The sequence below is a fragment of the Meleagris gallopavo genome, chromosome 3 (genome assembly GCF_905368555.1).
Source record: "Meleagris gallopavo chromosome 3, MGAL_WU_HG_1.1, whole genome shotgun sequence".
NCBI lineage: Eukaryota > Metazoa > Chordata > Aves > Galliformes > Phasianidae > Meleagris > Meleagris gallopavo.
The window spans coordinates 84,348,886-84,492,483 of NC_139406.1; the positions used below are offsets into that span (position 1 = coordinate 84,348,886).

Below are 143,598 nucleotides of genomic sequence, written 5' to 3' on the forward strand. Positions count from 1 at the left end.
ATCCAGGGTATGTTAGTCAAAAAGAATGCAAGGCTGGTGGAAAAAAATGCATAGGATACCTTCAGGAAATTTTTCATTGTGTGGCAGAAACAAGAGAACCAAATGGTCTTTTATCTGTAAAAGCACAGAATCTGAGAAACAAATTTTAGTCAGGAGAGCCTAGTGTTTTTTTTCCACTTCCTTTGGCCTCAGGAAATGGAGAATCATTTTAAAGATGAATTGTGAGAGAATGTTTGAACTTCTTTTCCCATTTCAATTCAAATGGGTGCCCACACTAACATATTGCAAATAGGAGCAGCACTTTTGAGTAGAACTCAGTCAAAGAAATTAAGAGTTAGCTCAAAGAGGAAGGATAATCCAGAAATTAGAATAGTAGCACGGAATTTACAAAACCTGAATACAAGTCTTCCTTACAACCTTAAATTGCATTCTTTGTTTGCCTTACCTTTTCTTTTCACGTATATTTTAAAGTATTTCCATATTATAGTGAAAATGGATATTGGACAGAAACGGATTAAATGAAAAAACAAGTTATTTTGTTGCAGATGAAAATTAAGTAGATCCATCCAAGTTTCCTTTCCTGTAATAAATATTTTGTTATATATTGTTTCTATATTTATACCTTGTGTTGTACATTCAAAACATTTTGGGGGCTATCTGCTGGGAAAAGGTTGAGGAGGCCCTCTTCCATGAGGACAGCTTCTTGGAGAAAAAGAATGCAAGGATATTAAGTGAGAGGGAAAAAAATAATTGAAAAAAACAAGACAAGGTGTATTGTCACACTACATTCAAATTTGCTAGATTTCTGGGTGAAGTCTCTGACCAAACATCTGGTGATTATCCAAAGGACTATATTTAACATTGTGCCATCAAAACTTACTGAATCATCTGTGCCACTTTTATGTTTCACAAATGTACATCAATACAAGAAATGGCATGCCCAACTACATACACCTGTAGCCTTCCCAGCCAGAGATCTGTCTTGTCTTTCAATCTAACCTACCTTTTTTCCATACTCAGAATGATATTACCTAGATGGAAGCTGCAATAGCCCCTTCCGGACACACTTAAATTCCTTTGTGCTTTTAGTCATATGTTCCAGTACGAACGAGATGTTTGAAGTATCAGTCATAAAAGAGCTACCCCTCCTGAAAAAGTGTCATTATCTGACACTGCACCAGCCAAATTACCCTTAACTTTCAATCATTTCAAGCCTTTAATTTCTGAGTGTAATTGTAAAAATGAAAGCTTTGCTCCCCTCTGAAGCATTGTTAATCACACAGCTGAAAATCAGACAAACAAATGTCAACAACCCTAGCACAACCTTCCTCATAGTTACCTCCTTCACTCAGCAACTGAACAGATATCCTCCTTCCTAAATGTTGAAAGAAGAGGATATAGGACAAGGATTTTTTTTTTTTAAATGTAATTTTTTTGTTGTTGTTTCATTTTCTTGCTCTTGTTTTATTTTTACTATTTATTACTCTTTGCACTGACAAATCAGGAAGCCATAATGTAAATATGTTTTTAATATCAAACTTAAATATCTCAGAAAAAGCTTAGTAAATCCATTTTTCTGTCAATAACTTCTGCTTTGGCCTTTATTCAAGGCACTACCCTCTGATATACAATACATTGCTTTCACACATTCATTTTCAATCCCAGCTCGTGCAATGGTAATGAGTCCTTCAAGAAGATAGACAGGCAGATGCCTAAGTTTGAGATCATGTTCTGATTTTTTGATATCAATATCCCATAATCCTGTCTCATTCCTTGTGTTTGCTCCCTATGGCCATATCACAGCTAAACAGAGGTCCTCACCATACAGTCTCATCTGTCAAATGGATTCCTGCGCCTCTCTGGAGCCTGGAACCTCAGTTTTGCTCCTTGTTGATGCAAAGGTTTGTTTATGGTCATGCTAAAGCCAGATTAGGGCTCATGTGAATGAACTCCACAAGGTATTCTATTTGATAGTAAAACCTCAGACTTGCACAGAGCCAAGCAAGCTCACTGATATTCTGAAACAGCAAGGACTCACCAGTAAATTCATTTTCCTTGATAATATTGTGTCGGATTTGTGGATTGTACTGATGCCACCAACAATTTCAACACTAGGTATTAACATTTCTTTTGCTTTCCTTTAATCTTCGAAGACACAACTTTCCACCAGATAAAAATCAGCCAAGTATGTTGATAAGCACATAATCAGCTACACCTTTAGATTAGGTTAGATTTGATATAACATTATTAATTATTCTGCTTTCCAATGAGTAATTCATGTGATTGCCTACCCAAGCCATAGCAGAACAATCCCACATATTGTGTAATCTGTAATTGTGCTAAGCTGAAAGATTCTATACCTTATTAAGGTCAAGAAAGAAAATTTGATGAACTATGTAGGAATTTTTCCAATGGTTGCAATCAACTGTATGCCAATATCTGGACACTACCAGTTTGAAAGATAGGTCACCCAAGAACCAAGCTAGAAACTATATGTCCTACGTACATTTTAATGTCAGTAGCCTTCATCTACTCTGGACAATAAAATAGTTGATTCTGAAATCAGAGTAGGGCAGTGCAAAATATCTAAAGATGAGCACTAGGATCCAGATTCCCAGATAATATAAGGGGTGCCATTGAAGCAAAGAGACAAGGAAGTGTAGTCAAAGGAACTACAAAGTTTTGTGTCAACCAAGGGTGCAGTCAGCGCGCTCTTAAATGTACACCAAGAACACCAAACATTTCTTCATAAATTAAAAGGTTAGAAAGGCCCATTAGAAGACTTAGCTTAGCTTTTGTGTAACTTTTGTATAACACCTTCAGAACACATATTAACTCCTGGGTTGAGTTTTGGAGTTTGGTTTTGACTGAAGCTCATCTTGCAGATATGCACACTATCATGATTTGAAAATACCAAGAAATTGAAGAGCCTGTCCTTTGTTTTATTTTATTAAAAAAAAAAAAATCAATACTGTCTTAATGACCAAACTTAAATTCAGCTTCCAGCCCTCATTTCTGATTACGTCTTTGTCTGTTAGGTTGAAAAAAACTTCAACAAATCTTATTTTCTTTCCTGGAAGTATTTCTATTTCACAGTCAAGTCAGTTCTTCATCTTTCTTGCTAAAATAGGCAGGTTATTATCCTTAGGTTTTTCTCTGTTGCTACTGTTTAGAAAGACAAGTGTTTGCTAACTAGATTGGAATTACAACTAAGAGTTGCAATTTGTCCCCTAAAAAGGAGCAAATTAAACAAGTTAATCAGTAAAAATGTCATTTTTTTTAGGGTGAGAAGGGACAACAAAATGAGAAAAAAAAATCTGATAAAAATGTCAACCCCAACATAGAGTTGGGAGATTCCTTGTGGTCTGTTATTCAGCCATTAGATGTCCCCATGTGCCACTGGGACATGACACTGCCCTCAGCAAACAAAGTGAAAAAAACAACAGTTCAAGGTAAGTGGAAGCTTATGGGTCTGTTGTTGTCACTGTGGGCGTGTTTATATTACACACATTGCTGGAGAGCAATGATGATTTTCTGAATGATGACAATAGCTGAGGGAAGTTATTATTATTTCCATTCTGGAGGGAAGACTGCAAAGCTGAAGCTGTTATGGAAAACCTCACTCATGATCTTTTTAAACAGTCACACGTTAAACCCTAGTTAATAATATCAGTGGTCTCTGTACAAAGAAACAGTCTTGGAGCAGACAACAGAGGCCAAGTTATTGATGGATATCTATCAGCGCTAATGATTTGGTTCTCTCACACTGAAGGCCAAATTGCATTTACCCACCAGAGCCGCACATGACTTTAGAACTCAAACAAAACAAGATCCCATCTTCAGCTGCTGTAAATTAGAACTAGTCAGCTACCATACTGGTCACAACCAGAAGTGAGATGGCTTTAGGTGCAGAGGTTGACACCCCTACCACTGGGACAACTCAATGAAATGTCCCCAGACCACTGCAGTTTACAGCAAAACATAGAAAAGTAAATCCTGGTGTTCCAGCAAGGGTAGTTCAAGATCAGCTTCGTGAGCATTTCAAGAGGATAACAACCACCAGGAGAGAAACAGGGAGGGCAGCTAGAAGCAGTAGCTGCCTTGATCATCTCAGTTCCATCTGACTGTATTCATGACTGACCTTCATCTTTCTGTGACAACCATAAATAACTTAATTGATATTTTATTTAGATGAACAGCAGGTGCTTGAGAGCAATTATTTTACCTTTATTTATCTACCAATTTAGTTAGCTAAATGCCCAACTTGCAACTATAGATCATTTTCCAGATGATGTATCTTTTTGCCTATTAGAAACAAAACATTTTAGTGCTCTAATAACCATTTGTTCTTCTGTCCAATAAATCATTTTATTTATTAAAACAAGGACTAGTAGATGGATTTTTATAGCTCTACTAATTATCATCCTGTCCTGTGCTTCAATAGATTATTCACACACACGCACATGCACACACACTTAAAAAAAAAAAAAAAAGGAATGCAGTGATAGCTGAAGTATTATTTTCAGATTTACTCACTCAACACACAGAAGCGTGGAGACACTCCTCTTTTCATTAACCTAGGAGCCAGCTTGGAGATGGCACAGGGGATTTCACAACACTTCCTTTCTGCATAGATGAAAGGCTGCAGATTATTCAGTAGTGAAGGTGAGCCAGGGGGACAGGAACATCCAGGATGGCAAGGCTATCCACACCCATTAGCAAATTTTAGCCAGAGGACTGAGTCACAAACAAATATCTACCAACTACTTCTGTAAAAGTATTTCTTTTAGACACTTGAAGGACAGCACTGCAAAGACAGCAGAGGAGAATTTGTTAGCAGCCCTCAAGAAGAGCCACCATTGACAGGCTAGCACTTCACTAGAGATGGTGGTGGAGTTGGCCCAAAAAACTTCAACTGGAGTTGAGCCAATACCCTGTGCACCTAAGTTTCTTGAGGCATATGAGGACATTGCCTTTTTCTATGTCTCTGATGCTGTACAAGACATTAGTTGCACTATATCCTTTTCTTGGAAAAAAATATTCATGGCAATAACGAGTATGCAGTCAGAAATGCCCAAACTCCACCACATACACGCCTCTTACTCCCTCAAAACAACCAGCAGGATTACAGGCAGAAATATATGCCCTTCCTTTTCCCTATCCATCTTTCTCTCCTCTCCAGAAGGCAGGTACTCCATCTGGCAGCTCCAGAGCAGGCAGTTTCTCAGACATACTTGGCTCATCCCACAAGTGGTTAACCAAGACATCAATAAACTACTCAGCAGAGGACTCCAGAGATTTACCTCCACTGAATTCTCCCCTGTGGCTGGATTCCAGCCACGTGAAGTCGGTTTCTGGCTGTGGGTCTGCTAGGAGGTAGCCAGAGCCCAGGATCCCACTCACTGGCTCCCTGCAGGCTGCGTGTGGAGGTTTTGGCTGGCAGATCCCCAGAATGCATTGCCTCCCCCTCGTTTGCTTTGGCCACTCTCAGGTGGCTGGCCTGAATCTTTCCTTGTCGCTGTTGCAATAATGGTTTGAGGAGTGCGAGGTCAAAGCAGGCCAGGGGACCTGGAGGGCTCTGGAGGAAAATAAGGGATTTGTTCAGCCAGCAGGCAGCAGGTTTGACACTTTTCCAAGATCAGAGCCATGCTAGAAAATGTCTGAGGGTTTGATTCTAGGGGTACTGCTGACAAGTCAAAATCTCCTTGTGTGGATGCACTTTTTATGGGTCAAAGCAAGTCCATATGAAAGAAGTTTCAGCCAGTGGAGTTTATGCCAGGTCTCCAAGTGGATAAACAAAGCACTTCTGTAGGGGAATACATGTATGTTCACCTCAGCTGCAATCAGTGTGGAAGCATAGCCTAAGACCCCACAGCCCTACCTGGCATTTGGCACCTTCAGATGCACCTTGTGCAGGCCTGGTAATGGGTAGCCAGCAGCCAACTCTGAAGGAGTGTGGGAGAGGCTGTGCAGTAGTGAGGTCCATGCCACACTGTGTCACTGGGGAAGGCCTGGCTTCTCTCGGTCACCCCCCTATGTAAATCCAGTCATTTTGCTTTTCCCTGTAGAGGCCTATGAAAAGGGTGCTGGTTGACATACCAGGATAGAGCACACTGAACTAAATGGGTAGGTATAAAAGGCTGTACTGATCCTTGACTGAAGGGAATGAGCATTAGAGCACATCAGCCTTGGTAAAAACCACATTCATTTCAGGAGTTCACATTTCCAGCAGAGTAGGGAAAATTGATTGGGATGAAATTTAATTAATGCAACGATTTAAAAGCTTGACTTACATAGCTGAAGAGAAGGTTGTGAGCTGACTACTGCATGCAGGTATGTTGAAGGGAAGATTTAGCATGGATGATGAAGAATGAGGAGAAGAAAACAGAGTTTTCAGCCTACCTCCTAAAAAGTCATAAAAGGTTCCAGTAGCTGAATGGAAATATGATAAAATTGACCTTGAAAGAAGTAGTTTCCTGTGGGTAAGGATGATTAAACTCTGGAAGAGTTTGCCAAGTGAGAGGAGGATTCACCTTGCTTAGAGCCTTTACAACAAGATTAGATCAAGTCGATGACTTAATCCCATTTCTGGGGAAAAATTCTACAGACTAAGTAAACCAGAGAGGAGAGAGGCACGAAGTTTGCTAATCTTTGCTTCCTTTTTTACCTGGATTCCATCCATCTAAGAATAACTGGTGGCAACTACTGTGCAGCAAGATCAAAATTTCTTGCTCCTTTCTGCTTCACATGATGCTTCAAAAATGAGGTGAGGAGAGTTGCTGGACGATTTATGGATTCCTCCTTTTGCTAACCTTGCATTTGGAATCTTGTAAGTCAGATAGTTCTTCACTGGAAAAATATTTCTTTCACCAGGACATGAGATTACACTTGAGTGCATGTACTCTGATTTCCAAGTGCTGCATCTTCTCTCCTAATCCTGATATGAGTGATTGCTCTACACAGTAAGCTACACTGGTCCATGAAGTCCAACAGCAAGAACGAGGTCAGGTTACCTTGCTGCCAGTGTCTGGGATGATGCATGAGGTGAGCAAGTGAGAGACTCTCCCATGTAATACATGAGACTTGACAAGTCTGAATGTAGCCAAGTAGGTTTTAGACCTTTCAGAGATTCTCTTCAAGAAGCTGATTTCCATCAAAGATGACACAGCTAATCTCCTCTCCCCCATGCCCTTCAGGGAAGGGAAGAGGAGCTGAAGAAGAGCCTGGCCTGAAGAGTAGTTTATATTATGGCCAACAGTGTGCATTGCTGCATTTGGCCTCTTTGCCCTATGTCTGGGCTACACACTCTTCTTTGCCATCAGCTCCTCCTCCAAACAAGATAGAAAATGAAGGAGAAAGGAGGCAAATTAGAGATTCTCTAGTTAGCAATCCTTTCAAGAGTTATTCTCTTTCAGTCAGTGTAAAATATTCTGATCTTCTAAAACTTGTAAGATATAAGACCAATAGACATTTACACTTATGGAACTGTCACAGCATTCACACAAGCACTAATCTCACAGTGAATAGTTCACAGATTTCAAGGTCAGATGTTTAGGGTCATCCAGGCAGTATAACAAAGACTGCTGAATTTTAGCCAGAATTTCACTCACATCAATCCCAGTATATTTATTTCAGCAGATTTGTTGGGCAACACCTTCTTTCAGCTCAGTAAGATCTTTGACATACGTACAGTCAGTTGCTTTCTGTTTCCTTTGAGAAGGATGGCTAAGGTTTGAGGAAAATAGAAGACAACAACAAGAAAACCATCTCCCCCAGTGCACCTTCCTCCCTACCCCTGAAAGTTAGCATGGAATTCTGAGTAATTTGCATCAGAGGCGCTTCCATTTCATGCAAACTGCCACAAAGTGGAAAATACCAGGTGACAGCTCCGTAGTGGAGATGCTGCAGCCCTCAGTGGGCTTGTATAAAAAGCCATAATACACATAAAAGTCTAATGTGCCTTCAAAATTACCTCATCTTTTATTTAGAGGTTATTTCACCCTTGTCTTCCTTTATTGCTCCTTATACGAGTGAAGTGGGGAAACTGGACAAAATTGAGGCAATTTAGGTTACTAAGTGGAACTAGAGTTTACAGTCAAAGTGAGGTCTGGGGGAAGAATTCCCCACAGCCATCCCCACAGCCAACCTAAAGCTCTGCAATCAGCTTTATTAAGGTGTTTCTTCCCAGCTCCAGCCCCCACCCTCTGCCCAGTGTTAAGGCTGCCTACTAAAAGAGAAAAATACAAACAGAAAGCTATGGAGGGCAGCTGGGTGAGGGATAAAAATAGCAGCGGAGCTCTCTTTGTACCATGAGAGGGAAAATCCTGGCAGCATTTCTATTTCATGGGGTCAGCATCTCCAAGAGGAGCAACACATATGCACATTCTCATGCACACACATACATGTGAAAGAGGCCGTGGGCTGACTTCTGGGCATGTCAGTGCCACGAGATAGAATTTAGCACAAGCTACACAAAGACAACACCCAGGAAAACAGTGGAAAACCCCTTCTGGAGTACAGGGCAATGGAGAACACAGGAGATATGTTGGTTCTGCTGCTCCCAGCTCTGACGTGCTTGGCAGCCTGAATTCATGCAGCTTTTCCTTATCTTTTTGTTGTCTCCTCTCCACCTCCACCTATTCTGAGGCTATTTGGATCAGGCTGTCTCTGCACAGCACCTGGAAGACTGATTGGGATCTGTAGGCTCTACCATAGCATAAATAGTGAGACTCCAGTTGGCTCCAAGGTTCGCGTAGCTCTCTGACTACCGAGAAGTTAAAAATTCCTATGTGGGAAGAAAAAAAAAAAAAAAAAAGAGCTATTAATTTTAAAATTAGCAGTAGCAGCAGATCCTCAGCTAATATTTTCCCATATAAAACAGATCTTGAGCCAAAGAGCAAAATGGAATCACTGAGGAAAAATAAGTGCCGTTATTATTTTTTCTTCCTCTCTGAAAAATACTTTATATTCTCAGATAACCCTCTTATGCTTGCTGGTATCAATTATCCCTACACTTGTGGGAATTAAGGCAGCATTTGCACAGAGATTGATTGTCTCCTAACGGTCTGCTGTAGCCTTCTCAGTAAGGCTGCTAATACTGGGTATCTTCCAAGACCAGATCCCAGATCCAGGTCTGTAATTCAACCTCTGCTCCAGTATTTCTATTGTATTCTGTTCCTCTGAAGACCTTTTCAAATGACTTTTATAACATCATCTGCCAGTGGTATCACTGATGCTCCCCCCTCATCCGGCCAGATTTGGAGAACTCCCTGCAAACTGCTGAGCAAGCAGCCTTTGCTGGCTCCTGGCTCTCAAAGGGTTGAAACAAAAGCTCCAGATGCAAGTACCCAAGCTCTGACTTTTAGAAGAACTTTCAGGAGTTGTGCAGTAAAATCAGGCTCCAAAAGTTCAGTTCAGATATAATTTAAATGCAAATCTGTGGTTTTTGAGCTTACACTAAACATAAATGACACCAAATCAAATGGTTTCTTAAGTTGACTGAGAATTGATTTACTCCCTTCGGGTAAATATTCTGTGGTCTCGTTTACAGGATGACACAAACTCAGAACTTAACTCAGCAGCTGATCAATAATATAATTTTGATCCCTAACTAAATGAAGCCTGATAAATATCAGACACTTTTAAATTGGATTTAATGAGTGCTTATGTATGTACCTGTGGGCTCTGATTCATGAGTTTTGGTTACTCTATGCTGAAGTAATCTCGTCTTTCTGCTAGAAGCTACAGCCCTGTGCTCATGGCAGAGGCAGCAGATGGTCCTCAGACATGCAGAACTTGGGGTGCCCCCATCCTATTGTAAAGCAATGTCCCAAACTTTATCCCATTTTTAAAGGGAATGATGCTGGTGATGTGGGGGAGATGGGAAAAAGGGACTTGAAAGAGTCAGCTGGGGAGGAGCTCAGCTTTGAATTCCCAGATGAGGGTAAGAAGTAGTTCAGGAACAGCTGATGAGGACGATGAGTGGCAGAGAAAGACGTCAGCATGGGGAGAGATGGAAGAGATTGCATCTGTTTCCTTCAGAGACTATGCCAACAAGGACTGACATAGTGGAAGCGTACAAAAGAATTAATGGTCCAGAGAAATTACAGCTGCCTACCATATCTCCCAACACATAAGATCAAGAGCTTTTTGTCAACCAGAGACAACTGCAAGTAAGCAGGTGGATATTTTAAGAGTAAAAATACCTGCATATTGCATTCTCATCCCAAAAACTGAAGATCAGCCCCAGGCTTCCAGTCAGCTTCATGTAAGAGGCTACCTTGCTCTGGGAGAAGGAAGGTGCAGTTCCCTGAGCACAAGCTGTGCCATGCCTCGCACCCTCTGGGCTGGAGCAGGTCCCAGCCTGCTTAGTGCACCAGCATATACGGCCAGCCAGACAGAGGAATGAGATGGAATCCAAAAGGTGCAAGATCCTTATCAGGACCCAGCGTTGTACTCAGCAGGAAATGAAAAAGTGAAGGCAGGAACCAGCCATGGTGGAGGGAAGAAAAAAGTGAAGGCAAGAGTCAGCAATGTGCTGGTGGACATTAGAAAGAGACAAATTCTAGGGATATGTTCTTTCTGATTCTTTCCTACTCCTCTTCAGAAGTTACTCATACTGGGACTTGTGTAGGTGAATGTGGTGATTTCACTCTATCGGCAGCTGGGCTTCACCAAACCATACTCTTACTTCCCTGCTCAAAGGAAGAGGGAGAGAAAACATGATGGAAAGGAGCTCAAGGGTTGAGATAAGAGGCTGGAGCACTTTTATTGGAAGTAGAGAGGGAACTGGAGTTGTTCAGTCTGGAGAAGAGGAGCCTCTGAAAGGAGGTTGTAGTGAGGTGGGGGTCGGCTTTTTCTCCCAGGTAACAGTTATAGTATGAGAGGTAATGGCCTTAAGTTGAGTGGAGGAGAGATATGTTGAATATTAAGAAAAGCTTATTCTCTGAAAGAGTGGCAAGGCACTGGAACAGACTGCCCAGGAAGCTGGTGGAGTCACCATCCCTGGAGTTGTTTAAGAAACATGTATATGTGGTACAGAAGGACATGGTGGCAGGTGGATGGTTGCATTAGATGATCTTAGTGATCTTTTCCAATTTTAATGGTTCTATGATTCTATGATAAGGACAGGGAGATCACTCACCAATTGCCATCGTAGGCAAAACAGATTCAACATTAGTGTAATTTATGGTCTGTTACTAACAACAGTAAGAAACTAAAAGCAAACCAAAAACCCCTGCTAACCCTCTCCTACTTTCTCCCACCTGAACAGTGTGGGTGAACAGGAATGAGGGGTGCAGTCAGTCCACAAAGCTTCATCCCTACCTCTCCTTTGTGGTCACTCTCTGGCCCTGCTTCATGGGTCCTTCCCACGGGAAGCCATCCTTCTCAAACTGTTCCCACATAAACTTCCCATAGACTGCAGCTCTCCCAGCACTACTCCAGCACGGCTCCATATCACGGGGCCAATCCTTCAGGCACTGCTATATATGGGTCCTTGCAAGTGGCAGGTGGTAGCTCCCCCCAGCCCCACTGTTGTCCCAGATCTGGGGCTCTCCGTGGGCTGTGCCTTCTTCAGTCCTCATCCACTGCTACTACGCTGAACTACTGCAGGAAAATTACAACCCATGGGCAAAGGAAGATACGCTCCTAAGTGTACGGTGTTGCCAACATAACCACACTGGCCCTTAGGATCTCTGCCTTGAAAGCTGTGGCGCTGGAAGTCTACTGACTTCATGCCCCAACATAGAGCGTGCATTTATCTATCATCCTTCATTTTAAATAAATGTCAATATTTTTTCCTCTGGGCTGTTCTTTCTTGTTTTGTCAAAAGCAACAATTATATCATTATATCATATTTTGCATTATGATGCAAAATTAGAGGCAAGTAAGTAAATACATCAGAAAGGTGGCATCATCTGAGGGCATGTGACAGCTGCTCACATATGCTCAAACATATTTCTTCCTGAAGTCTGACCTTAGGTGTAAATTGGAGAAGCCTGATGGGACATAGAAAGGAGTACTATCCTGTTGACCCAGTTTTCATAGAGAGCAGTGTATATAATTATTTGGCCAGTTGCTGTTGATAAACCAATCCCATGTGAGGTTAAAAATTATCCAGGCAATTACTGGTGACACAGCAGTATGCTAGAAACCTGCACGGCAAACCTCTCAGCCACAGCTATGCTGGAAGGAGGTGTGGTGAGGTGTGATCTGGGACGGAGATAGTTCTGCTAGCAGATGTCCTCAGCACAGGGGCAGCTCCCCAGGCTTCTCCCTTGGTGGTTTATTTTGGTCAGGAATGGTAAAATAAGCGATATCACAAATACCTTCTTTTGTGATAAGGTCCCATGCAAGTGCTGTGTGTACAATGCTTCAGCCTGCAGCGATATCAGTATTTCTCAGCAATAAATAAAGCACTCCTGGAACTACTGTGTTGCTGCAGGGAAACCACTCCTCAAGGGAAAGATCAACCATAAGTGGGATTTTTGTTTATAGAAACTGCATTAACGGCAAGAACTGTTGCCAGAAAAGCTGTGGCATGGAGAATGCCGATCAGTTCAGGCCCCAACAGATGAAGCTGCACCTGCAGAAAGTCCCCAGCAGAGACTGGGAGGAATGTGCTGAAGTAGCATCCTCCGTGATGGTGCTGATGACGCACCTCCTGCTCACCACCAGCTCCCATCATCTGTGCCATGGACTGCAATACTGAGCTTTGGCTGCTTGAGTTCACACAGCTTGCTTTCCCCAATGACAAGTATGGTGCAGGGCGAGTTAGGCAGCCAGGCTATGTATATATATTTATAAGCACTTGCACATATATATCATTTTACTTTTATGTAGAGCACAGGACTGATTTAGACCACCCAACTGGGATGCAAGAGCCAAGGATTTATATATTTTCATTTTTTTAACAACTAAAACATTTTTCTTTCTCTATCTTTTTATTATTATTATTATTATTATTATATGATGTGTTACAGAGCCTCAGAGAATATCTGGAAATAAACAGTGATATAGCTGTTACTAATTCTTCTAAAATGAAGCGACCTACTTGGGAAAGCATTTTCCCTGTAACTTCAGGCAAGAAGAAACTATGAAGAGCACAAGTGGATATAATTATATACGCATAACTCTCTATTCTTCTTAGTTTCATTTATGTCATTCGGGAAGGCATTCAAGTTCAGCCAAGACATTCCAATTTCTTATGGAAAGGAAAAAAAAAAAGAAAGAAGGTGAGATTCTTAAGATAGATTATAGTTATACTACACAGTCTAATCCATTGGTATTAATGATAATAGTATAATGTACCATATAAAAAAATTTAGTTCCCGAATCTTCTATTACAGCTTACATCCTGATTTCATGCAAAATTGGAGTAAGCTATAATAGCAGTGGAATTCCTAAAGATTGGCTGTAAATTAAGAGATCTTCATCTAGTTTAATGTGCAAACTGCCAATGTTGTTCTAATATAAATACAACTGAACTGTAAACCAGCTCATTACACCTCAGTTCTGTGCTAAGTAACGGGCATGTTACATTAAAAAGACCAGAATAGGCAGGTTTTCCTTTAACAAGTTTTCCTGAAGACTAGCCAGCTAATGAGCAGGGTTCAATCATGACACTGAACCATTTTCCAAGAATTATTCCAGTTTGCACTAGCCTATAGAAAGCACACACCAGACATAAGCCTCATATAAATTCCCACTGCTCACCAGACCTGTGTGGTCCGTTTTCCCATGTTTATAACATGGTTGGTCATACCTACTCATGACAGCCAACCCATGCTGCCCATCCCATCCCAGAGCCACCCATTGGCACTTGGCATGGACAGCCAAGTATGAAGTGCTGTGAGTGGGAAAAGCAGCCTCAGCTCCACCTCTGCCCCTGCTTTTGTCCTGCAGATTGTGCTTTTCACAGCTCGGCTATTAAGGCAGATGGCTGCCTGCAAAGCCCAAGGCAATGGACAGATGGGCTCTCCTCCCCATTCCAAGTCACTCTCACAACTACAAGCAAGCACCTGCTGACCTTGCCTCTTTTCCTGGTTGTAATTAATCCAAGAATTAGCTTTCTTTTCTGCTTCAGTTTGGGTAAACCCAAGACTTACGCAAACCTCAGTTTTCCTCATCAACCTCTAGAGATCCAGCACCACTTTGGAGCTTGTTGTACAGCTGAGCTATTGCTAAATTCACTGGTGTTTCATCTCCTTCTGAACTTAAATTGACCATGCACTGCATTTGTCCAAGGCTTGTTCAGGGAAGGAAACATTTATGACTTCACCCCTATATACACCAATTATCATGTTGCCTGTGTTCACATTGGCGTTCATGGTGCTGTAAAAGCCTAGAAAAGCCTCCAGGATCTATGTGACCTGAGAAGGAAAGATAGTAGGGAATTTAAAGAAAAAAAAAAAAAAAAAAGAGAGAGAGAGATGGGAATAGCCTAATTTCATAACAAATCAGACTGGTATTGGTACAAATGCACACATGGGAGAAATTCTGCCCATCACCTGGTGATCAGATCCATCTTATGCTGTTTTCCTGGACGTAGACATGAGAAACTATGAAGAAAGCACAAAACTGAGGAAAAAAAAATGAGTGCTACAAAGCACTGAGAAATTTCTCACACACAAACATACACAGTGATAAGTAGGGAGTATCTATGCTGAAGGACAACATGCAGAACCTCAGCAAGGACTAGATGACTTCTTGAAGCCCCCTTTGACATAAACTTTTACGTTATTCAAATTCCAAAAGTAGGATGAGTAAAAAAAAGGACTATCTTTCATGGTGAGAGCTGAGGAAATCAGTTTGGCCCCTTTGAAAATCTTTCTCCAACCCATGCAATATAATTTCAGATATGGATACTGTCAGAGCCACAGCCAAAGGAAGCAGACAGGTACTTGGTATGACACTGGAGCCTTTGCATTTCGACCACAAAAAGTTGAAACAATTTGAAAAATGCACCAGAGCCACTGAACACAAGTCTGTGAACCAATGCTCTTTATTATCTTCATCAATGACATCAACAATGAGATCAAGTGCACCCTCAGCAAGTTTGGGAATGACAACCAAGCTGTGTGGTGTGGTCGACACAATCAGAAGGGATGGGATGCCATCCAGAGAGACCTAGACAGGCTTGAGCAGTGGGCCCAGGTGAATCTCATGAAGTTCAACAAATCCAAATGCAAGATCTTGCACCTGGGTTGAGGTAACCTCCACTACCAATACAAGCTGGGAGATGAAAGTATTGAGTGCATCCCTGCAGATAAAAACCTGGGGGTACTGGTGGAAGGGAAGCTGGACATGAGCCAGCCATGTGCCCTCTCAGCTCAGAAAGCCAACTGTATCCTGGGCTGCATCAAAGAAGTGTGGCCAGCAGGGCAAGGGAGGTGGTTCTGCCCCTCTACTCTGCACTGGTGAGGCTTCACCTGGAGTACTGCATCCAGATGTGGAGTCCTCAGTACAAGAGAGACATAGATCTATTGAAGAGTGTCTAGAGAAGGGCCACAAAGATGATCCACAGAATGGAACATCTCCCTGTGAGCACCCTGTGAGAGAGAGCTAGGGCTGTTCAGCCTGGAGAAGCAAAGGCTCTGGGGAGACCTGATAATGTCCTTTCAGTATCTAAAGGGGACTATGAGAAAGAAGGGGACAGACTCTTCAGCAATGTCTGTTGTGATAGGACAAGGGGAAATGGCTTCAAACGAGAACAGGGGAGATTTGGATTGGACAGAAAGAAAAAGTTTCTTTAATGAAAAAGGTAAAGAAGCACTGAAAGAGTTTGCCCAGAGAGGTGGTAGATGACCTGTCCCTGGAGACATTCACTGGATGGGGCTCTGAGCAGCCTGCTCTACCTGTAGATGTCCTGTTCATTGCTGAGGAGTTGGACTAGACGGCCTTTAAGGGTCCCTTCCAACTCAAACCATTCTATGATTCTGTGATAGGTCCACATTAAAGACTTGCAAGCTTCATCAAACCCTTCAAAAAGCCTAGTTTGACACAGCAATTTGTGATAGAATTCTAAGTCAATAGATTTACTTTAAATATTTTGTGCTGAAGTTGATCTGTTTGCTTTCCTCTCTTACAGGAATGTTGTATCATGCTCTCTCATTTTCTTAAAGGCTGTTCTTTGCCCTCTTGCTCCCCTACAGCCTTTCACTTCAAGATGTCAAAGCACTGAGAGAAGAAAGGACTGTTGCATCCAACAGAAACTGGAGCAGAGGAGATGGGCTGTACTGTGGAATGTAATCGCCAAGCAATACATTTTGACGTCACAAAGATGATGATTTCTTTGTAATGACAGGGAAGAACTGCTGGACTGAACAGAGAAACCATGCTGGCTTTTAGCTCACAAAGCTCTTGACTCACTGTGGAGCTTAAATTCCTCACCTGCTCACTAAAGTCAATCCTGCATCAGTCCAGCTGTAGTATCACACAAATGGCCCATTACCAAGTGAAAGCCCTTCTCAGCTACCTATTTGTTCTCCAGATCAGGAGAATGTGGGTGGAAATGGAATGCAGCCTTGCCTACAGGGCTTTCTGTAAAAAAGTTTTTACAGTAACAGTGGAAAAGACAGTGGAAATCCAGCACAGATTGGATGCATAAGAACCCTTCTTTACTACCTTTATTCATGCAGGATCAGCTGGTTGTTCCCAAAGAGCATCACTGGTGTTGCAGAACAGATGAGCATTCTCAGGTATCTGTCTGAGCTCTGAGCTCCCTGTACTTCCACTTTTTTCCCAGTAGACGTTTTCTAAATCAAACTGGGACACAAAAGTCAGTCCTCAAAAATAATACTGAGTTGTTCCCATGCTCCAAACTCCCCCCTTTCCAGTCCCCTTTGGACACTTCTGCAGCAAGCAACCTTCTATTCTGCAACTTATTTTTGTCTTCCCCAGGAAGCAGCATTTGGACCAGCCCAATCTTTTAGCTCACTCGTGTATCAGCCTCTATTTACACACCAGTTCCAAAACACTCATTTGGCAGTCAGGCTGGAAAATGGCAGCTTGCTACGTTAACCCGCATTTCTCTCTTCATTCACTAATCTTAATAAGTGTTTAGGAATGTATTAACGTGAGGCTAGGCCACAAAGTTTGCATCCGGGCTTTTGTCATGTTTGGAAGAGATGAGCTAGCATCAGCATCTGATGCACATCATCCCTTCCATACTTAGCATCCAATAACAGGTACAGCAATGACTCCCCTTTCAGAATTCCTTTCTGCCGCCCATATAGACAGAGTTGTCATGATTTTTCCATGCTTTCCTTTCTCTAAGCCACCAAACAGCCATTTGATCCAGATAACGAAGCTGTTCAGAAGCTACCAGCATTTCTCTCTTAACCAAAATCTTTGCCTACAGGCGGTGGTGTAACACACAGGGAGCAGTGAGCGTGGATGAACTAAATAACATTAAATCTGTCCGCAGCTGCTTTAGGAATGAATATATGAGCTAGCTATCACAGTTTCACTTGTATGTGCGATAGACAAGGTGTAAGTTTGCAGCAAGATAGCTTACTGCAGGCCTTGAAATAGCTGCAAGGTCAAAGAAAGGTGGCAGAGGGGACAAATGACCTCCTCTGCTCTTCATCAGGTGGCCCATCTCACCAGCAAGGAGAGAAATCATTCACAAGAGTTGTCAGCACACAGCCCTCTTCCCCCAGATCTCTCCCTTGTATTTGCAGCAGAACTAATCCACTTGGCGGTAAGGTCAGCACCACTGCGTTTGTGTGAGGCAATGACATATCTGAGCCATCTGAGAGCTCTTCAGCTTTTGGTACAGCTCCTCCTTCACCAATTGTCGATCTGAGGAGAGGCTGCAAAACCTGCTGCAAAACAAGGCAATTGAACTTCATTTAAGCTCCAAGCTGCCGCAGTACTGCAGGTACTGAGGGCTTATGGTTTAGAGCTGCTCAGTATCTGTCTCAAGCATAATATTGCAGGTATGTAATAAACCTACACCCTTTAGTCTCTGTTGTTTTAATTGAGTGACCTACAAACGAGTTCTCCAATTTTCCAAGTACAGAAAAGCTAAGGGCAGTCAGGAATCCCCATCATGCAAAATAATCCTGGAGATTTTCCATTCATGGAGAACCCCACCTACCCAGTGTTTACCAAACAACAGTTTCAGGGACTCTGAAGGAGGTGTACAACATCATTCACTGCTAGCAGTGCAGGAGAAAATGATCAAGCATGTAAATTGAAGAACGATCTTGCACCTGCCAATTAGAAATATCATGACTCGATTCCCTTGCATGCACACACACACACTTTGGCTTCGTAGATATAACATCATCACAGACCATCCTTTGTGAGAGAGGAGAATAAGAAGGGAAGATGAGAAAAGTATGAACCAAAGGCAGAGATACTTTCTGGCTAACCATAAGAGCACTAAAAACATATTAGCTATAGGCATCAGCACATTATTTGTGGGGACTGATGTACCATAAACTTCTAATCACATGTGTAGATACAATTTGATATTTTTAAGCCTTTGGTAATATCAAGTCCTGTAATTTTTAAGGTAGGCTACTAAAGAAATAACAAAAAAAAATCACACAGTCCTTAATAGGAAGCAGAGATAGATGGTCCTGGACATGGCATATCCTTATTTTTCAATTCTTATCTACCCAAAGTGGGATCCACCTCATCCCCCTTTCTTCCCATGACACTCACAGGAGGGTACATCCTCCCTAGAAGAACCAGACCAGAGCCACACTGGTACATGAGGACTACCCTCAATCCATTGGGTGATACGGCTTGGATCTGCAGATAAATCTCAGTGGGAATGAATAGGAAGCAGAGAAGCTCCCAGTCAACACAGACAATGATAGGGCAGAGAACATCTGGGGTTTCATCATTTCCCTCGCTCCTTTCCTGTATGCAATGTGAGACAATTCTCTTTGCTCCTCTACATACCCCTCCCCACTCTGTTGCACACATCACAGTCTTTTTAGAGCAAAGACAGGCAGTGCCTGTCAGCACAGCACACTTGGCCCTGCACCTTGGGGTCTAAGTTGCCTTTGCAATACAAATGATAACAATGCTTGCAGCTCACTCAGGACATCTTTTTCCCTTTCTAAGGCTGGGTGTAAATAATATTCTTATCTTCTAAGAAATACCTCTGCCATCTCTGACTAGGTGATAAGTAGAGAGACACTCTTAACTGCTGATCAACAGGGAGGAGAGTGATTAGCATCCTCTGGGGAACACCTTGTTGATGACAGCTGCTTTGCATTGTTGAGGGTGTAAGAAGCACCTAAATTCCTCCTCCACAGAGCTCTCAACTGCTGATGAAGTCAGTACTGCATTTAATCCCTCAGCACACTGCTTGTCAGGCCAATTTCTGATCAAAGCCTTGCTTGCCACTGCAGCCATAATTGCAACCCTCTGCAACTCTCCACAGTTTGAGCAAGGGACTTAGTGTGAACGTCAACAGAAAAAAAGGACTGAATTTAGGCAACAACAAACCTTCTGAAGTACAAAAATTAAACAACAACAACAAAAACAAAACAAAACAAAAAAAAAACAACTCAACAACCCTACATAGGGACCAATTAGTAGGAAACACTAAAATAGGTCCAACCATTTCAGGAGTTGAGGGCTGTGATCTTAATTCCCTGCTAACTGGGTCTGATATGCTGGGTCTCTGCAGCTGCCCCCCAGTGCTCAGCCACTTCTGGCAAGTACAAACATAATCGAGACAAGGAGGAACAGGTACAGCAGAGCAACATGGATCCTGTAAAGTCAAAGCCAGAACTAACAGACAGGCTTACTGAAGCTCAGACTTACCCCCAAGGGGTGGATCAGTACAGATATGCGGGAACAAGCCACTGCTTTGATTTGCATTGCTGAGTACCGACAGACCCAGGTACTCTCCATCCTCACCACAGTCAATAGAAGCAAATGACATTCATGTGACTGCACCCATACCAGGACCATGTTCAATTTTGGGCCCCTCACTATAAGAAAGGTATTATCCTGGAGGATGCCCAGAGAAGGGCAACAAAGCTGTGAATGGTTTGGAGCACAAGGTGTTTTTGTTTGTTTGTTTGTTTGTTTGTTTGTTTGTTTGTTAATGGTGAGTGGCTGAGAGAACTGGGATTGTTCAGTCTGGAGAAGAGGAGGCTCGGGGGATATCTTATCGTTTTCTACAACCCTCTGAAAGGAGGTTGTGGTGAGGTGGATGTTGGCCTCTTCTCCCAGGTAACAGTAATAGGATGAGAGGTGATGGCATTAAGTTGTGTCAGGGAAGGTTCAGGTTGGATATTAGGAAAAATGTCTTCTCTAAAAGAGTGGTGAGGCATTGGAACAAGCTGCCCAGGAAGGCGGTGGAGTCACCATTCCTGGAGGTGTTCAAGAAACATATGTACATGGTACTTAGGAACATGGTTTAGTGGGAAATATTGGCAGTAATTGGATAGTTGGACTAGATGATCCTAGTGGTCTTTTCCAACCTTAATGATTCTGTGATTCTATTCTATGATTCTATGATCCTCTGTTGACAATGGTGCTTCAGCCAGAGCTGGGATGGTTCCTTCTGCAGAGCTTCAGTGCTCCCTGTCATATTGGTGAGGTGTCTCCAGCCTGGGCAACAAAACATAGATACAAGCACATACTTACTAAGGCTTTTCCTGCTCTGCAGGATCAAACTGCCTTACACATCTCAGAAAATAGCTAGGATAGGAGGTCCCTTCCTCCCAAACAGGCTGGCCCTCCTGGCAAAGGTGGGCCCCACCGTTTTGTGAGTCTGGTTGCACAATATGAAAGAAACATGTCAAACAGATCAGAAACACTTCCATATCTAGTAGTGTCCTACATCCGGAAGAAAATGCAACCTCACACTTTTGATTACAGGTTGACTCTTAAATAAGGCAATCCTCGTCCATAGCAATGATTTCCTTTCTCCCCGCTTATACATTTTACCTCCCTGTATTATTGCTCACAGGAAACATCAATTTTCAAGCACGGTATTTCCCTTTCTAATAAAATGCAGCAGGAGGTTCCACAGGTTAATTATAAATTGATTTTAAAAGCATTTACCAAGAAGTGTTTTAAATCCATTTCCCTTAATTTCATTTGATGCAGCATATGTCTCGCGGTGCAAAGGGGAGATGTGGTGTTATTGCCACTATCTGCCAGATGAACATGTTCATCACCAACAGTGCAGAGAGTGATAAGTCCCTTATCTGATACAGAGAGACAAAACATTCCCTCTTTCTTATCAACAAATCAAATTATCAGCCAAGTGAAGTAGTTTTTGGTAGCATTTCTGACTGTGTTTTGCTTTTAAATCCATACCAGCAGCAAATGTTCATAGATGCATTTCCCTCTTACGCTCATTTCAAAATGCAGCAGCAGCCACAGATAAGAATGCTTTATCTCTCCAAGACGTCCAACCTATGTGCTGCTAGGCTGTCTGAATTTGCTGGTAAACTAAGCTATAGTGAAAGTAACAAGTGATGCTAAGACAGACATATAAAGAGCTTGGAGGACTAGAGAGCTGAGCCAACATTTGCTGAGAAGCTGAGCGATGCCTGCTGACGTGACTGCTGCTAATGGCTTAGGCTACACTTTTCAGTGCCATCCCTTAATTCGGGATGGTTACCTTGAGACGATTGGGACCCAGTAACCTTGGAAAGCTCTTATCAAGGTAAGGTGACAATACTGCCACAACTGGCACATGTGCCAGGCAGATTCAAAATTAACTTCACAACACAGTAAAGCTAGAAAGGAGCTAGGGTAATTGGCCACCTGACAACATCAGGGGAATGTAACAGCTAAATACACAATCACATTTTTAGGTGTGAGAGTTAGAAACTATCTGATGCCTTTGTATGAGTCAGTTTGTTGGGATGCTCCCAGCAGAGTGCTCTGAAGTGAGCAGCTGCTCTGAAGTGCTTTCTGCGGGTGAGTACCCATGGGAAAGGCCTCAGCATCAGCCTGCCTTGAGCAGAGAATGAGAGCACTTAGCTGTTAACTTGTATTGGAATGTTGGAGTCAGAGCACCACTTCAGCTGTGTTCAGAAAGTTAATTTCAATGGGACAGCACTGGAAAGAGTTTGTGCTTGAACGCACTTACTGGGCAGCTGCGCACAGTTCCAGCTCACCAACAGAGTTTTTTAATGCAAGTCATCTCTTCCATAAAGCAGGCCAAAGACGACAAGGCATGATCGCAGAAACTCATGGAGCACAGGCATATCACTCAAGTAAAAAACTTATTGGTATATATCTGCAAACTCCCTGCATCGAGTTCATCTTTCACCCACTCATGAGAGATGGGCAACCAGGAGCTCTGCAAGTAATGGAATGTTTGAAGACAACACCATCATCATTTCACCTGATGAGCAAGAGGAGCAAACTTGTGAGCGCTCTGGTGCTTGCTCAGCACGGAGCCAGCCAAGGGAGATCAGCCTCCACCAGAGCTGTGGACTTTGCATTGATCAGTTATTCAGATTATGCACATCCTTTCACCTCCTCAGAGACAAACACAACCAGCTTGGAGCTAAAACAAGGCCAGAAGCATCTCCAGTGTCTATATCTCTGCTTCTTACTGGTTCCCCCTCAACAAGGCTACTTTCTTTCCCAAATTTATTATTATTTTTTTTTAATCTCCCCTGTAGCTGAACTTGTTAATTCTGTGGCAATCAGATGCCTCATCTCTAAAGCAGCTATTTTGCAACCAGCGACATGATTCCTGGAAGGGTTATATACTCTCATCTGTTTGTAGAAGGGACAGCCTAGTTGGATATTAATTCCCAAAGAGACAAGAGATAATTATAATAATGGCCCAGCTGACAATAGTTTCAATAGTTTCCAGCCTCACTGTCAGCTGACACATTCCTTCCCCCAGATAATATCTGATACAGGCAGATATTTCTGAAGCTGTGCCTCTGCAGGACGTGCCATGAGAACTGCAGTGAGGTCAGCTCTTCTGCTTTCCTATGAAACCTGCAAGGAAGTTGCTGGAGGAGAGGCTTATTTTTCTTGGACATTAATAAGAAAGCCGCTTAATAGCTTTCAAACCTTTCTTGCCTTCCTGCTACACTCTGCCGCTCCCTCTCACTGCAGGCCTGCAGGTGTCCCAGAACCCATGCATAGGAACTGAGAAACATTTGCTCCTGCTCTTCCCATACGGCATTTGGTTCTGATCAAAGTCTTCATTCAAGATTTCCATTATGGAAACAGTCTTGGCCAGTTCGGTGGAAGGGCTGGAGCTACCCCCACTGGATCACATCCAGCTCTCAAGATCAAGGGTTGGAAAATTGCAGAAAGTCTTGGCAGTGTGGGCACCCGAAAGGATCATTAAGCAGTTGCAAATAGCCTTAATGCTTTAACGAGGACTTAATCAAGCAGAGCTGGGATGTCTTGACAATCTGATAATTGTGACAGAAAATGTAGAGAATGTGGAGGCCATGGCGGGTCTTTCAGAGCTGATTGTTCTGAAATAGCTTTTCTTTCTCTTTTTGAAGAGAAATTTAAATGAACCAGGCTTTCAGAAATAAATGTTTATCTTTCACAAGAGCCTTGAAGATCTTCTCATTTATCAAGCTCTTAAATCTGCACAGATTTCCTGTAATTCACCCTTAATCCACAACTGGACAGAACTCTCTCCAATCAAGGGATGCCAAAACTGCTGTTGTTGGCTCGGTCCCTTCCAGCCATTCCTGACCAAAATCTTCATCCCTACGAAGGGCCAATTCAAACTCTTCTCACATTTTGGAAGGTTGCTTCACTGGAACGTAGATTAGTTTACAAGTTAAAATATTCAAACACCAAAAATAGTGTTACATAGCTGGTATTGAAATATTAAATCGTCATATACACATTTGAATAGTTTCATTTTATGTAGTTAACTAATCAAGGGTTGCCTTGTTTGAAAATAGGCTAATATTTGATACTCAGCTAACTGTGGTGGTTTGAAAGGACTGCAAAGGGAAACTGTCTGTAAAAAAAGTTAAATTAACAGCTGTAGTTGTTCTACCCTGAAGCAAAAAAGGTATGCTCAGTGAAAAGACCAAAGGTGGTAAAAATTCTTCTCTGTTCCAAATCAGAAGATGTTTCCCATGTTTCGCTCCTGATGCCAGTTGACACCCAGTGTTCTTGGCCAAAGCCAAGGGGCAGCTCAGGCTCTGCTCTAACTCTCCTGGCAATGAGATGTACTTCCAGGGATTTCAGTGGGTTTCTGTGAGGGATGTGGTACCCACTGCAGTGCTGAGGGAGTGGTGTAATACGAGCATAACACTTTTATAGAATCATCATAGAAATGTTTGAGTTGGAAGAACCCTTAAAGGCCATGTAGTCCAACTCCCCTGCACTGAACAGGGACACCTACAGCTACATCAGGGTGCTCAGTCCCATCCAGCCTGGCTTTGAATGTCTCCAGTGATGGGGCACCCACCACCTCAATGGGCAACCTGTTCTGGTGCTTCACTGCCCTTACTTTAAAAGATTTTTTCTTTATAGCCAATCTTTCATTCCACAGCACTTTTCCCATTTAGTTTTCTGCTCTTTTCCTCTGTGCACATCCCTTTTTCTGCTGGGAAATCAGTGGGCTGCACTTTTTCATACTGAGGAACTCAGGCTGGCAGACCACAAGAAGCCAGCATGGGGGACGAAGATATTTGCTGCAATGCCCCTTGGCCACACAGCTGTAACAACAGAATAAATAAATGCCATCCAGTACCACTTTTGCTTACCCCATAACTCCACCGTATGGAAGTGGGCATTCACAAGGTGAGGACGAGCATGGCCTTTTCTGCAGCTGCCACAAGAGGTGTGCGTAGGTCCTCATGTTTCATGGTGACAGTGGCCCCCAGACACCTGCATTTCTCACTTGTGGGGGGAAGTCCACCAAGAAGGTGTTTGTCTGGCTCGTGTATGAGTCGTTTTGGCCCTGAGAGATGTTAGGAAGATGTTATTGAGACAGCACTGTCAGCTTCTGCCTACACACATCTCACGTCCTGTTGTTACAGAAAGTACAGCTGCTGAAAGAGAAGAAAAAGTTACACATCTCTTTTCTGGCTCTTCTATTAATAAGGTAAATCCATTTATTTTCTGCACTGGGGTCCAGTGGATACAGGATCCCTATGCAATGCTATTGGATGCACACATGTGCCCCAGCTGATCTCAGTGACTCTGAGCACAAAGACCACATTCTAGGGAGTAAACCTCCCACCCAAGTCGTTAGCACTTTCCAGCACTAATACCTCATTAGCGCTTTCCCATTCTCACCCGTGGAAGACCAGCAACCCACAAAGCTGGGGAAGAGGTGAAGTGACAATTTCTGAAGATAGCCACAATTTTCAGGCAGCTTTTTGCCCACTGGAAAGGAGATTACAGACGTCTCCTGGAAATATGACACGCAGCAGGTGACACGGCCATGCGTGACATCACGAGTTGTCTCAGGGTTTTCCAGCCACAGAGAGGTGAGAGAGGTTTTTCCACCATCTTCACTTCACTCTCAACTTTTGCTTTCATTTCTGTTGCTCGCGGGCTCCTGATGTGCCATCACTCATCAGTTCCACCCTCCCACCTCCTATTTGTCATGAGAATCCCCGATGTCAAAACAATCATGTTGACTCTGCTGTCTCCTTAACGTTATAGTTGCATATTTATTCTTCCCGTATAACAGCTATTTTGTCAAAATGGCCCTTTTACTGGAGATTTATACTTACTGTTTTCACACCTATCCCTGTGTTCTTTCTGAGCTTGGATGTAAGAAATCAGAGCAAAATATCTTTGTTCTGCCACCTCAACATTGGCTCTCCAAGAAGACCTCCAAGACCTAAAGAAATCTATAAAACATTTTAAAGACCTATGAAGGCCACATTGTTTCAATAGCACATTTCTTCCAGTCCTCTTCTCTCATTTTTCCACTCAGATGAACACGGGGTATTTTAGGAGTCCATCTGCTTATGTTCCGTAGTCCTCGCTTCAAGCCGTAATGCTCTGTGATACTGCAGTTAGTTTCTCTGCATACAATTATATTGCAGCACAGGATTATGATTTTCAACCCTATGTGTAATGGAGTAATTTTGAAGTATTTCTGCTGTTTCCATGTAAAAGTCAATTTCAATGACTTTTACAGCTCTGAGAGCATTACTGTGTCATTCTGATGCTGTTCTTAAATGGGTAAAACAATCATAGAATGGTTTGAGTTGGGAGTGACCTTTAAAGGCCATCTAGTCCAACTCCCTTGCAATGAGCTGGGACATCTACAGCTTGATCAGAGCCCCGTCCAGCCTGACCTCGAGTGTCTCCAGGGATGGGGCATCCACCACCTCTCTGGGCAATCTGTTTCAGTGCCTCACTGCCCTTATTTAAAAAACTTCTTCCTAATATCCAGCCTAAATCTCCTCTGTCCTAGTTTGAAGCCATTTCACCATGTTCTATCACAACAGACCCTCCTTCTTTCTGGTGGCGTACCTACAAACCCTACACTGGGTGGAACTGGATCAATCCAGATCCTGCCCCTTTCTGCAGCCCTTCAGCCACTCTATTTCCAGTCATACCAGCAAAGTCCACTACAGAGTGTTGTAGCATTTTAAAACAGCACGATGTACTTTAAGCCACCTTGGAGCAAGGTGTTTAAAATATCAGTGGGTGAAGCACCCACCTTGGGACTGCTCAGCGCTCCCCAGTTGTTGATCTCTTCTTGTTGTTTTCATGAATCTGTCCCTCTTTGCTACCCAACAGCAACAGAAATCGCTGCAAACTTCACTCGGAGCGGAATTTGGCTGCAAACACTCTGCTGCTCAGCGGAAATGGGCGATTTCCACTTAAAAATAAAAAAAAAGGGGGGAGGGGAGGCGGGAAGGGAAGGGGAAGACTAAAAAAAAAAATTTTTTTAATTATTTTTTTCGCCGGGAGGGGTTCATGCAGGTGCCGGGCCAGGGCTGCGCTCTGCATCCCGCGGGCACGACCTGGCGCCGGGAGAGGGCGCGATGGCCCCACGGTAGCGGCGGCCGTGGGAAAGCGGGGCCGCCCCCAGAGCTGGGGAGCCGCACCGGGGGATGGATGGGGCGGGGGATGTGGCGGTCCTCCCGCCCGGCGATCCGCGTTCCGCCCCGGGCTTCTGCGGTTAGAAATAATACAAATACTTTTAAGTCCCCTTGGTGTGTGGGGGGTGAAAAAATAAATGCGAAATAAATAAGAAATATATGAGAAATAGGAATAATATTTATATATATATTAACAGGGTACCCTGCTAATATATACATTATAGCGGTCCCGCGGGGCCGGGCAGACGCGAATGCGGAGCGCTCCGTCGGGTCTCGGCTCCGCGCACCTCTGGGGGTTGGTAGAGGGGAAGGGGTGACCCCGGGGTGGGGAAGGAGCCGCTGGGTGGGGGGCTGCGTAGCGAGCGGGAGGAGGTGCAGAGCCCCCGGGAGTCACCTTGCAGCCGCCGCCCCCCCACCCGCAGCCTCCTCCTCCCGTTTAATCCTCCGGGATAACGAAACAGCGACACGGGCGGGGGGTGTGCGCGAGCCACGGACGCTCCTTTGTGCCGGTAGCCGGCAACCGCCCCGCCCGCAGCCGCATTACGGGGGGACACGGAGGGTGAACCTCCCACCTCCCCTGCTGCCGTCGGGGGGCAGCGGGCGGAGGGGGAGCGGCGAGCGAGGAAGGAGGGAGGAAGGAAGCAGCGAGGAGCGCCCTTTTCGTCCCCTCTCATTTTTTTTTTTTTTTTACTATGTTTACTTCCGACCTCTCCTTGTAGTAAGAGAAAAAAAACCAACCGCTGCTCCGCATCGCCTCTCCCCGGCTCCTCTCCCTCCCTCCCGCCCGCCCAGCTCCGGCTCGCAGTGCCCGGGGGGGCACGGAGCCCCGCGGCCGCCCCCTCGCGGCGCGCCCTCCCCGCGCACGGAGCCCGCGCGGAGCCGGGGGCGAGCGGGAGGGAGAGGAAGCGGCGACGCGCACGGCGGGAGCGCGCACTCGCGGGGCCCCGCCGTGCCGCTCGTGCTCCCGCCCCCGCCGCATCTCCCGCCCGCCCCTCGCCGGCGCTTTAAAGGAGGAAAGCAACTTAACTTCTATTGTACCGGACGGAGCGCGCCGCGTCGCCTTGGACCGTACAATCTGCCGCACGCCGGGAAGGCGAGCCCTCTCTCCGCTGTATTTTTTTTTCTCATCGTGGTGGGAGGAAGAGATCTACGTTCTCCCTGCGTTTTGGCTCCTTTTTTTTTTTTTTCCCCGTCTTCTCCGGCGGTTCTTTTTTATATTTTTATCTCCAATTTCTTGATTTTGTTGTTCCCCGCACCGCCCGCAATTATTGCCTCGCTCCGTCTCGCAGCCGGCGCGTTGGAGGAGCCGGTGAGTCGCGGGGCTCCGCTTTACCCATCACTCGATCCGCCGCGGTCGGGCTGACAGCGCGGGGCCGCGGGACCGCCGGTGCCTCCCGGGGGACGCGGCGCTGCTCCGGGGCACGGCGCGCCCCATCCTTCTCCGTGCGCTCGGCTTGGATATAATTTTATTTTTGGGGGGGATGGGGGAGGGCAAGAAGCATTTGCTTCTCCAGCGTACGCACGGCAGTTTATGCTTATTGCACATATATACATATATACGTGTGTGTGTGTGTGTGGATATATATGTATATATGATACATTTGGCAAAGTTTGCCCAGCTCCGTGCACGGCCAGGTGGGTGGCTGGAGAGCAGCCCGGCTCTGCGCCGGGAGCTCCCGTCCCTTCCCGCCCGGTTCCCGGTGCCGGAGCTGCGCACCGGGTGAGCGCGGCGGCTGCGGGAGCCGTGCCCGAGCCGAGCCCCTTCGGAGAGCCGCGGGGAGAGTGCTCCGGGCGTCCTCGGGAGCTGACCCCTCTGTGGACGGGGTCGCGGCTCCCGGTCGCCCCGCTGAGTTGGGGAGGGGGGCGCACGAGGGGTCATGCATTTTATTATTATCATTATTTTATATGTATATATATATATTTAAAAAAAAATCAATCCTACGGCGCGGGGTGCCGGGAGGGAGCGCTGCGCACTGGGGGCTATCCCCCCCGCTGTAGGGGCCGGGGAGAGCGGAGCCTCGCGGCCCCGAGCGCGGCTCACCCGGCCCCCCTGTGTCCCCCTCCCGCCCTCAGGCAGCAGCCGCCGCGATGCCGCTCAGCGCCAGCCTCCCCAGCAAGAACTACGATTACGACTACGACTCGGTGCAGCCCTATTTCTACTTCGAGGAGGAGGAGGAGAACTTCTACCTGGCGGCGCAGCAGCGGGGCAGCGAACTGCAGCCGCCCGCCCCGTCCGAGGACATCTGGAAGAAGTTTGAGCTTCTGCCCACGCCGCCCCTCTCGCCCAGCCGCCGCTCCAGCCTGGCCGCCGCCTCCTGCTTCCCTTCCAACGCCGACCAGCTGGAGATGGTGACGGAGCTGCTCGGGGGGGACATGGTCAACCAGAGCTTCATCTGCGACCCGGACGACGAATCCTTCGTCAAATCCATCATCATCCAGGACTGCATGTGGAGCGGCTTCTCCGCCGCCGCCAAACTGGAGAAGGTGGTGTCGGAGAAGCTCGCCTCCTACCAAGCCGCCCGACGGGAGGGGGGCCCCGCCGCCGCGTCCCGACCCGGTCCGCCACCCTCGGGGCCGCCGCCTCCTCCCGCCGGCCCCGCCGCCTCGGCCGGCCTCTACCTGCACGACCTGGGAGCCGCGGCCGCCGACTGCATCGACCCCTCGGTGGTCTTCCCCTACCCGCTCAGCGAGCGCTCCCCGAGGGCCGCCCCACCCGGCGCCAACCCCGCGGCTCTGCTGGAGGTCGACACGCCGCCCACGACCAGCAGCGACTCGGGTGAGCGGCGCCCACGCGTGTCGGGGACCCGAGCGTTCTTCCTGCCCGCTGCTCGCGGGACCTCACTCCGCTTCTCCCCCCTTGCGCTCACCTCTGTTAAATGCCACGTTAGCGAGGCGCGCTGCGAGTTTATTTCCTGGAAAAGCAGTTTTCCCTTCACCCTTTTGGAGGAAAGGAGTCAACAACGACAAAAAAAAAAAGAAAATAGGGAGGGAGGGAGAAACTTTCATAACGGGGTCACAGCCTGATGTCCCCAGCGCGGGAGAGGAGGGAGCGCTTCCCGGTGATACCCGCGGCTCGAGGAGTTAACCCGAGAGCCGCAGGGAGAATGCGGCGGGGAGGTGCCAGTGAAAGTGGCTGCGAGGAGTGAGTGAATGGGGCTGGGAAAGTTTTAGAAATGCTTCCTTAGGTATTTGACAGCGTGTTCCGCTCGCTCATAAATTTGGGTTGAAAGTGAGTTGCTACTCAAGCACTGCAGCCTTCGGGTTTTTTTTTGTTGTTGTTGTTTTTTTTTTTTTTTTAATTTAGATTTTCCACAAATTAGCAGATCAAGAGAGATTGAGAAAATGTCTCTGAATACACATGTGTGTTAAGTAAGCTTTCTTTTGAGGCGTGGCCAAAGCCTTCTAAATCCTTAATTAAGGGCAGCTTGAGTCTGGGAGCTTTATTACGCTGCACTGCTGACAGCCGAGGTTAAACTTTGCTGCTATCTCTGCGCTCGCAGTTACGCAAGAGCCGTGCAACTTTTGAAATCAGGGAGCCAGAGTTCCGAGGGCAGTCCTTGAAATGCCGCTTCCTTAAGGGAAGGGCTCTTGGGTAGGGAATGGGGAGTCTTGCAGAGTCGGATGGTTTTGAAGTAGGTTTGTCAATGGGTTCCTTGCTCCGTGGCTTGGAGTAACCCCTTGTCAGGCTGCCCTGTAAGTTTTTGCACAGATCAGCTCATGATGCTATTTTTTTCCCGTGCAGAAGAAGAACAAGAAGAAGATGAGGAAATTGATGTCGTTACATTAGCTGAAGCAAACGAGTCTGAATCCAGCACAGAGTCCAGCACAGAAGCATCAGAGGAGCACTGTAAGCCACACCACAGTCCGCTGGTCCTCAAGCGGTGTCACGTCAATATCCACCAGCACAACTATGCTGCTCCTCCCTCCACCAAGGTGGAATACCCAGCCGCCAAGAGGCTAAAGTTGGACAGTGGCAGGGTCCTCAAACAGATCAGCAACAACCGAAAATGCTCCAGTCCCCGCACGTCAGACTCAGAGGAGAACGACAAGAGGCGAACGCACAACGTCTTGGAGCGCCAGCGAAGGAATGAGCTGAAGCTGAGTTTCTTTGCCTTACGTGACCAGATACCTGAGGTGGCCAACAACGAGAAGGCGCCCAAGGTTGTCATCCTGAAAAAAGCCACAGAGTATGTTCTGTCCATCCAATCGGACGAGCACAGACTGATTGCAGAGAAAGAGCAGTTGAGGCGGAGGAGAGAACAGTTGAAACACAAACTTGAGCAGCTAAGGAACTCTCGTGCATAGGAACTCTTGGACATCACTTAGAATACCCCAAACTAGACTGAGACTTTGATAAAATATTAGTGTTTCTAATATCACTCATGAACTACACCAGTCCATCGAGAATGGAATTATTGCAACTGCATGCTGTGCGACTTAACTTGAGACTACACAACCTTGGCTGAATCTCCGAACGGTTTGGCCAGAACCTCAAAACTGCCTCATAATTGATACTTTGGGCATAAGGGATGATGGGACATTCTTCATGCTTGGGGATGAACTCTTCAACTTTTTTTCTTTTAAAATTTTGTATTTAAGGCATTTTTTCTTAAGAGAATTCCAAAAAGAGTTGTCCCCAGATTGCTGTACATATTTACACATCTTCTTGCCATGTAAATACCTTTAATAAAGTCTTTATAGAAAAATGTGCAACATTAATACACAATAGTTGTGGCAACTGGATTTATACTTGTCTTGAACTTGCGTGCCATAACATTTCACAATTTTGTTTTTTATTTAAATACATTTTTTCTTTTAAAAATGATTTTTATTTTGTTTTTAGATAAATAAATATTTGCCCAAAATATAATTAGCTAAATCCTGTGTAAAGACTTTCCTTTGTTTTTTTCCCTGTTGACATTAGATGCTTGTTTCCCTGATATCCCTCTCTTTGTCATCAGAGCATGACTTTAGAAAAGTCAAAGTGGGTTTAGATGAGAAGAAATTGTAGTTTTGAAGCTTAGTGGGGAGTCTTCTTTTGTCTTCCTCATGCATCCTATTACTTCCAGTAGATTAAACCAATGTTCTTGATGCTTTGCCAACTCAGCTGTGTGCCCCAATGAAGGTGGTAGCTATCATGTCCATCTCGCCCATCCATGATCTCTGCTCAATGAAAGTAAAATGGAGCTACTGTGTTTTTCACACAAGCCCAGTGTATGAGATCTGCATTCTTTCCAAATAAGCTTAATTATGTTTTAGAGGCATGACCTTTGTTCTGTGGGGACCCAGCTATGTATTTCGAGAACTTCTTTGTAGTGAACTCACCTTAATTGCTTCCTGTTTGATTTTGAACAGAAGTTTAATGGGATAAAAAAATAAACAGAGGTGGTAAGTGTTGACGTTGTTAAAACAACAGAGCCGTTTCCCCTTTTAAGTGCTGAAATCAGCAGAGCTAACCTTCCTAGGTAAACACCCTAACACTTTATTAATGTGAATAGTTACAGGGGATTTCAGGGAATACCGAGTTCAAGGACAGGGAGCACACAGAACCACACAAAGGAAAGGGAGATTTCTTACCAGGGAAATGTGCCTGACAAACTCCTAACATTTGTCTGTCTCTATTACATGGTTTTTACATTCAGGAATTGTCTCATGATTGGCTTCAGATGGGCCATAAAGCATTTAATGATACAGCTCCAAAGATCAGATTTGAACTTTTTCTCACCTCTTTCACCCACTTAGCTCAGCCTTGGTCAAAATTTGAGAAAGAAATCAGTGACCCTTGAATTTGGACGAAGAAACTGCTTTTACAAAAGCTGAACCTTATATTTGTCCATTTTCATAATTCCCATCAAATACTTATTTGCTTGGCTTCTAACCAGGCGAGCAGCTGCCAGATAACACCAGTGCCAGCAACCAAACTGGAAAAGGGGGTTTGGGTCTCCTGCTGCTCTCAGGCTCACAGCAGGGAGAGGAAGGGTGCAAGTGGACACGGGACAAGGAGAGGAGATAGCAGCTTATGGACAGAGTAAGTGCCAAAGGTTTCTGCCCTGAAAAGCCTACAATAAAAGTCCCGACAATTTTGCATGTGGGACATACTAAAGGAAATGAATGTCTAAATCCCATCTGATTAGATGCTTTAGGTGCTGCACTGAAGATTTCTTAGGAAAAACATAATTCTTCTAGAAATCTCAGAGAAAGCAACGTTTTTTCTTCCATTTGCACTACCTGCGTGCAAATGAGTTCATAGAAACGGCATAGTTGCGTTTTTCAGTGTGTGATTCAGATATTCAGAACAATGTGAAAGTATTAACGTATCTGAACTGTAAATCAGGACTTCTTCCAGCTTTGCATCACACAGAAGTTCTGCCTTGTATTAAGCGGGTTAGCTTACTTGAATACGGATTCGTTTGTATCTATTCTAGATACTTGTTAGGAAGAGAAGTCAGTCAGAAATCAGTCATTGTCCAGGAGTTTCTGAGTGCAGCCCCATCCTCTGAAACAGAGTGTAGATTCACCCATCATCTTCAAAAAACTTTGTCACCTTTGGGTCCGGTTTCATATTAGCAAAACTCCCTTGCTTCTTCCCGTTAAATGCGGTTAGACCACAGTGATTAATAAACCTCTCCATATTTGTCAGCTTCTTAAATCATTTGGAGCATATATATCTTTTTATTCTATCTGCAGAAGCTCCTCAGTCTTTTGATGCAGAAGATACTCTCAGTTAATTTCTTGAGTTCACCTTCCATTTGGACAGCAGTTCCACTTGCCGTTTCCTTACGGACAATACACCAGATGATGAACATGACCCCAGACTGCTGCTCCAAAAATGATTACGAATTTATGGTAGGAAGCTTCATAGTCAGTGATGTTCCTCACTTTGTCAGAGGATTTTGAGCAATTTAATTAATGTAGTGGGGAAAAAAAAATGTCCACTGTTACGTTTTAGGGGAAAGGGCTTCCATTTTCCAGCTCAGAATGAGAGATTGGGATGTTCAGAAGGCACAGACATCCCACAGGAGTTCTCAGGATGGATTCAGTTAGTAACGCGTTGTATATGGGCAGGGAAGTGTTGGGTTTTGCTGCTGTTTTGGAGCAATAAAGGGGAAAAGTTTCTAAAATAAACTTCTCAGTCTTGAAATAAGCTTTTACAGCACTTGCCAAACAGCTGTACCAAAACACTGCTTGAAATACAAGGAGCATTTTTTACTTCATCTCTTTGCTCCTTTGCTTTCACAGAGGATTTCAAGCCACTTCTGTTCCAGAAAAACATTAGGCAAAATATGGCTTTGAAGGAAACCATCACGGTGGAAATAAAGTTATCACCTATAATCACTGTTCACATTTAACTACATTGATTTTTAGAGTTCCAGCTCCACTTCTTCCTGAGTATAACTTCTGTCCTTCCAGTCAACTAGTAATCTAAATGGCACCAGCATACCAATGTACGTGTTGGCATAGCACTGGTATGGCACCTGTGCTGGCTTCGTTCAGACCCATTGATGCGATGTCTGTGAGAAATCCACGTTTCTTCAAGGGAAACAGATCCTTGCCAATGGAGGATGTTTTTGGAAGTTTGATCACCGCCTCTAAAGAAATCCTTTTCCTCATTGCTGCCGTGAGCACTACTGCTCCTGCAGCACTTTGCAACCACTGCGGGCAGTGGGAAGATGACAAGCATTTCATCAGAGCTGTATTAAAAGGAGAATTTCAGGCAAGCAGAATAGAATTACTGTATGCTGGAAAAATGCCAGGCCACTTCAGTTTACATCTGAATTTATTCAAAACGGAAGATAGAGGTGGTTGTTTTGCCTACAGAGATGAACAATCTTTCAATACGCTGGACTTTTTACCTCATTTTTGTATTGATCTACTTTAGAGTTATCTGCCAACGGATTATCAGAACAAACTTGCATCCTAATACAGCCAGACTGCTTGGGAAGAGACCAAGGATTTACTAACCAGCTCACGGTTTTGCTATTTCCTCGTTTTTAAAGGATGTCTGTAGAAGCTTCTGAAAAAGTTCTCTGCTGACTGAGGACCAACCCTCAAGCTTCCCCTTGAGGTTTCCACACAAACTAGGCTCAAAACCTGCCTAGTAAAAAAAAGATCGAGAAATGAGATAGATGAGCCACAAAAGCTGGATTTCATTTCCAGCATGAGTGTTTGACATTCACCAGCATTTAAGTACCTTAGTATCGTTTAGTCATCTTGAGCACGGTTATACAGTCACTGGGGACACGCAACTGGGAGAACGTTGTCCAAGATTCAGAATGACAACAAGGAAGGAAGTCAAAAATCTTTTTTTTCTTTTTTTTTCTTTTTTTTCTTTTTTTTCTTTCTTCTTTCTTTTTTTTTTCTTTTTTTTTTCCTTTTTTTTTTTTTCCCCTTTTTCTTTTTCCTCTTAAATTTTCAAAATATTCCTATTCACCTTCTACAGAAAAAGCGTCCTGCTCACAGCACTGGACTCAGTGGTGTGAATAATGGAACCCATGAAGAGCTGCAGCTCCATCTTCCCAGGAAATGAGGTAAGTTATTCTTCTGTCAGAGTAAAGATACAAATCTTGGCAGTGAGCATGTGAAAAAGTTGCATCTGCCACTTGCTCAAACTATTTAACATCTGTAGTTACTGAGCAAACCTCGCTTCAAATCCCCACCTATGAATGGGAACCCAACCTCTGATGCCCATCTGCGTGGTCATGCTTGAAGCTATAGAGCCACAAGGGAAAGTCCATGGCAAGAGCTCAATGACATGACTCCAGCTGACCTGGAAGTACTCAAGGCCAGGTTGGATGGTGCCCTGGGCAGCCTGATCTGGTGGTTGGCAATCGTGCCCATGGCAGGGAGTTGGAACTGGATGGGCTTTAAGGTCCCCTAAAACTTAAACCATTCAATGATTCTGTGACTTGTATGGAGGAACATCTTACTCCTCAAGCACTGTCTCTGGTTTGCAGCTTGCTGTACAAATTGCAGTTATTCCTCGCTGTGCACAAGCCTGAGAGAAAGCAGCTGAGTGAGTTAGTTCCTGGCATTATGTCCAGCTGATTGCATTTGGTTTCTAAACTCACTTTCCATGTATCTCTTTACAGATTTTGCCATGGCTACTGTTTGTTGAACACATTTCCATTCAAAGCTAAACCTCCCTTGTAACCATGTATTATTCCCAGGTCCCAATTATGTGGAATTATGTTTTCCCTACAGGATCAAATAGAAAAACAAGAAGAAATAAAGGATTAGGTGCTATAAATGAAGAGGTTTTAAAATATAAGCTGCAAAAATGGAACAATATGACCGGTTTACAAAGAGTTCCAAGCAGAGAAATTAATGGAGAGCAATTCCCTGCTTGGAACTAATTAGCCCCATCAGCTCCTTTCATGTTAATTTATCCGTGATGAAAGAGAACAGAAATAGAATGAAAAAAAACACTGGAATTGTGCTTTATATACAACTGCTGCAAGTGGGCAAACAGAAACATTCTGCAGGCTAAAGCCCAGTCCTGGGCACAACCCACAGCTTTTGGGCTGCCTGCAGGTTGCAGCCGCAGAGCATCATTCCTATTTTGCAGCAAGTGGTTTTCTTCTGCACAAGAACTGCTTGCAGGATTGCATCTGCTGGAATGAAAGGTTCTTTTTTCTGTTTTTTTTTCTCCAATTCCTCCACTTCTCAACAATGTCAGAATCAAAATATTTTGGTGCAGGTAGTGTCTCTGATTGAGTGCCTGGCTGAGTGTCTGATACAGCCTTTTTGGCTGGACACCAAGGCTGTGATGAACTTGGAGAAGAGGGATCCCCTCTGTAGCTTGCAGATTGGGTATAAGGAGAACTGGTTTTTGCAATAAGGGTGTTTAGGTACTGAAACACATTGCCCAGAGAGGTGGCAGATGTTGAGTCCTTGGAGACACTCAAGGTCAGTTTGGATGGGGCTCTGAGCAACCTATCTAGCTGTAGGTCTTCCTCTTCATTGCAGGAGAGTTGGACTAGATGACCTGTAAGGTTCACTTCTGACTCAAACGATTCTATGATTCTTTAACTCTGTCCCCTGCCAAAATGCAGTACCTGCAGCACCAAGTGGGCTCCCAACTGGTCTCACACTGCTGGGCTGTCACCTGAGATTTGTTTGGTGCAATAAGGGCAATGCTGTGCCTAGAGCTCTTTGGCATTTCATCAGACTCCCCTAGAACCAATGCTTAAATAATTTGTTTTCATTCATGTTATATACGTCACAAGAAATAATAACTGCTGAGTAATAAGTGCCACACAGCAAGGCTATCCAGAAAGAGTGCTTTCAGAAAGTTGCCATTAGTGTGTCTAAAAACAAGCAAAACTGGACTAAAAATACATTGAAGAGGCTGGACCAGACAGTGAATATGTTTCTATCCTCATTGTCCACCAGGTTTTTGTCACTACTGCACACTTCAAATGTTTTTTAGGCTGCACATTGAATTGAGAATATAGAAGAGTAACCAGAATCTAGATTAAAAAGATGTAACAAGATACATTACAAGCATTTTGCTACAGCCAGTGTTCCATACTCATACAAATTTCAGAAGGAAATCAGATTTGATTCATTTGTTTCTGAGGAATCTGAGGAAAGGTGCTTCTCCCTTTCTCAAGAAGAGGAAGCAGAACTGCTTGATAACAGCTACAATTTACCTTTTAAATAGTAGAGTTTTTTGCACTGTATAAACATAGAATCATAGAATTGTCTGAGTTGGAAGGGACCACTACAGGTCATCTGGTCCAACTCCCCTTCACTGAAAGGGACATCTACAGCTAGAGCAAGTGCTCAGAACTCTGTCCAGTCTGACCTTGAGTGTTTCCAGGGATGGGCATCCGCCAAACATGATGAACAAGAGTGAAAAAGTGCTATTTTTTTAATTCTGATTTTTTTTTTTTTTTGCTTATTTCAACCAAATATTTTTCACAGACAGAGATTTAAAAAAAATCCATCAGACTTTAACAGCTCACTGTGGCTATAGACACTGTGCTTTGCAATGGGTTCAGAGAAGAAAAGCCATATTATTTTGATAAATTGTACTGTTTTATAATATTAATTTGATCTGCAAAATTCCTCTCATCTGGGAGAAAGCAGATTTTTCTTTGGGCGCAAGTAAAATCTTATTATGCATTCTCATTATCGTTCATCACTGTAGTAAAGATAATATTGTATTGTGCATAGATTCCCACACATTGAGAGAATGTAAAAGGCTACATGAATATCTTATGAAACAATTGCAAACTAAAATTGACATCAAAGTGATTCAGCTATGTAACGTGTTATTCCCTCTCTGCAAAATTGGATTGTGACTGAAAAGCACTTTCCTCCTTCTAAATTTGTGAAAGATAGAAAAATGAATCCCCTGACCTTATGGAACAAGCCAGCATTTTTCCACATTTAACAAGGGCAAAAGTATTTATCAGAATACGTGCTTCTATTCAGAATGTAAGTGTTGCTTTTGGGTACTTAATTAAAAACTAACCCACCTCTTCCCCATTCATTTCAGTTTGCTTCCCTAGAACTAAGAACGGAGCGAGGCACCCATAGCAGCAACCACAAACTGCGAAAGCATCAATAGGGCTCCTGGGGCCAAAATGATTGCCACATGGTTATGATCTCTTAGCAGCTGGAGCAAAGCATCTAAACAACCTGGTTACTGCCACCGAGCTCTTTGCACCTGCATCACACTGCCTTGCTGTGTGGGTTCTTGCCTTTCTTCTAATTTTTCAAGTATTTTTATTGAAACCCGTGGCCAAATTCCCATTAATGTCAATGAACTGCTGCACAGGAACGCTACGTACTGGAAGATTTTAAGCTCAGTTATGTTTCCTGGAGGTTTCTCTACAAGTTGAGAGTTGTTCTCAGTGCTGAGGCTCTGGAGCATCTGAAAGAGTAAAGAAGCCATGAAGGGTCTGGAGCACAAGTCTTATGGGGAGTGGCTGAGGGAACTGGGATTGTTCAGTGTGGAGAAGAGGATGATCAGGGAGACCTTATCACTCCCTACAATCACCTGAAAGGAGGCTGAGGGTTAGCCTCTTCTCCATGTAATAGCAATAGGACAAGAGGTGATGGCCTTGAGTTACACCAGATAAGGTACAGGATGGACATTATGAAAAATTTATTCTCAGAAATAGTGGTGAGGTATTGGAACAGCCTGCCCCGGAAGGTGGTAGAGTCACTGTCTCTGGAGGTGTTCAAGAAAAGAGTGCATGTGGCAGTAGATGGCATGGTGTAGAATGGACACAGACATAGGTTGATGATTGGACTGGATGATTTTGGATGATTTTTTGGATGTGGCTATGGGCAGCTTGGTCTAGTGGTTGGTGACACTGCACATAGCCAGGGAGTTGAAACTAAGTGATCATTGTGGTTCTTTTCAACCCAAGCCATTCTGTGATTCTGTGATTTTAGTGATCTTTCCAACCTTCATGATTCCATGACTCTATGTAATGTGCATATCACTGGTTCTAGGGGAACTTGCTCTGAGGAACAGCAGATCCCACCAAGTGCCATTTGCTGGAACATAACCCTGCTTCCACACAATGCAAACTGACTTTGCTGGTTAAATATGTTTAAAATGCTTTGAATAGAAATCTCTGTCCAGATGTTATGGTAAATTAGGTATAGGCTGTCCTGCCACAATCTGTCAGAGACACCTCAGGGTTTGCAGGTCAATGTTGTTGTTGACCCAAACTGTATTTATCCCATCTCCAGACATGCATGGCTTCAATTTTGTAACTGTAAATCCATCACAACTAATTTATTCCCTAATTTAATAGAATCTGTAAACTAGCCCACAGTTTGTAACTTTCTTTGTCCTGGTATCCATTATGAGCAAAATCTCAATCTCTTCACAGTCACCTGCAGAACACCTATTGACTCCAGCAGGGCCAGGATTACAGACTTCATTTTGCAATCTTTCTTTAATCTTCTCCTAATTAATTTAATTCTGATATCATTATCTAGATAGCCCCCATTCATTTAGCATCACAACATCCTTCTCTTCATTCGCACTGGAAGGCTTTGGTAACTTTGCAAATGTTTCAGCTCTATCTCTCATTCATGCTTTTTGATCTTTGCTAACGACCTCCTTTAATGTCTGCTCTGCTCAGCCTTTTATCAGAGCAGGCACTCCACCCAGCCTGGCAGAGGGGACACTCCTCTGATGGGTGCAGGCATCAGGAGCTGAATTTCTGCCTCCTCTCCGGGATCTTGCTGGCCTCTTCTGCGGCATACACACACTTCTCCAGCGAGTTTTAAAACCAGTTCAGCCAAATCAAATTTAAAAATGAGGGCCGACAGGATTTCATGAAGTTCTTCATGGCAGACTGTTCTGGTTTTAGTGAATTTCAGGACACCCACCTTGTCTCTGCTGGGGGTGTTCTTTCTGCAGTGCCTCTGGCGGACAATTCTTGTGTGGGTGGGCAGTCTGTGATCCGTGGTGAGGCTTATCCACAGTGTAGGTTGAAAGGCAGTGATCACAGTGTGCTGCTGCTCCATGTATTTGGCTTTAGGAAGAGAGTTAAATGATACCTCCTCATTTTTTTTGTCTAGCCATGCAGAAATACCATACTGCTGCCATGCACTGCTGACCACCTATGTATGGACAAGCTGTGCTTTCTTCTCACTTCCCACTGGGAACGTGGCTCAGGACCATGTCCAGGTGGTTTTTGAAGCTCTCCAAGGATGCTGACTCCACAACCCCTGTGGGCAACCTGTGTCAGTGCTCATCTCCTGGCTGTGACCAAGGATGGGGTCACACGTGGTTGTTGTACATGGTTTAACACAGAGCATGTCAATTGTCAGAGGTGCTGAGTGTCTGACAGGTTGACAGCTGGACTAAATGATCTTAGTGGTCTTTTCCAACCTAAATGATTCTGTGATTCTCTAGATCTCATTTCCTCTGGCTGCATTTAGGGATGTTATCTCTTGTAAAGATGAGACCAAAAAACTACTGTGGTTTTATTCTCCTGAAGCATTAACAATTTCTGGATGAAAAGATAGCAGGGACAAGGTAAATCTGGAGTACAGATACAAGTGCCCTGCTTGCCCTCTGCCACACTTTCTGGGTAACTTTACACTCTGATGCACTCTAGCTCAGGGGAGTCACATTTTCAGAAGCTCTCCAATATCAGTGGATGCAAAGCTCAGCTGAAACTGAGTACAAATGGAAAATCCTGTCCCCTAGTTGCTCCTAAACACTCCAGGAACTGTTCTGGACTCTTTAAGACTTCCTGCTCTGATCTGACTTTCTCATCTCCATTCACTGTACCTAACGTGATCACTTGTTACTATGAAATCCCATGGTGGACATGACTCCACCATCTGAATTAAAAAACATTAAACATCTCTGAATGCTGGACTGGACACAGGTAGGAAGGTAAGTTGTAGTTATGAAGAACTAATTTTATGGCACATGAGTCCATTATTATTTATGTAATGCTTTTTACACAAAGTGCTGCTTTTTTTACCCGTCGTCACTGGGATGAAGCTATCCAGCATGGCAACAAAATTAGTTTCTCTGCCTAGCAGTGTAAAGGTCTCCTCCCAGCATGTACCGCAGTGCGCTTAGCTGGGTGGCTAAAGATGGTGTGTTGATTTTAACTGAGATTGATAGTCAACATGACTCGGCCGCCTGCCTCACTTCTCTGCTGGATGCTCAGCAGAGAGCCCAGCAAACCTTAAACAATGGAATTGTGTGTTGATTTTTGGATTAAAAGCTCACCATGGAAAAGCACGCTGAGAAAATGTGCTGAGAGCTCCTGCTGAAAGGGCTAATTCATAGTCTAGTCAAGTAGCTTCATAACCATGTCTATCATGAAACTTTGTTATCAGCATACTGTTTGAATCACAGATCAATGCATTCTGATTTCGGCAAATCTAATTAGATTCGATGAGGAAGAACGTTTGCATTTTTCAGACTGTAGTTTCCCAGCTCTTTACGTGTAAAATCATTTTGATTTGTTTAACAGTGATTAAGGGCTGTGAATCATGATACAGAGAGATGCCAGCTAAGGTTCTCCCACTCACTCAGTCAGCCTCGTCTGTCAACCAGCACTGAGGGTGGCAGACTGGGAGTTAGTCCCTCACTACACAAGACAGAAGTCCATGTAAACTCCCTGCATGGCCACAGGCAAAGCATTTTACATACCCACCCGCAGTTTACATATCTATGAACTTGGGTACAACATGTATATGCATCTTAGGGGCATTTTAAAACTTCATTGATGATTACTGCTTCTGAATTGTTTTCATTTCCTCTGCATCTCTAGCACAACACAAAATTAATGATCATTGCTTGCAGCATGGAAGAAGCATAGCCTGGTGCTTGTCTACCTGTGAGAGTACCTATTTCAGTTTTTGCCTGTCATATTTTCTAGGTAAGCCTCTTTTCCCAGGTAATGAGTGGTAAGACAAGAGGTAATGCACCAGGGGAGGTTGAGGTTGGATATTAGAAGAAGTTTCTTCTCAGAAGAGTGATGAGATATTGGAACAGGCTGCCCAAGGAGGTGGTGGAATCACTGCCCCTGGAGATGTTCAAGAAAGGTATAGATGTTGACATGGTGGTGATGGGTTGATGGTTGGACTAGATGATCTTAGTAGTCATTTCCAACTTTGGTGATTCTGTGATATGGTATGCAATTGATTAAATCTCTTCTTGGTTCAAGTGAATGCTGACTGCATGTGTATCCATAACTTGGGGCTCAAATGGGATGCTCTGTGGTACTAAACCAATGAGTAGCTTGTGAGAGGGGTCCTTTCACAGTACTTCTCCCTCTCTCCTCAGGTCTTTTTTTATCGCTTATAGAGTTTGCTCAGTGATTGTTCCCCAATTTACCTGTATTTATGGTTCTATCCCAGGGGAATCCTATGCCTTATAGTGTAGGAGCATCATCACAAAGGCTGTGAAGTAAGCTTCCAAGTCTCAGGACAGCATTCTGCCCACACCTTCACCTTTTAGGGGGAGATGGGAAGAGAGTATCTCACAGAGGACAAGGCTGGGACATCTGGCTGCATCCTGAGTGCAGGCCAAGATGAAAAGTGTGCTCTTTCACTTCTCAGGGAAATGCTAGGTTGTTGTATAGAAGTGGGCAGTGGTCCCACTGTCACCAGCTGTGCTAAGAAGAGGAAATGTCTCCACATTTTTTAGCACAGTCAGCAGATTGAAAGAGGTGATCCTGCCCCTCTGCTCTGCACTGGTGAGTGTACTGGAGTACCTGGAGTACTGCATCCAGATGTGGAGTTCTCAGTACAGGGGACACGTGGACCTGCGTCTGGCTGGATGGGGCTCTGAGCAACCTGACTGACTTGTAGGTGTCCTTGTTGATTGCAAGTGAGTTGAACTATATGACATTCAGGGGTCCCATCCAACTCTAACGAGTCTATGATTCTATAAAATTGGGGCCCTGTGTGTGGACACCAGCCTGCCCAAACCCCTAAAGGACCAGGCTGAGACATAACTCCTGCTCCTGGGCACTTGTGAGGGGAGTTTGGGACACATCCATATACATGGATTTGGGACACATCCATATACATAGGCATTTAGAGAAGGCTGAACTCAAAAGGTGAGTGTATGGGTACTAACTGGGCTGAAGAGGAGTGAGCTGGCTGCTACTAGCAAACATTGTGGTGACACTTTGTTCCCACTCCCACCCCTCTGTTGGAGGAACACTGAGCAACCAGCAGCAAGGCATGTCTGTGCTGTGGCAGGAAGCCTGCCATGATGGTTCAGGAGCTGCTGGTTCATTCTTACTTGGAAATGGCTCACATGGATATTGTGTATTTTCTTATAAATGAAGAGTTTCATGTAAAGGCTCAAAAAGAAATGTAAGCAGCAAGGGAATCATTCTGGGGATACCACAGAGGCTTGTGCCAGCTCGGCTAGTCCAACCTGTTTATACTGTCTGAAACAATCACAGGTGCCAAGGAATAACCGACAAGTCCAACTGTTTTCTCTCTGTAATTTTGCAATAGGATCTGTGTGGGGGGGCAGGGCCCTTGCTGTTTCCTCGGAGCTGAGTGCCTCACAGATGGTAAGGGGCTATTTTCTGCATCCTGAGACTTCGTCCCCACAGCTGAGCATCTCCCGTGCTTCTCAGGCAGAGCATCTCTTGCTGGATGTCCCATTGGCACATCACATCAGTGTGGGTCATCCATCTAATGCCATAGCATCAGTGCTGGTAGGCTCATGCTGGGATGGGTCTCATGTGACCAGACCCACAACTTGCACCTCTTATCTGGTGATGCCTTCCTGTCCTGTGCTTTCTGTCCCTGCTGACAGCACCAATTCCTGCTTCCTCTCCCAGGCTTGCAACTTCTGATTTGATCTTTTTGCCCTTCACACAAAACAAACAGGCTCAGCTCCTTCTCCCCAAGGACTCACTCAGTGTCTTTCTCAGGGTCTTCCTTGGGAATTCTGGCTGAGACTCGAACGGAGCTGCCTCTCCCTCCTGAGTTCTCTCTTCTTTCTCTCACATTTGTTTTTCCACTGCTGATGTTATACCTCCAGCTCACAGTTTGTTTTAGCACCTCTCTGCCCCACTATTTCTTACTGTAAACTCAGAAAAACAGTACTTTAAAAAATCAAATGTCTTTTTCCTTTCTTTCTTTTTTTTTTTTTTTTCCTAATTCCACAGACTTGGAGAATATACTCTCATCTGAGTCACATGCTCCTGCCATCAGAAGAAAGCCTGTTACTTCTGTGCTTCATACCAACCCCACACATCCTCTTTCTTTGCTCTGGAGTCAGAGCCTTAAGGAATCTGCTCCTTGGAACATGGTCCTACTTCTTTGCCAAACATCTTCCCTGCAGTCCTTTAGAGAAGGATTCATGATGCATTTTTGGACTCCGAGCAACCTTGTGCCTGGCTTCACTAGAGTAGGTGCACTGCCCAATCAGCCACCCTTCTGCTTCCTTTATGTGTTATGTCACTCAGTGCCCAATATAGCTGTCTAGAGAGGTGCGAACAACTTATGGTTACAGAGAATTCAGGAAACGAAATGGATAGGCAGAAATCCAGCAACAAATTTATATTTTTATTTATACCCAGCAATATATTAACTGTGTATACTCTGTAAAATGGGACTGACAGTAATAAAGCTGTAACCTGCTGCCATAGCTCTTGGCAGGAATATTTCATGAGTAGCCACCATACTATTCTGAGACCTTCCTCTCCTCTCTTCTTTGTCACACATTTGACACTGACAGCACATGGAAGGTGGTGGGAGCCCTTCAATCAGCTCCAGAGTGTTTTCAGTCTTTGTTCTTGCTCTGTTATTACCACCTGCTCCTAATTCTTGGAGATCTGTACCCACCAAAGCCAACAGGGGAGCCACTAGAGATGGATCACTGCTTGGGATGGGAATCATAGAATCATTGAATCACAAAGTTGGAAAGGACCTACAAGATCATCTAGTCCAATTGTCCTCCCATTACCATTGCTACCACAAGCACTAAACCATATCTTGTAGCTCCTCATCCAGATGCCTCTTGAACACTGCCAGGGATGGCAACTCCACCACCTCCCTGGGCAGGCCATTCCAGTGTCTGACCATTAGATTACTGTGAGTACTTAAATTAAAAGACACAGGCATACATGAAATACAGAATCATAGAATAATAGAATCATTAAGGTTGGAAAAGATCTTTAAGATCATCCAGTCCAACCATCAGTCCCTCACCACCATGCTCAGTAATAACAAGCCCCATTGCCTTGTACCACCAATTTATCACAGAATGAACTTGATATTGGTCAGTACAACAGGGAGGTGTGAGCAAGGTTGAGAAGAGCTGGTTCTGTCATACCATAACACTGGCTGCCAAACAAATGGGCGTATACGGACTCCGAATACATTTGGGATGGAAATTTGGTGGTTTCCAACCTTCAGAGAAGTTCCAAGATAACACTCTAAAGGTGAGATGAGGACAAGACACTGATGCTCACCTTGATGACAACACAGGCTGGTGTGAAATGATGGCTTTAGGAGGAGGGGAGCAGACTCAGTGATGCAACGCTTTCTTCTGAACATTGGAGACCACTTGCATTTTTGGTTGGCTGTGGAATTAACCTGAAACACAACTTACTCCTGGACAAAGGGAAACATAAAATATTGCTGTGATGATGATGCATCCCAGCTGTTTGTCTCTCTCCACAACCCTTCTGAGGTGGGGGCTGAGGTGTTCACCCCAGCCCCATTGCCTTTACCTCCCCATGTTCAGGCCACCATGGGCAGCGTCCCTTGCCGGGACCCCTTCTCACTTGGCCACCTCTGCCTGACACGGATTAAGGAGCTCTCATGTGATCCTCGCAACCGGTAGAGCTGGTAAGGCCACAGAGAGAGGCAATAGGAAGCTGCTGGAGGGCAGGAGCCTGCAGCTGGCACAGCCTCTTTGCAATGTGACCCCTGATCTTTGCTTCTGATCTTCCTTTGGCCTTGCGGGAGCGTGCTGCGTCATTTGGCCTTGGCCGTGCTGTGCTTTACTCGCAGGGGTGAACTTCAAGCAGTGCAATCGCCCTGTGTGGGTGTGCGAGGCTGCTGTAAAGGCGATTACAGCCAAGTGTTTTATTGGCATGCCCTGAGCTTATCAAGGCTGTAACGCTGGATAGTTTTCAGAGGCCAGCTACTACAAACGCTGAGAAGCTGAATGATTCGGACACAAAGCAGGTCACTCATGTCACAGCTTGTTTGTGAGCTGCCAACAAGCACCTTCTCCAGGAAGGGCTGTGGCCCTAAGGGTAGTCTGTGCACTTTTATGGAACCTGGAGGCTCCCAAGCCCCAAGGCTGCCTTGCTGGAGTGGCAGCAGCCTGTCCTTCTGCCCTGGGTTGCAACTCCAGCTGCATATGTGCACGTGACTGTGGGTAACCAGGCACAAAACTGCTTCCAGTCTCCTCTTAATGGTGTTTTCCTGGCCACAAATAGCAAGTGGCGATGCCTATCTCTCATCTGTGTTCCCAGCCATGCTGCTGGTGCACCCAAGCAAGGATGCGGCACTGGGAAGTACTGTTTTAATGCAAGCTGATGTTTAACAGCGCACTGTGTGTGTGTTCTGCTGAGGTAGCCAGTCCTAGGGAGAAAAGAATTAAATCTCACTTTTCAGAGCTCTTAGACAGCTATTTCTGTGGCTGTGAGGTGGCTGCCAGAGCCCCATTATGGGTGACACGGTGACAGCTCTGTGCTACCAGTCCTGCCAGCCCCCACATCTGGAGCACTCAGAACACATGCATGAGGGTCCTGTAGCTGGCTTGGTAGCCCTTTGACTACAGCGCTGATTTGGTGCTCTTTCCCACGTTCGCTGATCTCCAAAGTCATTTATTTCAGATTTAGGCTCTGGCCAGCTGTGGGAGCACAGCCCAAAGCTGCTCTGTTGCCACCTCTGCCAACCTGCTTGTGCACAGTGAGCCACTGAATCACAGAATCATAGAATCACAGAAAGGCTTGGGTTGGAAGGGACCTCCAAATACATCCATTTCCAATCCCCTGCTGTGGGCTGGTTGTTACTCATCAGATCAGCCTACCCAGGGCTCATCCAACCTGGCCTTGAGCACCTGCAGGGATAGGGCACCCACAGCTGCTCTGGGCAGCCTCTGCCCACGCCTCACTCCCCTCTGAGTAAGTAATTTCTTCCTTCTATCTAACCTACATCTCCCCTCTTTTAGTTTAAAACAGTTTAACCATGTTGCTGAAGGGAAGTCTGACCCACCTGGCTCTCCTGGCTCACACCATAGGCATGCAAGGCCTCTTTTTCCCATTCAGCACTCTGTGCCTGGCTGAAACTGCAAGCCCACAGGGGCTTACAATTTGGATGAAGCCTCATTTATACCACCAGTTTGTGCCTTTTCACAACCATTTCTGGAGCTGGGATCATTTTTACCACCCGCACATAGTGACGGTGGTAAAAGAGATTACTTTGAAAGATTTAGAATGGATATAAGGAAAAAGTTATTTACCATAAAGGATGGTGAGGCACTGGAACAGGTTGCCCAGAGAGGTGGTGGATGCTCTGACATTGGAGACATCAAAGGTCGGGCTGGACAGGACTCTGTGCACCTGCTCTAGCTGTAGGTGTCTCTGTTCAGGGCAGGGGAGTTGGACCAGATGGCCTTTAAGGGTCCCTTCCAACTGAAAGATTCTATGGTTCTGCAATTCTCTGCAACCTCACAGAGGTGGGTGTGGGGCACATGAGGCTGGGCGGGGGTTACCGGGCAACTCAGGCTGTGCCTGCAGATGGGACACATGGGAAGGTGTCAGAGTCACTTGCTGGAGAGAGCAAAAATAGTGCAAAAAATAAAACTCATAGAACGCTCAAGCTTTCAGTTCCAGCCCGGAATTGAGGATACCTTTCATTTTTACATAGTTGTTAAATAAATAGAAAGGGAAAACCATGCTTATTTTGTCCTTATTTCTCTGTGATTTTTTTTTTTTTTCTCTTTGTACGTACGATTTTTTTTTTGTATTTTCCTCCTTTCCTTCCCCCGCCCCCCCCCCAGTCCTCACAGGACCGCTAAGCCACCTCCCCCTCTTCGCTGCGGGCTACTCTTCCCGGGTACCCATGCCATCCAACCCTTGATCACCGGCAGAACGGGGCACTGCCGGAATACCCCATTTCCACGCCATCCAACGCTATTTGCTCCCAGTCCTCGCTGACCACGCTCCCCGTCCCGCTGCACTCGGAGCGGGCTCCGCGCTCTGCCCCGGGCTGCGGCCGGCGGCGGCGGCGACGGCGGCGGCGGCGGCGGGGGGCGGTGACGTCACAGAGCCGCTCACCAGCACAACGTTCCATTGAGGCGAGCGCGTGCTCCGGCGAGCACATGGGCAGAGCGGCCCGCTCCGCTCCACTCCGCTCCGCGCCGCTCCGCTCGGCCCCGCCGCCGGCGGACCCCAGCCCGGGGAATGGGGGGGGCGCGGTGAGTAGCGGGGCTGCAGGCGAGTGGGTGGGGGGGAGGCGGCTTTTGGTCTGATTTTATTTTTTTATTAATGATCTGCATTGTTATTATCGCTCTATTTTTTTTTATTACTTCTTATAATTTTTATTCTTACTGCTTATCTGTTTTCCTTTTTGCTATTTTTATGGATTTTTTTTTTCCTTACAACCCCCCACCCCTCCCCTTTTTGCTGTACGTTTCCCTTCGCTAGGCCTTGCAGGAGTTTGCAGCGTGGCCGCGGGGCTCGTGCAGATGGAGGGGGTGCGGGGGAGGTGTTGCATTTTATATATTTTTTATATTAATTCTTTTTAAAGCGCTGCGTCGACGGAGGGCTAAAAATAGCCGTTGCCAAAGCTGAATCCGGGCGGATGAGGAGGAAAAGAGCTCGGAGTGCCCCCCCCGGCGATGCATCGCCGCGATAAGGCTGGGGGGTACGGAGGCAGCCGTAGAGGGGAGGCGAGGAGGGAAGGGATGCCCCGAGCCCCATAGTGGGGCAGGGGGTTGATGGGAGCCTGGCCCTTACTGCTCCGGGGCACAGCGTGTACCTTGGGTGTCAGCTGGGGCACTGTGAGGAAAATGCGAGGGCTTCCAAGGCTGTCTTTTCCTTAAAAATCTGCATTTTGGTTTTATTTCTCATTTATCTATCTTTTATTTCTGTACTTTAAAGCGCAACTTAATTTCCAGAGGCCACTGGTGTTTGCCTGTCAAGAGTATTACAGTGTTTCCACGCTTTAGAACTTGAATCCAAAACTGAGAAGCCTGCTGGCAGCCGCATCTTAGGGCACACAGAGGGGCAATGCCCGTAGTGATGCCTGTAGCGATGCCCGTGGCCCTGCCTGAGGGATGCTGGAGGCCCACTGACAAGTCGAGGCTTGTTTTGCTTGTCCAAGGCTGTGGGCAGGCGGAGGGAGTCGAATACCCCACGCCACTTCCTTCTTCTTAATGCGTGTCTGCAGAGCTGGGCAGTAATGAGAGCAGTGGTTTGGAGAGCATTGTTTGGGTGATGCGCTTTCTGGGGAGGGCATAGTGACACACAGCATGGGTCAGGGCAGAGAGCACCACCGTGCACATGCCACGGCTGTGCAAAGTGAGAATATTTCTTTGTCGAGCAGAAATACAATCTCATTACTGCCAGCTTGTGCCAACTGGTTTGGATTAGCATAGAAGCATGCCTATCTGTTGCTGTAAAATATATTTAAAAAATCTCACTCTGAAGAGTTGACATCACCGTAAGAAGTAATGCTACAATGCAATATTGCAACATCTCAGAGACACCATTTTCCTTTTCTCTGTGATTTTAGAAATTGTGTAGTAGGGATGTGTGCTTTCTGAGCACGTGGAGCAGCCAGGTGCTGTGCTGGGTGCCATGTGTGATGGATGCTGACTCACATCCATGGAGCTTAGTGTGTGCTATATACATTGTTAGCTTTGTGTTAGAAAACCTCTAACTTTTGTTTTTTCCCCTTTTCTCGCAATAAGTGTGGCTTACTCCTGGGTTAGGATGCCATAATTAGGTAGATGTGGCTGTGCCTATGTGTGCAGGCAGTGAGGTGTACAGGTGCAGTGCGTCAGCCCTTGGGAGTGCCTCTGTACCTGTGTGGTGTGGGACATGCTGTGCACCTCCAGCATCCCTGCACAGTGTGAGCACTGCAGGCCGAGGTGCTGCATCCTCTGCTTGGGCTGTGTGCAGATGTCCTCGTGCTGTCAGAGCAGCTTGGCAAGAGTGAAAATAAGGAAGGGCTGGTGGCTGCTTCTGCTGAAAGCTCTGTGTGTTGCGAAAATGAATTATGTATAGGAATTAGTCGTTAAATGGAAGATGGGCTCCCGGTGTGAAGTTCCGTGCATGGAATACAACTTCTGCAGGAGCTGGTTGCTCTCTGAGGCTAGGAGCTGTGTGCCGACGGCACAGCTCGTGTCGCAGCTCTGCAGCTGTGCTGTTCTCTCTCTGCCGAACTCAAGCCTAGGTTTCTGCTCCATCAAGGGCCGTATCTGCTCAACTTTGAGCTTATGCCTAATTCTCTGAAGGATCTGAGCCATGTCTTCCTGTTTTTAATCAGAATGCTGTGCAAAGAGGGCTTTCAGTTGGTGGCTGTGTGTATCTCACTAACTTTTATACAGGAATTACTGCAGTGCTGAGGATGTGGGGAAAGACCGGGGGGAAAAAACTGTATCTACCATCTCTGAATGTATCAAAATACCGTTGTGTTCTTCTGTCACCTTTCTGATGAGATTGTTCCGTGGGTTACTACAGTGTCATTGCTTTTCTGTAATTATGCTGGAGCAGCCCTACTAGGAATTGCAAGGTAGGGCTTGCACATGTGACATCTTCATAAAAAAACACATCTATACACACACACTTTTTTTTTGCCTATTGGTCTGTGCAAACAATAGCACTGATGCCATGTCAAGGGCAGGACGCTGACTTTTGTGATCTGGGAAGTGTTTCCATGGCTTGTAGGAAACCTGGCACTCATCTTTTGTTCCCTATCTGTGAGTATAGTGGCAACTCTCTGGGTATTGGCAGGGCATTGGGTGCTTCAAGCATTGCAGCATGGAGCAGTGCTGGGGGCTATCCACGTAGACTGCTGTCACTGGTGTGAGCAGTGTGGTTGTCATGTCTGGTGTTGGGTGCACTGAGCAATGGAGGAGGAGCAGTGAGGTGGTATCAGCCACGCTCGGCCACTGCAAAGGACTCTGCCCAAGCCTTGGTGGGTGTTCTGCCCTAATCCTTTGCTGGTGGCCTAGAGACAGCACAGTGCAGGGTCCTGCTGTGCGAGCTGAGAAAGGTGCAGAGTTGCAAAGCAAAATAACAGAGAGGAAGATGTGTACCTGATCAGGAAGCTTCTGGCTGTTTTTGCAAGGTGATACAGATCTTACTTCGAAGCACGGGATGATGTGTTGTTTTCTGTTTCTTTGCTGGCTCATTGCTTTAATACTAAACACCTGCTTAGTCCCTGACTAGATTTATGCAGAGCTGGTTGTGGGGAATAAAGAAATTATCCATCTCTTTGGCCCGTTAGCACTGTGCATGGGCCACATTTTCCCTTGTCACAGCTGCATCTCTTCCTAGTCAGTGTGTGTTAATGCAGCATGGCGTCCTGACAGGACAGGTTGCACTGCCTATGCAGCCCAACATGGTTCATTGATACCTGCGGATGCAGCGCCTGCCCTGTGCTTGCTGTGCTCCTGAGGGTCAAGGCAGAACAGCATTTGTCAGAGTTACCAGTGTTGTGGTAAAGCAGTGTTGCTGAGCGTTTCCAGGTGTACACAGCCAAATGAGCTGTTTGCATGCCAGGTCTGTATGATTTAAATGCCTTTTATTGCATCCTGAGGTGGTGTCAAATTCTTTATGTGACCTCCAGGTACAGGTGTGAGTATCAGCATGGAGCTGTATCTTGCAGCTGGGGCTGGCTGAATATCTCAGGTTTATCCTGCCTGTGCTGCAGCCCTTGCAGTCACATCCTCACTGCTGTTGATACCTTAGGTTTCTTGGTGGTTGCACCTGCCATACCCCTCGATAGAAAAATGATTCGTATGTGAGTTGCTGCCTACGGTAATATATCAGGCTATAAAAAGTTCTGTCATGCAGCAGCGAGAGTCGTTACTAGGACCTGTGACTGGAATCCAGGCAGGTCAGGAGGCAGCCCAAATTAGAAATTATGGCACAAGACTTTGGCAAGGGTGATTAGCCACTGGAACAAATTACCAAGAGGAGGGATGGATTCTCTCTCTGTCATTTCCGCCTTTAAAACCTGGAAAAAGTAGCAGAGTATGTTTTGTATGGAAACTATTGATACCTGCATTTCAGTTCCTTTACAAGAGAAGGGAAATTTGGCCATGCCCTCTCCCAGTTTGGTTGTGCAGGCAGTAGGAGCTGCTCGGTTCTGCAGAGCATGGGCTGAGTTGAGATGGGAGCAGCCTGGTGAGGAAATGCTTCCGGAACTTTGGGCTGCTCTGTGCATTTAGACGGAAGAGTGGTGTTGCTACGAGATGTTTTGGAAGGCAGCATTTTCTATGAGAGTCACTTCTTCAATGCCTTGATTGAGAATACGAGGTTGAGATGCTCTTCTGCTTAAAACCTTTTATTGTGTTACTGGTCAGAGCCACCTGGGGGCTTTTCCAGGTGCTGGTCCCAGCCCTTGGGAAGTAGTGACAGAGGTCCTATAGGAAGCTCGCACAGGCTCTCCCCTGTTCTGGTGGCAGACATCTGTGGTTCAGGAGAAGCGCCCAGAGCTGTAGGCTCCTTCCTTAAGGGGTGGTGAAGAGCAGAGGTGGGTGGGATATGCAAGGCTGCATCCCAGCACATAGAGCAGCTTTTGGAGGCCTTCACCATGATCTGAATGTTGCTGGGAGCCCCCAGGCTCTTAAGCAGTCCACTGCAGGGCCTGTGACCATCTCTTTTTGACAACAGGAGCTGAGCAAAGTCCATGCTAAAATGAAGTGCATTGCATTGTCTTGTTTGGCTCCCTGCCCAGGCAAGGGGTGAGCCCTGCACAACTGGAAAGGGCTTGCCGGCTGTGCAAGGAGCGAGTGGTGCAAGAAACTGGAGCCTTGCTGCTGCTTGTGTGCTACTGACGTAAATGTGGTAACGTAAATGTGGTGTTGTGTGCTGGTTAACCCGGGGAAAGCAGCAGCCGTGGGCTGTGCTTGTCCTGTGTCATTGCACATGGGATGTGGAGCAATGGCCAAAGCACAAACTGCCCTCAAACCCTTTGTGTTTTGCCTTCTCCAAATGGAAAAATTTCTAGCATGAATCTCTTTTTGTTGATGTTGAAGTTCATTATTCACTATTAATATAGCCCTGCTGTAGCTGAGTGTAGACGTGGTACCCCAAACCCCTTTGTTTCAGCTGATGCTGCCAGTAGTTAGTCGCACCTATCAATACAATGATCAGCACACTGAATAAAACACTACTGTGCCTCTGTTTGGAAATACTTCCTGCTTCATTTAAATAATAATGGCTTGTTTATTTTATTTTATTTTATTTTTTTTCTCTTATATATAAACGAGGGTGTGAAGTACACTTTCCCAGAAATGACCACGAGGCAGCAGAAGCCAAGAGCTTAATGTTGAGCACAGACAACTTAAGGCCTGCTGCTCTGGGGCTTTCAGATGCTAATTGAGTTGCTGGATCATTTCATTTACAGGTATCTCACAGCTGGCTCTGGTTCTTTTATTAGCTTGCTTTTAAGGGTTGTGGTGGGCAAAGCTTTAAATTTTCCTTAAATGTTAAAAAGGCTGCTATTAGATGATACAGAAAAATGCTTGATGTTACAGAGGAAAGTAATAGCTTATAAGATGGGAGGTTGGACTGGAGACCCCCTATTGTGGTTACTGAGAAAGAAATTGAAAAGATGGGCTTCAGGTCTTCGTGTATGGAACGAGATGGAAGGAGGCCCAAATTTCTGGAATGCAGAAGATTAGTAAATATTATGATCAGAAGCCTCGTAGGAGAAGGAAGAACGTACATTGGTCTGTCTCCATGGGACAGTGAAGTAGACTGTCTAGGTCCCACTGCCTGTGTTTTGATTCATTGCTGGGATGAAAATGAATGATGCTGGGATGAGAATGAATGATGCTGCCATGTTCTGGCCTCCATGGGAAGGAAACATGGAATTCTGTGCTGAAAGGAAAGGACATGGATCTGAGCGAAAGGATGTTGGTATTAAGACCCACCAGAACCAGTTTTTATAGGTAGTTTGGATAGATGATGGGATTCCCCAGTACTTCATCCAGTACTTCAGAATAACCTGTTCCAGCGTCTGACCACGCTCATCAGCAATAATTTCTTCCTTAAGTAATTGCTACCAGCATCTCACAGAGCAAGCCAGTATAAAAAGAGACAGTAAGACAGAGTGATGAAACAACCTGCAGTTACTTGTGCTGATTCACAACGACTGAGAGAGTTTTCAGCTGTCTGGTCTTTCTCCTCCTTGAAATGTTAGGAGTGTTAGGAGTGCTAATATCTATAGTAATGAACGCTTGTATTTTTTTTTTTTTTTTCTGCTTAGAAATCTGGATGCTGAGCACTTAAGATGCTGTTGTCTCTACTCTCTCAGCAGAAAGAGAACTGGAGGTACCAACAGGGACAGGGCTGCTGTGTGGGATCTCTGCCTCCCAGGCTCTCAGTTATGCCATTCTCTCTTGAAAGTCTTGGAGCCTGGCCTAAATCTGTTTTAGGCATCCTTGAGGTGTGACAAAGCCTATAGACCCATGAAATATTGCTGATAGCATTAATACTTATTTGAAAGATGAAGTTGGCAAGTGTTAAGGTTGGACTAATGCAACTGTGGTTACACTGGAGGCTTGGCAGGCAGAGGGGATCTGCCCAGCAAGGCTCCTGGCCTTCTCCTGCTGCAACAGGCCCCTATGGTTTTAGAAGAAGGAGGCTGTAGTCATCTTCAAGTCCATTGGAGTGGCTGTTACCAGAGATGAACAGTGGTATTGCATCCTCCCACCAGTTTCCATCCTTGGAGCCCCTGAGGGTAAAGATAAGCCTTAGCTTTGTGTAACGTTTGGACCCAGCTACTACCTCATGGACGAAAAGCAACTCTCTGAAGCTGAGCTCCAGCAATGCAGAAGAGCTGATGGGCGTGAGGAAGGAACTGACTGTGCTACTGCCCTGCTGCTCCATTGTCAGCATCCACACATCCACAGCTAGTCCATTGAGTTGGTGGGCTACGAATACTCTTGAAATTGTTTTGGTGATTAACTCTTCTCTGATAGTGCCCCATTATCTCTGACTGATTGAGAGATGAAGTATCATCTTCCTGGGCAGAGTCCTGGTCTTGGTTACGGGGACATTTGTTTGGTCTTGGCTTGACAACAGCAGTGATATGTGTGAGTTGGGAGCCTGCCAGCAAAGGAAGCTTCAGGCAGACCAGAAAGCTGCAGCCTACCTGCTCTGTGGTGTTGGCAGCTTGTCTTCCTATACTGGCTTTTGCTGGAAATACAGATAGAGTTTTGAGGTCTCTTGTTCTCTTTTCAAAGTGCTCCATGTATCATCTCAGCTAACAGAAAGACTGCTGAAATCTTTCTACCAAAGACTACAGCAGTTTTCTGCAAGGAAATGGAGCTCTGCTCTCTGAGAGTTCGTTTCCATTCTGGGTTGTCCAGACCCTCTTTCTGATAAAGAGCACCACAAAACTCTTCATATTCTGCTCCAAAGTGCAAGGTATGCTATCCCAGTTGTGCTTTTCCTAAATATATAGCCATGTTTCATACAACATTTAAAGATAGTTAAAGAACACACAAGCAAAACCAGGCCCTCCACTGCTCGGTTGGAAGAAAGAAAAATAACATGTATCAGATATTGGTTCATTATTTAACACATTACCTGAAAGATAATCTGGTGATGACCTCAGTGTTCAAACTGAGCACTGAGGAAAATATGCTTGACTGGAATTCTAATTGTGCCATATTGGAATGTTGAAAAAAAATTAAGGAAATAAAAAGAAAGGCATGTGTACCCAAACATCCCTAAATTTTACCCTCCCTTTCTGCTCTTCACCTGTTCCAAACTAAGGTTAGTTACCAGGATTTTTCTGTAGAGAAAAGATTAACACTCTGTCACATTAGCTGGTCAAAGCAGGCCATTTTATTTTACTGACGTATTAAAACTTAAATTATTATTCTTTCTTTTTTCATGTTACCTCCTTTATCACCTTGTGGAAGGACTGGTAGAAGTTAACTCATTAATAATTTTTGATTGCCTTCTGTTTTGTGTGTCCCAAAATGTGGCATTTTAACAAATGGGCACGCAGAACAGGAGTCATGAAGTCAGGATCCAATGGACATTGCAGCCACGTTAGTTAGGGGTTGTTCTCCGCGTGGTTTGATGGATGTGGTGATTCTGATGTGGGTTCCTTCTTACTGCTGGTTGTTTAAATAATGGAGGATCTTTACAGCATCTTCATTAGTGGTTTAAGTGGGAATTTGGAGAACGGGGGTGGGTGGGCCTTTGCTCAAACTCTGTTGTGGTTCACCCCTTTCCGGATTCCTTTTTAAAGCAAGATTTTTAGGACTATATGAGGAAATGATGGTATCTCCTTTGGCATATTTCTTGCTTCACTTCAGCCTGCCTTATTTGCTTTTACTTTCTAACTATATCTTGGTTTATGCCTTAGGTCATTGGGTTTCTGGAACAGTAACTGTCCTTTCTGTTCTATTTTTATTTATCATCAAGCAGAGACACATTTGGTTTCTCCAGCTTTTGGTGGTGCTTTATATGTGGTGCTGTAAGCAATATCAACAACTAATGGTGCTAACAGTCCTCATGAGGATCTGTGGCTGTCTGTGCACACATGATGGAGATGTTGCAGCTGTAAACATGCTGCTCTGCTGTGAATATTTTTACATGGCTTCTGCGTTCTTTCTTCTGTAGGTGAAAGTAAATGGGAGTTAGCCTGGTACAAGAAGTGTGCAGAAATAATCCCTGTGCAGGTGAAAGCTACGCTGACCTGTCAGAAGCAATGACTTCATCACCACTTCTGTGTTCAGTCTTACGGCAATGTAGATAAAACACAGTGTGGTTCTTCTACTTGTGTACGTATGTTTTAGATGTGTTTATATATACAAATGTTTGAATGCATCATTGCTGTAACTTTCTTCCTCCTTCCCTTCCTGGTTTCCATCTACTTCTCTTTTTCTATTCCACTTCATGTTCTGAGTTTTATGCCTGTGGTATTTTTCATGTGCATATTTCCCTTTTTTCATTCCTTCTTTCCCCTTTCTTTCCTATTCTGGCTGTTCATTCATCCACGTTTGTCTTTTGCTCCAAGACGTTTTATCATTTCTGCTTGGCTCCTCCTTCCTCTCACAGAGACAGGTCATTCAACCACCCTGGTAGCATCTGTGCAGGTACTGATACTCTGCTGCTTCCAGAGGAGCAGGAGCTACTCCTATTTCCCTTCTCTCTAAATGGTAACTTGTCAGCTTTTTCTTCTCATACCTCCTTCAGGTTGCAGCTTGCATGCAAGTACAATGTATCCTAGACCCAATGATACAAACCAAAGTGGCGCATAAATGGGGTCAGTGGTTGTAGCGTTGCTCTCCTCCATCACAGCTGATTACAATCTTTGCTCAGAGCTCTGGGTCTGCATTCCAGCCATTAGCTTCCTTAGCTGTCAGCTGCTAATTTTAATAGCATTCTGGCTTGCTGCAAGCATGGAACTTTCCAGCCTGGTTGTGAACCTGTTTCTCCCCTCCTGAGGGATTTGGCTCTGCTCTGGGCTGAGCCATGTGGCTGTGCTGCTGCCCAGCTCCTCCTGGGGCACAGGGTTCGTGGGGTGTCAGTAACCAAGGAGGCTTGTGTGTGGTGAAAAGGGCTTGATTGGTTTCAGCAGTCCTCATCCCTTTAAGAAAATGCTTTGGGATGGCATGTGGCAATGCCCGCCCTGCCGTTCTGGGAGCAGAGGGAACTTTAAATGGAGCCAAGGCGGCATCCTGTACAATATTTTCCATTTTTGTGTAAGCAAGGAGAGCTGTGAAGCTCAGCATCTTTTAGTTGGACTCGTAGGCTTTAAAGCTGAGTGTTTTGACTGCTTCTGGTTATAGAAGCGGGGGGATCTGAAATAGGAAAATGTTTTTGATGTTGGCAATTTGAAAAATGTGCTCAATATCACTTTGTGGCAGACCTTTTATTCTTGGCTGCATCAGCCTCATGGGCCCATGGCAGCGAGCGACTGGGTTGGATGGCTTTGCTTGCACAGCTGTTTTTTTCCAAAAAAATCCCAGGACTCAGCACTGCATTTCCCATGCTGGAAAGCCAACGCTTTCCAGGCCCCTGTGTGCAGCATTGGCAGCCGTGCCTGGGCGTTTCTGTGACGGGTGACAATTCCTGAACGTGCTCAGCCTGCGCTCCTCTGCGGTCAGGTTGGGTGATCTCAAATAAATGCGATTGGTGCAAACGTGTGTGGGGGCTTACATTGGTTGGTGGTCACCTCCTGGAAAAGGTGTGATGAAATCACATCATTTCAGGGGGTGTCATCAGGGTGTCAGTGCACAGAGGTAAAGCAGCAGCCTCTCCTATCCGTGTTGCTGGTGATACGTGAGACCTCTGAAATGAGTTGTAAACACTGAGTGTTGTGTTTCATGCAGGATGACTCTTCATTTTTTTTTTTTTTTTTTTTTTTTTTTTTTTTTTTTTTCCAAATGTCTCTGTGATGCAGTGATGTGTCCCCATGTCAACCCTGGAGTATGGGGCTCTTTCAGGACATGACCATAACCTGATCTTTCTGATAACTCCTGCAGACAAGGGCCAGCTAATGCCAATTGTTTGGGTTGATTTCTATTTTCAAGACTCTCAAGCCTGATTTTGTCTCCCTAGCATATCCAAATGAGATTTTTACCCCAGTTTAATTCAGAGCAGAGATAGGCTGTTTATCTAATGAAGACTTTGGAGGTGGCATAGCATGTACACTTCTATTAGTTATAGCCCTCAGCACGGGGCAGTGACCTGGGAGGTGCAGAGGGCCTTGCCTTGAGATGGATGAAGAGCAAATCATGTCTGAGGTAGCCTGGCAGGAGGAATACCTCTTAAAAGCCGTATCTGTGCAGAGCTGTCACCATCCTGGATTGTTCCAGGTTAGTGTTTATGGGTAACTGCTGCTCCTCCTGCATTTTGGGCTTGAGTGTCACAGATGCTCATGTTCACTGTACACAGCATCCTGCTGCTGGCCCTGGTTAAAACCAGATGTTTGTAGAAAAAGAAGTGGGTGAAAGTGAACCAAATGGCCAGAAAGTAGCCAGATCATATCCTTTTCTCCTACAGCATGTCATCCTCAGGCTGGCACGTGCCCAAGTCGTGCCTGCCCACTGGAAGGGTTGTTTATGAGCTGTAGGTGGGAGACGTCAGCCAGCTGACTGCATCTAAACAAATAAATCTTTTTTCTCTCTCTTTTTTTTTTTTTCCCCAGTATCTAAGTGTGTGGCCTTTGCTGCTTGAGTGTCTCTTTTAAGCAGTTAAAAAGTTTTTCTAGACAAAATATGTTTCTAGGCTGAAGCTGAGAGATAAATATAACTCTGAGCTGGTGTATTGAAAGGAGGCCATAGTAAGTGTTATGTTGCCTTACTCAGTACTTTTTCTTTTTTTTTCTTTTTGTGATGATTCTGTTCTAACTCAAAATGGAAAACCTCCTGAAAGGTGTTATTTTTTCCTGTTAAAAGAAGCTGCATGCTGAAATGCCATTCACTGGCTTATACTGCAGGGATCAGAGCCTCCAGCCCTCTTCTTCAGCCGAGTTCTAAGTGTTTTGAAGGCAGATGCGTATGCAGCTGAGCCAAGTATAATAATAATAATAATTCAGGTTGAGAAGCACAGAGCACCCTGTGATTAGCAAAATAATGATTGCATACTGTAGAAACGGAGAGATGCTGTTTGACGTAGCGAGAGGAACGCACGTTGCAGCTGCTTTGCGAGATGCTCAGCTCACATTCCCCCACTGACGTTTTCAGCGTACAGTTCTGTGCAGGAACCACACAGAGCAAAGCACGTTTGTAAAGCGATGATTGCTTTTGAGTTTTCCAGTGAATTGTGCTGATAAAAGAGCAGCCAGAAAACTTGTAAATAAGAGTTCTACACACTGTGCTCTGCTCCCAATGGTAATTTTATTTTATTTTGTTTTGGATGCAGATGCTGTGTATGTTCTCTCTGCTTGCCAAGGGACCAAACTTTAGCTCTAGGATTTAAAAAAAAAAAATAATGAGATAGGAAGCTTTCCAAAGCCTTTCCTCTACAGGTGCAAGGTTGGATCCAGGTCAGTGTGATTGTGACAGAGATCTGTTACACAGTACCGCTCTGACATTTGTTAAGTGTGTTTGTAGGCTTGGCACTGATTATTTGCTGCCTTAAAATCTAATCTGCCCTTCTACATAACAGTGAACTGTGGATTTTATGCATACTTTCCTTTGATGTTTCATCAGCAAGGCTTGATAAAGAGGGCAGGGTTTCTTTGGCCCTGTGCTGCTGTCCCACTTTATCTCCTGTAGCCTTTGGTGTTAGAGTTGCGGGGCCATTTCTGAGACCTGACTCCTTCCTCCACTCTTTGTGGCTTCAGCGGCCTCGTGCCAACCATTTAGGTACCTCAGCCCTGCTGCAGCAATAGAGGCATCCTGAGAAGTTGGCGCTCTGGACTATTCTGGCTGCTTTGCTGGCAATGCAGTGAGCCAGCATAGAGAACTGAGCCAGTCAAAAAACAGCAGAAAAAACAATGAGATTGTCATAGCATGGAGATATGGGAAAGAACAGGAACAGCTGTGTGCTCTTGCAGAGGTGAGGCTAAAGGGAGATTTGGTGGTAGACCTGGAGAGCTCACACCGTCACCTACGTCTGCATACTCAGTGTTTGGGAAATATTTCATGTGAGCACTGTTGGGCTTCTCCAGACCTGGGCTGTAATTCTGCATCTGCATGGGATGTTGCCCAACCTACATATGTGAATACTGTGCATATATAAATAAGTCTTTGGAAAAAATAAATAAATAAATAAATATAGGGTACTTGTAAGGTGTTACAACCATTTTTCAGAAGTCTGATTGTTCTCTGCAGATTTCTTTAAAACTGCCGAAGTATTTGCATAGGACTTGTATAATAGGGGAATAATAAATAAATTTAAAAAAAAGTCTTAATTAGGCTTGTTTTTCTTCAGGCAAACAGGTGGAGTATGTTCTTTGATCTCACCCAACTTTTTCTGAAATTTCATGTTTTTCTTTCCTATATCTCTTGTTGACAGTACTCCTAGAATCATAGAAGGGTTTGGGTTGGAAGGGACCTCAAAGCCCATCCAGTTCCAACCCCTGCCATGGGCTGGCTCCCCCTCACCAGCTCAGACTTCCCACGGCCCCATCCAGCTTGGTTTTAAGCACCTCCAGGGATGGGGACATCCACAGCTTCTCTGGACAGCTATGCCAGCACCTCACTGCCCTCTCAGTTCAAATCTTATCTAAATCTCCCCTCTTTTAGTTTAAAACTGTTCCTTCTTATCCTATCAATCATGTATATACATGTATGGATATACATGCACACATACAAGCTTGTTTCCTTTATTACAATGTATAGCTTTCCCAGATTCCAAGACAGCTTTTATTGCCTGTGTACAACTGAATGAGCCATTGAGTTAATACTACTGTGTGAAGTTCAGGAAAGACCAGCAAACATTTTTCTAATAAGAGGATATTCTGGTCCTCTTGATAATCAACCTCCCATTGTAAACTCATTTTGAGTCACAGTTTAAAATCTTTGTTCCAGTGGAAAAGATTTTTATGGTCAGCCCAAACAAGCATTAAATCCTGTTTTTTTTTTTTTTAGCAGAGTTGCCTAAAATAGTACAAATTCTAAATCAGAAGAGTGACTCTAGGGAAAAGAGAAAAAGTTGAAACAATACAAATCATGGTTTGGTGGCACAAACCTTCTGTCCCACCCCAAACCATGATAGAAATTTGGCAGAGACATCAGGCTGGGTTTCCTTGCTGTAAAATGCTGCATGCTTTAGATGGCTGTATGGAACTGGATTTAGATCTTCCCTGTGGGTGGTTGTCCCCCTTTATTTTAGAGATTCCAGTAAATAACTTTGGTGTAGTTTCCACTGGTTTTCTTCTATGTAGCCTAATTCCCCTGTATTGTACAACCTTCCTGTATTTGGGGAGGAATGTTTTTCTGGGAAATGTGCCCATGATTTGGAAACATGGTGTCTTCTGGGGGTTTTGAACTCCAATTTCCTTGCTCTTCTCCCCTACTACTTAGGCAAGTAGAGCTGCCCAAAGTAGACCCATAGCTCTTCGCATCAGTTCTGCACAGCTTATCTACTACATTTATTTTCAGTCACTGGAATTGCCATGGCAGCAGCAGCCCTTGGGATTATTATTTTGTCACGACAGAGTATTAAGTCAGGACAGCCCGCATTGTGGGGAGGGTACAACTGGAGTGGCAGCGAGATTGTGGTGGGATGAGAGGAGTCAGTGCCAAGGTGAGTTGGGAAACCTGCGTGGTTTTATTGGGAGGTTGAGGTGCCCATACTCTGAGCACTCTTGAATTTTGCTGGCAGCATTGTAGCAATGTAGCTTAGATCTCTTAAAGCACATTCTGCTCTTCGTGAGCAATCCACTGTTGAAATGTTGCAAACATCATTTCTTACTTCTCTGTCCAGGCATGGATCTTAGTGCTCACATATGCATTTCCGTACCCCTTACTTGGGTTTGCCTCTGGAGACCAGGTTTGATCGCTGTGCGGTTGTTCTGGTGCCTGTAGTGCCGCAGGCACAGGTGAACTGCCTCCCATGTGACTCTGTCCTTTTGTGGTGATACCTTAGCTTGTCTTTAGCTACTTCTCTCTCCTCCTTTGCTGTGTTCTTTGCTGGCACAGCTGGGATATGGCAGCTATTTGATGTGCTGACTTTGGAAATTTGCAGTGCAGCCGCCCAGTGTTCAGTGTAATATCTCATTGTGCACTTTTCTACACTCTGTCCTTGAGTCGAGACTTGTCCTCTTGTATCTCGATCCTGCCTTTGGTCCTTCAGCATTCTTCCTGCTTGATGATGGCAGAGCGGCCAGAGAACTGAGCATCTGTTCACTTTGCTCTCAGTGTGGTCTGCCTTAGAAATGCTGTAGAGGTAAGTAACCCTCTGAGCTGGGGAGAGAACTCTAACTGGCTGGGGCTATCTCAGTACACACCTGGTGTACTCTTACTCTGAGCAAATAAGAACTACGCTTTCCTTACTTCTTTATCACATGGGAACAGCCGTCAGGGTATAAAGAGGCTTTACACCACAGAGGTTGTGAGAATGCCCTGCTTTCCATTTCTTTGTCTCACATACTTTCTTTGTTCTTGTGGCTGTGATATTGAAGCATTTTGCCAAAATTGAAGGTGATAGTGATTTTAGTCTTAACTGTAGAACAGTCCCTGAGCAGAGAAGAATGGTGATGTTAGCATATGGAAGTGATATATTTATTATTGATGATATCTTTAAATGATTAAACATTTTTTTCCTTGCATTATTTAAGGGAATTATGATATTCATCATTAATGGAAAGATGTCTGTCTAGGGAAATGCATGATTCATACTCATAAATACCTTCTCTGCTCTAATTATTTCCTTCCTATTGTCTTCTCCCAGCTCTTGCTTTTCCTTTTGGAGTAAGTGTTCATCATTCTGTAAATACCTTCTGCTAAATGCTGAGGTGTTTTCTAGCCAGGTAACTAAGATAGCACTCCAATAAGAGACATGGTAATTTAAGTAAGGAAGTAATGGTTACAAAACCCCATCATGTTTGAGAACTCTTGCTAGCAGATATTAATCAGATTTTTTTTTTTAATTTTACTATCAAATATGCTGGAAGCATGATTATTCCTGCCATTATATGCGTTTGTCTCCCCATGGTATGGTGCGTTATTGTAGCATGGTTTTATTAAAAATAGGACAATATTAATTGATAGTTCGGTTTTGATAGGGTAGGCTTCCCCTAGTGCATGAAGATGTGGATCAGGTTCAGTATGTTGTAGTGATTCTGTCAGTGGCCTGATGTTACTTAGATCTTGGGTATTCTGATATGATGTGAAAATCTTGATAATGTGATCCTCAGCTTTCTTAACATCTCCTTAGCATCTCATTTGTCTTGACTCTTCGGAGCAAGCAGTTCTTGTCCTTACACAGGTATCTGTTGCTTATCAGAACAGAAAAATAAACAGCCTTGCTCTTGCATTTTTTTTGATTTTTGTGGAAGTGAAGATGAAAGTCCTTCTGCACCGGACTCTTTTTTTTTTCCCCACATAGCAAAAACAGGATGTGTTTTAAAGCTGAAATGCATCTGTAAGGTTGCCTGCAATGCAGGGCATCGGAATATGTTGATGGGACATGGATTGACCGCCAGAGCCCCTCTGTTTTCTGCATGCTGAAGAACAGCTCTTTTAAGATAACTGAACAGAATATTCTGAATTGGAAGGAACCCGGAAGGATCCCGGAAGGATCATGGAGTCCAACTCCTGGCTACACACAGAACCGCCCAAAATTAAAACTCTGTCTGAGAGTCTCCTTGAACTCCAGCAACTCAGGACCGTGCCCACTGCTCTCTGGTGCAGACCCTGTCCCTGACCCCCACCTGCCCCTCCCCTGACATAGCTCCATGCCGTTCCCTCGGGCCCTGTCGCTGTCACACAGAGCAGAGCTCAGCACTGCCCTCCGCTCCCTATGAGGAGCTGCAGCTGCCATCAGGCCTTCCTTCAGCTCCTCTGCTCTAGGCTGAGCACACCCAGGGACTTCAGCCACTCATATGTCTTGCTCTCCAGACCCTTCTCCTTCTCTGTAGCCCTCCTGTGGGTATTTTCTAATAGTTTCACGGCCTTCTTATCTTGTAGCACCCAAACCTGCTCCACTGCGGACCGGAAGGGACAGTCTCTCCCCTCACCCAAAGGCAGTCCTTGCCCTGATGCACCTCAGAGCGTGGATGGCCCTTTTGGCTGCTAGGGCACACTGCTGACTCATATTCAACTTGCTGTCAACCAGAGCCCCCAGATTCGTTTCTGTTGGGCTGCTCTACAGCCTCTCATCCCCAAGACCATACACATAATCAGGGTTGCCCTGTTCCGGCCCTGTTCCCTGTTGTATAATCCAGCACTTGCTATTGTTGAAATCCATATGATTGATGATTGCCGGCCCTCTAGTCTGTCAGGATCTCTCTGCCCTCGAGGAAGTCAACAGCTCCTCTTAATTTAGTATCATCAGCGATCTTAACAGCTCATTGAAGCTTCATGCTTTTTATGACTTTAAATAGATGCAATCAAATTTTACTAAATTAATACTTTGGTGTTAGTTTTCTTAAATCATTAATCTAAGAGCTATTTCTTGAGGAAGAAAAGGGTATTAAAATAGAAACTTAATTGTTGACATAATTTTGGTTGATGCTGTAAAATGGACAGGATTTTTATTTCCCAGAGTTGAACAGCAGGAGCAGAGGAACAATGCCTCCCACTAAGATGCAGATTTCCTTCACTGATAGTGTTTCAGAACCAGGATCCAAGGAAAGGCAGGGCCCAGCTTGAACTTAACTTGGCAAAGGAATGCCAAAAGGAACAAGAAAGGCTTCTACAGGTACCTCAACCAGAAAATGAAAGTCCGGGAGAGTGTCCCTAGTGATTGATAATGGCAAACTGGTAACAGCAGGCAAGGAAAAGGCTGAGGTACTTAACAACCTTTTTTTTTGTCTTGGATTTCTGTGCTAACTGCTCTCCACACAGCCCTCAAACACTTGGTTTGATAGGAAGAGATTGGGGAAGTAACATCCCTTGCACTGTCAGCAGAGATTGGGTTAGTGAACACCTAAGGAACCTGAACATCCACAAATCTTTGGGTTCTGCTGAGAGGCATCCTAGAGTCCCGATGGAATAGCTGGCGTAGTTGCCAAGCCACTGTCAATGATATTTGAGAAGTCATGGTAATCAGGTGCGGTCCATGGTGACTGGAAAAAAGATAACATCACATCCATTTTTAAAAAGGGTAAAAAGGATGACCCTGGGAACTGTTGACCTGTCAGTCTCAGCTCTACACTGGGGAAGATCACGGAGCAGATGCTCCTGGAAGCTACACTAAAGTGCATGGAAGGCAGAGATGATACAGGAGAGCCAGCATGGTTTCACCAAGAGCAAATATTGTTTGATCAATCACGTGGCCTTTGATGATGGTGTCACTGCATCAATGGACAAGGGAAGAGCCACTGATGTCATCTATCTCTACTTCAGTAAGATCTTTGATACAGTCCCCCACGACATCCTTCTCTCCAAATTGGAAAGATAGGGATTTTATAGGTGGGTTGTTTGATGGTCGAAGAATTGGATGCAGGATGGAGTCCACAGAGGGGTGGCCAATGGCTCCATGTCTGGTTGTAGATTGGTGATGAGTGGTGGCTCCTGGGAATCAGTGCTGGGGTCAGTAACTCTTTAATATCTTCATCAGTAATAATGACATTGGGATTGAGTGCACCCTCGGCAAGTTTGCTGATGACACCAAGCTGTGGGGTGCAGGCAACATACCAGAGGGACCTAGACAAACTTGAGCAGTCGGCCCAGGTGAACTGCATGAGGTTCAACAAATCCAAATGCAAGGTTTTGTACCTGGGTCAAGGCAACCCCCATTACCAATACAAGCTGGGAGATGAAAGGGTTGAGTGCAGCCCTGCAGATAAAGACCTGGGGGTACTGGTGGATGGAAGGTTGGACATGAGACAGCCATGTGCCCTCTCAGCCCAGGAAGCCAGACATATCCTGGGCTGCATCGAAAGAAGCATGGCCAGCAGAGTGAGGGAGGTGATCCTGCCTCTCTACTGTGCGCTAGTGAGGCCTCACCTGTGTCCAGATGTGGAGTCCTCAGTACAGGAGAGACATAGGTCTGTTGGAGCTCATCCAGAGAAGGGCCACAGAAATGATCTATGGAATGGAACATCTGTTCTGGGGCAGGTTGAGGGAGCTGAGGCTGTTCAGCATGGAGAAGAGAAGGCTTTGGGGAGACCTGAGAGCAGCTTTTCAGTGTCTAAAGGGAACTGCAGGAAGGAAGGAGACAGACTCTTTAGCAGAATCTGTGGTGATAGAGCAAGGGGAAATAAAAAAAAATAAAAATAAAAAAAAAGTAAATCAGAGGATGTAAGAGGCTTTTCCCTCCTTTATTATTCCTTCCCTTCCTGCCTTTGCTAAAAATTATTTTTTAATTTCAGCCTCAAAAATCCTTCTAGGACCCCTACAAAGAGTTCATGTTTCTGTAGCTTTTTCCTGTGCAGCAGTACGAGCGAAAACAAGTTGCTGTTACTTCACTCTGTTTTATTGGTGTGCTGCTTGCCCAGCCTCTTGTGCTGGAGAAGGTGAGCAGTTCTTCATGTGGCATCTCAAGCTTGCTGAAGTGCCCATATGCAGTCTCTCTGGGAAGAACGGAGTATCAAGAGTTGACAGATGTGTATGAACCTGGGAATGCAGTGAGTTTCTGTATCACAGATAGTTCTCTGCTCCATGTTTTGCAGCCTTATCCTTCGGGCAAGCTGTTGAACTTTAATGCTCTTGGTTTTGCAGGGCACCATGGTGTCAGGGGAAAGGAGGCTGTGCTTCCTGGCTTTTGCTGCCAATCAGCTCATTGTCAAGAGCATAAGGATTTATTGTTTTTTTCTTTTTTAATTGTATCTAATCACTCTACAGAGGCTCTGTTTAATGTCTTATCCTTGTTTGAAATGTAGAATTTGTCTGGCACTATTAGTATCCGAATGCAGAGAGGCCACAAGATTCGTTCACAGAATTGCGGGAGTTGGAAGGGACCTCTGTAGATCATCAAGTCCAACCCTGCTGCTAAAGTGGATTCCTACAGTAGCTTACACAGGAAAGTGTCCCGTTGAGATTTGCCTATCTCCAGAGTGGACTCCACCACCTGTCTGAGCAGCTTGTTCCAGTGCTCCGTAACCCTCAAAGTAAAGGAGTTTTTCCTCGTGTTTCTATGGAACTTCTGTGTTCCAGTTTATGCCCATTGCCCTTTGTTCTGTCACTGGGAACCACTGAAAGGAGCCTGACACCACTGACTTGTCTCCTGCCCATTAGATATTTATTAGCATTAATAAGATCCAGCTTCATTCTTCCCTTCTCCAGGATGAACAGCCCCTGGACTCTCACCCTTTCCTCATAAGGGAGATGCTCCAGACTCCTCATCATCTTTGTAGCCCTCCTCTGGAGTGTCAGTAGAGGTTCCCTGTCTTTCTTGAACCAAGGAGTCCAGAACTGGACACAGTGCTGTAGATGTAGCCTCACCAGGGCAGAGGAGAGTAGTACTGTAGTGGATGGAAATTAAAAAAAAAAAAAGCAAAACAAAAACAACCACAGTTTCTGCCTCAAAAGCATGCTGCTAGAAGAGATGGAGTGATAGAGTACATGATGCTGAGTGTGGGGACACTTGTCCCCGCACAGCTCAGCCCATGGGTATGGCACAATAGGCAGGGCTAAAGGCACCACAGGGTTGTCCCCAGCCCTATATGTCCCACCTGCTGTATGGGATGCTGCCTGTCACTGACCAATGTCTGCCACCTCTCTGAAGCTGCATCCCCATCCTGATGTTTTCCCTGTGCCTCCCATGAATCTCTTTGCTGCCAGCTATCCCTTTGGCCTCGAGTAACCTCCTGTTTGTCTCTCTTTGAATGTGTCCCCTCCCTCCCCCTCACTGGCAGGGTTGGTTGCAGGGCTGTGTGTGTTTATGTTGGTCACGCGGTTCGCACGGGGCTGTGACGAGTTCCTGGGCGCAGAGCATCCGCAGACACGAGGCCCCAGCGTGCGGCGCTCGGCTCCTCTGGCCCAGTGTCCAGGAGCTGAGTGGAGGGGAGGGGGGGTGGGAGGAAATGAGAATTCTTAACCATTGACTGCAGAAGAGAGTTAATTAGAAAGATAGCAAAAAGCTCCCCCCCCCACCGTTTGCGGGGGCGCCTGAAATCATGAGGCTGCTCTGAGTCTGTGCCTCTGAGCTGTGTGGCTGAAGCGAATGAATCACAGCTTGGGGGGAATAAAAGCCTGAGTCATAATCACTAATACTACAGAGCGGATTTGCTTTGTTTTTTTGTTCCTGCACTAATGTGCGGAGAAGCAACACGAGCCCTTTCTCTGCTGTTTCATCAGAGAAGAATGCAGCCCTGTCTCCCCACAGCAGTACTCAGCTCTGCGATATGTCCCAGTTGGGTGACCCCAGCCATCTGCCCACAGCCTCAAAGGCTAGGGCAGCAGTCTTGCACCTCTGTCACTGCTGGGCAGTGAGAGGGGCAACTTAAAATACTCTGGTTTGGTAACCAGCACCTGTTCCTAGAACTCCTCAGTGTGACTTACTGGTTTATGGCCACTCAGCTCCCACAGCTCAGCAATGTAAATGCACTGACATAAGCTAGCTGTCACTTTCCTAGGGATGTTCCTACAGCTGCCCGAGTCTAAAACCCCACAGAAATTCAAATATTGGTATTTTTATAGAGTAGCTTATTTTTGTCATTTTGTTAGGAAAACCAACTCTCATTGTGCTTTTAAGTTTGGACTGGACTGTGAGTCCAACTCTGTTAAACTCACTTTGACTTCCCTCCCCAGAAGGGGTACATAAAAATTTAAAGAAAAAGCTAAAACCTTTTTCTTTCCTTGAACAGTACCATAAATTCAGTAGTGAGCCAATCCCTGGGACCAGTTCTGCTTGCTGTGTGAGATGTACTCCAGAAGGTTGTTTCGGGGTTAAATGGTTCCATGGTGGGTGGCAGAGCTAGTTTGCCCCGCATGGCAGCTTCTGCCTTTGGTGCCAAGTTCTGGCTGTCGTGTTATTTTAGCTGATTAGATTAATTTCCTGGATGAAGTAAGTAAGTGACATTAATTATGTTATATTACCAATATGTGCTGCTGCTTTAGGCCTTGTATGTGCTTAAAAAAAATTTAAAGTACTTGCATTGCTTGAAGGTTCGTGCACAGAATTGAAAACCTGTGCACGATCGTGCATGCTTGTATACATACGTACGTACAGAGACAGAGGAAAGAGGTGCAGTAGTTTAAATTTTGGTAAGCAGAGTGTTTTGCTATAGAGTGTTTTCATAGAATCACTAGGGCTGGAAAAGACCACTAAGGTCATCCTGTCCAACCATCAACCTATCCCCCTCATGCCCACTAACCCGTGTTGTGCAGTGCCACATCCACTCTTTTCTTGAACGCCTCCGGGGATGGTGACTCAACGACCTCCCTGGGCAGCCTGTTCCAATGTCCAACCACTCTTTCAGAGAAGGAATTTTTCCTATTACTCAACCTGAACCTTCTCTGGTGCAACTTAAGACCATTCCCTCTAGTTTACTGCTGTTAAAGGGGAGAAGAGGCTGACCCCCACCTCACCATAACCTCCTTTCAGGGAGTTGTAGAGAGTGATAAGGTCTCCCCTGAGCCTCCTCTTCTCTAGACTGAACAATCTCAGCTCCCTCAGACACTCCCCATAAGATCTGTGTTCCAGATCCTTTACAGCTTCACTGCCCATCTCTGGATAAGCTTCAGGGCCTCGATGTCTTTCTCATAGTGAGGGCCCAAAACTGGAACTGTTGTTTTTGCCTTGTGGTGTTCTTAATTTTTCACTGTTAAAAATAATGGCAGTAGGATAAATGTTATCCCAGAGAAAAGCTGGCAGCATGTGGGTTCAGCAGTGGCAGCCAGGTGTTCCTGGTACCAGCTCCAAGTTTCACTGCCCCTTATACACCTAAAGCTGCTCTGATGGAGTGATAACACTTGCTATGAAGTTCATAGATGTTCTAGTTTTTTTTTTTCTGTCTTGTGCCAGGTTATTTTTAAGCCAAATCAGTTCCCTGGCTGCGTTTGCTACCTGACTGTAGGAAAGGAAGAAGCAGCATTTTTTTGGGAGACTTCATTGTTGAAGTATGTGGAGAGCTGAGAAGTGTGAATACAAGCTGGTGGGGTTGGTCTGCTGCTGCTCATGTGCTCACAGTGCTGATGTCACTGTGGCTCTATAGATCACTCTATGCTGCACGCAGCTCTTCTGCTGAGACAGCCCAACCTCATTCCCAGATAGTAGTAAACTCCTGCAGCAAAAAGAATTTTCTGTTTCCTTCCTCTCTTCCACCTCAGCCTCTATCTATTAGCCTGTTCAGTCACATGTTGCCAGTGTCATTAGGGCTGTGAGTGTATTTTTGAGATGCATCTCTAAATTTATTTCAATTTTCTGTTCATAATTTTACAGACTGCTAATAAGCATTAAGTATAGGTAAAACCAAAGAAAATGTGAGATGTTTTGGTCTCTTGTCTGTGGAAAGGAGCTAATGGGCCTTTGGGTATGAGGATGGGGAATTTGCAAGTTCTGGATATCGTTTTTTCCCGCTCTCTGTGTAGGACTTACAAGGAGGAAATTAAGTCTTGGAATAGAAGAGTGCTTGATTTCTGCCTTCAGTCTCTTATCTCAGCTTGTGTAAACCAACTAGGCTTCTGAAGCTGGTCCCAACTGTGATGATAGGGTGATAGCAATGGGAACAGGCAGGGACAGTAAAGAATAAATATCCATCCAGTTGAGTCTGGCCAAAGGTCTGAAATGAGATGTGGATTCCCCTTGCAAAGATCTCCCCCCTCATTACACTAAATCAAAATGAAATGGAGATACTGATTTAATTCATGCACTCTTGGTATGTAGAAATGTCTAAATACGAGTGCATTAAAGCAGGTGAAATGATTCCAGCAGCTTTTCTTGGGGAGAAATACGTTATCGCTGCGAGGCTTTGATAGAATGAGGGCAAACTTGTATAAAATGCCAATGCTTCCTGTTGGCTTTGTATTTGCATAATTCTCAGTGCTTTCACAAGGCTCCTTGCTTTCGAATGTTTGTCCAAACATTAAGTAATCTGCAGCAGCCTGGGGCTATCAGCGGCCATAGTTTCTGCCTAGGAGGGTGGGGAGGCTTTGGCTGAGGAGGACAAGATGAGGTTTTGCTGAAGGTGGAATGCTTCCAGGAAATTGGCACCCAGCTATCAATACTCAGGTCAGCCTGATGGTGCTCAGCAATACCTGCCCCGGCTCAGGCTTGTCGTATGGGAGTAAACTCAGGTGCTGCCTCAATCTGGATTAAAAGATCAGACGATAATTCATGGTTCTGTGGCTGGAACATTTTAGGGGATGCCCCCTGTTTGTTTGTTTGTTTGTTTGTTTGTTTGTTTGTTCTTTTGTGGGATGGCTCCTTATTTGTCACCATTCAGTTGCCCCTCTGGTCTACAGGGGCTGGGGTTTTGCCTGTGCTCAGTCATTTCTCTGTATCCTCAGTGCCAATGGGATTTATTTCAGCCCATGCTGCAGCCCTGTCTGCATGCAGCCAGGCTTTCCTGTTTGCTTGGCAGAGAGCCTGAGGGCAAAAAGAGTCCCCACATCACTGAGCACTGTGGGACCGCTCAGCAAAAATGTCAGGACAGATTTCCCAGCCCCACAGAGAGCTGGAGATGTCCTATCTGGTCCAAACCCACTGATCTCATGAAAACCCTTGCAGCTCCCAAATCAGGCATTGTGCTAGAAGGCGATGGAATACAAGAAATGAATCAATTCACATATCCTGGTAGTTGTATCTAAGCCACAGGGGATGTCCAGAAGGAAATGGTGTCACGCATTGGCAAGGCAGCAGCCGCATTTACTGGCTTAATTGAGATTTACTCATTGAAAATCTGCAGCTGAAAGGCTGAACTCTGAATGTTGGACTTGAAAAGTTATTTTTTATCTAAACATACAGATCTGAAAGTTGGAAATATATCAGAGGTACAGGCAAATAATCTGAGTGCCTTTGAAAATAAATGGCTTAAACAAGGGCTGAGCAGTAATCTCCCAAGACATAGTAAAAAAAAGAAGATAGAAGTATTTGGGGGATAAGAAACAGGACTGTCTGCTGTGTCGGAGGTCTGCTGGATAGTGGAATGGAGACACTGGCAGTGGTAGGAACAACTCTGCTCTTACATGCATTAATTGGGAGGAAATTATACTGGGTTTATTGTAGCCTGCACAGGAGGAGCAGCGATAGATGGGAGTGGTGGAGCCCTGCTTGGCTGAGAAAAGTCAGGCTCATTTAAAAGTTTTGCTCATTTGGGGTCTATGCTTAGAAGAGTGGGATAACATGGCACTGTCTGTCGCTGTGTGATTTCGTCCCTGCTGGTAGTTTGAGCTTGTTATGTAACTCCTGTTAATTCTACATATACAGCACAATGCTCAAGTTTCCTTTACTGCAGAAACAGATTCCTCCTGTCTTCATTGCTGCACCTGCAAAATAAGGTGTATTATACTTCATTTCTCTACAGTAGTCCAAAAGCTCTGAGTTTCTGGAATTTCCCATTAAATGTCCAAAATGAATTCCCATCACCGTGGATGGCTGTAATAGGTGAGTCATGTAGGTGAGGGAGAATAAGAAAAAGCCAATTAAGAGGTGTTATCAATGAGCAGAGGAACATGAGTGCGGAATGCTACTGGGATTTTGAAGACTCCTTCCTTCCTAAGCAGCCAAGGAGTATAAGGTATAATCTCACCAATTAGTATATCAAGCTGAATCTTAAGGCTGGTTGGGCCACCTGCTCTTCTACTGCTGGAAAACATCCAGAGCTGAGTGTAACTGGAAAGCTTTTTGCTCCAGCCTGAAGTTGTTCATAGCCAGCTTATATTCATTTGGCCTTGTGAAAGTATCATCTTTAATTGCTGTTTCTGTGGTAAGGAGACCAGTCTTGTCTCCTCAGAAGCATTCATCTTAAACACTAGCAGCTCTCATCTCCCTTGTAAGAAGGGCTTGTCATTCCCTCCTGGCAGCTCTGATGGGTTCTGTTCATATTCATCCTTCTTGAACATAAGCTCCCAGATGGAGCTTAATATCTTATAGTGTTCTGCTGTTACTAGTATACCTTTACATTTTCTGTAAATCTACCAGAAATACTTCATTCTCCAACACTTGTCAGTATCATGTAGACCTTGAAAACCTACTGTGCTGACGTCTCTGGTTGTCTCTTCCCAGCATTTGGTGATGTGAGTCATAGGAACGTAGCATTGAGTCTTCTTCTCGCTAAAGCCTTATGCTTGGAGAAATGAGGGGGTTGATCCTAGTCTACCTGCAGAGTGACAACATTTCTAGTGTTTAGTTTAGGCCTCAACTCAAACTGATCTTCCCCCTCAGTGTCTTTGTGAAGAAGTGTGGAGTTCTTAGAAGAAACAACAGTTGAAAATGTTTCTTTCTTGTATTTGAGCATTTTTTACTGGGATTGTTTGGCAATATGGGGTATAAAAAGTACATTTAATATGATGGTATATCTATTTCTGGTTTTAATCTTCATATTGATGACTAAGAAGATACAGTTGTTGTAAATTGTAATGTTTGTGATTGTAATAGACTTTTTGCTACTAAGATGAAATTTCTACTTACAGTTTTCTTCAAACTGGCAGGTGCTTCAGTTATTTGTTTAAAGAATTTGCATCTTTTTAACGGGGATTTCAGGAGCTGAAGTGAAACTCTGAAGGTTTTAGGCAGTGCCATGGTTCACCTGATTTCCAAGGGTCCCCTCAGCACTGTGGGTTGATTGCAGCTCCAACTACCGATGTGATGAAGTCGTAACAACTCCATGCTGTAGATAGTTACCTTTTGCAGCAACACAGCTTGAAATAGGGGTGCACTCTGCTGTAAGTAAGGGCTTTATCTCTGGGAGAAATTTACCTACTCATTTGTACTTTTCATGGTTATAATTTGAGGCCCATCTCATAGAATCATAGAATAGCTTCAGTTGGAAGAGACCATTGAATGTTATCTATTTCTACTCCTCTGCAGGGAAGCAGAGGGGAGCAGGGAAGCTAGCCATTAGGAATGAACTGTCAGTGCAGAACTGATGCTGGCAGAGCCTTTGCTTTCCATGCTTTGTTTCATTTGTGTGGAAGGGAAGAAAAAAAAAAAAGAGAAAAGCCAGCAAAAACAAAAGCAGACTTTCTGCTGCAGCTGTTTGAAACAATAAATGAGCCATGATGTGATGTGGGTTTTATTTTCTCCGCCCCCCCCCCCCCCCCCCATTTTCTCATCCAACTTTTTTTTTATTTCTCAGTCTTGGCAGTGGGAACAACCATTCTCAAGAGCCAGTGCTCTACTTTGGTGAGTCACTGGAACCACATGCACTCTGTTTACTAGAGTGCAGAATGTGCTCGTGCCTTGCTACTTCCCGGCATGAGTGACTTTGCCTTTATGAAGCTCTATGCATACAAGATGACTGTGGGAACTTGTCTCTGTAAGGCCAACACCTGAGCTACTGACGAAGGGAGTCAGTGCAGTTGAGGTCAGTGTGATATGTAACCCCAGTGATGTAATGCACAAGGTTTTGACCTGCAGGAGGTTCAGCCAGGGTGGCTGGAGCACTTGTGGACACAGCCACTGCGTTGCTCTTCTCCTGGAGTTTGTTCTGGGACATTTAGGAATGGGAAACATCACGTGAATCAGCTCAGATGTTGTCATGCATTGCAACTGCATCATATTAAAGTCCCCTGAAATAGGTTACTAGTAGTAGTCTGTACTCTTTTCTGGGAAGAGTAATGAAGTGAAGAATAGTGAGTAGCAAATACCTGAGTTATCTGACTTGAACTCATTTGTGCTAGGAGACCAGCACCCTCCTGTACTGCCAGACATGAAATTACACCCAGATGTGAGTGTCAGAATAGGTCTGATGGGGCAAACCTACAGTAAGAAAGCTGTCTGTGAGATTATACATGAATATATCTACATAAAAACACATAGTTGGTTTAATCAATGACCCTGTGGTTACATGGACCTGTAAGGGTTGTGGCAGGTGGTCTCCTGGCGATGCAACTGCCGTGGTAGATGTTGTCATTACTGTGTCTGCTTTGCTTCCTGTAGGCTGCAGTGGTCCCTGTCAGTGGCAGAAGGGGAACTGTGTCAGCTCCTCAGCTGCTACAAGTCACAGTTGGTGAATTAGTTTAACCTGTTAATTTAATCTTGATAGGCCAGCAGGTTATAGAATCATAGAATCACTCAGATTGGAAAAGACCTTAAAGATCATCAAGTCCAACCATGAGCTAACCATACTAGCCTAACTAATAACCCTCTGCTAAATCTTATCCCTGAGCACCACATCCAAAAGGTTTATAAACACATCCAGGGATGGTGACTCAACCACCTCCTTGGGGAGCCTATTCCAGTGCTTAATAACCCTTTCTGTAAAGAAATTTTTCCTGATATCCAACCTAAGCTTGTGGATGCTGGTGCCCAATGGTGGGCAATGACAGGATTGTGCTTTCTCCTGCTAGGTGTGCGGCTCTTCTCTCCAAATGTCTGAGGCTGGAACCAGATGCTGAGCAAGGATAGTGGTTGGGTTTGATCTTGTCTGGTGATCGCTGTGTTACTATGTTTATAGCCCATCAATTTCACTGGAAGGCTCATCACATGGTCTCTGCAGGATTCAAATTCTTCAGAGTTATTCCTGGTTCCTGTAGATATACAGAGCTGTGATGCAAATGTATTAATGCCTAGAATGCCTCTGGGCATCCTAATGAATAAGACTTGACTGGTAGAACCAAACCATGTATAATGATGTACAATAAACTCCTCCAGGTCGCTCATGTCCATGGGAGTGCTTGAGGATTTGGATTTAGAAGGCAATTTCACAGTTTTCCAGAGGTCTGTTTCTGTGGGAAGCGTAACGAGGAGGAGGGTGGCAGGAAGTGATGATGTGAAGGCAGTTGAGGATCACAAGATCTTTAATCCCTCAGTGCCCCACAAGTGGGGCTCTTTATGCCTCCCTGTTCCGCTGCACTAGGGTTAGAAGAGAACAGGCTCCTGCTGTCCTGGTTCCATGTGCTGCCTCCAATAGTTTTACGCCACTGTGAACACAAATGAAAAGAAAGGAAGATAGGATACTGTCATATTGGCCTGGCTGCATTCATGGAGATCTCTACTAGTGTGACTGTTTTGATAAAAAGAGGACTAGAAATTTCCCTCTTTTCTGTGGTGCTGACTGATTACAGTGCTGATATGGAAATTACATATGCAGTGGCTGTACACGTTCCCAAACCTGGTGGAGACCTCTACAAATAAACTAAAAGTGTGCTCAGAATTGCTGCAATAAACCATCTGAGTCCATCTTGAGTGCCAAAAGGGCTGTCGTTGATGGCTCTGAAAAAAAGTAGCTCTGAGGGAGTGAATGCTGTTTCATGTCAGTGAGAGTAAGTTCTGACCAGCTAAATTAGGCTTTGTCAACTCAAGGCTAAAACTTCAGCATAGCTGTGGAAAGTGCAGGCTGGCTTTGGCATATCTGGATATTAGCATGATGCGTTTCCTATGGTAGGTGTTGGGAAAGCCTGCATCTGCTGTAAAATAAACAGCTCTTTCCTTGGAGGTGTACTTGCTGAGATATGGTTGATGGACAAGTCTCTCTTGATAAATGTGACTTCACAGATCGTATTTTCAGCCTCATGGAAAAAAATGGAAAAGGTATCAAATGTGTCAAACTATTTAAAGGACAAGTCTGAAGGTAATCATCCTAAAAATAAACATTAAAAATGATTCATGAGCTTAGGCCAGGTTATTTCAAGATCAAAATCAAGGCCACGGCACTCTAACTCTCAGTGTAGGTTTCCAGGTCATTTTCATTGACTTTATTCATCTGTGCTGCTTTTGAGGTAGGAAAAAAATGCAAATATCTACCAGGATCTTTACACTCTCTTCCTGAAAGCATGTCCCTGAGGAGTCCTGATTCTTCTTGCAGTCTTATGATTCCAGGCCTGTTCTGTATTGTTTTCCTTTGGTATGTCAATCTACCCATTAGGGAAAAAAAAAAAGTAAAAAAAGAAAAAAAAAAAAAAAGTAGTTATGGTGCCTTTTGTATGATCAAAGCTGTTGTACCTTGAAACAGGTTGCCTGGAGAAGCTGTGGATGCCCCATCCCTGGTGGTGTTCAAGGCCAGGTTGGATGAGGCCCTGGGCAGCCTGAGCTGGTGGGAGGCAGCCCTGCCCACAACAGTGGGTTGGGACTGGATAAGCTTTAAGGTCCTTCTCAATCCAAGCCATTCTGTGATGCTATAAACTTTTTTTGGTATGGTGATGTGTACACAGCAACAGTGTGTGGACGGGTCCTATGAGGACGTGGTGTGGCAGGTCTCGGGACCTGCTGGAACGAGCAGCCATGACAGCCTTGTTTTTCCAAGATAATCTTTTATCAGGAAAGCAGTTTAGAAGATGTAGGTGAAAGGTGATGCTGACCAAGTACTGCCACTTTCCTGGCTATGTCCTTTGACTTTTTAGGCTTTTCTTAGCCTCGCACATCATATTGCAGCTGCTGGGTTGCTCCTCACCAACTTGAGCTGCTCCAGGATCATAGGAAGGATTTTGGGGACTGGAGAAGTGTGAGCTGGTGACTGTGTGAAAGTTTAAATTTGTTGTACTATAGACACGTCTGATCTGATGTCCTGACGCCCAAAATGGGCACATTGGCTGGGTCAGAATAGGGAAAAGACGTGTCATCTTCTTAAGAAGTGACTGAATAAGCTGAATATTCTGTATTCAGTGTTATTTTTATGCTTGACTGCCTTTAAGCCCCAAATAATCAAGTTCAGTTGTTACTGTGCCACTTAATCATAAATCTTGATGAAATGCTTGCTCTTTTCTTCTTTTCTTTTTCTTTAACCTTGGGACCTTCTCTCAGCAAATATGTCCCACAGTCTGATTATGCACCGTGTGGAAAAAATATCTTCCTTTATCAGTTATACATTTGTTATCTTATGTAAACAGGGAAAGCTGTCTAGAAAGGCTGCTAACGTTTGCTCCTGTATAGTCCCTGATAGGGGGGTGTGCAAATGGGAAAGGAGATTGGCAAAAAGGGTCTCTTGAATGAGTGACATTTGGAAGAAGATATTTCCAAGTATTTTGGATTGGATCATAGACTTGTGAATTGCTTCACTTAAGATCATGTACTCTTGCAATAGTCTCTTTCCATTCTTAGTGAAGGATTCTTGGATGAAAAATGGCCATCTTTATGAAAACAGATCTTCTCTTGCCCTGCCATGTCCATAGAGCTGATTATGACTGTGAAGTCCTGACTCAGCTGGATTCAGTGGAGAAACCCCAATGGGACTCCCCCTGGCAAGGTTGTGTGACAAGAATTAAACCCTATGCTTAAGGAAGGCAGATCTACTTAGCAAATGTATCTGCACAGCAGGGATGGCACAACCATGACTTTACACACAGGTGTTGTGGTAGACAGTGCCTTTCTCCACTGTAACAGGACAAAGAGTTGACAGGAAGCAGTGAGAGAAATGTATTTTTAGGAACCCTGTGCCTGGCAGGATATTGTCATCTGGGTAAGAGAAAGAGACCTTTTGGACCCTGTTCTGCTGAGATTCATGGAGCGTGCCTTATAGGTGATGAAGTAGTTAGCTGCATTCACATGGAGCTGATGGCATGTGGCTGGGAATTCCTCCAATGCCTTTAGGTGCTAATGTAAAGTAATCCTACCTGTTTTTTTATTTAGTTTTCTCATAATTCTAGTTTGGACACTAAGAGATGGAATTCCTCTCAATAGTAGCAAGCTCTTCTGAAAATTTGGGCATTAGGCATTGAAGAACCTGGACTGCGTGACATGACAATTTTAATTATTAGCAGCAGATAAGAAGTGCGGTGCATCACCAGTCTTAAAGTAAAACATAAAAATAAATCTCCTCTTTGAGTTGCAGGAAATGTAGTTGGTTTTGTGCATACATGAAGGTGTCCATCCCTCCAGCTGAGTCAGAGCCTTACTGCTGTCCTGCCAGCATATACAGCATGGACACCAGTGTTTGGTGGGAATCTTTGCATCTCTTCCTCCAAGCAGAAGAGGGAATCTCCTTTGGATACTGGGAGAAGCATGAGCACTGGGCTATAGCTCTATAGCAGAACTGCACTGATGCAATAAATAAAACATTTCCATGCTGGATTTAGTTAAACCAACACTGCATCTATGTTTGGATGAAGCTTAATCCTACGCTGTTATGAAATCTTTCCTAATAATAATAATAATTTCATTCACCTCGAGAGGGTCCTGAGCTATTGCCCATGAACTTAACTGTGTTGCGCGTTAATGCTGCCTGTATTAGCAGGTAGGCATTTATTTGGATTTGCCAGCAGTTGCTGAAATGAGTCAAAGTACTCCATGGGCTTTGGTTCGATTGAAAACACTTTCTGTTATTATTTACAGAATATTGAACATGTGCCCTTAGTAAACGGGAGGTTAAAAAAAGTAACAGGAAGGTAGAGCCTAATCTGCCAAAACATCTCTGGACTGCTGTTCCCAGAGATGTTTTGAAACCTTCACCTTGGTTGCCTCTACAGGACAGTGTGTGCCATCCCACAGCATGGGGGACTTCTCCCAAGCTCTGTGGGGTGTAGGTGTGCACCCATGCTGAAGCAGGGACTTCGAGTCACGTGTGGTGGGACTCAACGAGAGCAATTATTGCTTTCTCACGTCCAGGTTCTGGAGGAGGAAGCAGCCACTGAGAATTAAGCTTTGAAAGGTGACAAACAGTACGCGTGAAATTCATAACCCATGGAAGGGGGTGATTTACAGTGATTTAAAAAATGAATTTTTCCTGCTTGGCCCTCATTCCCTTGCTTTTGACTGATTTGCTTTACTTGCACACCCACTGAAAACACTCCCAGCAAACAGCAGTGTTTGGTTTCTCTGTGGGTTGGTGAGCTGAACCCAGGCAGAGAAGAGCTCACAAAGCACCGCAGGGAGGATGTAGAGCTTGGAGGGTGCTAGAGAAGTGCAGCACAGTCAGAAATGTGTCCCTCAAGCCTTCTTGAACCAACAAGCCGATTTGCTGCTTGTGGACTTGGAGCTGCATCAGTGTAGTGTGGCAGAAGCAGCAATCAAACTTGGCCAGCACTGGGGTTTGTGGCTGAGTCATTGTCCCACCAGTGCCCTTAGCAGAACCAGCCACTGGCAGCAACTGGCACATCTGTGCCTCCTGGGAGTTGAAGCAGTGGCAACATGGAGGATATAATGTCGTGAATTTCAAACCCAACTTAATAAAGGAATATAAAAATAAACAAGTCTGTAGTAGTGATGGGTTGATGAAAGCCAACTTTTAGCTGTGAAGGAACTGCCTCACGTTGGTTGGCTTTACCTTTGAAAAGTAAGTAGTTGGTATCTTCTGTTGCTTCTTTCTTTTTTTTAATGAGATCTAATTAATGTTACAGTTAGCCACTTTTATAATTTTAGTGCAACTCTTTTGCTCCCTAGAAAGACATAGTTATGAGAATTTCTGTATTTGATTAACTATAAAGCATGTTTTTAGCCTTTACAGTAACAAAACAAATCCTGAAAACGCAAAGAATAGGTATAACACAAATAGCTAAAATACACTGATTAGAAGGATTATTTTTGTAGCTGGCTTAGTGAATTTTGCTGGTAAAATAGTTAAGTTTGTTGTAGACTAAAAGTCATAAATTAATTAATTATAACAAGAAGTGGTGGTAAACTTTAGATAGCTCCGGGAAGCCAGGATGGCTTCTCAGGAATCAAACCAGGCATAGCAAGAAGTGAAGCTGCAGATGGGTTCCAATTTCTTGGGGTTCCTCAGCTGTACCTGGTGAAGGAGCCCCACAGGAAGCAGCACAGGGTGCAGCCCCATGGCCCTGGAGATGGAGCAGCAGCTCCATCCCGTATCTGTGAGAGCTCTTTCAGGCCTTTTGGGCTAGACATAGGCTGGCTGGGGAGCTGATGGTTTCCTTGTTGCCACGTTCCTGTGTAAGGAACCTGAGGGAAGAAAGGAGCTCTTGTTCCAGCCCGCTGGTGGTGCGGGAGGTGAAGCAGTGCCCGCTTGGGTGTCAATAGAGGGGCAGGGATGGAAGCCTGGGCAAGTGCCAGGGTAAATACCAAATGTCTATTCTGTTGTAAGGAATTATAAGAATTACAGAATTAAAAAGCCAAAAAGGCTGAGCCTGTGTGCTAATTAGGCTCCCACTCAGGCTTATCTGTAGCTTATCTTTTTCAGTGAACAGGACTGTAGTCACCTCACAGTCCTTGTCCCATTACAACTGCTGCACACTCCGCTGGGCATAAGCGAAACACCAAAGTAATTGCATCCGTGCAAGATATAAAAAGTGCCTTTTGTTTCTTTTGCAAGCAAAGAAGTCAGCTGCTCGGGAGGGCCATCCGCTAGCAGCAGTTGCCTCAAAGGGCTTTTCTGTGTGGCTGAGCTCTTTATCGTCCCTGATCTGTGATTTGGGTCTTTGTCACAGCTGGCAATCACCTCCTGCTCACTTGTAACATGCACAGAGCGCACTCACCGAGGCCTTTCAGAAGTAATGAATTCCCATCTCAGTTGTGGGGTTACCAAGATATACACCGACTCAGTAATGTTACACTTGTCATGTGGCACTTCTATAGCAATGTAAGCAGTGGGTGAAGGTCCCTTCTGTAAGATACAGCTGAAGGAAGGAGCATTCATAGCTCCTGGTTTCCCTCAGCCCAGGGTCTTCTTGGAGAAGGACTTTGCTCACAGAACTGTGCTGGCAAGGACTTCTAGAGGTCTGGCTTGCACCGAGGAAAATAGTGCTCTTGAATCATTAAGCTTGGAAAAATGATGCGTGGTAGACACTAGTTAGAGCTGGGGCAAGATATAGACCCAGCCATCAAGTATGGACATCTATGACATGTTTGAGGAGTCCTGAATGGCTCTGGGGAAGAGTTAGTGTAATAATACCTAACATGGAACATCTAGGTGTAAAAAGTGCACTTCCTTGAGAAGTCTCACAAGAATCAGCAGTCCTTAGAAGCTCTGGTTTTTGTTTTATCCCTGTGTGTTGAACATGGTTGTTCCCACTCTCACTGGAGGATACTCCTGTTTTTGTTGTTCTCCTTTGAATCTGTTTTGGTTGGCATCTACAGAACTTACTTTTTAGAGCAAAAAGTGGTAGGATGGGACATGATAAACGGTTGTGGTCTTTACCTCGTTTCCTTACAATACTGTACAATGCAAATGGTGGCTTTGGCAGTCCATACAAGGATATTTCAGACTGATGCAACAGGCAAGTTGGGGTTTAATGAGCAGAGTGAAGTCATCTCCTGGTTTGCATTGCTAGTTGGGTGTTCCGGTGGAGCCCTTGCGAGGTGCACTTCCCATATTAATCACGTCCTACCATAGCTGCATTTTCTGATGGAGGAGCCAAAGCCCACTCTCTAGAGGTTGCCTCAATGTGGCAGTCAGTCAAATTTGTGAACCCTTCAAAAGCAGACAGGTTACTCTAAGAATGTGGTGCTTCTGAGAGTGAAAGGGAGCAGCAGCCTTTATTTTTTTGGAAAACAAACAACAGAATATTTGAAGTATTTTGTTTTTAGGATTTTCTCGATAGTTCTTTTATGAGGATGTAAATATGACGTTCAGACAAACTCTCATGTCCTTCCATGACTCCCTGAAGTAAATGAATTCATACTGTACACTGCCTCACTGATGAAAAACACAAGCCCTGTTGACCTGCAATCTCTCCATTTCCCGGGTTCAGTCTATACCTCTTCTAAAATTCTGTGTTTGAGAGCAGGGTGGTAACAGCTGGAGAGAGATTTCAGAGATGTGTTGAACTAGTTAACCAGCTGGACGCTGATGCAAGGGACAGTCCAGCTTGATCCTTTCCTTCTCCTTCTGTCACTGAGCTTGCCACACCTAGAGAAATCCATTCCCCGGTGGTGGCTGAGTTATGCACTGTGCTGAATTGGATTTGCTGCTTGGGGGGTTTGGCCAACACATGAGCTTGACCCCAGCAGGGGCCCAGGTAAGAGAGAGGACAGACTGTCCTGCGGTGGTTCACAGCCTCCACCATAGCACTGCTGCCTTACAGTAAATATACCTGCAACCTTTTGCTTAAAAGAGATGGAGAATTTGCAGGAAAACATGAAAGACTTTTTTTTTTTTTTTTTTTTCCATTTTGTTTTCCTTTCCTTAACTGGGTGTCAAAAAACTTGTTTCTGCATAGGAAAATAAAGAGGGGCCATTTTGGGACGTTTGCTGTGTTTTTGAGGGGTGAGTTTGGAGCGCATTGGATGTGGGACAGGAACAGCAGAGACAAAAAGCCCTGCTTGCACTTGTGCTCATAATAAAGCTCCTGCTGTAGTACTCTGCTGCAGATATTGAGGTTTTACAGGTCCCTCACTGCACTTAGCTCACATGGTTGGGTTGTAATGAACAAGCTGAAGTGGAAAAACAGTCTTTTCCTTAAACCAAAAACACAGGCACAAAACACCCTTTGTTTTTTTAAAACAGACATTGCACTTGGGACCCTTTAATGGTAAATATTTAACAGGTGGAAGTCCTTATTCCTTTCTCTTTTCCCCTGTATTTCCTAATTAGCAGCAAGTCTTCTTTTTTTCTTTTTTTTATTTTTTTTTTCATTTGGCTGTTAATCATCTGAGGCTCTCTTGGGTACTCTCTGCTTGCTGCTGTTTTTCTTCAGCTCATGTGATTTGGTCTTGCTGCCCTTGAAAAGGAGCTGTGGGCTCTGAGTGCTGCTGTATTTTGCAGCCTATGCTGTGTTTATTTGGAGCCAGGCTTGCCCAGTGTGGGTGGCTGAACTGTGCCCTGCTGATCAAGTGCTGGAGTTGTTATTCATTGAGGGATGAGAAGAAGGAATGTGTTTCTCAGATGCTGGACTGTCACTTGCAGTGTAGATGTACTGCTGCATGACTTTCTCTATGTTATTTTGGGCAAGACCTGCAGGTGTTTGTCAGTGCTTAGACATCTAATTTGTAAGGAAAGCAGAAGGCTGCTGTAAGCCTGCAGTGCAAAGCACTGGAGCTGGAGTTGAGGTCTGCAGGGCAGATGCATGCAGGATTTTAAGAGCAAAATGAAATTAACCAAGTAGTTGACTTTCCAGGTTTTTCCCCCAAGCACAAGAGCTTGAATGTCATCTGCATCCCACACTGGGACATCCTGTATCCTGTCCTCACAGCATGGATGGGAAGGTGTTGAGCACATCGGTGCCGTGTCTGCCATACCACAAAAGAATATGCTTAAAATGAACATATTCATCATTGGTTTATCAGTTCTTCCAACTCTTAAAGCCTATCTAGAAAGAGGTGGATATTTATGTGGGGATAATGGAGCAAGTGATCTTCCTGCCCATAGCTGCTCCATAGCCTCAGGTCCTACTGCTACCCAGAATCACAGGATTGATAACCCCTCAATGCAGGTTGAGGTTGGAAGGGTCCACTTGGGATCATCTAGTTCTACCCCTGCTTCAAGTAGGGTCCCAGCTGGCTTTGCAGGCAAATAATGGCAAGAGAAAGAGCAGGAAAAGCATCATTTTTGTATTTTCTTTCTTTTGTTTCTTTGACTCATCTCCTTGTGAAAGTGTGTACAGTGAGCTAGAACAGAAGCCCTATTCCTCCTGGCACAGAGGTGACTGGTGATGGATTTTTATCAGTTGGCATGCACATATTTTGTAAATAATTAGTTTAGAGAAAAAAACAGCTCAAGGGTTTCAGGCAAATGTTCTTTTAGTGGAGAAATACTTTTTACAGGCATTTTAAGTGTCGTACAGTCATCAGAGTGGGTGAGATTTGCTATATGATGAGTGGGATGGGAGTTATTTTGGGGCAATCGCATCCTTTTCTAAGATTTTTTATCAGCTCACGGTTTTGGTAAGATCTGAAGATTTGTGTCATTTAGGTGGACATGACTTGGGGCTATTTTGTTAGCCCTACCCATCACTGGAATACCAAAGAATCAAGGAGACCATTCAGGTTTCTGGTTTCAAGAACTAGAAGACTTGAGGGAAGACTTAAAATCACTTTGCACTGATTTGAGTGTCATATTTTAGTCTGCAATCTAAATATACTGTGAAGACACCAGATTTCAGTGACTTACAATGTCATCAGTCCTACTGGTGGCAATTGTGACTCAGGTTAGCTTGGGTTATGTTAAGCCTGCATCTTTAGAAAGCAGAGAAGGCGATTCTGTTGTCTTCCTTAGTGTGGAAGAAGGTTTGATTAAAGGCAGGTTGCATACTGAATGTGACGTGGAACACTGTTTATAATAAGCATGGGTTTCTCCAAAGTTTTAAACAGGAAAAAAAAAAAAAAAAGTATTCTGAACATTTAATTATTCACTTGGTTATTCCTTCTATTTCTTATTTCTGATGACGTTTCATCTGTTTGAGGATAGGACTTCATTGACACAATTAGCAAAACAAAACAAATGATTATCACACCTTTTATTTAAGCCTCTGCTATTTAATGTATTTGCTTGCACTTTCATTATTCATTTGCTTGGTTGCAATACACAATGATATCACCTTTCTCTGCTGCTAGAGCTAAAACAAAGCAAAAAAAAAAAATCTTTTGGCTCTGAGCTGCTCTCTGCTGTTTTTATGACAGATGAACTAGAAAGCAATGTTGGGCAGGGAGTTATTTGAGTTTCCTTTCACTGCTTGCAAAGCATTATTTCCGGGCCTGGCAATTGACTGAGTTTGTGTGATTGCTTTCCTATCTTAAAATCACAAACAAAAATCCCAGCAACTTGATTCCCAGCACTGTTAGTAATATCAGGTTTTAAAAGGAAAAACAAAACAAATTTTGATGGCTTCATCGAATAACTAGAATCTTTATGACTAATTCCCTGGGCATTTGAAGCCGCTTTGTTGAGAGGTTTTTATTTCATTTGAACGTGGAGGTGTACTTGAGTTGGTAGGAAGTGCAAACACAGTTGTTTCACTGGAGAGCTGAGTGCTTCCAAGGTGTTAGGGTTCGTATCCAGCTGATACGTGGGGCTGTTTCCTCCACTTCAACCAAACTCCAGAGGTGCTTTGGATGGGCATTTCTCTCTGAAATTAAGAAGGCAGAAAGTCCCGCTCAGCTGCTTCCTTGCAGCCTTTTACTGCCTTCTCTTCCCTGTTGGAGAAAACATGTAATTAGGGTAAAAAAGTAAAAAAGGAGAAAGAAAACTGTCTCCTTTCCCCAGCCAAAAGGGTTTTGGAAGGATGTGTTGGTTAGGTGATCTTCGTTTTGGTTGTTGGTTTATAGTCCTCCTCGTTTCATATCACTTGGGACCTGTGAGCCTCTGGAAATGGTGGTCCCATGGAGCCTTTGCTAATAAACTTTGCTAAATAAACCAGGCTAATAGGGAAACAAATGAAAAAAGGAGAAAAGTGGAAAAAAAATTAAACAAACCTAAAAACTTCCTCCTGTGCAAAAGTGAATCGAAAGAGTTTGAATGGGAATAAGATAGGTGGGAAGAGCCTGTGGTTTCTACTACCTTGTGGTTGCTCTCATATAATGGCTGTCCTTTTCCTCTCTCCAAAGGTCCCAGCTCTGTGCCTTCAACCACTCTGGAGTAATGTTGGGAGGAGCTCTCAGTGATCCTTTCCATAGCTTCCAAGGATTTTTAGGATTATGGGATTTACGGACCTGCAAAATCCTCTGGAGAACATCAGCCACCCACAAAACCATCTGGAATTTCCTGCCATCTTTTTGCCCTATCTTTCCTGGGTCACTGAGTGTTGGGAAGGAAGCACCTCTGCTCTGAGGATTACAGCAAATCAGTCGTTTGCCATCCTTACTGGAATACCTTCCATTTCAGTTGCTTGGAACAGAGCAATTATTGCAGAAGGCAGAAGGATATTTTTTCCCTTTCACTGAGCTTTTGCAGTGCAGCAGTGGCCGTGTCTGGGTATGTAGATGGTTTCCTCATTCTCCACCCAATTTCTTTTCCTGATGTTTAGGAACTGAATCATTCTGTTTCCTTACTAGCCTCTGCTAAAGGTAAGGCCTTTCCATCTCTTTAGCATCATACTCTGAAGATGGCTTTTCCTTATTAGCAAAGGGGTGGAGATGCTCACATCCATGCCTCGTAATTCCTCCTGCACTGCCCCTGGCCACTCAGCAATTACTGATGTACTCACAGCACAACGCAGACACTGGCTGTGTGTGAACCTGCTTATCAGGCTTTGCCATGTAATTTCAGAGGAGATAATATGAGTATTCAATCCATTTTTTCTCATCTTAATTTAACAGTGCTTCTATTGAAGAATGGCATCATTTAGAGGATGACATAAAAAAAGGAGATGGCTTTAAATTTTAACTTGAAAATTACTCGTCTTCAATGTAGACATAGATAACTCAGCAATTGCAGTGATAATTACTAATTTACATTTTTATAAAGATTTACAATGACTTAGATGTTTTTATAAAGGTGACTGAGCCTTTTTCTTTTCAACACCAGAACTGGATTGTTCTGTTGGTCTCTAGGGTGTCAGTTTGCTTTGAAAACCCCACTTTTGACAGTTGCTCTGGAAGTGTTGGGGGATGAATCTACTCCTGTGTGCTGATGAACAGAATGCTTTTCTTAAAAAAAAAAAAAAGAATAGGGAATGGAGAAAAAAGTTAGCTCTTTGAATCTAGATTCCAGATTTATTTATTTTGACTATATGAAAAAGAACTGCTAAGGGGAAATTGCTGAAAATGCTATTCTGCATTCCCATCAGCATGTGTGAGGCATTAAAAGTTTCATCTTATTGCTTTGTAAGCACAATTTTACATCAGATTAAAGGAAGGAAATGGAGCCAGGGGAACAAAATCAGTTGACCGTCTCTTGAATTTGATGTGATACTTAAGCCAGATTGAGAACATAGACAGAGACTGAGAATTAAAAGCTTCTTTGCTTTGACTAGCAGGAAGGTTGAGTGCTTGCTGTGCTTCTAACGGAGACTGTAGTTTAACTGTGGGGAGTGAAAGCATTGTACTAGGTCTATGGAGTGGGTCATGTGTATTGCTTAGGCTTGGTGGTCAATGCAGGACTCTGCGTAGAGCCAGCAGCCTTTGGGGTTTGGGGCAGACATGCCCGTGAGTTGGAATATCCAGTGTTTAACTTGATCTGTTCACTTGGCGTGTTGCAATCTAGCTCAAGTGGTGTAGAAAATACGCTGAAAAGTAATTGTATTTCTTTTGCGTGGTGAAGCGGATCTTCTGAACTTCTGAAGGCTACATTCTCTGGTTGCTGAGACAGAGAAGAAAGGGAAATAGGGAATCTATTTCCTGTAGCTGGCTCCTCCAGTAGCCTCATCTGTGCCACTGGTCAAGTCACTTAATAATTTTTTGTTTGTTTCATTCTGCCCTTGTAGGGTGATAACATTGTGTATAGCAGTATGTAGGTAACTTTCAAGGCAAGGCCCTTCATGGGTTGATCAGGAAAGTAGTTTAGCCCGTTTCTATCCCTTTTGAATACAGAATGCAATTTTCCAAGCGTGGAAATTCCCAGGCAGTTTTATTAACTGCCTCCTAACAACTTCTAAGGCACCGAAGAAAGATCACTGGAAGTACGAGCTTTCTAACTATTATTTAAGCAAACATGGTTGGTATCTAAAAAGCTCCTTTGTCAGCAGTGTGCTACAACACCATGAGTTTTATCTTTTGTACATAAGCAGGAGCTTGGGGCCAAAAAGTCCTAATTAGAGCCACGAACACCTGCAGAAGACCTGGAGTGCACGTACAAGATATATTTATTGGTCTCCTCCCAGCCTTATTGCTCAGCCTTTCAGGAACAGCATCTCTGTAATTTGATGTGAGGGAGTTCCTTGGGATTCCTCTTTGTTTAAAAAGCAAACTAAGTATGATCACTGCTTGTATACGGTTCCTTTGTCTTTCTTCAGTATAAGATAGGGTGTAGGCTTCAATTCTTTCTGGAGTACTTGTGCTCAAGCGTACCCCAATAAAACAGGCTTTTGGTTGCTTTGCTCTTGTGATGCAGTTCCTTTGGTGCTTCTGCAAATGTTTCTTTGGAGATGGAATAAAACCTGTCCATCACTGGGTAATTTAGAGCAGCACCAGTGCTGTACATTGCATGATTCTTCATTGCCACTAGGATTGCAGACAAGCTGCAGTAGATGTACCCAAACTTTCTGTTCTGCTTTGCCCATTGCAAACTCAATCCTGCCCATCCTGTCTCAGCTACGGAGACCCTTCACACCTAGGAGCCTGGCACCATGCAGGTGACATGGACTGGCAAACCTGGGATGCAGCTGCAGCTCGATGCATCTCACTTGGCCTTGCTGCTTACTCTGTGTTGCATTGCTCTGGTTCCATGCTATCTGTAGGTCTATGGACAGATGCATGGTATTAAGTTAGATATTAGGAAAATGTGTTTTATTTCAGGTTGGATATTAGGAAAAGTTTATTTTCAGACGGAGTGGTGAGGCATTGGAACAGGCTGCCCAGGGAGGAGTTGGAATCACTGTCTCTGGAGGTTTTCAGGAAACGTGGAGGTATGGTATGTAGGGAAATGGTTTATTAGGATGGTGGGATTGAGTGTACAGTTGGACATGATGATCTTAATGATCTTTTCCAACCTTTCTGAATCTGTGATCATTAATTAAAAAAAAGGTTTCAGCTGATTGTGAAAGTGGTGTCATTGGGCGTACAAGTGTTTGTATGATTCAAACGCACATAGCTGATTTGGAGATTGTAACAGCATTGTAAAAGTGACAGCAGTGCTAAGTCGGTATTACTGGTGGTTACATGAGAGTGAAAAAGCAGCCCTGGCACATTGCAGGGATGCTCCAGCCATGACTAACCCCTCGCACTCACTGGAGAGGAATTTTTTGGTGCCCAGCACAGACAAACACTGATACTATAGGTTTGCAGCAGTTTTCAAGTCTATCTCCAGCTGGCACAAAATAAAGGAATTGCAAGTATTTATTGGTTAAAGGAAAAAAAAAGCTCAAAGCTATAAAATAAATTTGACAATGTAGTTTTTCTTCTGAAATCTTAACTTTTTTTATGGTTCTCTGAGTTGACTTTGTGGAAGCCCAGCAAAGGAAGATGATTTAATCTACAGACAATGTCTCTTGCTTGATGGTTTCCTGCTTCTAAAATTTACTCCCAGTTCTCTGGAATTGGGGCTTAAACTAGGTTTGGTTTTCAAATGGGATTTTTGAGGGTGGGTGTAGTAAATGCAAGTGCTTTTAGAAATTTCTTATATTGGGTGCCAAAAGCCTATCTGGCACTTTAAAAATATTTACAACTTAATATTTGAATTCACTTCTTCCTCCAGGATGCTGCTTGGAGAATGTACTGGTGATTCTGATTTGAAATTTTGCTTTGATCTTACCCTTCCTTGTCCTTGTTGGAAGGATTTCATAGGATCATAGAGAATGATTTGAGTTGGAAGGGACCTCAAATGAGGATATAGCAGGGGTGAGTGCTGCTCACAGACCTGCTGCTGCTGACCCTGGCGCTGCAGTTTGGAGAGCACTGACTTGAAATGCAGCAGTGAGAGCTAGCCTGAGCAAAGCTGATTAATCACAAACCTCAGTCATTGGGTTATGCAAAATCGTAGTTTTGGTGGTCTTTCCCTTTTTTCTTTTTTTTTTTTTTAAAGGTCTGGAATGATCCTACTAGTATGTGATGAATGGTCCTTTGTTTATTGTTTCAAGATGTTGCTCAGTGCTTTCCATTGACTAAATGTCACAGTAGTTACTTTCAGGATATAGTTCTTCCTTAAAAGTGATCTTTGCTTTTGTGATGAATAACTGTTTGCAGTTCCTGACTTGCCATGCCTGTAAGTGCTGCCTGCTTGCAGACTCACTATTCTGCTTCAGATTGTCCTCAGGAAGAAACAGTGAAATACCAGCAGATGCATTATGGCATCTTGGTTACTGAATCCCTTGTACTACATTGCCGGGTATTGCAGAGCCATAGGTGTTGACAGGCTGTTTTCTTGGGCTCCCATCTGCTGAGCAGTTGATGGGGATTAATATTTAGGAGCTTGTTTTGAAATCTGCCTCATGCCACTAAAATGTAAAACCTCCAAAGCTGGCTGGCATCCTGAGGCATTGAGGGGCCCTTGAGGGGCTTTTCAGTAGAGGTGTTTGCATTCACAGAGTCACAGAAAGGTTTGTGTTGGAGTTGAAACTGAATGGGCTTTAAGTTTCCTTCCCTCTGCCATCGGCTGGCAACTCCTCACCAGCTCAGGCTGCCCAGGGCCCCATCCAACCTGGCTTGAAATCCTCCGAGGACGGGGCATCCACAGTTGCTCTGGGCAGCCTGTGCCAGTGCCTCGCTGTTCTGTGAATAAAGAATTTACCCCTAACATTTAACCTAAATTTCCCCTCTTAGTTTAAATCTGTTCCCCCCTTGTCCTCTCACTACACTACCAGAACACGTAAGAATTCCCCTTCTGTTCTCCCACTTATAACTTCCCTTCAAGACACTTGAAGGCTGCAGTGAAGTCTCCCAGGAGCCTTCTCTTCTCCAGACTGAACAAGCCCATATCCCTCAGCCTTTCTTCATTCCATAGGAGAGATGGTTCCAGCCGTCTGATCATCTTTGTGCCCACTGTTGGACCCACTCCAGCAGCTCCATGCCTTTCTTGTTCTGCGGCCCCCAGACCTGATGTGACCGCGGTACTCCAGGTGGGACCTCACAAGCACAGAACCTAGAGGGGAGAAAATTTTCACCTGCCGACGAGGATGGGATTCGAACCCACGCGTGCAGAGCACAATGGATTAGCAGTCCATCGCCTTAACCACTCGGCCACCTCGTCTGCCTTGTCTGTCTCCTTGTGTTTATTGCAAAACTATAAATGTTGTGGCACGATGTGCTGGGTAGGAGTCACAGCTCCGGTGTTGCTCTCAGGCTGTGCTCTGAGGAAGAATCCTCCTGACTCTGCCATTGCATGTGAACATGTAGGAGGATGTCAGCTGAGGATCCCCGGAGGTCGGGAGAAGTTGACTGGTTGGAGTTGGGGATGTGTCACCACCCGTCCTGCTGGCACCGTTGCTTATTCTACTTGCAGGGAGAAACTCCTCTTGCTGTGATGCCTGCACAGTTTTATCTTGTGCTGAGCAGTTCACATCAGCATCAGGTGGTTTTTGTTTGACCCGTGCCCTGCTTCTAAATGAAATAACAAGGTACTGGGAAAAAAAAGTAATCTCCCAGATAAGCATTTTTTCCTTCTCTTCTGTAATTCGTGTGGGAGCTGGCTTACTCTGCTGCTGGATGACTAAGGAGGAAATTCTTTTTTGGTTAGGGCAATGCTCCGCGTCCACTGGAATTTGTTTTATCACAGGTTTATCACTTCCACCCTTGGAATTCATAACCGTTACAGCGTGGGGCAGAAAAAATAATGGTGACTGCAAGTTATGCTGTTTGTCTTCCGTGAAAAGGATACCACATAGCTGAAAGGCTTTCTCAGGTTTGCTCTGTTTTGCATAGGGATTTTTCTCCATATCCGGGTATCTTTGTAACAAATTAACTGTGAATAAGTCTTGAATATTCTAGCAGCTGCCATCTTTGAAGCGTGTATTTTTTCCTTGTGCTTAAGTTAATTAATGCCCATATCTTGAGTATAGGTGAGTGTAGCTCTGCTCATTGTACAGATAGGGAGGAGGTTCTGATTTATCGTGGCTCAACCGAAGGATGGCAGGGTCAACGTCAAGTTTATGTCTGAAGAGTTTCTGGTTCATTTTGTTAATCTCCATTACCTCCCCTTTTTATAGGGGATCTGGATGTGTATATCTGGAGGATGCAGCTGGGATTTGGACGTGCCATGCCCTTCAGAAGCTGTGCTTGTTGGTTGAACGTGTTTATTCTAACAGCATTCGCTTTGCTGCCGTGTTACTGTGATTTCAGCGCCGATCCCTCTGAGCAGCCTGACAGGGCTTCTGAAGAGATTTGACACTGCAAAGCATTGTTTACTTGCAAAAGTATTATTATATTTTGCATATCTATTATTCATCTCTTGTGCTAAAACTGACACTACATCATAAAATTGCTCTTAGATTTCAAAGCTTTGAGCAAAAGCTGTTTTTGTCCCTGGATGCCAATGACAGCACTGGGAAGTGTCGTAGCCTTTGTATCTCTATAGTCCCCTTTTATGAATTGTGAGTGATGGCAGGGAAGTATAAAAGAGAGCAGCGGAGCCGGTTTGATGTTCATAAAAGGCTTTGATAAAAGATGCAGTGCATAGACCTGATATTATATCCTATTTTTAACTTCTTGAGCACAAAGTGCTCAGATCCAGTATTTTTGTAAGATGGAAAGATGAGTTTTTTTCTTTCTTCTTCTTCTTTTTTTTTTTCTTTCTTTTTTTGTTTTGTTTTGTTTTGTTTTGTTTTTAGGACCAGGTGAAGCAAAACAAAAAGTCTCCCTTCTGCATTCTAGTAAAACTCTGTGTCCTCCATGGAGGCAGAGGAGTCTAGCTGTGGGTTGATCCTCACTGCCTGCAGGCTGGCACCTAGGACAGCAGCTGGCACATGAGGACAGTTACCAGCTCCCAGAGCTAGCACAGCACCACAGGGCAGAGCACAGCCTCTAGGTGCAGGAAAGTGCAACTTTCCTATGAGCCCAACCATGTTTCCCACCATTAACTGGTCCCCCAAGAAGCAGAAAAATAAACCATTTGAAAGTAAGGGCAGCTCCTCTCATTTCTGTACAAGTCAGATTACGGTAAAGGCATCTCTATAATAAGCAGCTTTGCTTGCTCGGTAGGAGATGAGAGGCTGTGTGCAGACAGGGTAATTTGGGTTTTACTGATGAAAGCACTTGTCATTATTTCCAGCCTCCTACATGTTTCGGTGTTCTCTTTAATCTCTTCTATCAGCCTTCTTGCTTGCGGTGTGCCTGTGTACTCATGCATATTCATGTGCAGGGCTGTGATTCAGGAATGCACATACAGGCACATGCCTAAAGCTTAATAAGGTGCTTTCCTGTCTGCGTGTGCATATGCACGCAGGAAACTGTGCAAGGAGAAGGGCGTGCAGTGTGTGGATGTCACAGTGGCATCGTTATTTATTTGTGTGATTGGGTTGCTGGTTCATACACAGACCTGCACCCTGGGTATCAAGAATCCCAACAGTCTCAGCATGCAAACCTGATTTTGATAGTACTTTGATGTTTGTCTTGCTTGACGCCACATCTTTTATTCTGTTACGGAGAAGTGTTAACACCCTGTGCAGTGGAGAACAAGCCCTGTTATTCCCTGGAGAAGCCCAGAACAGAGTCCAACCTTGCTGCAACTCTGAGAAAAATTTAAGGTTGATCAGATGAGCATTAGCAAGCAGCTGTTAGTGGTAGTTTTGAGTCCTTCAGCAATCCATGCTCATCGGTGGGTCCGCTTAAAGCTGGAGTTACATTGGAAGTAATTGGATTTGGGCAAAGTTGTCTCAGTCTCTCACCTGTCCGAGGTGCATAAGCTACTTTCTACTCACGTCTAAGTATCTAAGTGCATTTATATGCCAAGCGTTCACCTGTACCCACAGATATTTTTAATGGGATGAATAAGTTGTAATCACCATATCTAAAAAGCAGTCTAATTTTTTGGTTGCTCACCTGTAATGCTGTGCAGCATTATGTGTAGGAGGTGCTGTAATGCTTCACAGTGTGATGTGTTGGGCACAGAGAGCTTCTAGTAGAAGCATATCTGCAAATCGAAGTGTCTTTTCAGCTTGTGGAAGATTGTCAGACCAAAAGTTTTAGTATCCCTGGTTATTCTGTAGGGCACTGTGGGACTGTAGTACGTAGCTCTGGTTAGGCCGCCCTGCAAGTACTGTGTTCAGTTTTGGGCCCCTCACTACAAGAAACACCTCGAGGCCCTGGAGCATGTCCAGAGAAGGGCAATGAAGCTGTAAAGGTCTGGAGCACAGTTATTATGGGAAGCAGCTGCGAGATTGCGTAGTCTGAAGAAAAGGCTCAGGGGAGACTTTATGGCTCTCTACAGTTCCCTTAAAGGAGATTGTGGTGAGGTGGGGGTCAGCCTCTGCTCCCAGGTAACAGTGACAGGACTAGAGGGAGTGGCCTCAAGTTGTATCAGCGGATGTTCAGGTTGGATATTAGGAAGAATTTCTTCTCAGAGTGGTTGGACATTGGAACAGGCTGCCCAGGGAAGTGGTAGAGTCACCATCCCTTGGAGGTGTTTAAGAAACGTGCACATGTGGCACTGAGGGACGTGGGTTAGTGGGCATGGTGGGAATGGTTTGATGGTTGGACATGATGATCTTAGTGGTCTTCTTCAATCTTAATGATTCTATGACTTTGTACCACTGAAGTAGATACTGTGGTAAATCAGAAAAGCTGGTCCTTAATGCAGGAAAGAGAAGGGACAGTTAGTAGTACTCAGAGTAGTACTTGTTGGCATGGACTTAAAACTAGGCTGTCCTCACTTGCAGTGGATTGGCTGCACCAGCTCAGATGTTCTGAGGTGTTTGCACCTGCCTTGCTGCATGCTGCAAAGCAGTTCACTTGCTTACACTGAATTTTCAGGAGCAATTGAACTGTTCAACTGCATGTCATAGAGAGCCAGGCTCTTAGGTGCACCAAGAGCTCTCCCAAATGGGCTGTAGCATCCAGCAGAGCTCTGCTAAAGCACTGGATGAGAAATGGCCCTTGGCTTGCAGGAGCTGTATTTCCTTTGAAACAGAGCAACTGCATTGCTTAGCTTCACAGGAGGTAAGGGGAAAACCAAAGTGAAGCAGTGACAAGGTGCGGAGATGCCCGGGGCACAGGGTGCTGACTCCTAGCAGGAGGACTCTAAAAGCATTCTCATTCTACATGTACCTGTCCCTTTGTTCCAGCTGGATTTTATGGGCTTTCTTATTCAGCAAGTGCTTGTGTGTAGCAGTGCTGAAGCAGGGTCCCAGCAGGAGGAGTGCTGCTGGCTGGGGAGGCAACCCAAAACAACAACAAGAGAAAGTGTCCAGATGAAAGGTCTGGTAAGCCTCAGTGTCTCCTCTGCCTTGTTTTCAAGCTCTTCTGTAATCTGCTGTCATATTGGGGTCTGGGCATCGTGGAGCTCAGCAAGTAGGGGCTGAAACTTAAACAAACAGTGACTCTTCTATAAATATTTAGCTCGCACTGTTTAGGAACTGCTGGAGCAGGAGACAAAATACATTTCAAGTTCATAACTGTCTAAAAAAACTACTGGAGATGGCGCTTGATCAGTGGACCTGTTGACATGTGGGTTTTCCCCTGTTTTTCCAAAAGAAAAGGACTTATTTAAGCACCCTTTGCAGAGAAGTGAGATAGTGCTCTGCCAGTGTTTGCATGTATTGTTTCTCCGAAAATATACCAGCAAGGGTAAGGCTGACTTCCATGATCCCTGCTGCAATTAAGCTTGCCCCTGCAAGTGCCTGAGAGCAGGACAGTTGCCACTTCTCTGGTGGAGAACTAATTTTGTCTTTGTTTTCACTGCAGCGGGCAGAAGCAATCTCAGGGACTGCATCCTCTCCTTTGAGATCAGAGGCACTGTGGTTTTAGTGGCTGCCACGGAGGTTGCAGAGGTTGGATTGCTCTGTGCTGCTTGGGTTTGGGTACTGAGCCAGAGGGCTCCAGATCTTGGTGCTTTAGGCTTTGTGTCCCATGTTGTTGCAGTACGATGGCCCAGGCCAAAACATCACTGAGATTAATGGGTTTCAGAGCATGACTGTGCTGCACTGGAGTTTCAAATTAGTGTGAAGATGTCCTGCTGTTCAGTGTCCAAGAGCTGGGACTTCTTGCTGGCAGTCTGAGAGGTGGAGGAAAAGGATAATGACCCTTTCTCTGCAAACATCTGGAAGTCGAGAATGCAGCTGTGGGGCATGAAGACCTTTCGGAGCACATACTTTGGTTGGCTGCCCTGATACCAGGATAGCTGCTGGCTGCGTGGCCAGGCTGTGAGAGCAGCCCTAAATCTTGGGCTGCCACATTGTTCCTGCTCTTGCAAAAGCCTCGATAGCGAGGTGGGCCTGTCCCTGTCAGCCTTTCTTTGTCTCTTAAATATGAAGATAATATCCTTTGTTTACATGCTGATAAGAAATGGTATCAGTAGCTGAGACAGGCAGATGCACATGTGCTTTGAATAAGGAGAACGTTTCACCGGCACAGACAAAGGTCTGGGATTGTTGATTAAAAAGAAAAGAAGATCAATTATTGATTGTTTTATTTCTTCCCTTCCTATTCTAAAACAAAGCAGTTGTTTTTTTTTAAAAAAAAAAAAACAACAACTTTTTTTATTAACTTTTTTTTCCCAGTGCCTGCCATGCCATTTTGTACCAGAGTTGCCTTTGCCAACATCCCAATCACCCCTGCCACCCTGCTCCTCCCTGCTGCACATTGCTCAAAAAAACTTTATTCAGTGATGAAAATTCTTGAATTTTGCTGTGAAAAAAAGAAACTCAGAGTGCAGAAGGACAAAGGAGTTGACTTGTGGAGCAGCTCCACCAGCTGCTGCATGGTCCTTTGGAGGAAAGCAGCACTGGCACAGGTTGCCCAGAGAGACTGTGGGGTCTTTTCCTTGGAGATCTCCAAAAGCCACCTGGATATGGTCCTGGACCAGGTTGCTGAGGGCCTTGTCCAGCCTGATTTTGAATGTCTCCAAGGAGGGGCATCCACCACCTCTCTGGTCCCTGCCGACTTGTAGAGGTGAGGGATTCATAGACACATTCAGGCAGTTGAACAGCACAGTGGAAATCCAGTGAGCCAGTTCCGTAACTGAACCTCTTTGCCATCAGCCTGAAGTATGTGATTGACCTTATCTTAAGTTGCAAAGTTAAAAAGGAAAAAAAAAAAAATCTGATAACTTGTCAGAGAAGGAGAGCAAGTGTAGCAAAATGTTTTGCATCCCTTGCAAGAAGTTTGGTATTTGCTTGAACTGCCTCTGCTCCTAGGTCTACTCCTCTTTCTGAAGCTGTGAGGAGAACTCAGCAGATGTGCAAGCAGTGCTGAGTGCTTTGTATGCAGGGACAAGAGGTAATGGCTTTAAGTTGTGCCGGGAGATGCTCAGGTTGGGTATTAGGAAAAACTTCTCAGATGGAGTGGTGAGGCATTGGCACAGGCTGCCCAGGGAGGTTGTGGAGCCACTGTCCATGGAGATATTCAAGAACATGGAGATGTGGCACTAAGGGGCATGGATAAGTGGGCATGGTGGGGACTGGTTGATGGTTGGACTAGATGACTAGATGATCTTTTCCAGCCTTAATGATACTACGGTTCTGTGATTCAGGGTGAGCAGAGAGGGGCCACAGAGCCAATGTGGGGCAAGGGCGAGTAAGGGAAAGGTAAATTCTTTGGTTGCCAGCTCATTGAAACCGCTTTTGGTGCTTGAGAGAAAACGTCAGTGTTTGAGTTGGATGTGACAGCGGGCTTGATGGTTTTTCTCTTTCAATAGTTTCTTTGAATGCTCTTTTTAATTTAAAAGGAGGGTTTAAAATTATTAATGTTTTGCCTCCCATGCAAAGGGATTCCAAAGCTCTCTGCAAATCTCTGCTACAACATCTAATGTAAAAAATAGCCTCATGGTTTTTCCCAACTTCTTCCTTGACAGAAGCCACTCCTTGAATTCACGCAAAGCATTAAATCTGCAGAAGTGAAGAAAGGGGACGTTGATTTATGTAGAAGGTAATTTTCTTAAATGGTGTTGAGCCAGAAAATATAAAGATGATAATGATTTTTCTTTTGGCATAGGCTTTCCAGATTTCCATGTTTCTGACTTGCTGAAGCAACGCCTCCTGCCAGGGCTGAGTGTCGGTACTCGCACTGGGATGCTGAGCGCTGCCCAAGAGGGGAAGGTGCCCAAATTCCGCAGCATCCCAGCACAGGAGGCAGGGACCAGAGCCAAGGCTCTGGACATCAGCCTGTGCAAAAGCTGCAGTGAGAGCTAAAACCTCCTGTTGGATTTACGACATGTTCGCCTGTTGAACCTCCCTGTTCACTTTGGGTATTTGTCCTGATTTTGTACCAAATCTCCTTGCTACTTGAACTGATCCGTAGGCAAGCAGAAAGAATAAATTATTATAACTTTGGCTCAGGGCAGCTGTCCAAGGGATATATTGGGACACACTTGGCCTTTGAAAAGAGGGACTTCAGTCTCCAGCCCTGTCAGTCCCTCTGTCTCCTGGAAGTTTTCCTTCCAAATGGTTACTTCTAACCTCAGAGAAGAAGTTTGTGTTTTTCAGGGCTATGATTAATTCCGTTTTTACGCTTCGTTGCAAAATGCCACACAATAAATGAGACCAGCAGGGTGGTGTTTTATAGTGGGGGAGTGGAAAACATCAAACAAATGCTTTCAGATGCTGTTTTGGAGCAGTGGTGTGTGTGTGTGTGTTGTATAATCTCTTGCAAACTGTAGGGTTTTGTTCCTATTAAAAGGAAGGGGGAAAAAAAAGCTTAAACTTCATATGTGGAAAGAATGTTAGAAATAGTTGAGAAATTGAATAATTACAGTCTTTTTGCACCGGGTCAGTGAAAGCTAAGTGAAGGTGCAGAGTTGCAAAGTAATACATCACTGAAAACAGGCAGAGCACACTCTTTCATCTCAGCTCTATGTTCCTGAGAGTCAGATGGCATCTCTGAGTCATGGGTGGAGACTGCCTCTCATTCTCTCATTGCTCCCCGGCATCTTCCTACAGATCTGAAAGTCCTCAGGGTACCCTGTGCTATGTGGTGCAGAGCCGTGGGCAGCACTCAGCCCTTCCCTGTCCCAGGAATGCTGGTCTATTGCCTTTACTGAGCACTACCGGATCCATCTGCGTGCTCTCCATCACTTTCTGTGGAGGAGGTCCTCCTTATTGAATGGGAAGGTATATGATCCTAGATGTGCTTCACTGACTTCAGTTTTCCTTCCCTGGCATGGCCTCTTGGTATCACATGGTCGAGGGCCTGAGTCATGTCACCACAGGAATGTGAGACTCATTATCAACCTCAAATGAGGCTCATTATACCTCTGAAGTGTTCAGTGACAAATGGAGCTGCAGCATGAGGTACTGGCCCTATTGCAGCAGCCCTCAGCTTCCCAGGAAAGCTCTCAGTCTCAGTAGCAGAACTTAGAGAAAAGAGGCTGAAGAGTTGTTGTGTGCCCAAATTCTGCATCCTGGGGACTCACAGGATTTGTTTCCTGGTAGGACGTAGGCTCACCTAGTAGGACAGAGCTCACCTGTGGCTGTGTGCGCATCCTTGGCCCATGGAAAGCATAAGCAAACAGCCCCGAGTCTGCACGTGTGGCCTTGTTCCTTCTCTTGGTCTGTAGCGTTTCCTCCTATCCTCCTTCCCTGGAAAGCAACAGCCTTGTTTGTTGTCCAGGGTGCCTTTTTCTTCCTCCAAGCCACTTGCTTTTCATGCTGTTTTGGTTCCTGATAAGCAGTGGGAATGACAGGAATGAGGTGATGGTTACCCATGAGTGTTGAGCTCCCACTGCCCGCAGACTCATCCCGTCAGCATGTGCAGCCCTCATGCCAGTGACACGGGTGTTTTCTCATTAAAAATAGACCACAGACAATGCCACTTCCCGAGGATTGTGATTTATCATTTAACAACAAGTGATTACTCATTTCCTTTGGAAAACTTTCTGGAAGTGTTATTTTGCTTTCTCCCCTTGCTTCCCTTTATTTTATTTTATTTTATTTTCTTAAATTTCTTTCTAAGCCCTGCATTATTCTTCCTAACAGCTGCTCTTTTTAAATGAAACATTCCTTTTTCCAGTGGAATTAATGTTTATGAGATAAAGTTCATGGGAAAAAAATCATTAACTCTTCGGATATTTGCTTTTTGTTGTGAGTCCCTGCAGCACTGGAGCTCAGCCATGAGCAATCAGTGAAGAGATTGGTGAGACCTACCTTGGAAAATAAGACTTGAAGAACAATCAGAAGGTGATTATGATCCCTGATGAAGAGTGGATAATAAATTTTAAGAAAGCTTGGAATAACTGCAGAACTCATCCATCTTTACTTGCGCTGTATGAGTTACCAGCTCTGAGCTGTGCTACCGACTGATGCAGTGGTCTGTCGTGAGGGATGGAGGGGTTGCAAACTAGGAGGAAAACCTGTATCAGTCCTGAGATTTTAGTGACTGTACCAAAACAAAGTGCTGGAAGATGTTGGGTAGTTCCTGAGGATATCCTGCTATTTTGACAACCAAACTTGGGAAATATGATGAAGTAGTCATAACTGAGTATTTAAGAAGCAATACTTCAAAAACAGTTTACTGTAGGATCGAAAGGGTGTTTTGAGTGGTCTGCCTAGGTTCTACTTTCTCTAGTGAATTGAGCGGTAGACTGCAAAGGACGCAAGTGTAACCAGAGCTGTTGCTCATACTTCACTCAGTATTCTCCTTGCTTACAGTTGTCTTAATGAGTTACAGGGGTAGGCTGAAGACAAGAAAAATAAATTCAGTAAAGACAAATTAGTGCAGTTGGCAATTGAATGCGTGTACCCAAAATGAACAATAACACATTAACTGCAGAAAGGACCTGGGAGATGCAGTGAATCTTAAACTGATTGTGTATTAAGGATTGGATGCTGTTACAAGAAAGGCAGACTTCAAATAGCCTACAGAAAAATGGCAAAGGTGACAATTCAGTCTCTGTTGTCTTGTGGAACCTTGCTTCAAATAGAGCATCCATCCTCTCTGTTTTTAATATTTTCATATTCGAAGCAGGCAGCTTGGGAAGATGAAGCTTCTGTTTGGGAAGCTTCACTTATGAGGAATGACTGGAAGATTTGCATATGCTAAACTTAGGGGGAAAAAAAACAACCACCGCAGGTGCTGGGTATGATTTGCTGAGGTGCTGTCTTCGGCACTTATTTCACAACGTAGCGACATGTTTTGGCCAGGACAATGGATGAGATGCAGGAGGAAGGGCAGGAAGAGGAGAGACAGCTGAACATCTGCTTTGGATCAAGCTTTGAAGGGAATGGTGGATTTGAAGCACCCAGGAAGGTGTCAGTCAGCATCTCCCCTTGTCTGAGCACAGGACCAGCAGAAAGCTGCCCAGGAGGACGTGGTTTCTGGCTGCTGCCTTGCAGTTGTGCCCAGTGGCAGTAGGGCAGGCTGCTATTTCTCAGAGTATAGGTTTCAGTTCATCGTGGTGGTGGTGAGGGAAAATGAATGCTTCTGGATCTGGCCCAATAAGTGTTAGAAAATGCTTTGTTAGCAGCACAGCAGCCCTTCCTGGATGGCAGGGAGAAGGCTGCTGGTGGCTGGGAACTGCGGCTGAGACCGGCTTCCTTCTTGGCAGAAGCCGGGCTGGTGTTGCCTTGGAGAGTGGCGCAGAGACAAATAAGCTGAGTGGCCTGGGGCTGGATGGCTGCTGGACCTCTCTGCAGCCCTTGCATCTGAGTTTTGGCTTGCTTCTGACTGCTGCCCTTTGGTTCTGCTGAGCCCCATCACCCAGACCAGATTTCCAACATGACAGCATTACACTGGGCTTTTGACTCTTGATTCAGTTGACCACAAACTGGTCACCCTGTGCTGATGCAAGTTGCTGATTTCCTCCTCCATGAATGCTGAACCAAATACCCCTACAGCGGCCATCTGACAGTGTTCACAGCCGCTGGGAATGGTCTTGGGCCCTGCAAGCCAGGATGATTCAAGCTGATACTCATGCTTACAATTAAATGCTAAATGCTGAGTCTATTCTGCCCTACCAGCTGTGCCCCCGAGGGAAAAAAGGGGTTTTACTGCAAGAAAAAAGAGTTTTCTGGTTGATATTAAGAATGCGTAGCAGCAAAGCTAAACCAGTGCATGCTAGCTTTTAAAATAACAGGAGGATATAAAAGTGCCTTGAGAGGAAGATTACAGATAGGCAGAGCTACTGGGTATGCCTGCTTCTTTTTGTAGGCTGCAGAACCTTCCCATGTGTTGTGCAGGGCTCCATTGCCAGGCTGTGATCCCACACTGAGCATGGCGTCTGGGCATGGTGTCTCGGAGGAAGATGTGAGTCTTGCTACCAAGGTCTGGATTTCAGCTCTAACCCAGTCAGGGCTAAAATTTCCCTTGGAAAAAAAGAAAAAAAAAAAGAAGCTTGATTGTGACATGTGGCACTGAATCTGACTTGTGGTGATCTAACTAGTTCAAAAAACAATTTCAATTTGTTTTATAAAGTTGACAGAGAAGGTGAAGAAGTAAATAAGTGATTTGGCCTCTTCATGGCTAACAGGCTGGGACTTAGCTGGAAAGAAGTCAAATGCAACTGTAAACCCATGCTGCAGGGAGGTGAGCGGCTGGCAACCGTGCTGGACATGTTGACAGGAGTTCTGACGCTGCTTGTAAATAAAACCAAGAGAGGTTCTAGTGCACAGCATGGAGCAAAGAGCTCCCATGGGGCAGCGGTTTGTGTTGCAGCATGTGCAAGTTCTGTTGGATGTGGACTTGATCTAAGGAGGAAATACTTGTTTTGTTTTGTTTTATTTTGATTTGTTTTGATTTGATTTGCTTTCAGCAGAAGGCCTGAAGGCTTCCAGGCAGTTCCTCCACACCGTGTTGTATCAGTGCAAGTGTCCTCCAATTGAGTTTGCTGAGAGCTGAGCTTATGCCAGTGCTGAGCTGTAAAGCTGCAGTCTCAGGTATAACTCAAGAGGAGTAGCAGTAAACTTCTAGTCCCAGCAGAGATACTGTGGCTCTGAGAGTCAACTCACTGCATGCTGCTCCCACTTGCCCAGTCTGGGGTCACTGTGCTGTTGCAGGGTGGCATGGAGGAAAGCTGCTTGTATGGTGCCAGAGTTATCCCTCGCAATCACCTCCTTGCTCAGCAACAAGCCTTGCTTTCATAGCATCATCATAGAATGGCTTGGGTTGAAAGGGTCCTTAGAGAGCACCCAGTTCCAACCCTCTGCTGTGAGTAGAGTTGCATGCCACTAGATCAGGTTGCTCTGTTCCCCATCCAACCTAATGCTTTGCTTCATTGGAGATACTCATGTAGGGACCTCATTTGGATGCGTCTCTGGAGGATGGGTTCCATATGCCCTCGGTGCACATCTGCACTTGTTTTAATAACTTTATTGAGGTAGTCTAAGTGGCTGTAACTACTCAACTTTCTGGCTAAGCACAGCCCTTTTGCCAGGCTCCTGCATGTGTCTGGGTTAGTACTGCCTGTCCCAGACACTGTGTGTCTGGAGTTGGGTGAACATGGCAGGTCCTTGCCTTCCACATCTGCTGAAGGACTAGTAAAGCTTCTGAGAACTTTCTGCCTGCAAGCCCCAGACTGACAGCAAACATGGTTAATTCATCATATAGCACTGGGAAAGCATGCATACAGGGAGCTCCTTCAGCAGGGAGCCCCTGGAGCATCCTCAGAGGCAGGACTTCATAGTGTTGGTTCAGCCACCATCCTATTGGCCCAAATCTGGGAAAACTGGGGCCTCCCATCCACTTCAGCAGGCTCTGAATTGGACTTTGATGAAGAAACTAGTGAGAGCTGTCTGTGTACTAGCATGCAAGTATTTCTTAACCCCACAAGTCAGCTGTTGTGGTGCAGCTGTGTGCTACAGAGTGAGCAGTAGGGAAAGTGGGAGGTGCGGACAGTGTTTTATGCTGCAATGTGGGAAAAGATGGAAAATTTTTTAACTGATAAAACATATTTTGTGAGTGTGAAATGGACTGGTTGTTGACTGAGCTGCATGTTTTGCAGTCTTCATTGCTGGGTGCCAAGTAGGTTCCCATTATGTTCTTTATTGCCTTAGCAATGTGCAGGATGACTCTCCATGTCTGCCTGGCACTTGATTTCATGGCATCATGGTGTTTGAAAGCTGTCTCATCTGCTCTGAACCTGGGAGAGGGAGCAATAAGTACTTGAAGGGAAGGAGAACTCATTTGGGGCATCAGCCTTCTCCTTTTGACATGCCGCGTCTTGCCTCTACCTGTCTGCTCAACATCAATCCCAAATGCTGATCCAGAGGCACAACAAAATCAGCAGGAGCAAAAGAGAGCCCCAGACCTCATCTTTAGGGAGGGACAGTGGATTTGATGCTACCCCTGGGGAGGTTGATGGCAAAGGGAGGAGGAGGGAATCTGGGTGCAAGATCCCGAGGAGAACCTCGAGGTTACCCATGGGAGATGCTCAGTGTCTTCTTTCTTCCCTCAGTGCACTTGTTCTGGAGCTCTTGGTGCTGCAGTGTACTTGCTCTGGGAAGTGGGTAGCCTTTGCCAGCACCTGGCTTTTCCATGGCCGTCCCCATTCTTCCTCTTCGCCCTGTCCAGGTCCAGGGACTGTCAGTGCGGGAAGCATTACCCATCACCTCCCTTCATTTTTTCCTCTCTCTCGTGGTGCCAAGTTGCTCTGATAGACTTTGGCTCATGTCCCAGAAACAGCCTCTGAACACACACAGACCGGGAAGGCTAAAATAACACTTTAAAATTGTTAAATAAATAGCAATCGGTCTCTGTTAAATGGGAAACACAGCTTAATTTGTTATATTTTTTTGTCCTCCCTTGGACAGGGAATTGGGGCGTGTGTGCATGTCTGTAGAGTGGTTCTTGTCGTAATCCATCTGCTGTAGCCCCAAGTGGGCAGAGGAGGGTTATGCGACTCCGAGTTACCAAACACTTACAGTAAAAGTGTAGTCATCCTGAACCTCATCCAAAGAGCCTTAGTTTTTTTGTTGGCCTTTTTGTTTTACTTTTTTTTTTTTTTTTTTTTCCTCTCTCCTGCCAGGATGCTGCTGCGTCACTTGCATTCTTCACCCCTCCTGCCTTGTTGGGAAGGAGCAACCCTCCGAAGCTGGCGGTAACTCTTTCCAGGCTTCTCACAGCAGTGCTTGGGGCCCTTCTGTGCTGCTTTGCTCCATCCCAAAGCACTTTGGGACCGCAGGTCACCACCTACGGCTTGCTCTGTAGCAGTGCTGGTATTCCCTGTGCCAGACTGCCTCCTGAAAAGCTCTTGTCTCTCGCTGACACGTTCTCAGATCTCGAGTAAAAATAGTGTAATGATTATTGTAGTGTGGGAGAGCAGGGAATGCTGCAGGAAGCATTTGGAAAATGTCTGTTGCAAATGGCTGCCAGCAAAGATTGAGCAGGAGCAGGGATTGACTTAGATACTCAAAGCTGTGTGTCAGTGTGAGAAAGTGCATGTCTCATCCTTCCTGGGTCTTTCTAGCGAGCACATCCCCCTGGGGCTCAGCTGCAGGTCCCAGGGTTGCAGTGTGGGGCTGGATGAGTGCAGGGGATATACCTGCACTCAATACATCCCAACCTGCTCTTCTCTCAGGCTTCTCTTCTTTTTATTTGTTTTTGGGGCTTTTTTTTTTTTTTTTTTTTTTTTTTGCATATGAATTACACCAACCAACCCTGTGTTTTGGATATTAGAAACTTGTCAGTGTGTTGGCCACATGGGAGGTAATTGTTTCTTGCTGATTAGCTGCATGGCAAAATAGAAAAAAAAAAAAAGAAAAAATAATAACCCTTACTTCCCTACGGTGTCAAAATTATCCATTTCATTCCTCAATTTTCTGAAGCTGTTGGTGTGGGGTGAGCTGCAGGAGCTCTGAATCCCTGGTGACAGCGGGGTAAAACTGCAGAAATGGCCTGAGCAGGAATAACCCAACTTCAGAAGGGGAGGAAGTGAGTGTCTGACTACAACCTGCAAGCCTGTACTTCTGTATGGCAGCAATAGCCTGAGCACGGTTATCTTGAGCATCAGTGTTGCTGCAGTGATGGAAACAGCTGATTCTAGATAGAAGGAGAAATGTTTGGTAGAAGACATCATGATATCTTTTAGATGCTTCAAATCTTGTCTTTTTTCCCCCATGATGTAAGTGCAGAGGTTGCTCCACTTTGAATGAGCCTTCCTCTCAAATTAAGTAGGATCATGTTTCTTCAGCGTTTAGCGTGAATCTTGATGCCTGGTGGTGTATTTCAGCCTTCCAGAGAGACATGCAAGAATAAAGCAAGATGATTCACTGCATGCTAAAATGCTCTACATGTAAAATAATGATAATGATAAATAAATAGAGAAGTTGCTGTTTCAGCTTTGCAATAAAACTATAAAACTCACCAGCCAGTAAACAGTGGATCTCCTGTTCCCATGGAGAAGAGCTGCTGCAGACCTAAAAGCTTGCTGTGGGAAAGAAAAGAAATATAAATCAAAAAGATCCACTCTTGGTCTTGCAAACAAAGGTTGCCTTGGATTGTGGTCACATGTTGCCGTTCAGCTGATCAAGCTCATGCCAAAAGGGGAAAGATTTCTAGTACTTGCTTGAACCCCACTGAACTGGTTTAGGGAATTAATTAGAGGAAAACTCTTCACCTTTGTTTTTTCCCTCGCTGGTTTTCTCCTAGACCCGATGGCCCTATGTGAACTCACCAGCCCAGCCACCCCTTCCATGACTTGTGGCCACTGAGTGAACTTGACTGTGATTTAAATTGCACCCTCAGCAAAGGGGCTTTGGTTTCTCCCTGTTGAGGGAGAAGGAGCCTGCCAAATACCCAAATCTGAGCCTTGTAAATCATACCCAGCAATTCTCAGTGGCCAAGTTGCTTCAAGGATATAAGGAGGAACACCTGCAAGACCTTCTGGGGGTGAATTGCTAACCCCTGTATATTATCAAAGGTGTTGATAAGCTGGTGTTGCTTGCAGCCCACCTGGCCTGACTTAATGCTCTGTGTGCATTCTGTAAATAAAGATTAGGGCAGGCTTCTTCCCTTGAACACATCCTCTGTCCATGCCTGTGGAGGTGGTCAGGAGACCTTCCTAAGTCTGGACTTTAGAGGTTGCGTGAAAATTTCCAAAATCTTGGCTTCATATATTTGGTGTTAAGGTACATACATGCATCACACATAGTTTTGAGGACAAACTCAATGCAACAGGCTTAGCTCTCATCCCAGGCAGTTTTCTCAGGGCTCAGGACTTGCATCTAATCTTTACAAAGCTCATCAGATCACTGTTACCAGAGAGTGCTTTTCTTTGAGGGGTACTATATCAGCAGAGTTGGGTATTGGATTGCTTTCCAGGATTTTCTTGCCTTCTCATGCCACGGGGCTTTTTTTGTTGAAGGTTCCATCACACACTGACCCTGTTGTCTTCTGTAGCAGGTGAGCCATGGGTTCCTGCCTGGCACTTTCACCTAAGGGTGAAAGTAGTAGGATGAGGTAGTGCATCCAGACCTGTTAGTTTAGAATACAATGGTGGTTATATCCCTCTTTTTTATTTTTTTTATTTAATTTTTTAACCTTGCATTAGGGTGTGCTGAAGGAAGCAGGGATGAAAACCACTGTAGGTTGAAATTACCCAGCAAAGAGTCTGAATCAGCTGCAGAGGATACTGAAAATCTTGGTTACAGACCCATTTTTTACTTTTTCAATATTATTATATCATGCAGTGAAAAAGTGTATCTGTTTCTTGGGTGAGGTGGAATTAAACAATTGCCTCTTCCCAAGTTGACTGTGCTTCCCTGTGGCACCGCACACTTTGTTTGTAGCATCCCGCATGGGAGATGAAAGGGTTTGATGCATACTGCCTTCAGGGCAGTGTGGATTTCTCCTCAAAAACGCAGATTCTAGTTTTAAATGCCTAAAAAATGAGACCTGTGCCTTATCTCTTGGGAGATCGTTGATGGATCCATTCCTCAAAAAGATATTTTATTCATTCAAACTATTCAGTTCTTTAATTCAGTGCCACTCCCTTCATTCGGATGCCTGGAGTCTTTTATCATGTCTCCTCTTACTCATTGCTTAGCCAAGTTAGACATACTTAGTTCTTTTAATCTTTCCTACTAACTGAGTGTCTTTAATCATCGTGCTTGATGTCAGAGTGTTTGATGCCCACTTTTACTGAAACTAAGCCTGGATTTTGTGTGTGTGCAAATCACTTGGGAAGTGATCCAGGAGAGCAAGGAGTAGCTGAGCAGCTGCAGCTGGTTGCACAGGCTCACTCCTGGATTCCTCAAAAGCTCCCTCAAATATCCCACTGTTGGTGCTGAGGAAGATTCTTGGCTCACCTCGTATGCCAGCAGACTTGGCACGCTTGGGGATTAATTAATGTTTTTGTTGGATGTGGGCAGTAGCTCCCCTGAAGACGTCTCATGGCTTGGCTTTCCAGAGGCACATTTCTCTGGACTTCCATGGAACTAATTGAAGATGCAGGTGTTGATTATGTTAGCAGAAAACAGGCCTAGAAAGGTTACTGAAACTTACATTTCCTTCTCTTACCCATCAGCAACAAGAGCAAGATAGACGCTTAATTTCCTTCTACAAAATCCATGGCAAAGCCCAGGGATGGGTTGTTTTTCGGGAGCAGTGATTTTGCTACATGCTGTTAGTGCAGCTCATCTACTCTTGCTGCAGGTATTAATGTTGATTTTCCAGATGAGTTCATATATTTGCACCTGAAAATAATCATTCACAAATTCTTAAATCAGTGTGAATGTAGGGATTGTTGCTGTCTGTTACTGAGCTCTGCAGTGTATCATGTCAGCAGTGTCATCAGACTTGGCTTTCTGGAGTTAAGCATCTGCTTTCCTTATTTGACACAGAAGTCCACAATTTACTCCATCTTATTTCAGTGGGAGCTGTCGGTATTTTCTCTGTTCCAGACAGCCTGCCTGATCCAAGCCCAGTGCCGACTCACATGGGTTAGTGCAGCACATCTCCGGGTTTGCTGGCATCAGCACTGAGGCAGCTCGGGGTGGCACCTCTGAGTGAAGGAGGAGCATGGACTTTGAATCACAGAGTGTTTGGCAGCAAATTAAAGAAGGCCAAAGACTGCCTGTCCCTCCCCCTCATCCATTCTTCAAGAATGCTTCTCATACTTCCCAAACTTAGCAGTGCAAATGTCACTCGGTTAAGTACACTGCCTGACGATGCTATTCTGATGTTAATAAAGGTCCCATTCCCCCCCACTGTGGTTCAAACTCTGTCTTCCAAAGGCGCTGTGTGATATACAGCTACCCTTACAGGGGGTCCTGTGGCCTGGAGGAAGAAGAGCAAGCCCTGATTTGGGGAGAAAGCAGAGCTGCAGCAGAGAGCAGCACCTGGTGCCCGCTGGATGTCCCTTGTCACCTTTGGGTGACCAGAGTGTAGTGTGGGATCTCCCTAAGGCCTGGAGATGGCCACCAGGAAAAGTGTGTGCCCTCTTGGTGATGCTCGTGCCCTCTTGGCGAACATCCCAGGAGCACCATATCATCTGGAGGAGCCAGCAGGCTTGTTTTGGTGCTCCATTGCTGATTCACTGCAGGTGTTCACTATGAGATGGGCACAGCACTGTAGAACACCATCCCCACCCCAGGGGCATGTCACACCCTGCATGCAATTACATTCACGTCGCTGGAGGATTTTCACTCCCTACCTTTGATTGCAACCTTGGGGGATGGAGTGATAGCTTTTATATATAATTGGTTTACTTAACAGCAGTATTTTGAAGAAGAGAGGAAATGAAGCTTTTTGGTTGGAGGGAAGGGACAAGGTTTGGCTTGCTGACATGTCTTTTGTTGTGATGTTGTATAGGTCTCGCTTGACTGAAAAAAGGAGAAAGGAGGAGTGTGCGCAGGGAGTTCAGGTCCTGCCGTGGCTACTTGGGAAGTGAGGTGAGTCGTGACAGCTTTCAGTGCTGCTTAGCTCAGATGTACAAATGCCTGGGCTTCCTTGCAGCCTTTGGGTGAGACTCCTTCTGAGCCTCCAGATTTTTTTGTTATCGGTTTCTTTGTGTTTTTACTCTTCCAGGCTGATGGGAGGATTTTAGACTGCTGATGTGATCAGGGTTGCAGAAGGCTGTAGGATCACACAGAACTTATTTCTGACTGTGGCTTTGGCTGTATTTGAGATTCACAGCATGGGACTGCATTCCCCTACATTGTTAGTGTATGGTCTGCATTTGTCTGGTTGAATTGTATGTGCGGTGTCTGCACCATGTGCAGGAGGACTTGAGTCCAATATGTTTCTTGTGGCTTTGGATATTGAGAGCTTGGGCCTCTGCTAACAAGTGCCCTTGAGTTTTCTTCTCTTTTGAGAGGAGTCTGGACACAGCCCACATCTGTGAGCTTGTCTGAGCCTGCCCTCTGTGCTCATACACCCTGACAGGCACTGTAAGCACGTTCCTGAGGGATAGGTATCATCACCGAGGCAGTGCAGTTCAGCTGGGCCATGTCTCACTAGCAGTGGTGGTCCTGGTAGGGACCAGAAAGATATCTGTTGTGCCAGTGTCCTGAACTCAGAGAATCGTCAGATATCCAGAGCTGGAAGGGACCCAAAAGAATTATCAACTCCAACTTCTGGCTCCAAACGGGACCACCTAAAATTCAAACCCTGTGTCTGAGAGCAATGTCCATGAACTCTGGCAGCTTGGGGCCATGACCAGTACCTTGGGCAGCCCATTCCATGCCCATCACCCTCTGGTGCAGACCCTGTCCCTGACCCCTACCTGCTCCTCCCCTGACACAGCTCCATGCCGTTCCCTCGGGCCCTGTCACTGTCACACAGAGCTCAGCGCTGCCCTCCGCTCCCTGTGAGGAGCTGCAGCTGCCATCAGGCCTCCCATCAGCTCCTCTGCTCTGTGCTGAGCACACCCAGGGACCTCAGCTGCTTCTCACATGTCTTGCCCTTCATACCCTTCACTATCTCTGTAGCCCTCTTTTGGATGCTAAAATTTTTGTGTCCTTACGCTGTGACACCCTGAACAGCACATGGTGACACAGCACCTATAATGGGATGGTAGTACTGAAATATACACAGTATATCACTACCAGCAGTGGTCTGCAGATGTGAAAAGGTGAAAAAATGAGCCCTGTGTGTCAGGGCTCTCTTGTTCAGCATATCTTTTGAGATCTTTTGTGCACATCACTGCATCTCCCATGCACTGGAAATTCCCTCTAGATATCCATCTGCCTTTGCTGAGCTGTCTCCTCCCCTTCACTTCCTCACCATAAGCTTTTTTAGGACAGAAACTTTATTTTCTGCGTGTATTTGCAGAATGCTCAGCATGCGCTGTCCAGTCCATATTGCAGTGTGACTAAATATGTTATAAAAATGGATAATCTTTAGATAGACAAGCTTTTTTATCTGAACAGCTGTGACTCTGGAGAGCCTTTTGTATGCTTCTGTCTCCCTGATGCCTGACATGTGCTTTCAGAGGTGCAACCCATTGCCTTGTTTTGAGAAGGGGACTGATGTTGATGATATGTTTTCAAGATTCTCACTTGAGATCAAGGAAAATACATAATTTGCTGCATTATGTAAACTGTTGTTCACTTGTAACTTGGCAAATAGAGAGAATGCGAGAGTGTCTGTATAGTGAAGGAAAAAGAATCACACTAAGATTGTATGGTTCACCCCCCTTGGCTGAGCTCTCACCCCATCCATATAGGGGCTGTGTACATCTTCTCCTTCCATCCATACCCCTTAGGACCAGAAAGTGTTGCAGAGGCTTGGGTCAGTTGCTTGCTTCTGCCACCGGTCTCTTTGCTCACAAGCCGTGCCTCAATTTTCCATCCAGAGAACAGGGATAAGTTGTGACAATTACCTTAAGGAATAGGCAGCATCAGGTTCTAGTGGCGTGTTTAACTGGAGCTGGGTGCTTTCTGCAGTATCAGTGGCTCTCAGTGAAAAGCCTCATTTTCACTTGGCTGCTCTCAGTCTGGCTGGCTTTTCTCAGATGAAGTTCATCCAGCATAACAGCTGGCTTCCCTCCTTCTTCCCTTCACTTTTGGAAACTTGCTCTGGTCTGACACCTTCATCATCAGCAGAGTGTTGGGGATTGGGGCTTGGATATTTGGACCTCTTACCCTCTCCTTGTTGCAGGGTCACCAAGCCCATGCCAGGCCACTACTCCTGTGCAAGGCTCTCTCTCTGTCTTCTAAGGTTTTGTTTGCTGGGGTTGGTGGAATGCAGAGATTTGAGGGCCTCTGGGTTCCTTAAGCACTTAAATAGGGTAATGCCCTCATCTCCTTGATAAAATGAGCATCCTGCTTGAAGTGGTGGGGAGGAGAGGATTTTATAAGTCTCAGGGACACTGGCTAAACATTAAGAAGAACAGTTGTTATCAGCGGTGCAGAGTCTGGTTGGAGGCCTGTAACTAGCGGTGTTCCCCAGGGGTTGGTGCTGGGACTGGACAAGGGAAGTGATCTGTTCTGCCCTGGTGAGGCCACATTTAGAATACTGTGTCCAATTCTGGGCTCCCCAGTTCAAAAAAGACAGGGATGTTCTAGAAGGAGTCTGAGAAAGGCCACAATGATAAATGGCGTGGAGCATCTCATACATGAGAAAAGGCTGAGTAATCTGGATCTGTTCAGAGTACTGAGGGGGAATGTGATTAATGTTTATAAATATCTAAAGGGAGCTGGAAGGCAAATGGATGAGTCCAGGCTCCTCTTGGTGGTGCGAAGCAGTAGGACAGGGAGCAATCGCCTAAAACTTGAACATAGGAAGTTCCACAAAAGCATACAAAGGAACTTTTTGCTAAGGGTGATGGAGCACTGGAATAGGTTGCCCAGAAAGGTTGTGGAGTCACCTCCTATGGAAATATTCAAGACCTCCCTGGATGCCTACTTGTGTGACCTATTGTAAGGAACCTGCTTTAGCAGAGGGGTTGAATTTGATGATCTTTTGAGGTCCCTTCCAACCCCTGCAATTTTGTGATTCTGTGTCTGTGCATTGGCCAAGTGGAAAGATGTTTTATCTCTTTTCTGGGGGCTAAAAATAGGTGTTTGATGGACTGGAAGTTGCCTTGAAGGCAGAGAAGAAGGATGCAAATGAACTGTGAGACATAAAAGGAGCCATTGGAATGCCCTGTTCTGCCACTAAGTTTGCCTCCACCCTGAGCAATGTGCATGATGTAAGCTTATCATTCGGCAGCCTCAAGAAAAGTGGATGAGTCCTACCTCAAAAGACCCTTTCAAACCTAAAGATCTTACAGAGGTGCAAAAAGGGACTGAGCCCAGAGGCCTAGTTGTTTATAGATAGGCCAGGAGATGGGTCTTGCTCAACAGGGTGGGCTGTGTCTGCTTTGCTGGCTGGGAGCTGGGTCCCTGAGGAGCCTGGGTGCTCAACTTTGGGCGTTTTCAGTAGTGAGTAACTGCTAACGATAACTTTCTGGCCCTGGATGAAGCTTTCTTCAGGTTTTGCAATAGTTGAGATAAGTCAGTGCTGACCCTAGTGCACATAGCAGCTTAAAATCTTCTGTCAATGCAGTCTGGACTCAGGGCCCAGTGGTGAGCTACCAAAGCTTACTGCCTGTTTGCTGTTGCAAAAACAGTGTAGCAATTAGTTTAAGAGAACCTGCAGGAGATTTTAAGCTGTACTTTGCCTAATGCCTGAGGGAACTGGGGCTGTTTAGTCTGTAATAGAGGAGGCTGAGAGGAGAGGGGAGCCATCACTAGCTGTGATCTTGAAGGTCTTTTCCAATCTAGATGTCTCTATGATTCTGTGTTTCACACTGCAGCGGGACACAAAGCTAATCCGTTACTCTAGCCCGGCAAAGTGGTAACTTGTCAAGGGATGGAATCCCACCAGTCCTCAGCTTGGAATAATCTACTTCTCTGAAAGAGTGGTCAGGCAGTGGAATGGGCTGCCCAGGGAGGTGGTGGAATCACCGACCCTGGGGGTGTTCAAAGAACATTTGGACATTGTATTGAGGGATATGGTTTAGTGAGAACTATTGGTGATACATGGATGGTTGGACTGGATGATCTTGTAGGTCTTTTCCAACCTTGGTGTTTCTGTGATTCTGTGATAATAGCACAGCTGGAGACCTCCTGGACAGCATGGTGATACTGAATGTGGTCAGGAGAGGAGCTGAGCAATTCCCACACTGTCTTCCTTCTGCCCTGCCCACATTTTACGCCCAAGCTCTGTCTTCATGCTTTTAATGAAGTTGATGCTTATGCTCTGATTTTGGCACTTGTCTCTTGTAGCAAGCATTTTTGGCTAATCCCTTACCCATAGATGGCAGTTCTCCCTCCTTGCTCGCTCTTCCTGTTGTATTTTTATTGCACAGTGGTCAGCAGTTGTGTGTGCTGTCTTGCAGAGTAATGCACCCCACCTCAGCTCAGTGATGACTTTATTGTGCTACAGTCTAATTTTTTGCTGTTAACAAGCATTTCCTCAGCATCCCTGTAGGCCAAGATGCTGCCTCTTCGCCACAAAGGTTGGATGTTCATTGGCTCTGTGTGTTGGTCCTTTCCCTTTCTGATTTCATTTGATACATGCAGGATGTAATGATAAACATTTGGGCTTTCTCCTATTTCAGGCATTTTTGCTTCTCTAAAGTAACCCCATGGGATTACAAATGTTTGCATGAATGCCCAGATCAGATCCTGAGAAGGGAACAGCAGGTTACACAGCTCCACAGCCACACACTGCTTCATCCTTGTACATGTGGGCACCACCAAAACTTTGGATCAAAAGTTTTGAGGCCTTACATCCTCTCAGAATACAGTTGCTATAAATCTGGAAAAAATAAACGGTGACGTTGTTCCATCTTGTCTTCCTTCAGCTCACTGTATTTTCCTCTTCATGTTCAGCTGCTCTTCATCAGTGGCTCCCACCATCATTGGAGCCAGAATGCGGTGGTGCTCGAGAGGAGCACGCCCTTGAAGCAAAACAGTCCATTCTGGTTTGTGAACTGGGTTGCTGTATGACCATCTGGGTTTCACATGTGGGGTCTGGCAGAGGTCTACAGGAATGACTGACATAGGTATTTCTTTTCTGACAGGTGAAGTGGATGATTCATATACTTAGTTAACACTAAATATATGTTTTTTTCAAATATGCAAGATGAAGTACTGAAATGTATGCATATATTGTCTGCATTTATGATTAGAGCTAGCTGCTTATTGCTTTTGTAGCATCACAACAATTGTCATGTTTATGTGTTTTATGACATTCTAATCGTGTCTTCTGGCTGGACACGGCAGTTAAACATTATAATACAGCAGTCATAAACCTGAATCATCTGATGACCATATCTGTTAATTCCTTAATGTTGCTTGTATATAAAATGAGTTCAGTAATAATTCCTTGCTTTCTGGAAATGGAGTATGAATAGGACATTTGGAGCTGCTGTGTGGTTACAGCAGTGGGCGGGTGACTATGTGAGGGATCACAGGCTGTGCTCATCTTGGCCATGGGTGACATCTCAGAAAATGCCAGCATGCCAAGGGTTAATGCATACACTTGGGTATCTCACGGTGAACTGACGAGTTTAAGTTTTGAAAGCAATTTTACTGCTGTACACACCACAAACTTTTTTATACACGATGTTCGCTTCATGAAGCTTCAAATAATGCTCACATCAGACTGAAATCAATATCTCCAGGAGAGATTAGGACAATTTCACTTGAGGTTTTTTTTGTGGTTTCTTGCAGGAGGAATAAAGAAGGTAGGATAACCAAGGTCAGCACCCCACTTCAAGCTATCAGTTGGACTGCTTGTGGGCGAGAGATATTAAGTTACCATGTGTGTGTAATTTATCCATTGTGCGGTGACCAAGTAATCCAGTAAAATGGCAGCAGAAAGGATAGGGAAGTTATGAAAATTTGTGCTGTAAACTGAACTGGCAGGATTACACTCAGAGCTGTGTTTGGTTATCAGGTGTCACATTGTCTTTAGAAAGTGCCTGAGAGGGATTTTACTCAAAGTTTTGCAATAGAAGTCTCAGTGCCCATAAGTGGGGCAGAGCGTGTCTTTTCAAACAGGCTCTTGTTGTTCCCTATCTGGGTGCTCTTCACAAGTTTTGGGCATGCCAATTCTGATTACAGTTTGCATTTATTATTGCTTAATGTAATTAATGTCATCATTTGAAACTGATTAATTATTGTTTAATATCATAGTATCCTTTACTACAGCTTACTTCTACCTTGTATTTATTAGCCACATCTTTATAGTAGTATTGCTAAATGCTTCCTAGGCCTGGGATGCATGTATGCCTCCTTTGATATCCTTAGGCACATTATCCAAGTGCAAGTTACAGGTGCTGACAACTGTCTGACCCATTTTCTTTTGTTTGCAGCCTCTTTTTGCACCTTATCTTGGTTTTTGTGAAGTAATTGAGCTAAATACAGCATTATTTTAGTCTAGTTTATACTCATTTGACATTATTAACTTTCTTGCTTTATCTGGGCTAATTCTCAAGGATGGCATCCTGGCATTCTCTGCCAACATTGCTTTCTGTGTAGTTAATACAGAATTAACCTTAAAAGAATGGGTTTTGAAAACTATTTCCAATCTTCTGCTTATTTTTGCCATGTTTGAGCTGCTGATTTTAAGAAAATCGCAACTCAGAAGAAGGCTGCTTTCACACTGTACACTATATGATGCCAAGGAAATAATTTGCTGCAGAACCATGATACATGCAGTCCTTTTTTTTTTTTCTTTTTTTTTTTTTTTCTGGAATATCTGCTATGGACCTTCTGGCTGATTTTTCTCTCGTAAGATCCAGAGTGATCATCGTCTGTTGTGGTATGTGGGGCTGCAAGCCAAGAATATCCACTATTTTTGAAGCATGATCATTACTGTTCAAAATAGGCTTTTTTTCCATGATCTTATAAGATTTTGCCCCTTCTCTAATAAGCTAATTTTATCCCTGCTTTGGCATCTGTACTCCTTGGTGTTATTTTGGTGTGTACTTTATATATATCACATATAGCTCTGTGCACGCATGCATCACTGTATGTGATTTATACAAGCTTGTCTTGTCTGCAGTGTCAGAGGGAAATCGTTCTCACATTTGTGATGAGGGTGTCAGGTCAGACGTGTCGAGTCCATTGCCAGACCTTTCTGTGACCTGTCCCAGTTTGCTTCCCTTCATCCCTAAATGATACCATTGCTTCTCCCAGGCAAGAGAAGATGTGAACCATCCACCACTCTTGCTGTATGAAGGCAAGGGGTGCCTTTATGACCTGCTACTTCTACTTCTCTGTCAGCTGTTCCTGGAATGATGGCCTGTGTCACCGGAGACTGCTTCAGAAAGTTTGTGAGACAGACACTAAGTCTAGTGAATGGAAGAAAATATTTGTCACTGTCTTTATTTGTCACTGCACCCATTGTCCTTATTTCTAGAAAAAAAAGATTTAAGTTGCACAGCCATCTTCTCTTCCTTCTTGTCCTCCACCCTCACATCTTTCTGAATGAGTAATTTTAAATGGATCTGCATCAAGGTGGAATTTTGCCTTGCTTGGGTAGTATACAACTGAGTAACTAAAATTTCCTTCTGAGGTAATCTGGTAGGGATGGATTTGGATAGTGCTAGGGCCTTTGCTCCAACTTAATAACAGGAGAAGAGGAATCCAACAGTACCAACATGCTCTTGGGGCAGAAAAGGAACCAGATTTAACCCTAAGGTCAAGTCATGGAAGAGAAGTGATCCCTCATGGTCAACTCCATCCTGAGGGAGCCCAAGGAGCATGATGGCCATTTGACTGACTCATCTTTCGGTTCTGTTCAGAAGATGTTGTTCCTATTGCATGGACATTAATGACCTTTGTTTCATTGTCATGTCTTTAAGGACTCGAGATGGTGTTTGCAGAGGAGATAGAGACCTGGTCTGCTATGACCGTGTCAGTTTTATGTATTTGCATAATGTAAATGCCAGCCCAGCTGAATTGTGACAGGTGTATTTGTTATAGGCAAATAAAGGTTTTCAAGAAGCTGTGGAGTTTCTAGTTTGATAATCTGAGAATGGGTACTTTAAAAGGTATTTTTTGTGGCATGCCATAGAGGGTTAGTTCCTTCGAGACAGAAGAAAGATAAAAGGATGAAATTATTACAACCAAATTTGCCATGTACCCTGACTACCAGTTTTGAGGTTGTCAGCTGAGGAAGGTATTATGCCTAAGCAGAGCATCAGAGTCTCATGCAGGGGCCTTAGTGTGTTCAATTTTACCTTGATTTTACATCAAGTTACTGTGTTGTGGTTTAACCTGGCAGGCAGCTCAATTCCACACAGCCATTTTCTCACCTCTCCCTCCCAGTGAGATGGGGGAGAGAATCAGGAAAAAAAAAACAACACCACAAAGTAGAGCTTGTGACTTAAGATAAAACCATTTAATAAAACAGAAAAGGAAGAGGAAAAAAATAATAGTAAATAACCACAAAACAAGTGATACACAACAGAATTAATTGCTCACCACTCACTGGCAGATGCTCAGCCAGTCCCTGAACAGCTGCTACCCCCCTAGCCAACTCCCCACTGTTCCTCAAGTTTTTTTTTTGCATGATGCCATATGGTATGGAATATCCCTTTGGCCAGTGTAGTTCAGCTGTCCTGGTTCTGCCCCCACCCAGCTCCTTGTGCCCCCACAGCCCCCCTCTCTGTCAGGACAGTACAAGAAACTAATAACTGAAACGTCCCTGGCTCTGTGCAGCGCTGCTCAGCAACAACTGAAACACTATGAAGAAATGTCCCAGCAGAAACCAGGACATGCTGGACTGCAGAAAGATGCGACTCTTATTTTGAGGGGCACCACATCTTGCCCTTGTAAATCAGATTAGCACTTGTGGTCCTCTTCCTCAGTACTGCGGCTGTTACTGTTGATTTCATCAGAACAGTCTTTTCTGTAAAGAAAGGAGTCCTTACAGTTTGATAGAGGCCACAGAGGTGCCAAAACGTTGAGCCTGAGGTTTTTCACTTATTGTCACCTTTTTCAGTGAGAGCTCTGCTGAAGCTGAAAAGGTTTCAGCAGTGTGAAATTGCTGAAGGAAAGGAAACACTCAACATTTTCAGCTTCATAGTCACCCAAGCCATAGCTAGTTCCTGATGAGTGTATGGACATGAGTAAGCCTTCTGAGACTAGTGTGGGCTCTATCAGACCTTGCAGGGGTTTCCCAGGTCAGACCCGAAGCTCTCCACTCGAGATCTGAATGTCACTGCAGCTGCATCTACAGGAAGGCTTTGGCTAACACTGTACAGTAAAAAATATCTATTGTTCCCTTAATAGACAAAGTTATAACAGGAAAAATGTCTTGTGTCAACCTGGCCTTTGAAATACAAATGAGTAAGAGCAACCTCACTTTTAAATGTCATCATGTGCTTTGTGCAGTCACTTTGTAATTTGCTTTTCTGTGGTTACTGCATTTCAGGGCTTTTGCTTCAAATGATGTTTCAACAAAAGGGAAAGGAAAGGAAAAGGCATTTCTGGTGTTGCATAGGGAGTTCTGTGGTGTTGCACTGACCCTGCTTCTACTTTTAAGCATCAAGACAGGCATTTTGTTCCTATAAAGTACCTGCTGATGGTGGAAATACTGGCAGCCTTGTTTTCTTATTTCATGAAGCTTGAGAGAAAGGTGCATGAAGGAGCACTGTGCATCTCTCCTTAGCAAGCTTGGCTTTTTCTATATGCCTCAGGTCTGATTCAGAGTCCTTTGGGTCCCGGTGGCTTGCGGTGACATAATGAAACTTCCTCTTGGTGAGGATGGCCATCCAGTGCTTGCAGCATGGCATGTGCCATCCAAGCACCCTGCTTGCCAAATCGCCTTGTTCTTTTGTTCAATCCCTTCTGCGTGGAACACCTTTGGGGTTTGCTTGAAGTCCTGCATCTGCTTGATGGGCATCTATTTCTTGAAAGTGAATCTTGAAATGTGTCCAGAAGTGGCTCTGGAATTGGGAAGGTCCTTCTTCAGAGAAGCTGGTGGAACAAACTGTTATTTGGGGTTACACTGTGATGGGCTGACTGGTTTGGGTGTTTTTTGTCTGTTTGTGATTAAATCTGATGGTGACAATAAAAACAGAACAAAAAATAATGTGAAAAGTGAATAAAAGCCCCGGAAGGAATTTTGGGTTGCTAGAGGATCTTCATCCACAGAAAATTAATTGTTTTAAAGTAATTCAATGACTAGTTTGAGTCGGCTTTGCAGACTCCTGTCTGAGCAATGGACATTTCTGTGGAATTAATCAGAAGGAACTGCAGTTTCTTTTACCGTGGGCAAAAATAGCCCTCAGACTGAGGACAATGTGTAATAGCAATGACTATAGCTGTTGACTTAGCCAGAAATACACAGCCAGTAATTAAAAATCATCAGGAAATATGGACTGCTGAATCTGTGCTGAAAATCGCTCAGCTTTATTGCGGTGAGTGGGTAAGGGGGTTGGAAAGAGCAGCAGGAGTTTTGGAGTGAGGTGCTGAGACTGAAGGCACGCTGTGAGGTGGGGTGGAATGGGGTGGGACGAGACAGCATGGCACGGGGTGGGATGGCATTGGATGGGACAGGGTAGGATGTCCATGTACATGCAGGGAAGTGGCAGATCCACAGTTCATCGGTCCTGGGATTCAGCAGTTGGCAGAGTTGAAGGCAATGCTTGGCCAGTCAGTGGTACTGCTCACACTGTTCTGATTTGATAAGGTGGATGATCTGTTTTGAAAACAAGAATGGGGGGAGTGGACGTCTTTTCCCCACTTTGTTGATACTGAAATACCATGTTGCAATATCCTGTGTTTTAGGATATTTAAATGTACTTTACAACTTGATTTTGTATTTTTCATGTTTGTTTGCCACTCAAAGTGAGCTACATTTCAAGTAGCTGTTGAAACTCCCCAGGCTGCCCTGGAACTGCTACATCATCCTGGTAGCAGCCCTGGGCAGGAAGGAGATGCTCTCCACTTTCAGGTGACCCAGAAAAGGCATGTCCTAGTCTCACTTTCATGGCTGAGCTGGTGCAAAACTATGTTCATGCCATGAGGGAGACTGAATTTATCCTGTCAGGTGTCTAGGAAAGGGTGATATGAGCAGCATCGTGTTCCCACTTTGTTTTAGCACCCACAGCCTTGCAGACCTCGTATTTTGACACTTTCCGAATTGGTTGGTGATGTGCAGTGGGCTTTCAGCTCATTCTCCAATTTTTCTGCCTTTCCCTGAAGATTTTCCCCTCTCTGCTTTAAGCGTATCACTTAAAACCACAAACATTCTGGTGATGTGGAGCAGGCTGCTGGTGCTCATCTCCCTGGCACTTAAAGCACAGAGAATGGTTTAAGTGGGAGGATTTTATAGAAAATGGTCGAATTATAAAATGGCTTAGGTTGGAAGGGACATTAAAAATCATCTAGTTCCTGCCATGGGCAGGGCTGCCTCCCACCAGCTCAGGCTGCCCAGGGCCCCATCCATCCTGGCCTTGAACGCCTCCAGAGATGGGGCATCCACAGCTTTTTTGGGCCAACCATCCCAGTGCCTCATCACCCTCTGTGTAAAGAATTTCTTCCTCACAGTGCCAGTTCTGGGGTGAAGCCCCAGCCTTGCCAGTCACCACAGCCTCCTGCAAGGCACCCGCACACAAAAAGTTGAGATTTAGTGTGGCAAAACAAAGAGTTCTGAAGTGGCTTGGGGACAGCAAGTCTGTGACAGCTCACAGTTTTGTGTAAGTTAAATAAATGTTATCTTTTGAAGGAAGGTGTTGAAATGCTCCTGTGGCCTGTTAAAAACAGTGGTGCGTTGGGTGAAGAGCTGCCATCCCCTTTTTCCATTTCCTTCTCCATTTCTCTTTCCATTTCCTTTTCTGTTTCCATTAATAACTTTAAGTTTTTCTGCTTCATGCTTCTTTAACTTTTTGTTCACTTACGACTTTCAAGGTGTGCTTTTACTGAGTTTAAATGCTTTGCCTTTGCTTTGTTGAAAATCACAACAGTCAGTTGAATGACTGCTGTTATCTCAGGTTTCCGCGGGTCTTCCCATGGGCAGCTTTTGATTTCAAAAGTACATTTGTTGAAAAAAGGAAGATTTCCACAAAAATGCCCATTGCACCTCCGACTTGTTCACACAGGGCTCCTGTTGAGCAGCTGTCCCATTTTACCGAGCAGCTGGAGTTAGAGGCTGATTAAAGGAGTGGGAAACCTCTTTTCATTTATTTCTGCTGCATGTATGTAACTATGGGTGTGCTCTGCTTTTGGGTGAGCTCTGCTTTTGGGTGAGCTCTGCAGGGAAGACGTGCTTAACGTGACTGAGCCTCTTCTTCTTTTGTAAGTTCAGAATTGATCCACATTTACCACTTGCTTCTTCTTTGAGAGCTTTTGGTAAAGGGGATTAGTTAAATCCACTTTTTTCCTTCAGTTAGTTTTGCTCTGGGGTGGAGCTCATTGAATGCAGTCCTCCTAGGGACAAGGTGGGAATGAGAGGGATGCTGGGCATGTCACTTTGTCCCCATGCACCTCATGGTTCTCAGCACTGGGTGCTCCTCCTACTCAGCACTGCCCACCTTCGCTCCTTCCTCATGCTAAGATAGCCGCATTTCAGCTGAGGCTGCACAGCACCTCTCCATACACTTTTTTTTTTTGAACATGAATTTGCAAGGGAAGGTTGGTTGAGGTTGGATCCAAGGCGCTTCCCTGTTGTCATGTTGCAGGAGAGCAACTTGAGCTTTGTCAAAGCTGCTGGGAATGAAAAATGTTACGTCTCAGTGGCTGCATTTGGTCCGGAAACAGAAAATGGGAGCAGTTCTGAGTCTGATGGATCTGGCAGCCCATGAACTCCCCCCTTTACTTGCTTTCCTTGTATAATTACAGTAATGGAAGTCACTGATACTGTCCAGCTGAAGAGGAGCTGCATGGTTTTGCTGGGCATTGCAGGCATTTTCTAATGCATCAGCGCCCGTGAGACTCGTGGGCACAACCTTCACCCTGTCCCTACCGAGCAGGCTCCAGTCTGGCTGCTCCCATCTAATAGCTGGGAAATTAGGGCTGGGAGCGAGCAAGAGCTGCTTGCAGTGACGTGGAGGGCTTCAGTGGTGAAGCAGAGGGTGAAACCCAAGCAAGGAGCCTACAAAGTGCTGAGCACTTCGGAATGGCATGATGCACTTCCACAGCCTTGCAGGGTACTTGTGTAATTTTTCAGATAGATGAAGCAGTAAGTAAGCCAGCTGTGACTCCACCAGAACAATTTCCAATGGCAGTAGTATTGAAGGAAAATAGAAAAATCAAACATTGAAGTGTATGGAGAACTGCCTCAGGCAGTTCTCAGTGCCTACAGGGCAGGGAGCTGAGGAGAGGAGGAGCTGGGTGGGTTAAAGTCCAGAGAAGGATATTGAAATACATGAGCTATCCCTGGGAAAGGTGGATCTGCAAGCACTGGGTGAAAGAGCATGAGGAGGGGGGTGGGTTAGGTGGGGGTGTAGATTCCAGGAAAGGGTTTATTTCTTAGATTGCAGATGCTTAATGCTATTAGCATCCAAATGGCTCCTGCTGGTCTTTGAAGTCAGCATCTCATTGAGAAGTAAAGAGCAAAAGAGGTGTGGGGAATAATGAATTTATTACATTTCTGGCTGGTGAATATATTTCTTTGCAATGTTGACTTAGCAACGAGACCGTACATGGTTTATTTTGGGAGCACTGTTTCTTCAAAACATGAGGCATTTATCACTTCTATGATTCTATGACTTTGTACTTTGGCTGTTGTTTTTTTTTTTTGTTGTTTGTTTTGTTTTTTGTTTTGCTGTTTTGTTGTTTTTGTGTGTGTGTCTTAATACTCAAACTTGCTTTATACAGAAGACAGCAGAAAGCCACAAAACTGGAACCTCAGTAATTTCTTTACACCCACCATTTGCCAGTATTCTGGATTGGAAACCAACCACAGCAGCTACTGACAATTTCATTCCTCCTCCATGTGAACCTCCTTCCAGGGAACTGTGATAATTCCCACCTTTGTCTCCTTCGCAGACTGGTGTTTCATGACCATTAAAACCTCTTCCTGGAACCATGGGATGGCTCCACAGCATGTTTCTGATTCAGGTCAGATGTGGGCTTCTCCGTGGGATGAGAGCCCAGCAAGTCCAGCCATCAAAACCTACCTAGACCCTATGGAGCTGCGTGCTCTGATTCGTCCCTACCGAAAGGTCCTCACACGCTGCCCCAGGGCTGTGCATTCCTGGGCGCTGGTTGCCTGTGCCTCATCAAGTCTTTCCACCAAACTCATCACTTTGGCTTGGTTCTGTATCACCACACTGACACTGTGCAAGCTGCAAGCCACCAAACTGTACCTTTGAACCACCTCATGGGGCACATGTCTCACAGTGGCTTGGCTGCTGGACCACACAGGGTGGGATGCCCGGCACACTGTGAGGTAGAGCACTGAGCTGGGAGAACAGCATCCCTAATTCAGGTTGATGCGTGGCTGTGTTGGAGCTCTTTCTGCAAACCACTTCAAAGGGCGTTTTGGTGTTTTGTCTCTTCATTCACTGTTCACAAGTGTTTTCCCACTTGTGCATTTTGTGCTATTTTAAAAACTTCTTGCATGTATTCCGTTCTTCTTATCCTAGATTAAGTGGCTATGTTCTCTTCTTTCTTAGCTGGTTGGTTCATGCAGAGGCAGGGAGTAGCAAAACATATTTTTCCTTCTGAAAAGAGATAAAATAAATATGTTTGATACCTGAAAATAGTTTTTGCTGTTTGTCTGAGGCAGCTTGAAATCCTTTGGGAAAATCAGAATTGTTCCATTAGGATGAGCTGCTTGCAAGCATCCTGCCAAACTGGAACAGCCCTTCAAGCTGTACGGAAATGAATTCAAACCCTTCACAGATAAGCATAGCAAAGGGTATAATTTTATTTCAGCAGAAGGAGAAAGGTCCAGTACATCATCTCCTTTTATTTCAGTGTGTGGTTGTCTTGTCACCCATGCACATATAGAAGTATGCTTTCTTCACACATATTTACTGAGGCACTCAGGCTAAATGCAATTGAGCCTGGTGGTTGCTGGGATGGTTCATCGTGCATGTCCAGGTGCCATCTGTACACAGGGAAGCTGGCAGTGCAGCAAATGGCTATTTTCCCTTCTATAAGAAATGCATGTTGGGGTTGCTTTTTAATGATCACTTAGGATCTTAAAGCGTTTGTGCTTTCATATTTATTTTTGTGTTGGCTAAAGTTCACTTAATTCCCTGTGAACAATTCTTTTTTTATTGAATAAACTATTCCTTGCAAACCATAGCAGTGATGTCGTTGTTGTGGGGGTTTGGGTTGGGTTGGGTTGGGTCGAGTTGGGTTTTAAGCAGCTATTGTCACCCAATGGTGGATTTCCCTTCATTATATATCTTCCAAATACACCTTTTAACTGGTTTTCCACCATTCTCACCTCATGGATTCCTAAATATTTTTATTTAGTTTTGTGGAAGTGTGAGTTCCTCTCAAGGAAAAGGAAGCCTCCTGACAATGAGCTTGCCTTTCTTAGTTGTTTTCTATGAACTTGTATGGTACGCTGTGCAGATCTCTGTAAAGTTCCCAAAGCAATTAGCTTGAAAGCCACCATTCAAATGGGGCAGTGATGTACACTTAAATCTGTTTTTTCTAGTAGTTATTGGTTATGTCTGCTAGGGAATTTGTGGATCCTAGTGGGTCCATAGTGGGTTTATAACCCTCCCATTTTCATGGAACTGTTGTGGAAAACAGAATGAAAGTCTGCTTGCCATTTGCCCAGAGCACGCACCTTGTACATACAAGCTTGGGCAGAGCATTGTGTTGATGTGGCTCCATGGCTTTTGTCTTAAGCTGAATTGAGTCCAGTTGACCTTAGCAGAAATGGAGCAAGCCGAGGTTTGCCCAAATTTGTGTAGGTGGACGTATCCCACTAGGATTCTGTGAAATTCCTGCTTCAGCTGCTCTTCTCAGTCCTAGACCTTGTCTTTGGCTGTACCTAGCACTGGACATATAGAACATGCATGGCTATAATCACAGTGATACTGAAAATGCCTGCAATTTAAAAACATTGTGTTAATAAAACAGAGGGAGTTGTTTATGCCCGACTAAGCAGAATCCTGCTGTTTCTCAGAGAAAAGTGTTTTCATCTTTGGAACAACTCTGGCCAAAAGCTCTTAAAGGACAGATGATTACAAGACGAAAAACGTAGTATAGACCATGAAACACTTTTGTGTGTATGTTTGCAAAATTTTTTGTTTTGATCCACGAAAAATGCTTCCGTCTGAGGCTCTAGTGTGGGACTGGGGGAAAGCAAAGCAATTCCCTCTGCATGGGGCAGGTTGGCAGTGGTGGGGCTGAGTTTCATCATGGAGTACTGGAAGCGGTAAGAGAGCTCTCACTTTATTTCTAAGGTCTAGGGCATTGTCTGTGGCTTTTGCCTGGCTTCTCTTGTTTCTGTGCAGGCTCAAACCAACTTCAAATAACGGATGAAAAACAAAGAAAAAATTGATGCAGTGCATGTCTGATATGACAATTGGATTTTCATTAGGCAGTGAGCTGGTGGCACTGGCAGTGATGTGGGGCAGGATCATTCCCCTTAGCATTGCGGATGGACCGGCCATGTAAGCCCTTTCTGAACAGATATAGTCAAAGAAAAGTTGTATCCACAAGGAATGTGTTTTTTTTTCAAAGATGCCTGTACATCTGCTGAGTAGCATCCACAGAGCCTTGCGAAGCCACTTTGCTGAATTGCCAGTGTCAGAGCTGCCTGACCATAGGATGCCTTCTGTGCTACCAAGAGGAATGCTCGTAGCAACAGATAGGAATGTTCTGTGATTTAATTGAGAAGAAGTGTGACATTTTATATAACCAGATGCAACAACAGTGCACCTGACTAAAGTATAGACAGGCTCTTGTTGCACTGTGAAATGCCATCAGGTAGCTTGTGGTCTCCCGGTAACATTTTGTGAGTGTACTTTTTCTGTGCTGTAAATGTAGGATTCATACATAGTACTAAAGGATATCAGACCTTGATAGGTGTTAAACATGCTATTCACGCCACTGTGACAAGAGGAGCATTAACTGTGCTCCAACATTCACCTTGTACAAATGGTGAATCAAAGACTGTCCATCCCCCAAGGAGATCATGCTCTGAAACAGTGACAGAAGGATGTGGTTGGATACATGCAGATGGAGGAGTAAAATGAAAATGCCAGGATGATATTGATCATCTTGTCAGATGCATCTCAGGACACTAGGACACTTACTGTGAGGTTTCTTGTAAATGTCATGGCAAAAGAGAGTTTTGATGAAGTCAGTGAGATTGTTTGGCAGATATCAGGGGAATTCCTACCAGACAAGAAAGGGAGCAGAAAAGGAGAAAGTATCATTTCCTGTCAACATGTTTTATATTGATTGGCCCAGGAGACCCGCTTGCAAAGAAGTAGATTTTGTAAGAGTGAGCAGCAGGTAACGGTGTAGAGCTTGAGTTATGCCTTGCGCATTAAGGAGCTCTTGTGTGATGAGAGAGGGAAAGAGGGAAGCTTTGAGAAGGTGAAGGGGGATAGAGAAAACAGATGTTACATTTCTGAAGGAAGAGTTGTTAGGTTGGCTGGGATATGGGTATATAAAAGCTTGGATGGCAGCAGTGGATTTGGATGCTGGATGAAAGAGCATCCAAAAAATGTCCCAAGACATAATTTTGAACTGACGTAGAGAGGGAAGTTTGTGGGTCATGTGTGAGAAGAGCTGGGTGTGTGTTTTGATGGAGGTGAAGGGAAGGTAGGGAAGAAGGGACCATGCACTCCCTCCTTTGACCATGGTCAAAACCCACAGAAGGGAGACCTGAAGTTGGGCTGGGGAATTATGAAGAGATAGGAAAGGAGCAAGGCAGGATTGTTGGGAATTCTGACCTTTGGTTAAAAACCCACTGCATTTTTCAGCAAAACTATGAACAAACAAGTACTGTTAGTACATCTAGACCCAGGCTGGATCCTCTGTAGCTAAACCTATACAGGTAGTGAAAAGGTTAGAGTGTAACGTGATCAGCATTGGCATTGTGTGTGTGTGTGTCAGGGACCTGTGCTGCACAGCAAGGTGCCTCTGCATGCTCCCATTCCATTGCTGCACACTTGTGATGGGATCCTATTCCCATAAAATAGTCATGTGCTGACGTCTCCTCCTGGTTACAAGAGCTGGCTCTGGAAAACCTCAGCTCCTAGATTACAAACATAGCAGGGCTCTGTCTGCAAAGGTGTAAGGTTACAAAACACACACACACTCACGCAGCTTAACCGAAACCGCCTCATTTTTAGCAGTTGTGAGGGTTTATTCACTACAGGGCAGTGGAGGAATGCAGGAATGTGAGTGGCGTTAAACCTATTCATTTGGAGGGGGAGTCCTCTCCTCTCCCCTGCTCCAGCCTGCTTAGCTTTAATGGTAATTGCACCTCTTGCCTCGCTGAGCTGGCCGCCTGCCTGCCCTCCCAGTGCAGCTGGGGAGAAGAACTGGAGTCAGGAGGAGCAAAGTAGCTGTCAGTGTGGGGTGGCTGTGGCTGTTGTGGGGCTGTCCCTTGTCCTGTGAGCCCACAGCCTCCCCGCTTTAACCTAGTGCTTGGATGGTGAGAAGGAGGCATGCTTTTTAGCTGTGGAGTTTGGGCTGGGAGGAGGACAGTCATTGCCTAGCTCCTATGTATTGTGCTAGGGAATGTATTTCCCTTTTATTTTTCTATATTTTGTGCTTCAAAATAATCGTCCCCTCACACATCTAACAGTGTGTTGGCATTTAAAAATCAAATATTGATCCTAAAAGCCTCGCCACTTTAAAAAAGAAAGGAAGAAAACCAAACAAACACAAAAAGCAGCATTTTTTGTTGGCTTGTTAAGAATGTGAGAGATGCAGTAAAATCGGCTTTTTGGTTTATGCGTGCTGCCCGTTCCTGGGGGAGGAATGCGGTCCTCAGCTGCCACCATCACCACTTCCAGCCCTGCTGCTGAGGTTTCATGTGAAGCCAAAGAGCCTGGGAAGTTTGGGAAACCAGTGACACCGGATCCGTACCACAAAGGTGAATACCGCCTGCTAGCTGTGTGTGTGTGCAGAGACACAGTGGCTCCAGCTTTTGCCTCCAGGAGTGAGCTGCCCACGGACAGTCATGCTGACAGTGTAATAGAAGCAGCTGCGTGTGAGCCCCAGAGATATCTGGAGGTTTTTATTTAAGGTCTGTCCTCAAAGGATGCTGCCTTGAAGGGTCTTTAGTGAGGATGGATGCAGCCTAACCCAGTCAGTCTGTCCTGCCACTAGCTGGGAACACCAGCACTTCCAGTGATGAATGCTGCTGGGAGACAGCATTGAGAGTTGTGCCTGAAGGGTTAAATTAGTGATGCTTTCAAAGCTGGGATGCATTCAGAATATAGCAATTGCATTTACTGATACCAGGAAATCTTAGCTCAACCCTCTTTCTCAGCAGGTCTGCGTGATGGTGAATTGGTGGTTGTGTACCTGCACTGCGATGGAATTGAGATGTAGTGCTTCTGCACTCAGTGTCAGGACTTTATTGCCTTGTTCCTGTGCTTCATCCAGACAGAACTGAAGCAGAAGTAGCCCTCCATGCTCCACTGTCAGACACGTTCATTTTTGGTCATGGGCATCACTGGTGGATAGCTCCTGTCCTGTCCAGTCCTATGGTAATGTTGGCAGACTTCTCAGATGTGAACTTTGGACACACCATCCTTACTTGTTACAGTGATAATCCTTTAGTTGTTCATTTACAAGATAGTTTAGGAGGTTAAGAGAAGGACAAATGAATTAATATGAGGAATATGAGGGGATGGGGTGGGCAGCACAGGGTCAATAGAGCAAGTGAGCAACTAAAAAAGAGCAAACAGGAACCTCATGTGTCTGTGGCAAAGTGAGAAACAATCTTCTCTTCACTTGACCCATTTAGTGCCCTGGATTGTGAAGCAGCAGTTCTTCACAGCATTCAGGAGAATAGAAATACATCGCTTTGTCTTATAACTTTGGACTAAAATAAAGGAGATTTAGGTAAGATGTTAGGACAAATTTTTTCACTGAGAGGGCAGTGAGGCACTGGCACAGTCTGCCCAGAGCAACTGTGATTGCCCCATCTCTGGAGGTGTTCAAAGTCAGGTTGAAAGGAACACTGATCCATTTGATGGGTGGCAACCCTGCCTGTAGCAGGGGATTGGGACAGGGTGGGCTTTGAGGTCCCTTCCAACCCAGATCTTTCTATGGTTCTGTAATCTTGGTGGTCTTCCAGTTGGAGTCCTGCTCACTATGGGCATTTCTGTTGTCCATGCCTGAGCCATGTGCTGCCTTGTGCTGGGCAGAGATGGTGGAGTCTTTGGGAATTTGGGGAATACTGCAGCCATATGAAGGCAAGATGAATGTGGTGCACATGAGTGCCATGTTGAGGTTGTTGGTCTTTGTGGCATGGCTGTGTTACTTGTTATTAACAAAAAATTACAGCTGTGGAGACTTCAGCAAGACCCCACTCAGTTTCTTGCTGTTGAATGTAAACCTTCCCCTCCTGCTTCCAGACTTTCTATGTCAGTACAGCTCTTCCATCTCTTCTTTTCCTTGCCCTCATGATTCCCATCATGACAGTTTGAAATCAGAGTCAGCCCCTACCTGTGCTTCTGCCCCAACCCTCCTGTTCTTTACTGGCTACAGCCGGAACTCCTTCAGCCCCTACATTTCAGGAAAGATGAAGAGCTGGAGTTGGTCACTGGGTCACTCCCAGATCCAAAGTGATTGTCTGGGGAAGTATTTTCCTTGTTGCATTACTGTGTTGTCTTTTCTCGTTCTGGTACTTACTGGCTTAACCATGAACCAGTTCCTTTGGACACAGAGAGTGTGAGACTGGACAATGGGAGCAGAACAGTGGAGAAGAAATAAATCCTCATTGACCCAGATGGTGCTTTGTGCTTGCAGACACCTGCTGGCATTGATTTTATTTTCTGGGTGGGAAAACAGACACCTCTGCCTCCTTCTATGAAAACTTTTGCTCCCTCCACAAAGCCAACATTCCTCAGGCTTTAAAAAGAGCTCTTTTCTGATGGGGATGGAAACAAAGGAAACAAGTCTTACAGCTCAGTCTTAGCAAGTTGTATTAGCAGGGACAGCAGGCACCTCTCCACATTGCAGCTTGTCCATCAGGAAGGTGGTGGTCCCAGAGCTGGAGTAGGTTTAAAGAGCTGAGGTCTCTTGGGGAGAGTTAAAGAAGAGTGGAAGGAGGGAAAGGATGCAAGTGTCAGGAATGACACCAGGAAATCTTCCACCATATCACCTTTATATTTATTCTGATCCCGTTGCTACTGTCAGCTTCCTAGAGGTAGATCAAGACTGTAGTTAATTCAAGGCCCTGAACCTTGCTGTTGCTGCCGAGAGATGCTTGACATCATTACTGAGCTAACAGCAGTGGCAACACTGATAAAAAACATTCGTGTCTCCTGGAACATAACCTCTTTAGGACAAAAAGGGCACCCTCTGTGTTCTGGCACTGCGTTCTGCCCGGATTTAGCTGTCGATAATGGTTTTTAGTTTCCTGCACACATGTCTTTTGTTTTCTTTCGTAATAAGCTCTGTACCCACGTAACCCTTCAGAACAACTTGCCTTGTGCAGCACCGCAGTGCCAGGAAATACAACATGGCTGGAGACCGTGTGTCTGGAGAAACCTTCTTTTCCTCTGGATCCCAAATCCAACAGTGTTAGAACAACAACAGATTCTACTGAGTTGAAAAATAAATAAAGCCAGAATGTGCTTCTTGCCTCATGCCGATGTGTTAGGGTGATGTACAGCCGCGTGATGCAGTCGGGTACCGGGTGCCAGCCTTCCTCGCTGGCTTACGAGTTTCAGAGCCGTGGCCGATGCGGATCTGTACCTGGGCCTGTTGGGCTGTGGTGGGTGGAGGAGCTCGGTGAGCCAGGTGACGCCAGACACGGCCGGGGCTGCGAAATGGCGGGCACTTGCTCAGCGATGACGCTGCTGTGCTGCTGCTCCCTCCCATGATCTTCATCTGCCGTGAGCTCAGCCCCGCGTGCCTGCACAGGCAGGAGCACTGGGCTGAGCCCTGGCAACCCAGCCTTCCTCTTCCTGCTTTTCCTCATCTTCCTCCCCACTGCAGGGCTTTGCTGCTGGAGCAGCAGAGCATCAAAGCAAAAATTACCAATTTGCTCCTCTTTCTTGCAGGCACCCTGGCTCCAGTGCTGGCTTTCGGTGGCATTGAACCTGCCTGGGAACGGGTGTGACTCTGCATGCCTGCCCGCCCTGTGGGTCGGCTCTGGTCTGGCAGGGCGGGTGAGGAGCAGAGGCTGGTTCACCGCCTAGCAGTCGGGCTGCAAATCCAGGGCAGAGCTGAGTTTCTTCCCTAGGGCTTGTTCTCACCAGATCTCGCCCTGGCTGGCGGCTCTAGGTTGTGCCCAGCGGTGAGGAGCCCGTTATGGCTGCGACCTGTTGGGGCACGACGGATGGTGAAAGCCTTCCTCCCATGCGGGGTGACTCAGCCCAGCTGCTGGGTAAGAGCCTGGCTGGAACCTTCCTGTAGTTCAGGGCTGGGATTTTAGTCTCCTCCCTGCTCTTCTCACTAATAGTCCCATTTTAAATGGTGCCTAGGTGGAAGCAGAGACTGGGGTTATTTGTTTACATGCATTCCCGTGGCCTCTGCACAGAGCTTCAGAAGCTGCTGGAGAAAAGTAATGGAGCTGAACCAAGGCTCGCTGCAGCTGGTCCCATCTGCAGGAGCTCCAGACAGCAGTCGCTGGCAGGAGGGCTGGGGCTGTGGGGCAGAAGCCTGTGCCCTTGCCCTTCCCTTTTTTATCCTCATGGATATCTAAAGGATATAAACATAAGATATGTAGACATATGTCCATAACTATATGTAGGGAGAGGGAAAGTTATATATATAGCTTGGTGAGCAGCAAAGGGATGTATGTGTGCATGGAGGGGAAGCAGAGTATGTATTCAATGATTCTTGTTCTCGGCTACGAACAAATTGCTTCCAAAATTTGTGTATCTGAAACCACTTTTAAAGGCCATCACTATCTCACACACACTCAGGTTGTGGAGTCTTCCTCCTTAGAGATTTTTGAAATCCGCCTGGACATAGTCTTGGGCACACTGCTCTGGGTGTCCCTCCTTGGAACAAATGTCAGGAAAAGTGATGAAGTTGCCCAGCCTGATGATGCTATAGCTCATGCACCTGTTGTCTCCAGTGCACACTGAACTTTGGCCAAGTGTTTTACTCTTTTTAAGATCTGATTGGAAATAATTGCTCTTAAGTTTGCAACTTGTATTTACGGTTGGTTTCTTGGGTTCTGTGGGATTGTACAGAAAGCTATCACTTGGTAGTGGAGGCTTTTTCAGCAGTTTTTGGATAATTTTTTTCTCTCTTTTTTTTTTTTTTTTTTGCCTGAGTTGTTCATTTGTAGACAGAGTTCCCTGATGCAGGTTTTGCATCAAATAACTGGCATGTGTTGACATAGCTGAAAAGGAGAAATGGATGGAAACAATGTCATGGGTTGGATCTGATGCCAAAAATCTTGTGCTGGGGGAACCATGGGCATAATCACACAGAAACTTTGAGATCTATAGCTAAACCATGCACCTCTTCGGGCTTTCTGCCTCCCTGCTTTGGATTGTTGGTGATGGTGAAGGGAAGTCTCTGACCCAGCGTGTTCCTTGGGAGACTTTTCAATGATATTTTCACATCCTAAAGTTTGTTCCTTATTTGGGTCCCATCATTATACCCTTCAACAACATCAACCCGGAGCAATACCAGAGCACGGAAGTGTGAGGTTGGGAAGAGCTGAGCCAAGTGCCAGTGTCATAACAAGATGTCCCTGCTGGCATTTCTTGTCCTTCTTACAATCATGAAATCACCTAGGTTCAAAAAGACCTTCAAGATTATCAAGCCCAGCCATTAACCTGACCTATTGAGTCCCATCACTAAACCATGTCCCTTAGTGCCACATTCACGTGACTCTTAAATACCTTCAGGGATAAGGACTCCATTATCTCCCTGGGCACCCTGTTTCAATGCTTGACCAAAGCTTGATCAGTGACTCTTCTTGTCCCATGTTAGCTAAGGTCTCACTCCCAGCAGCTGTATTTCTGTACAGCTTTCGCTGGCTGTGCTCACTGAACTTTGCCACACATAATGCCTTGAAGGAGCTGAGCATCAGGCCTTCTGCTGACGCTCAGCCATAGTTCCTTCCCAGAACATTGCTGTTCCCAGGTTCAGTGTGTGGTGACTCCAAACCCCTTCTTTTATCCAAGGGCATTTAGGAGCACAGAACAGAGCTCCAGGATTGGTGAAAAGTGGCTTTGATTCTGTCATGCGATGTGGTGTGCATGTGGACAGAGATTATAAGCACTCATTTCCTTCCAGAGTTTCCCTGCTCTAGGACTGCAGAAGTTGAGAGTAAATGTAAATCTCGCTATTGCAGAGGGTTGTTTTCCTTGTAGTGAATATATTTTTAACACTACTGAATGCAGTGGGATCCTGTGTCCATATTGTGTTTGCAGGTCATACCTGAGGTTCAAGACAAGATGGTAACAGGTCCCAAAAATATGTTTCCCTGTAAGCCTTGCAGACAAATCACTTTAATGGGAGGTGACTTGCTGCAAACTTGTGGCCGGAGAAAGGCGGATGGTTCTGAGGAGGGATTTTGTGACCTGAAACTTAAGCCTGTGCCTGGGTCACTGCCCTTCTTTCAAGTTGTTTTCACTGGGCTAGAAGCTTTCTTGTTACGCATGGGGTTGCATCCAGTGAGGATCTAAAAGGTCACTTAACCCTTTGCAGTGAAGGAAGAAAGGAATGATAATACAATAAATCCAGGGCAAGCCAATCACCTATTAAAAGACCATGAAAGGTTGAAAAAGGGAGGATGATGGTTTTGTACTGCAAAAGCAGTGTTAGCAGCCAGCCTGCCTGTGATTTTGGGTCGCACCAAAGGTTTGTACAGAAATTCATTGCTGCTTTGTATGTAACACAGGTAACAGCACTTTTTTTTTTCCCTCTTCTCTCCTCCTTCGTCTTTGTTCTAATGTGCTTGACTGCATTATGGTGCAAATCCGTGGCTGTATAACTACCAAGTGGGGAAAAAAAAAAGGGCAGAAACCACAGGCATTGTTTAGGTGGCTCTTTGATGTAGTTGTGCGTAAATAAAAGCTCCCTGAGCCATGTGGGGTGGTTTTGGCTTGGAAGTCTGAACAGGGCCTTCAGACTAGTTTGTTGATGCACTGTAAAATACTTCATAGAATTTTCCCTTCCCATCTTTTGTCTCTTCATGCATGCAAGTGTGGGTTCGTGCACAAGAGTAAATCCGGTTTTGTTGCACAAATCCCACATGGAATCTGCCATTTGAAAGAGTTAAACACAGCACTGGGATCCTGTAGGCTGCCTTGTACAAGTATTGGGACCACGGTTGGCTCAGGGGAGGACACAGGGACTCCTTGCCTTCCTGGGGATAAATCTGGGCTGGTGCTTAAGTACCAGCTCCCAGGAAATTGCCATCAGAATAATTAGCCTGCGCTGACTTATTTGTACAGTGATAACGGCAGGAAAGTATTGAAGCAGGAAAAGCAAACACATTATTCATCTGAACCTTCAATCCAAAGCCTTTACTTGACAGTTCACTATTTACAATACGCACATCTATTTTTAGGCTTCGCCGTCAGGCGGACTCTTTTTTCTTTCTTTGTTTCATGTTTTTCTTTTTATTTTGTTGACAGAAATTGGAAATTAATCCATGCTTATAGATAAACAGAAATGTTTTTTAAATAAAACTTTTGAATACTGGAGATTGTTTTGTATGGAAATGCTGAAGTCTTAGTACAGTGCCTCAAAAGCACTTGCACGTGGGATGAGATGAGAAAGCTGGGGCAGTTCAGCCTGAAGAAGGCTCTGGAGAGACCTGGTTGCAAACAGCCTTTCAGTATAAAAGGGGGATATAAGAACAAAGAGGATATACTCTCTAGCAGTGTCTCTTATGATAGGACAAGGAGAAATGTTTTCAAACTAAATAAAGGGAGATGTGGACTGGATATAAAGAAGTTGTTTTTTACAGAAAGAAAGAGTGGTGAGACACTGGAATAGCTTACCTGGAGATGTGGTGTCCCTGGAAACACTCAAGGTCAGGCTGGCTGGGGCTCTGAGCAACCTGCTTTAGCTGTAGGTGTCTCTGATCATTACAGGGGAGTTGGACCAGTTAGCCTTTAAAGGTGCCTTCCAACTGAAACAGTTTTGTGATTCTATGAGGATTCTTGGAGAGCTTCAGAGAAATCATTTCTGCTACTTTCTACTTTGTGTGGCCGTGAACATCTCCTTTAGACCAGATTTCCTGGCTTCACGGTGAGTGCAGCACAGCTAGCCTGGATAAAGTTACCCTTTGAGATGTGAGCAGCAAGGAGAAGGTTGTAACTAAGATAATTATTATTAACAAGAGGCCAAGGGAGTATGAACAGCACGAGGTCAGTGGAGCTTGTGGCTGTGATGGTTGTGAGACCCCTGCTGAGGATGCTTGGGGGATGATATCTTTGTGTGAGTGCTTGGGAGAGCAGGTGGAAACCAGGGAAAAGTGGAGTGGAAAAATGAGTGGGTTCATCTTGGGATGGAAAAAATGGGGATGAAATGTCTGTGTTGCCCTTCTTCCTTTTGGTCCCACTACTTTTAATGTCAGTGTTATCTTGTCAGCCTTTTCCTCTGAGACTGGTGCTAAAACCTTTGAAAGCTCATCTTCTCCTTTAGCAATTAGAAATAAATAAAAGGGTGGGGGCAAAAGACAGGCTGTCTCCAGGGGAGGAGAGCTGGGGGCCCCACGGTTTCTCCTGAGGATGTGTTTTGTGAACAGCTGAGGAAATCACAAGGCAGAGCACCTCCCACTGCCAGCAGCTATATCACAGGAACCCCTATCTGCAAATGAAATAGAGATAAATCAAAGTTAAAGTGCCTTTTTTAAATATCAAAGGCTTTCAAGTATTTGAGCCAGCCATCAAAAAGGTGTGTTAGGTTCTCCCTATCTTGAAATCTCTGCGTGGAGACTACACGCCTCTCGGGGAGGTGGGGCTTAGGCAAACACTAGCAATGGGGCTCAAATCAAAGGGAGCGAATGGAACTTGTGACCTCAGTTACACAAACATCAGACCCACTGACACAATGGTCCTTGAGGTGCTTCGGGAAGCCACATGGCTTGCCCAGGTCTCTACTGTTCCCTGATTCTGCCTCACATGAGCACGATGTGCCAGCTGTACCAGCTGTGTACTGCCCAGGTTTGCAGTAGCTAGGTGTGTACGACAGCCACAAAGCAACACCTTGTGCAGATGATGTTGAAAACCTCACATAAAGCCAGCTAGGAGTGGGGATTTGCTTTCTGTCTGCAGGAAGCAGGACTGGATGGGGCATTTATATTCTTAGGGCTTTTCAGTTCTGTTTAAGCTCTGTGGAGGCTTAGGGGAACTAGGGAGATGTGAAAATCCTGCACTCCAGAGACACTAGAGCCTGTAATTAATGTCTATGAGTGTTTCAGCACATCAGAGCTGGGAGCTTGGTAGACTTCACTCGAAGTCCATGGACATGGGCCTCATTCATGCTCAGCGTGGGCTGGCAGAAGAATTGAGGTGTGACAATAGCCCACGCAAAGCAAAATCATCAGTAAATCATAAAAAGACAACAGATTAAAATAACTGTGCATGCATAATGTGCTTTTCTGTGCATACATAATGTTAAATATTTAAGAGTCCTTTCATGTATCTGTGACTTTCAAATGCTTTTTGTGATCTACAGACATTTCCCTAGCTACAAAATTTAGATATTCTCCACTTAGAAACTAAGACAGGATTTTGAAGTTTATATTTCCACAAAATTCCAGAAGCTGTAGCCTTTGAGTAGTGCACCCAGTCTTTAATGACTGAGTGTACTTGATAGTATGGGTCTGGATGAATTGCATGGTCTGAACCATGAATGTCCAACCTTTTGACTTGCCTTGGACCATGCTGAGTGAAGGGAAGTAGTCTTGGGCTAGTGTGAGGCTCTGTGTGCCATCACACATAGCTAATAACCACTTTATAAGTACAGCCATGTCCTTCCTCAGAGGGAAAGAGAGCACTTTTCAGAAACAGTCATGTGAGATAGGTCAGCGTGACCTATCCCAGATTGGCCTCCTGCCATCTTTATCATGACATTGATGGGGGCTGTGATGATTTGCTTTTTGCTGATGATGTTCTGTTTTTGCTCCTACTAGTGAAAGTTTTGGCAGGCCTCCATTCCTCATAGAGGCTAATTAGCCCTCCCACTTCCACCTTTTCTTTCCCGCCCTCTTCCTAAGCCATTAAGACCAAGCGTGGTCAGAAGTAATCCTCCTTCTTAAAATATTTAGAGCCTTTCTAATGCCAGATGCCGGAGAGACAGTTCCTGTAATCCTGTGGGCTTCACATCGTTTGAGCTGAGTGACTTCAAAACACCCGTATTACCATAAGGTAAAACTAGCTTTGAGGAGCATGGATCAGCAGGAATTAATAGGTTTCCTGCTGTTAGAAATGCACCAAGCTCTGATTCACGTCTTGGTTGTGGCTGGCACTGCTCCCTTGACTCACCGCACTTAGGTCTTGGTGAGATGCCCATATTTCCTGCTGCCATCCTTGAATTTTCCAAGAGGACATTCTACTAACAGTTTTTGAGTGACAGACAACCTGCTTTGCTATGTACAGCATGGGCTGTGCTCTTCTATATGATCCTGCCAAACATTGTCTCTGTCCTGGAGGCATGACTCAGTATTTATATTCATGTCTGCTGTGTGAGACCAAGCCACCTGCAGACAGGGCATCGGAGCACAGCCTAATTGAATTGTGACTGCAGTGAGTTGGACTGTGGGGGAAGAGAAAAAAGGGCTCCCTGTCCAGTTTGTATTATTGTATTGTATTTTTGTATTGTATTATTGTACATGGCCAGTCTGCAGGCATCACAACTTGAGTCTAAATCACAGCTTTGTCTGGGAAAACATGCTAGCTGCACCCACAGCAGAGAGGCCCAGCAGCTCTCTAACAGCTTGTCCTGACAAACTAACAACCATAGAATGGGTTGAATTGCAACCTCAAAGTTTGAACCCCCTACCATGGTCAGGGTTGCAGTTCACCAGGTCAGGCTGCTCGGGGTCCCATCCAACCTGCCTTGAATGCTTTCAGGAACATCCACTTCTATGTGCAGCCTGTGCCAGCACCTCACTGCCCTATGAGTAAAGAATTTCTACCTAACACCTAACCTAAATTTCCCCTTCTTCATTTTAAAACCATCACTCCTTATCCTATCAATACAGGCCTCGGTAAAAAAGTCTCTCCTCTCCTACATTATAAGCCCCTTTAAGAATTGAAAGGCTGCAAAGCAATTTCCCCAGAGACTTCTCTTCTCCAAGGCTAACAGTAAAGATGTAACAGTGACATCTCAAAAGGAAGAATTAAGGAACAATGTCAAAACACAGTTGCTCTCCGCTGTCTTTAACTGCTGTTCTGACAAGTTCAGAAAGTCACGCACTCTGCTAAATGTCCATCCTCCTACCTGCAGTGGTGGAACACCCGTGGAGGTGTCCCTGCCACCCAAGGCAATTGGGCTGTGCTCTGGCACACAGGGCTTCTGACATCAGCACCTGGGTAGGGTGATTCCTTGCTCAAATTTATTTGCATTTCCTTGTCCACTGGTTAATCTGGCTGCCAAACATCTGCAGTCAGCTTTGCTGAGAGGCTAATTACAGGGACAGCCCTCCGAAGTACAGCTGGCAATGGGGGGCCATGCTTGTCTCATCATCTCCTGCTTGGGAGCTGGAGGGAATTTGCCTGCTGGGAAGCCATTCGGGAAGAAACCTGACTGTGAAAGGCAATCTCTTCCTGAATTCACCTCTAAAAGCCCTTTCTGTTTTGTGTGCCTTTCACCATGCTTTATTTCTGCCTGGTCAGTGCAGTTTTTTCACACGTTTCTGCCTGGTTGTGGTTTTTCCCAATTCTCTGGGAGGTTTACTTGGAACTGGAAAAAATAACTGTGGTTTTCTTGGTTTAATTGTGGCTTACTTTATCACTCATGTTGGAGATCTGGCACTTCTGCAGAGTCCCTTACTGTGGTGCTGGAAGGGTGCAGAGGACCTGCAAGTGGGATTGGGATTTCTCAGGGCTAGTGGGGTCAAAGCTGGCCATAACTGGACTGCTTATTCTCTGTTGTTCACTGACTTTGAGGTTTTAAGGTTGTTGAATTCGTTTAATCTAACCAGTAAAGATTGGAGCCCTTCCTTGAATTGGTTTCCAGTCTGGGTTCAGTAGGTTGGGATGGACCAAGGTATGCATTTTTGTGGGAGGAGGAGAGATGAAGGTCTGATCTTAGTTTAAAAATTGCCAGTGCTGGAGCTTTGACCATACCAGTTGGAGGACTTTTCCATCTGTTAATTCACTGCAGCATTGAAAAGTGATATCTTTGTTTCTGGTTTGTTTTCTGTCGAGCTTCAACTTTCAACCTTTGGTTTTGCTTGCCTATGTCTGGTAGGCTGGAGAGCACTCTTACTGACAGGTACTTACAGGTTATGAGGTACCTTTTAACTTTCTCTTTGATTGACTTCCCTGAGCTCCTTGGTACAAGCCTGGTTTTGTTCTTGCAACTTTTCTCTGAACTCTCTCCAGTTTTTCCAGCATTATTCTTGAAGTGTGGGTACAAGTATAAAACCTTGCACTCCACTGACTGCCAACCCATGGCCCAAAGATAACAGGGCCTCTCTGCTGGTACGTGACATCCATCATTTGTGCATCCAAGCGTTGTGGACCTGCCTTATGAGCTCATGTTGGGCTAATTATGCCTCTTGCCTCAGCCAGTCCCGTAGGTCTCACACGTTTGAAAAGTTTCCATATAGCCATTTCTTTAATACACTAAGCACCTCATTAGTCTTTTTGATTTTTTTCCCTTGATTTGTAATCTAAAATAAGTTCTAGTCCAGCTTTTCTTGCTGTACCAGCCTCATGTCAAAAAACATATATGGCCGAGAGTTGCTGGTATGTATTTTACAAAGCTGAGGGAAGGTAGTTGGTTGACAAGAGGGATTTCACAGAGTTATATCACCAGGAGATGACACTGGTGCAGGGGTGCATGTACCAATGACCCCCAGAGTCCAACGATTTCTTTTACCACATCAGCTCTGGTTGAATCACTTTATCTCATGAAAATTAACCATAGAGAGGGTTAGCCTGCCAGCCCCTTGCCAGCATAATTCATCATTGCAGCACCAGGCTCCTTGCCTTGGAGTCATGGACTCAAGCACAGCCCCACTGAGGATGCTCAGTCAGTGCTAATTTATTTCTAGGCATTAGACACAGTGGGCTTACAGTCTTTCCAATTGGCATGCTTTTATTATCAGTTTTATTTTGTTTCTTACGTACAGTAACTCAGTGGAAACAAGGGTGTTGATCTGATGAGAAACATGGAAAGCCTTTTGGAAATAATATCCAAATGTTTCCTTAGCACATCTGCTAAGTCGGTTGAAGACAGTGCATTCGGCATCCCTGAATCGGTGCATTTTACTACCTGCTGCTGTGTGTGATGCTAATCTATTAGTAATGAAGGAATGGAAGAGGCAGTGGTTCAGACAGCCACGTGCTGAGGAGACATGGGTGAGGAAGACAGTACAGATCAGAACACAAATTATTCTTGCTTTTAGCATTCGGTTTGCATGTTTGTAGGTAGTCTTGCATGTAAGTGTCGCCTGTTGTAAGCACTGTGCCCTGTGGATTTGCCCGGTTACGGGTGACTGTCTACCTTCTGCAGCTCAGCAATGTGTGTGAAGTGTTTGTCTGTCTGAAGTGGCAGTATTTACTTCACTTCAGGCAGGGCAAGCTCCGCTTTCGTAGATATCCTTGTCAGTCT

General features: G+C 44.9%; 2 protein-coding genes and 1 non-coding gene across 3 annotated transcripts; 2 read left to right on the forward strand and 1 right to left on the reverse strand.

The window, feature by feature from the left end:
* The first annotated feature begins 28,001 nt into the window (after nt 1-28,001).
* Nucleotides 28,002-31,881, forward strand: MYC (MYC proto-oncogene, bHLH transcription factor). Its single transcript, XM_085221675.1, has 3 exons — nt 28,002-28,311; nt 29,076-29,778; nt 30,745-31,881. Exons 2-3 carry the CDS (start codon nt 29,091-29,093, stop codon nt 31,305-31,307), a joined length of 1,251 nt encoding a protein of 416 aa, XP_085077801.1. The 5' UTR covers nt 28,002-28,311; nt 29,076-29,090; the 3' UTR covers nt 31,308-31,881.
* A 14,343-nt stretch (nt 31,882-46,224) lies between these two features.
* Nucleotides 46,225-119,727, forward strand: LOC104910456 (uncharacterized). Its single transcript, XM_085219982.1, has 4 exons — nt 46,225-46,297; nt 48,509-48,906; nt 106,812-106,883; nt 118,918-119,727. Exons 1-4 carry the CDS (start codon nt 46,225-46,227, stop codon nt 119,017-119,019), a joined length of 645 nt encoding a protein of 214 aa, XP_085076108.1. The 3' UTR covers nt 119,020-119,727.
* Nucleotides 92,876-92,957, reverse strand: TRNAS-GCU (transfer RNA serine (anticodon GCU)). Its single transcript has one exon. It is a non-coding gene; the product is annotated as a tRNA-Ser (tRNA).
* Nucleotides 119,728-143,598: the final 23,871 nt, after the last annotated feature.

What these genes read in the sequence shown, in the direction of transcription:
- MYC (XM_085221675.1), top strand. Translation starts at nt 29,091, where the DNA reads ATGCCGCTCAGCGCCAGCCTCCCCAGCAAGAACTACGATTACGACTAC. An exon ending in CACGACCAGCAGCGACTCGG is followed by an intron (nt 29,779 to 30,744) that starts GTGAGCGGCGCC and finishes TTTCCCGTGCAG; the next exon opens with AAGAAGAACAAGAAGAAGAT.
- LOC104910456 (XM_085219982.1), top strand. Translation starts at nt 46,225, where the DNA reads ATGGGCAGCGTCCCTTGCCGGGACCCCTTCTCACTTGGCCACCTCTGC. An exon ending in ACGGATTAAGGAGCTCTCAT is followed by an intron (nt 46,298 to 48,508) that starts GTGATCCTCGCA and finishes AGGACCGCTAAG; the next exon opens with CCACCTCCCCCTCTTCGCTG. An exon ending in CGGGGAATGGGGGGGGCGCG is followed by an intron (nt 48,907 to 106,811) that starts GTGAGTAGCGGG and finishes CTCTCCTGCCAG; the next exon opens with GATGCTGCTGCGTCACTTGC.